Source organism: Rana temporaria, chromosome 5, assembly GCF_905171775.1.
Source record: "Rana temporaria chromosome 5, aRanTem1.1, whole genome shotgun sequence".
Taxonomy (NCBI): domain Eukaryota; kingdom Metazoa; phylum Chordata; class Amphibia; order Anura; family Ranidae; genus Rana; species Rana temporaria.
The window spans coordinates 294544794-294688972 of record NC_053493.1 but is presented as its reverse complement, the minus strand read 5'-3'; the positions used below and the strand labels follow the sequence as shown (position 1 = coordinate 294688972).

The following is a 144179-nucleotide window of genomic DNA, read 5'->3' as shown; positions in this document are numbered from 1 at the left end:
TGTTGCTTGCTGGACACTGTAGATATTCTATGCTTTTATGTGTAAAATAACTGCTTCCTCTGACCCATGTTGTGATTTCTCCTACCGGCTCCTATAGCTGGGATGTCAAAATACATCATGAGACTGAAGGAGCAGATATTCACACAGCTGGATGTGTAGACTATGACCAGCAGTCGGAAAGCAGCCCAGGCTTCAAATACCAGTAACAGGGTAACTTTAAGCAAATAAAACCCTTCATCATCGATTGGTTAATTAACTATTATGCCCCGTACACACCATCACTTTATGTGATGAAAAAAAATGACGTTTCTAAAAACGTCACTTTAAATGACCGTGTGTGGGGGAAAACGTCGTTTTATGTCTTCTAAAAAACGACCAAAAAAAATTGAAGCATGCTTCAATTTTATGTGTCGATTTTCAAAACGTCAACTTTTACTTCACAGAAATTGACCGTGTGTAGCAAAAAACGTCGTTTAAAACGACGTTTTTTCACCCGCGCATGCCCAGAAGCTACTTATGAAGCGAGCTTCAATGGAAAAACGTGGTGAACGTAACCTCGCTTTGCTAGAACATTGTGAGAAAAACGATGGTGTGTAGGCAACTTCGTCTTTGAAAATTGAAGTTTCAAAAACGTCATTATTTACTTCACAGAAAATGTCGTTTTTTTTCATCACATAAAGTGATGGTGTGTACGGGGCATTAGAAGTAGAAAGGTACTGCTGTACTATCAAATGCAATACTATTATCAGCAGTAATATAATATTGCAATTGCTTGATATAAGTAAGTCTTATGCCGCGTACACACAATTAGAATTTCCGACAAGAAAAGTTCTATGTGAGCTTTTGGTGGGAAATTACGACCATGTGTAGGCCCCATTGGACATTTTCCTTTGGAATTTCCGACAGCAAAAATTGGAGAGCTGGTTCTCAAATTTTCAGACAAGAAAAGTTCTTGTCGGAAATTGCGATCGTCTGTATGCAATTCCGACGCACAAAAAAACATGCATGCTCGAAATCAATTCAAGGCATGCTCAGAATCATTGAACTTAATTTTTCTCGGCTCGTTGTAGTGTTGTACGTCACTGCGTTCTTGCGTTCGTCACTGCGGAATTTCAGACAACATTTGTGTGACCGTGTGTATGCAACACAAGTTTGAGCCATAATTCTGTCGGAAAAAAATCCACGGTTTTCTTCTCGAAATTTACGATCGTGTGTACGCGGCATAATACATATATTTTGGGAAGACGTAGTGGCTAAACCCAAGGTTTGTGGACATAATAGCCCAGTGCATGCTTTACATGCTTACAAACTTATGTATTACATGCCTAATAAAAAGGAAAAAAATCCTAAATGAATTCTGACATCTTTTAGATGAAGCAAAGCCTTTAATCCCACAACACAATGGCCAGCCCTCAGGGACCAATAAAGATGGCCTGTCTTTGCCATGTGTCATGTGGGAAGAAGCTTGTCTGTTCCCTGACATTCTTGCTGCATCTCTTGGCTCTAACCTATCACTAGAAAGAAATACAAAAACAAGGTGGTGTTATACAACAACTTAGCACTAGTCCAAAAACAAACATATGGAAAAGTGCATGTGTTTAATAAATCAATGGAAAGGGGTATGATCTTGGGTTACCTGTTGCCTTGTACTCTTTCAAGATCTAAATCGAATTAATTGCATTCAACCTCCACCATTCTGGTGATCATTCTGCAAGGTAAAGGGCAACACCCTGCGCTGACTGACCAGGACTTTAAAAAATACCTTAATTGCTATTGGTTTTGGTGTTTAATCTTTCCATGTTCAGTATTTACTAAAGTTTTGGACTTGACTTCTATTTATTGCATTTTTTGCAATGGATTGTGAACAATGGAATGTGTGCTGTACTATGTTAATATAACAGTCTGTGCATTCAGAACTGACACTGAAAAGCCTCTCATAATTTATCCATAAAAGTGAAGCTACGCAGGGTAGCAATGAAACTGAACATGAGTTGAGAAAAGGTTTTAGCAGGAATCTTTTATGTAATGCCTAATGAAAGTAAATGAAACAGAGAACACACTGGCATAGTTAAGATTCTCAAAAAATCTTTTATTCATTAAAAAAATATATTGTACTCACAAAACTGTTAAAGACATGCTTCTCACATAATTTCCATTAGGAATATCTCACCAATCAATGAATGCACTAATCCGTCCATTAATGCTTAATTTGAAGATCAATCTCTAATATATTGTCCAATGTCTGATGACACCCATAAGGTAAGTGGGATGTCCAAAACAAGAAAACTTGTTTTAGTTTAACCTCCAGAAGTGAATAAATCATTTTATGTCACATAAGGAAAAGTTTCCATCTCTGAATAAGCTCCAACCAGAGGGAATCCTGATAATCTAATGTTGTGGCCAACAAAGGGAAGTATTTACTCCTTGGGTGGTGGCATTGAAGCAAACCTGCTGCCTCAGCTAGCATGAGCAAATCCCAATATTACATTATTCAAGTCTAGTTTGAATGATTACTTGCAGTTTTGTAAAGTAAAAGGGGGGTTTCAGTATGATCAAAATCTTCTGATACAAATGTCAGTAAAGAGCACCATGGTTATATGATTCTACCACCATGCTTTGTCCTCTGGTTGTACTGTGGGTGAATCCTGATTGACCTTCTTTATAACACTCACAGACTCTAATGTCAAGATTTCCATGCAGCGATGGTTTAAGTTTCACTCAGCTGGATTATAAAGTTTTTTTATTCTGCATCAGCCTTCCCTATCCAGCTGTTGTGGAATTATAAATGCCATCTGTAAGCTGGGGAGGTGTACTGTATGTCACTATTTGCCTAGCCTGTTCTTGCAGCATATGGAGAAACTGAAACTGAAAGGTAGATATATATCCTATTACAACAGAAGGACATCCAGTAAATGCATTATTGAATTCTGGATGACATTGGTCCATGCCAGCTGGGGGACTATGGTATGGGTTTGGTTAAGAACGTTCTACACATACAAATGGGATAGACTTCTGTTTCTGTGTAAATGGGGGTTGGGGTAACCAGGTAACCAATCCTGAAAATGTAAATGGTGCTATATTTTGCTTGAATTTGAGGGATATATTGACAGGATTATGTCAGAGGTACCTGACAGCTTTCCATTAGGGGGTCCTGGTTGGAGAGTCGGTAGAACTTATCCAGTGCCAGAAAAAACAGATACTGTATACTAGTGGTTTCACAGTCTCACACAAGGATGTATTGAATCTAGGTCATTCCCATGTGCTGATTGGTCACTTTGGGGATGAAAAAACAAAAGAGAAGGTAGACGGGGCACTTGCCCAGTGTTTTCAAACCAGATGAGGAGTATTATAAAGCTACTAGTACTCTTGCTTGTAATTGAAAGGTGAATGGCAAAATGTATGCTTGTGCCACATCCAGTATTTATGAGAAAACAAAAAAGTGGGTTCCCCTGGTTGGACTTTTAAGGCACTGATAGTATTAATTCCAAATATACGGATATTGAAGTAAAAAAAAAAAAAGAGTTTTTATTCACAATTATACATATTTATAAAAAAATAATGAAATTTTGAATTAAAATATACAGTTCCAAAGATTGTCACCATATAGGTAAATACACGAAAGAAGGTTTTCATGTATTTACCTATATGGTGACAATCTTTGGAACTGTATATTTTAAATCAATATTTCATTTTAAGATAAATATGTATAATTGTGAATAAAAACTCCTTTTTTTTACTTCAATATCCCGTATATTTGGAATTAATACTATCAGTGCCTTAAAAGTCCACCCAGGGAACCCCCTTTTTTCTTTTCTTGCTTGTAATTGAGGTAATTTTTGAGAGGGTTGCTATGGATATGGCCTGCTAGAGGGTGCCAGTTCAAAGGATTAGTCCTTAACTAACCTTGCAACCTGGCATCCAAATGCAATCCCTCTCTGAACCACATCTTCTAAAGATTATAGTGAAAGAAACAGTTCTACATGTTTTTCTGTACTGGTATTCCAAGGGAAAATTTTACAGACCAAGGTACCCCTTTCACTTCAAAGGTAACCAAGTAGCTGCATTGATTGTTGAAAATGATTCACCTATGTGACAGCCTCAAACTAAAAACCTGGTAGAAAAGGTAAATAGAATCATTAAATGTATGCTAAAGAAAGAGTTTAATAAGGAGAACAAATAATGGGACTTCCTGTTACCATACTTATTATTTTCAGTAAAGGAAATGCCACAGTCGTCCACAGGATTTTCCCTGTTTGAACATTTGCACAGTAGATATCCCCAGGGACTCCTGGATATAGCTCAGAAAGAGGCCACGCCACACAAAAGTGTAATCAAACACATTTTTCAGGTGCAGGATAGGATAGTGCCAGCAATGCTCATAGTTTGAGAACATATACAGCAAGCCCAAGAGGCAAAGGCCATCTTCTCTAGTAAAATTAGAACGTTAAACCCAGTGACAAAGTCTTAGATGTGTGCTCACTTTAGAAAGTAAACATCTTGCCAAGTAGAGGGGCTCCTATAAGTTCACAGAGAAAGTCAATAACGTGAAATACCAGGTATACTAGCCCCAAAAGAGAAATCTTCTCCAAATATACCATTTAAATCTAATAAAATTCTGAAAGGTTCAGGAGGCTCTTTCAGTAGAAAGTGACCCTAAGTATCATCAATGAAACCAGAGGTTAGGATGTCAAAACCCCTGTCTGCTACTCGGATTCAGGAGATGAGTCTTCTTTGTACAAAATAGATGTTTTCATAATTGTAGCGAACATACTTTACCTTGCCATTGTGACTGAGCTTCTTGTGAAAGTAATGTTAAGACCATATCGGGTACCTGAAACTCAGAGGAAAGCCATTTCAAAAGAGGTTCATAAAATAGCCCTGGAGGTTTTAGAGGAATCTAAAAACTAGTTGCTAAGTTCTAAAAGGCTAATCACTAAGCCTAAATGAAGCCCGAGGTTCTGCAACAACTTGAGGAAACTAATTAAAATGACAAAATGTGTTGCTTGTCCCATGCCCCAGGTGGATGAATTGATAGAAATGCTGGGTCTTGACAGGTACATTACCACCTCCAATCTTACTTAAGGTATTGGCAGGTTTCCCTAACAGACAGGGTAAAGGAAAAGACCAGGTGGGCTGTACCAGTATGTGGTTCTCCCTTTTGGCATCCATGAAACCCCAGCCTCATTCCAAAGATTGATAGACTACATTCTTAAACACAATGTATGATTCTGGATTTAATAGGACCCCAAACCCCTCCTCTGCACTTGAAAGTATTCAAAACGCCAAGATCTGCATTTTTGGCATACTCTGAATTTAAGAAAAATGGCTGTTGACTGCCGAGCTGGTTACTAAATTGTAGAGCCAATCAAAGCCGATTCATGCTTTATTCGGGACTCCTGCACCTGCAGGCATGACCCCGGTACAACAACTTGAGCAAAATGATTTTGTGGCAAGTGGTTAAGGTCCAAGCAGTACTAATACACAAAGTTTTAGCAGAACTTTTGTGGGTTTTTTTTTCACAGAGATTGTCCTCCTTAACATTCTGTGTATTACTTGGACCTTGAAGAAGGAGATATGCCTGAAAGCATGTCCTGAAAAATTGTATGTTGGTGCAGACAGTTTTCAACTATCCCTAAATCAGGAAATAAGTCCTGTGCGGAGGAACTATTTATTAGTAGAAAGGGAGTGTTACTGAGATTTTTATCTTTTGGCAGACAGTTCCAATTGGTTACAGACCATTCTCCATCTGTGGGGCATCTTCAAACGGAAGGTGGAGAAGCACAAGGTCTCCAACATCCACTAGCTCCGTCATGTCCTCATGGAGGAGTGGAAGAGGACTCCAGTGACAACCTGTGAAGCTCTGGTGAACTCCATGCCCAAGAGGGTTAAGGCAGTGCTGGAAAAGAATAGTGGTCACACAAAATATTGACACTTTGGGCCAAATTTGGACATTTTCACTTAGGGTTGTACTCACTTTTGTTGCCAGCAGTTTAGACATTAATGGCTGTGTGTTGAGTTATTTTGAGGGGACAGCAAATTTACACTGTCAAACAAGCTGTACACTCACTACTTTACATTGTAGCAAAGTGCCATTTCTTCAGTGTTGTCACATAAAAGATATCATAGAATAGTTACAAAAATGTGAGGGAGTGTACTGAAATATTGTACAAGCTACCTAATGCTCAGGGCTCTCTCTGTAGTGGAAGTCTACTACTGGATAAAAGGCTTATATTTTCACATCTTTTAACGTGCCAAACTGACCAGCAAAACCTTCCGATAATCTAACAGATAATGGTCAGTATTATGGCCAAAAAAATTTTTTTCCACAAGAATAAATCTGTTGCTTTAACTGCTTTAAAAACTGTTAGCTAAAGTTAGGCTTTAATGTGTTTGTCCCTTACCTGATTTTAGTGTCCATCTAAAAATACCCTGTCCAGAGGGTGGCATTGCTTCTGTGTGATTTTATTGCAGGGCGAACAGCATTGTCAATGTGTTTTTGAAAGTGAAAAAACAAAAACAGATATACTGGCAGAATCATCAGAAAATAAAACTACACTACACTACTGGGCAAATATTTTAGGCAGGTGTGAAAAAATGCTTTAAATTAAGAATGCTTTAGAAAAAAACTATTAACACTTTTTTTTTCTATAGATTAACAAAATGGAAAGTAAATGAACAGAAGAGAAGTCCAAACTAAATCAATATTTAATGTGACCTTTGCCTTCAAAACAGCATACATTTTTCTAGGTACACTTGCACATAGTTTTTGAAGGTACTTGGGAGGTAGGTTGTTCCAAACATCTTGGAGTACTAATCACAGATCTTCTGTGGATGCAGGCTGCCTCAAACCCTTCTGTCTCTTCATGTAATCCCAGACAGATTCGATGATGTTGAGATCAGGGCATGGAGGACACCATTGATCCTGGCCAAATCTCCAACTCCATTCACAGAAATGCAGCCCCAAACTTGCAAGGAATCTCCATTCACTGTTGCCTGCAGGCACTCATTATTGTACCACTCTCCGTCCCTTCGGCAAACAAACTGCCTTCTGCTACAGCCAAATATTTCAAATTTTGACTTGTCAGTCCAGAGCACCTGCTGCAATTTTTCTACACCCCAGACCCTATATGTTCATGCATAGTTGAGTCGATTAGCTTTTCCACATCCTTGGTATAGCGTTTGGCCACAAATCTTCCACGAAGACCACTTCTGGACAGTAGATGGGTGTGACTGGGTCCCACTGATGGCACCGCTGGATATGATGTGTCGTTCATCTGCTGCATTGTTACCTTTACCGACCACTGCGTCTACGGTCCTCAATATTGCCTATTTCTTTGTCTTTCTTCAGAAAATCTTGAACAGCACATCTTGAAACCCCAGTCTGCTTTGAAATCTTTGCTTGGGAGAGACCTTGTTAATGCAGTATAACTACCTTGTGTCTTGTTGCTGTGCTCAGTCTTGCCATGGTATATGACCTGTGACATAAAACTGTCTTCCACAAGGCTAAATTCACCTTTTTTTTCCTTCTAAATTCCAGCTCCCTATGTACCAGTATATCATTACTCTTGTATATCATGTAATTCTTTTGCAGAAATAAAAAAGCTTTCTATTTATCTTACACAACCACTATCGCAGTGTCCAGGTGGCTGTATAATAAAAAAATAAACTCTGTTTAATTTATTTTAATTTCCACTTGTGCGACTTGTTTTGCGACTTCGGACTGCAAAGTCGCATGACAAGTCATATCCCATGATTCAGGTGAATGGGCTGCCCTATGCGTGAAGAGTAGAAATAAAACAAGAGAGAGGTGTGGTCCAGACCAGTAATGCAAGCCCTATCACACCCTTTTCTGTGATACAACAACATCACAGTGAATGATGGGAGATGACCTACAGGAAGTGATGTAGACAGAAACATGACATTTTAAAGCTTCCGTAGATGAGGTAAGTGAGAGCTAAGAACATATTGGGATGTTTGGGCAAGGAATGATATTACAAAATAATTCTATTTATTATGAAAACTGAAATTCTGCCAGAACTTAGCCTTTGATAGCAAAGTTCGACTGTTCTTCACCCAGTTTTAAGCCTCCTGAAATTACACCTGCTTGGTATAACGTTAATTATAGCTGACTCTAATACTCCAAAATTGCTGACTTTGTGCAAGTGTACAAAGTGTGCAAGTATAATGCCGCATACACACGATCGTAAATACCGACAAGAAAACCGTGGATTTTTTTCAGGCGGAATGTTGGCTCAAACTTGTGTTGCGTACACACGGTCACCTAAAATTCTAACCGTCAAGAACACGGTGACGTACAACACTACAACGAGCCGAGATATATTAACCACTTAAGCCCCGGGCCTGTTTTTCAGATTCGGTGTTTACGAGACTAAAACATTTTTTTTTGCTAGAAAAATACTTAAAACCCCCAAACATTATATATTTTTTTTCTAACACCCTAGAGAATAAAATGGCAGTCATTGCAATACTTTTTGTCACACCGTATTTGCGCAGCGGTCTTACAAGCGCACTTTTTTTGGAAAAAAATCACTTTTTTAAATTAAATATAAGACAACAATAAATTTGGCCAAATTTTTTTATATATTGTGAAAGATAATGTTACACCGATTAAAATGATACCCAACATGTCACGCTTAAAAATTGCGCCCGCTCGTGGCATGGCGTCAAACTTTTACCCTTAAAAATCTCGATAGGCGACGTTTAAAAAATTCTACAGGTTGCATTTTTTGAGTTACAGAGTAGGCCCGAGGCTAAAATGATTGCTCTCGCTCTAATGATCGCGGCGATACCTCACTTGTGTGGTTTGAACACCGTTTTCATATGCGGGCGCTACTCGCGTATACGTTCGCTTCTACGAGCGAGCTCGTCGGGACGGGGCGCTTTACATTTTTTTTGGGGGTTTTCGGATTTATTTTTATTTATTTTACAATTTTTTACACTGAAATAAAAAAAAAATTATCACTTTTATTCCTATTACAAGGAATGTAAACATCCCTTGTAATAGACAAAAGCATGACAGGTCCTCTTAAATATGAGATCTGGGGTCAAAAAGACCTCACATGTCATATTTAGGCTTAAATGCAAAAAAAAATAAAAAAAATTGAAACTGTCATTTTTTCAAATGACAAAAAAAAAAAATGTTGCTTTAAGACGCTGGGTGGGACTGACGTTTTGACGTCACTTCCGCCCAGCAGAGCTATGTGGACGGGTGAAGGAGATTTTTCCTTCACTCGCAACCCCGCACAGCTGCCGAACGGTCCCGATCTCTCCGCCGCTACGGTAAGCGGCGGAGGGCGCGGGAGCCCTCTCCCGCCACCGATAACGGCGATCTCGCGGCAAATCCGCCGCGGAGACCGCCGTTATCGTTTACACGGCCGCCCACTGAAGAGATATAACGACGGTGGGCGGTCGGTAACTAGTTAAGTTCGACGATTCCGAGCATGCGTCAAATTGATTCCGAGCATGCATGTTTTTTTTGCACCTCGGTATTGAATACAGACGATCGGAATTTCCGACAAAAACTTTTCCAGTTGGAAAAATTGAGAACCAGCTCTAAAATTTGTGATAAAAATAAACAATTAAAATCCTTTCCATCTACTGACCACCAATGTAAGGGGGCACCCCCCCCCCTTTTTTTCTATTGTCTCTAATCTCTGGTTACTTCTGGCCTATTTTCTCATGTATATTATATAAATAATTCCTGAACTCTACAAACCATATGTAATGGGAGTAAAATATACCTGCCTTGAGATATAAGTGTTTTGCACTTCTTCCCATTTGACAATTATTTGTGTTTGTACAATTTCCTTGATTTACTGTTCTATTCTCCCATTGCTATACTCCGTGACTTGTTAGCTACTAATTGCCTACTGTGCATGCGCCTGTTTTTGGAATCTTAACAACAATTTGTGATAATCATGTTGTATGCACTTTTTTATATATATTCAATAAAATTCTTTGTGGGGAAAAAAAAGAAAAAAGAAAAAAAGGAGGGCATTCCTATTCACACAAACCATCAATGCCAGACCTATGTTTAAGTGTATTCTCTAACAGAGATACACTTAAACATATCTAAGATAGGACGGCTTGCGCCGTTCTATCTTAGATTGCAATGTTTCTTTTGGCCGCTAGATGGCGCTTCCATTGCGGCCGGCGTAGATTATTTAAATGAGGGGATACGCCGATTCACGACCGAACGCAAACGTATGCCAGGCCTACGCCGTCGAATTATGTTGTTTCCGTAAGGGATAGGCCGCCTAAAGTTAGAGCTATGCTCTAGTGGCCTAGCCAATGTTAAGTATGGCCGCCGTTCCCGCCGCAAATTTCAAAATGTTAACGTCGTTTGCGTAAGTCGTCCGCGAATCGGGAGTTACGTCGTTTACGTCCGCGTCGAAATCAATAGGCCCGTACGGCCTACTTAGCCGCGATGCGAACTGGGAAATGTAGTCGCCCGGCGCATGCAAAGTGTAAAAAAACGTCAAAAAAAACGTCAAGCCTCATTTTCATACTACACGCCCCCCTCCCAGTCATTTGAATTAGGCGCCCTTACGCCCGCTCGTTTTAGGCTACGCCGCCGAAAATTAGCAGGTAAGTGGTTTGAGAATCACTAATAGCCTAACTAATTTATGGCGGTGTAGCCTAAAATGGCTAGGCTAGGCCGCCCTAAACTTAGGCGCCCCTACGTGAATCTACCTACTGGTGTGGCAAAAAACTAACACTGCACATCACCCTGAACACGCCATTCCCACCGTGAAACATGGGAGATATGAATGCTTCAGGTCCTAAATAGCTTCATATATACAACACATGAGATACCTGTACTAAGGAGGGGGGGGGGGGGTTATCCCTTTCAAGCTATTTAGTAACTGAACATTCATATCCCCATTTCTACTGCATGGTGCAAACTGGTAACTCTAAGGGTAGGGATGTCTAAAGTTGCTTTATCACTTGCTATACGTTTATACTTACTGTGCTGTAACCCTCTTGCATTATTTATAGATTTGTTTTTGTTTTTTTCATTTGGGATCTACTTGGTGACTTGCATAGATAACTATTTATTACCCATTCATTGCTTGGTGGCCATCTTCAAAAAGTAACATATTAATAAATGACAAATATGTTTCACTTAATTCCATTAGGAACATTACACGAATGAGCATGCTGGTCCATAAATATGCATGGCACTCATAATTAAAAAGACTACTTCATATTTACTGTCTAAATTGTTTTAATTAATGACACATCTGAATCTGAATCAGAATGCTTTTATTTGTAGGTCTGGGTGATTATTACAGTTTCAGCTACTAAATGCATGGAATTTGAAAGCTGTAATGTGACATAGACTAATGAAAACAGAGCGTGTTCTGTATTTCTGTTGTCTTAAGGCACAATTAGGATTATGCCACAGAAACCAAGTACACTGGGAATGTACAGCACATGCACCCTAACAAAACATAATGTTTAACATGCCCAATGGATAGCGCTGCACGATTCTGGATAAAATGAGAATCACAATTTGTTTGCTTATAATAGAGGTCACGATTCTCTCACGATTCTAGGCTTAACATCATCTTTTTTCACATTATATAAAAAAATTGGGCTAACTTTACTGTTTAGTTATTTTTTAATTCATTGAAGTGCACCCCCCCCCCAAAAAAAAAACATTTGAAAGACTGCTGTGCAAATACATTGTGATATAAAATATTGCAATGACCGCCATTTTATTCTCTAGTGTCTCTGCTAAAAAAAATTATATAATGTTTTTTCTAGCAAAAAATACTGATTTTAACTTAAATAACAAGTGTCAGAAAAAGGTTTAGTCTTCAAGTGGTTAAACTGACCTCATTTACAGACCGAAGTTACTCCCTTTGATCTCAAAAAGAACACAATACAATGTTTCATTTTATCTCTCTTTCAGTGCATGTTGTTGATAAACACTGCCAGCTGCTTTTTTTTGACAGCTGTGAGCAGGGAACAGCTCTGCACTTGTTACACGAATCGTGGAAATGCCAGATTAAGATCGTGAGAGGGGTTGAATCAAGATCACGTTTTTTTAATGATTAATCATGCAGCTCTATCCATGGAATACATCAACATAAGGAAAAATAAAATTCCGATATACAGTGTTTCCCCGAAAGTAAGCCCTACCCTGAAAGTAAGCCCTAGCATGATTATCGGGGCGGGCTGCAATATAAGCCCTACCCCGAAAATAAGCCCTAGTCAAAGTTCATTAAAAATCAATTTTTTCAAACTTATACATTGCTGCAGTGTTTCCATTTATTACTATGTTAAAAAATATGGTACCGTTATGTTTAAAGCCACTAATGATCCGACCTCTTCTCGCCTTATCTGCATCCCGTCCCTCTTTACTGTAAGCAGCGGGGCAGCTCTTCTCGTTCCTCCTCTCCTCCCCCTGACATCTTCAGCCCGTCCCTTCTTACTGCACAGAGCGAGCCAATGACAGGTGACCTTGGCTCTTCTCTCTCCTTCTCTCCTCCCTTAGTACAAAGTGTCAAACCCAATAATCAGCTACCTGATTCAAGAATGAATAGTAATTATATCAACATATGTAAAAAATTTGAAAATAAAAATAACTAAAAATATAAAATTAAAGTCCCAGAATATTGCAGACAGCGCTGCACGTTTGTGATAAATGTGATTCAATGTGATCAGATATAGAGAGTCTTTGTGGTCCCAATAATATAAAGAAAGAAAATTATCCAAAACTCTTCAATTAAAGTGATCTTCTTAGAAGGAAAAAGTGCCACCACCACACTTATAATCTTCAATTCCACACAATCTTGCATAAGCTTGTATGACCATCTTTTTCACTAAAGTGGTCAACAAGCTCTGGTAAGAGCATTATATATACAAAGCACCTTGGGTGGAATTGAAGATTATAAGTGTGGTGGTGGCACTTTTTCCTTCTAAGAAGATCACTTTAATTGAAGAGTTTTGGATAATTTTCTTTCTTTATATTATTGGGACCACAAAGACTCTCTATATCTGATCACATTGAATCACATTTATCACAAATGTGCAGCGCTGTCTGCAATATTCTGGGACTTTAATTTTATATTTTTATTTTCACATTTTTTACATATGTTGATATAATTACTATTCATTCTTGAATCAGGTAGCTGATTATTGGGTTTGACACTTTGTACTAATTGTTAATTATGTTTAGTATCTAGCGCCCTCTAACTTCACACATAACGTTCACAATCCAGCATTGTTTATGAGGAGCAGCTCTTTATATATTTTTATGTATATTATTCAGGTAACTAGGCGCGGAATTTTTTGCTATTTTGCATCTTCTCTCCTCCCGCCTGATGTCTTCAGCCCGTTCCTCCTCAGCACGCGGATCTCTTCTATCTCACTCTCTCCTCCCGAATGACGAAAGAAGAGCAGGTGAATACCGGTACACCAGGGAGCTGTATACCCTAGGGTAAAAGGTATTTTCTATGGTACTGCACCTTATACAGTGCCAAGATGTCTTTCTCAAAATACCGTAATGACTCCTGCCCTGAAAGTTGGGGGGGGGGGGGTGACAGGGGCACACAGAATTTTTGTAAAATGTGTACATTCCGTAAATAAATAAGCCCTACCCCGAAAGTAAGCCCTAGTGTGTTTTTTGTGGACAAAATTAATATAAGACCCGGTCTTACTTTTGGGGAAACATGGTAGCTAAACCCATACAAATGCATTAATTCAAAATTAAGTCTAAATTATACCAGTCGGACAGAACCAGCTTTTGGGTCAGAGATAAAACATACATGATCGCTAGTTTACATCATAAACAAATATAAAAATCAATACTTTATTTGAAATATTTAAAATGTTAAACTGGGGATCAAGCTTTATTTTTAAAGTGGAACAATATTTTCAAAGTCAGAAAATTACAACTTAAATTCCCCAAAAATTGGGAAGCTGTGTAAAATATATATAAATCCAGAATGAAATGATTTTCAAATCTCATAAACCCATATTTTATTCACAATAGAAAATAGAAAACATATCGAATGTTTAAACTGAGAGAATATATGCCATTTTAAGAAAACAATAAGGTAATTTTGAAGTCAATAGTAGCAACAAAAGTTGTCGTAATGATAGTGCCATAAAAAGCTGGCTAGGTAAAAAGTACCAACAAGGAAGAGCTGAAAGATCATTTTACAACTAACTAGGTTAATTGGCAACTGGTCAGTACCAAGATTGGGTACAAAAAGAGAATCATAGAGAGCCAGAGCATCTCAGAAGTAAAGATGGGAAAAGGATCAACAATCTGTGAAAAGCTGTGTCTACAAATTGTTGAACAAATTCAGAATTATGTTCCTATGATATAATAAATCATCTTCTGCAGTACATAATATCATTGAAAGACTCTGAGAATCTGATGAAATCTTTGCGCAAGGGCCAAGGCCAAAATGCAATATTGGATGCTCGTGATCTGACAGCGCTGCATTAAAAACAGGTATGATTGCGGACATCACTGCATTGCCTCTTGAATACTTCCAAAAATCACTGTCTGTGGATACAGTTCACAGTGCCATCCAACAATGCTAGGTGAAGCTCTAGTATGTAAAGCAGAAGCCATATCAAATGCCATTGTCTTCTCTGGGTCAAAGCTCATTAAAAATGGTCTGTTGCACAGTGGAACAATTTTCTGTGGTCAGACACATCAAAATGTGACATTCTTTTGGGCAACCATGGGCCTCGCCCCCTCCAAAATTAGAAAAGAAAGGGACCTTCTGGCTTATCGCCGCTCAGTTCAAAAGCCTGCATCTTTGATGGTATGGTGGTGCATTAGTGTGTAGAAATGAACAGCTTTCAAATCTGGAAAGGCACCATCAATGCTGAAAGATACATCCATGTTTTAGAGAAGCAAATGCTCCCATTCATACGACATCCTTTTTATTTGAACAGGATACTGTTGATACTGCATACTTCATCCATGACACCAGCATGGCTTCGTAGTAGAAGATTTCAGGGGCTTAAATGGCCTGCCTGCAGTCCAGACCTTTCACCAATTGAAAATATTTGTCTCATCTTAATTGGGACAACAATCCTTTTCCAATTCCAGCAACTGGCATCCTCATTTCTCAGGTGTTTACATAGTGTGTTTGGAAGAAGAGGGGACGCTACACCTTGGTGAACATGGGTCTGTCCCAACTTGTTTGTGACATGTTGCCATCAATTTCAAAATTATCTTTTTTTAAAGGTATATTTTCTCAGTTTAAATATTTGGGGGCAGATCCACAAAAGGATTACGCGGGCATATCTATTGATATGCCGGCGTAATTTTAAATTTCCCGCGTCGTATCTTTGTTTTGTATCCACAAAACAAGATACAACGGCATCTGGGATCAATCTGACAGGCGTACGTCTTAGTACGCCGTCGGATATTAGATGCAATTTTTCAGCGGCCGCTAGGTGGCGTTTCCGTCGAAATCCGCGAGTATGCAAATTAGCTATTTACGGCGATCCACGAACGTACGTCCGGTGCATTTTTTTATGTCGTTTTCATTCGGCTTTTTACGGAGTATAGTTAAAGGTGCTGTTATGAGGCGTACTCGATGTTAAGTATGGCTGTCGTTCCCGCGTACAATTTTGAAATTTTTACATCGTTTGCGTAAGTCGCTCGCGAGTAGGGATTTGCGTAGAATGACGTCACCGTCGTAAGCATTGGCTGGTTCCGGTTTAATTTCGAGCATGCGCACTGGGATACCCCCACGGACGGCGCATGCGCAGTTAAAAAAAAACGTTGTTTACGTTGGGTCATGACGTATTAACATAAAACACGCCCCCATTACATCTATTTGAATTCCGTGGCCTTACGCCGCCAGAGATGCACTACGCCGCCGTAACTTACGGCGCAAATTCTTTCAGGATTCAAAATAAAAAAAATAAGTTGCGGCGGCGTAGTGTATCTTAGATACGCTGTGCCCAGCGTATTAATGCGCCCAGGTACGTGGATCTACCCCATGATTTTTTCTATTGTCTATTGTGAATAAATATGTGTTTATGAGATTTGCCAATCAGTACATTCTGTTTTTCTGTAGATTTTACACAGTATCCCAACTTTTTTTGAATTCCTGCTAGATTACTTCAGGCTGGCCCCTTTTGTATGTAAAGTTATGGGAAACATTAAAAATAAGTGCCTATGTTGTTTAAAATCCAGGAATACACTGCCTCACCCTGCTCTGCACATGCTCAGTTGCGCTTGATTTTTTGGTATTGTGTGGAAATCAGAGTCACTAGAGGCTGGTCTGCTGACAGCCTAGAGATTTACTGCTGCTTAGGGCTCTGGGCTTCAGCAAAATGGCAGCCTCTGAAAAAAAACAAGAACAATGATGGAGGCAATTTACAGCACACACTAATTTTGATAGCATAATTATTCACGTAGAATGCATGTTTCTTGCTAAAGAGTTTGCTGTAAAGACATGAATTAACTAAGAAATGTGTTTTGATTTTCATGTCACTGTGTAATTTATTAGTCTAGACCTGGAAAGAAAAGCCGATAAGGGGGAATATTTTTAATTAGTTGTTTCTTTTTCTAAGTATACAGAGTCTCTCTCTCTCTCTCTCTCTCTCTCTCTCTCTCTCTCTCTCTCTCTCTCTCTCTCTCTCTCTCTCTCTCTCTCTCTCTCTCTCTCTCTCTCTCTCTCTCTCTCTCTCTCTCTCTCTCTCTCTCTCTCTCTCTCTCTCTCTCTCTCTCTCTCTCTCTCTCTCTCTCTCTCTCTCTCTCTCTCTCTCTCTCTCTCTCTCTCTCTCTCTCTCGTATTTTAGCAGGTAGGCTGGAGTTCTGCATAAACAAACTTACAGCATGGAGTCTTTAGCATAACATTTTAGTTTCATTTATTTTGATTTATTTCGTATATTGGAAGTTATTAAGAAAGATTGCCTAAAATGTGTTTTAACGTGTTATTTCCTTATTTAGTGAGATTACTAATGCACTGTTTGGGTTGAAGGGAGGTGGATCAAGAAGAATCTCTGAAACATAACAAATGGAACAAAATAATTTTAAATTATTTAATTATGTTAAGATTCAGAGATTCTGATGGATTTATGCAACCCAAACACAATTAGGAATCATCATCTTATTTCACTTTTATACTTTACTGTATTTATTGGAATAGGTGTCCATTTCATATGCACTGCATTTTCTAAAATAATGAAAAATGTTAATGCAAAATAAAAAGAATTTGGATTCAAATCAATTTGGATAATTTGTTGTCATTACATCATTTCGGATGCTTTAAATATTAACAATATTCCGAAACTATAGCATAATATTATCCGAATGAAAACTCTGAATACAAATTAATGTTTTTTGTTTTAATTCGGATTTGTTGAAATTATTTACTGTTGTGATTTGGAGATTTGGATACATACTAGCGAATCTCTGAATAAAGACAATTTCGTCAAAATTTTGATTTGTAACTAAATGAATCATGTATGTCCAGTGGGAACTCATTATACAAGTCTATTGATGTAATATAGTTTGTGTAGAAGGTAGCTGACGTTTTTTTAACAGTATATTCCCTTATTGTTTTTTTTTTTAAGTTTTAACTTTTATTATTTGTGAATTTTGGGTGCAGCGCAATTTGGATTTTTTTATTATAAAATGTTTGTTTTTTGTAAAATTGAATTACAACCACCATCTGTTGTTGGTATGAATCCTGCTATTCAGCATCTAGTAATCCATTTTAAAACTATCACAAAGTTCCTTTTTCACAGTCAGTATTTTGCTCCCTGCTTCTATTTACTCTCATATTCATAAAAAAAAAACATTTTGGGGGAGTCCAGTAAAAACTAACACTTTGCCACAACCCAGTGATGTAGCAGGCTCTTGTAAACTGCACCATCCATCATGCAATGTACCAACACCAGAGGAAAAGGAAGAGGGTTTGGTGTGTTTGCTATGCAGTACATCACTGTTATCTCCCAAAATATTTATGAAATGAGGTTTCATTTGATTATACCATCATAAGGGCTGCTCCACTCCCAAACCCCCTACTAAAGTAAAGCTACTGCTCCACACCCAGATCCCCTGCTGAAGTGAAGCTCCTGCTCCACTCCCAGATCCCCTGCTGAAGTGAATGAAGCTACTGCTCCACTCTCAGATCCCCTGCTGAAGTGAATGAAGCTACTGCTCCACTCTCAGATCCCCTGCTGAAGTGAAGCTCCTGCTCCACTCCTAGATCCCCTGCTGAAGTGAAGTTACTGCTCCACTCCCAGATCCCATGCTGAAGTGAATGAAGCTACTGCTCCACTCCCAGATCCCCTGCTGAAGTGAAGCTACTGCTCCACTTCCAGATCCCCTGCTGAAGTGAAGCTACTGCTCCACTCCCAGATCCATTGCTGAAGTTAATGAAGCTACTGCTCTACTCCCAGATCCCCTGCTGAAGTGAAGCTCCTGCTCCACTCCTAGATCCCCTGCTGAAGTGAAGTTACTGCTCCACTCCCAAATCCCCTGCTGAAGTGAAGCTCCTGCTCCACTCCTAGATCCCCTGCTGAAGTGAAGTTACTGCTTCACTCCTAGATCCCCTGCTGAAGTGAATGAAGCTACTGCTCTACTACCAGATCCCCTGCTGAAGTGAAGCTACTGCTCCACTCCCAGATCCCCTGCTGAAGTGAAGCTACTGCTCCACTCCCAGATCCCCTGCTGAAGTGAAGCTACTGCTCCACTCCCAGATCCCCTGCTGAAGTGAAGCTACTGCTTCACTCCCAGATCCCCTGCTGAAGTTAATGATGCTACTGCTCCACTCCCACATCCCCTGCTGAAGTGAAGCTACTGCTCCACTCCCAGATTCCCTGCTGAAGTGAAGCTACTGCTCCACTCCCAGATCCCTGCTGAAGTGAAGCTACTGCTCCACTCCCAGATCCCTGCTGAAGTGAAGCTACTGCTCCACTCCCAGATCTCCTGCTGAAGTGAATGAAGCTACTGCTCCACTCTCAGATCTCCTGCTGAAGCAAAGCTGAATGGGACAGATGTAAATTTTTGTTTACATCTGTGCCTGTCCAGCTTGTGACCACATTTACAGGATGGACATGTAATGGCTCTATGTGTGGTCGGATGTAAACAGACCGTTACATCAGGCTACCTCTGATCTGCCACGTCTAGGTCTGGAAAAGTCCAGATTTTTTCAGACTGGGAGGTAGATGGGTGTAAATGGGCCCTTTACATCAGCCTGCCCATAGAGCTGCATGGAGTTTCTATTCCGGTTCACCTAAAAAACTGACAGGTGGTCCAGAATGGAAAGCCTGTGTGAAAGGCTTTAATTGGGTTTACGATTATTTAAAATAGATGCTATGAGTTTGACATACTTCACTTATTTGCATGTCCACCCCAAAAACGTTTAATAAAACCTTTGTTTTTAATCAATAAAATATTTTTTCAACTTTATCCTATTATTTTTGTTTGAGTGCTTTTTGCTTTTATTTACGAAGGAGATATTCAGGGGAATTCAAAATAGCCGTAATGACAGATTTTGGTGCTAGCTCTCTAAAGAACTATCTGCACAGAATTCAGGCAAGCATTTGCGCCAGTCTCTGTAACATTACATTACATTTCTATGTCAGTGACAAATTCTTAAAGAATTACCACCAGTTCTCAGTTTAAAAAACTGGTGGTAATTAAGACCAGCTTTAAACTGGCATACAGTGATACGTCAGTACACAAAACTGGCTGTGCCTTTGCTGGGAAGCGGTAATGAGTGTAACACAGCTTCTAACACAGAGCTGTATTCTCTTGCCCCATTTAGCGAGATTCCTAGGCTGAAAGCCAATGTAAACCGGGATACAGGTCATGTCATTACCCAAAAATAACGATGCCCATATTTTGGAAATTATGTGTTATTGGTCTAGCTATAGATAAACCTGGTTCCCCATCAAGTCTCAGTAACTTTTGATTGACACCACACAGCACTGGGTGTATTCGAAAGCCACTATTGGACTCAGTAGCATCTATGTATGTGTCTATTGCTGTACAGTGTTAAAGTAGACCTGATAGAGGACTAGTCTTTTTCTTCCCCTATCAGGTTTTGCTTATCCCTAGCAAAAAAGTGATCAGGGAGGGAAGACGTCCACTAAAGCAGTGTCCAATGTTGACACTCCATCCTCATGAAGGATGCAGACAGGAACAGATTAATATATACATAAATTGGGCACAAGCACCCACACATTTTCGGTAGACAGCCTTTATAAATTCCACTTATTAACTTAGATTATTAATTTTGTCCAATTACTTCCCATGGATTCTAAGGCAGCCATCTGTTACACTCTAATAAAGACTTTTTTTTATGATTTTTGTTTTTTCTTTATCTGATCATCTTAACATTTTTCCTTCACTTTTTCACATGTTTTTTTCATATTGTTCATTCTCATAATAATTGCTGCATAGACTCCATATTGCACTTATATTTCTGTTTGTCTTGTCTTTTTTCCCTTTTCTGAGAATTTATTCACTTTTCATCCTAACTAAAATATTCCCTTCCCCATCACAGTCCTACATGTTTCACTGCTTTTGAGTCATTGTCAGGGATTAAATGTGCTCCGAGTGATTTTTTGTGTTCCTGTGACAACACAGAATCAATCAAACAACAAAATGTGACACCCTAATCCTGCTCTTACAGCATACCAAGTGCAGCTATTAGCTGATGCAGTGCACCTAGCATTTACTTGTGTCTATGTAAACTGTCAAGTGGTAGCAAGTTATCTGACCCTAGAATAACAAAGGCTATATGCTGTGCACTGGTAAAGTCAGGGTATCCATGAGAAACAAGTACTGTAGATATATTGGAGGATGATGAATAAACAAATAAAACTTGCTTCTATATAAACCATGAAGCAGCATTTATTATGTGGCCATAGATAAAGCATACAGTCTAGATAAAAACACAGTCATGTGTTAACGGCACAGTCTAATTTAAATGGTAAAAGCCCAACTCTCCGCCAGCCTCAAACACTAAATGGAGGGCCCAGCACTAAATGGAAGGCTCGTTGGGACCGACCAGCTATTGGTGTCCCATGGGGAAGGCACACCTCAGTGTGGTGTGTAGTAAAGCTGGAGCCCACCAGGAAGATGGCTGCTTGCAGGATGCTTACAAATTAGACTGTGTAGTTCACAAATAACAGTTTCTATCTAGACTGTGTGCTTTATCGGTGGCCACATAATTAAAACATGTTACTTCATGGAAGCAAGTTTTATTTATTCATCATCCTTCAATTTATCTACTTGTTTCCCACAGGTACCCTGACTGTACCTGTGTGTAGCATATAGACTTTGGGCCAGATCCACATAGAAATGGATCGGCGCAGCGTATCAGAGATACGCTACGCCGCCGTAACTTTTCCGGCTTTGGTTCGAATCCTGAAAGATTGCGCGCCGAAAGTTACGGCGGCGTAGTGTATTTCTGGCGGCGGAATTCAATCGGCGCGGGGACGCGCTTCATTTAAATGAATCACGCCCCCTAATCGCCGATTGAACTGCGCATGCTCCGTTTCGAAATTTCCCGCCGTGCTTTGCGCGAAATGACGTCGCAACAACGTCATTTTTTGAACTTAGATGTGACTTACGTCCATCCCTATTCACGGACGACTTACGCAAAAAATAAAAAAAATTCAAATTTCGACGCGGGAACGACGGCCATACTTAACATGGCAAGTCTATCTATACGCCGCAAAATAGCAGCTTTAACTATACGCCGGAAAAAGTCGACTAGAGACGACGTAAGAGAATGCGATGGCCGCGTGTACGTTCGTGGATCGTCGGAAAAAGCTCATTTGCATACCCGACGCGGAAAACTACGCAAACTCCACCCAGCGGACGCCAAAGTATTGCATCTACGATCCGAAGGTGTACGAAGCCGTACGCCTGTCGGATCGAACCCAGATGCCGTCGTATCTTGGTTTGAGGATTCAAACTAAAGATACGACACAGGTAATTTGAAGGTACGCCGGCGTATACTCTCGCTCTGGATCTGGCACAGAGTGTTTCTGTTTCGTATATCTAAATTCCTCCAGTGGATTGCATGCAGCATGGGACTGGGCCAATAGGATGCTTATTACTACCACATATAACTGCTAGCTCATTCTATGGTTAAGCGCTTTGGGTCTGTTGCATTTTTATCTTGACCCTAGAATAAGCAGATACATTGCACATAATTTTCCCTTAATTTATATACAACCCTCTTGGAGTTTGCTATCGAATCCATCTATTATTTGTCTGGTATCATTTAGAAAATGAGACAGGTTTTTGTTTTTTTTTACTTTTTCATAAAAGGAAAACAAAGTAGAGATACAGATTGTAACCAATTACAGGAATGAATGCACGATCCAAACTGAAGGATTTCCTCTACCCCCATTCTAAACTTGTACAAAGATCAGTTTGGTAGGGAGCAGTATGTTTCTAAGTGGTAACAGGAATGTCAAGTGGAATCCCATGTTCATATAGTGAGGCTTGCAGGCCTCATTAAAACATTAACTTGGTGAGAACTGAATTGAAGACTTTAGGGAGGAGGTTAATTTAATATAAATGTAATTTCACTGAAAAAAAGACATGGGCTGCATTTCCAACATTTAGTTAATATCCAGTATATTGTGGAATAGGCTTGCTGTCCTCTGTGGTCTGTGCAGTGTTTATAGCAACCTATTCCACAGCAGTTATAAAAACACCAGGCTAGTCTTAAAGTGGTAGTAAACTTCGGCATGTTAAAAAAAAAAAGTGCTGCAAGGTAAAGGCAACATGTGCTAGTATGCATCACATACGAACACATTATTAAATATTTGCCTTAGAACAAAGCCCTCCAGTGGCTTCCATCTTCATCCAGTCTTGTTTACGGGTTTGCATTCTCCAGCCACCTGACTGACCGAGCCACAATGACGTCACTCTCGTGCCTGAGAGCGGAAGTCATGGGCACGGCCCATAGTTCTAAAGCAGGGGTCTCAAACTGGCAGCCCTCCAGCTGTTGCGAAACTACAAGTCCCATGAGGCCTTGGCAAGGCTGGCAGTTATAAACATGACTCCCACAGGCAAAGGCATGATGGGACTTGTAGTTTCACAACAGCTGGAGGGCCTCCAGTTTGAGACCCCTGCTCTAAAGGAATGGCACAGGTATGCCGCTCCTTCAGAGTGCATGTTCCAGTGACGTCACCAGCTACATGCTGTGTAAATATCTCCAAAATACCACAAGTTTAGGAGATATTCACTGTACCTACAGGTAATGCCGCGTACACACGATCAGAAATTACAACAAGAAAAGTTCGATGTGAGCTTTTGGTCAGAAATTCCGTCCGTGTGGAGGCTCCATCTGACTTTTTCTGACGGAATTTGAGAGTTGGTTCTCAATTTTTCGGACAAGAAAAGTTCTTGTCGAAAATTCCGATCGTCTGTATGCAATTCCGACGTGCAAAAAAACACGCACGCTCGGAATCATTGAACTTAATTTTTCTTGGCTTGTTGTAGTGTTGTACGTCACCGCGTTCTTGATGGTCGGAATTTTGTGTGACCGTGTGTATGCAACACAAGTTTGAGCCAACATTCCGTCAGAAAAAAATCCACGGTTTTCTTGTCGGAATTTCCGATCGTGTATACGTGGCATTAGTCTTATTATAGGCTTACCTGTAGGCACAAGTCCAAAGAAAAGTTTACTACCACTTAAAGCTGGGTCTAACTCAAACTAAATTCTAAGTAAGCCAAAACACAGCAGACCCATCAAATCATCTAATGCACAAAGACTACATCATCCATCACTTTTATATCGTGACAGCCGAACAGGAGGCACAAAACAGGAGGTACTATTACTTTGAAATTCAGGTAGTAAATGAATGCTTGGAAGGCAGCCAACGTCTACATTGTACCATATGTATCCCAATTTATGAATTAAAAATCACTATACTTAAAATACTAGCGCTATCTAAAGTAGTTATTTGACAAATTGCTTTTGGAGAGTTGAATACTTGCTAGCTTCTTACATCTCCCAGAGGCTATAATGGAGATGTTTCCCTGCAGTATTCTGAGACTCCAACTCATATTACATGGCCATAATGATGGTGTCATTTTTTATGAGCTGGAGATCTCAATAATTTGTTGGGGAGTGAGACCCGTAGACTGATTCAACAAGCCAAGAACCAATACAAATGTATATGTTAGACCTTTAAATGATGGATCACAAGATGTAATAATATACTTTTCTCTCACATAAAAATTTTGACCAATGCCTTTTAGATTCAGGATTGGTATGCTAAATCTGCTACATGATATTGCTCCTTGATAGGGTCAGGCTGTTCTTGTAAATTAGCACTGCCCCAGTATTTATTTCAGCAAATAAGACTTCATAAACAATGCAGATATGATGAAGATCTCAGAGAGCAGGTACTCATGTTTGAAAGGTAAATCAAGAACTGAAATAGAAAGAATAGGAATTAGTTGTTTTTTAATGTGTCCAAGATAGGGAGTCGCAATCCTTGTTGAATGACAGCTGTGCTGTATGTAAAAGAATAAACTGTCTTGTTTTAGACCCCTTATGGTGTCTATATTTACCTTATACCAACTACCAGTGCCCAACAATATCATACAGGGCCAGAGGGGATGATGTTAAGTGTGCAACCTTTTATTAAATAGGACATTGTTGTCACAGCTGGTACATCTCTGCAAACCATGCACATTTCCCTCTTTACACAACCATATTTGTAGATCCTGCCAGAAAAACAGTGAACTCTTAAATTTTGTTGTCGGCTGAACACTACTTTTGCTGAACTGGAATTTTAAATCTGGCATGGGTTCTCCCTTGTTGGCCTGTAGACCACCTCTCCCTTAGTGGGATAAGGGGGGTGTTGTATAGTCCAGCTGATAATAACCCAGGCAGGGTTGACAACACTGCTTGGGATTCCAGTACAGCAGAGGCAGCATTGTCAGATCAGTAAAGAAAGTTAGGCGCTCACATGATTTGTCAGGACCATCAGGTACTTTTATGCAGAGATGTACCAGCTGTGACAACAATGTCCTATTTAATAAAAGGTGGGAAAAAAAACACACAGGAAATGTGCAAGTATACAGTGCAAGAAATACACTTTAAAGTGTAATTTAAGCCAAATTCTAATTAAGGCTAAATCTACTCTCACCCCCATTCTAAGACTATTCTATCTACCCTGTAAGAGAAAAGATGTGTATACTTACCGATTCTGAAGCTGCTTGGCTTCAGTGTAGAGGAGGGACAGCCAACAATGGATGCCCCATAGTAAGCCTATAGGTGATAACTCACGCTATGCAGCCGTTGCCGCTACCTCTCTACACTGAAGTTGGCGCTGGAACCTGATCATGTGACTGGACCGGAGCAGCTTCAGAATTAGTAGGTATAAGCATTGTTTCTTTTACAGGGTAGATAAAATAGTCTTAGAATGGGTGTGGGAGTAGTTTTAGCCTTAATAAGAATTTGACTGGAATTCCACTTTAAGTCAGAATATCTACTGAATTGATCCCTCAAGCTGAATTCTAATTGAAAGCATAGAAAAATAACCAGACGTAGATAGCTACTGGGACAGTTCCTAGTTGTGGCTGCTGCATTTGAACATTATCCTCTATGTAAACCATATTACTTGAACAACATAAAAATGGACCAGGATGGGATACCTGACCTGCATATTCGGAAGCTGAGCAGATGGCATTCTGATTAACAAGGCTACTGTCACTAAGGAGATTTCAGTAGAAGTGTGGCTTGAACTAGAACATACAGCTCTGCCTGGATAAAACACAAAACCCCAGATCTGTATCCAATTTGGACTGTATGCATACAGCTAATGGTAACTATTCACAGTTTTTCGCATTATGGTATAGAAATGTGGTTTTAGGAATTTAATCCGATTAAAAGAATTTTAGCATGCAGGATTTTTTTTTTTTTTTTTGGCATGAGGCACATTTTCATGAACTGCAGTCACCATTACATCTGTACAGCTTCAGGACCTAATTTTCTTAAAGAACCATAACTAATTTTCAACAACAAGGTTAGAAAACACAAGGGTACTGTAGTTTAGACATGCTACAGTATTTTTCAAAAAGTGATAACATACTTTATGATATGTAAAAGAAAAAGGCTGCATATCAATTTTTGGCGTAGAAAAAAAATTCACAGAACAAGGACAAATGTTAATTATACTCTGATACATAACAGGGTAAATGGACCTCCTAAATACAAAAAAAGCACATAAGGCATCAAAATGCCATTTCTTATCAATTAAAAACATAGCTACAATTTTACCATAAATATAACCCACATATTGTCAAGTTGCGCAATAAGATAAAAAGTTCTAAAAGGAAACAGTGGTGTTTAGTTTAATAATATTTAACAATACTTCTGTGTACCTTTTTAAATAAATTATTTATCTTTATTTATATTATTAGTATTAGCATTGTTATTAATAAAGAATCTTTATAATAGAAAACATCAAAAGGCTGACATTCTGACAAATGGGCCAGTGATGCAAATCTACATTGAATAAATATGAAATGTAGCAAAAATACATTTTATCATGCACTTCACTTAATTTCCATTAATAGAAATTAAATTCTATGGTAGCTAGCAAAAAGATTCCTAAATATACTATATAATCTGCATTTCAAGTCTGCTTGTTGTAAGCAAGATTGCATGCCATTTGTAAAATACTGCAAGAGGTAAAAAACAAAAAGAAAAACAAAACAAAACAAAAAAACCCTACGAATAACAAAAATACATTTTGGTGCATGTGATATATTTGAATGTAAACATTTCATTTTTATTATTTATTTTTTTATAATAATGATGCTTTCAGTCATTTAATAACCAATAAAAACAGCATAATACAGAAATATTTTAATTATTTGAAAATAAAATTCTAACAGTCCAACTTAAGAAAACTCAATTGATGTCATTTGCCTTTAAATTTAATTTTAGTATTCTGCCTTTTTAAACTTCATTTGAATATTATGTTAGCAAAGAAATGATAAAACCTCTAAAACAGTTTATTCAGAAAAATAAATCAGTTTATCACTATGTAGGCAGACTGGCTGCCTTAGCATTTCAGTAAGCCAAACTAAATCGCCATAACCGAGCAATTACTGACATGCCATCAGCAGGAAAAAATATCTACTGTAACTAAAATGAAGTGCACAGTTACTGTTAAAAATAATCTGATGCATACTGAAAGTTAAAGATGGGCTAGTTCACTGTTTATTAATACAGTTTGGTTTCAGTCATACATACAGTTACAATCAGGTGTTGGTGATGGTTACCAATACATACTAAAACTGTTGACACTGCAGATCTTTGGATATTGGCAAGTTCCCTGTAATACAGCATGTTCCAGAACTATGGACAAATCTCAAAGTGTGCTTTAAATACTTGTGTTATCTATATCATCGTCATCACCATTGTCATCAGACTTAGCGTGAGACCTGCAGAGCATCAACAGTTTATCTTTATTAGTGTACTGCTTCTGTTCTACATGTTGTTCTGTGCTGGTATCGTCCGAGGGAATTTCAACGTCTATAACCTCTGTTTCCTCACAGTCTTGAGTTTTATTGGCTGAGGTGTCTATAGACTCGAAGGAGGTTCCTGCCTCCTCAAGATGAATGTAGCCCTTATTGCTTGATTGGTCAGACCCTGAACTTTGGGAATCTCTTCTTATCAATGGTGCTGTAGTAAGAGAATCCATAAGAACAGCAGGTTTTGTTTTGCCAAATGGAGAGCCTCTCACCAAAAGGCTACAGTCTAAATCTGTGCTACTTAATGACTGGCTACCCAATTCTGACAGTGGCCCAGGTGACATTGGTCTCCTGAAGTCAGGCAGACAGCTTGTGCTCTGGCGCCTTAAAGGTAATTTTCTATGAGTTTTGGGAATTTCCCAGTTTAAGTCTGCATGGCTAAAATTGGTCAAACTTAATTCAATCTCTCCCTTAGATACTTCTTTGGCACTTTTGTTCCCTTCCCCATGCTCTTCTTTCTTCTCCAAAAGACAGCTATCTAACTTGACAATAGGCAGTGTAAAAGCACTGAGGGAATGACCGACAATGGAACACGCACTGTTCCTACCCCATTCTAGGTCAGGTGATTCAGACAAGGAATCTATATCCTCATCTCTCCCTGAAATTCTGTCAAATGGTAATGCAGAGTTGGACCTCTCCCTGTAAATACTGTATACCTCCTCATTCATGTTTATTTGCTCAGTTGGGTGTCGATATACCTTAGGAGAAGACGTCCTTGCTTCCCTTAGATTAGGAGGAGAAAAGGAAATTGGTCCACCAAGAGCAGAATTCCAGGAGCTCTTGGCCAACATTGACGCACCAAATGTGTCACCACCTTTTACATCCATGCTTCGAGATTGCACATAATTAACAAACCCATTTAAAGGAATTCCATCTTTAGATTTCATGCCATGAACATCAATCACTGTAGAGTAGAGATCCCTCAGGTTGATGATCTTTGTTTTCTTGTCTCTGTTTTCATGAAGAACTGCATTAGCACAAATAAACAGAAATATTCCAATGCCCATTATTAGAGGACCAAAAACTTTAAGATTATCCGAGTGCAAGTATCCAGAAAAAAACCCTGCAAGAGATCCAGGTGAAGTTTTTTGCTGAAGGCTTCTTGTTAAGTTTGTATCCTTTACTTTGAAGGCATTCTGATTAGCTCCTTGACTGTTGTGATGGCTCCATGATTGGCTTGAATTTGCACTGATAGAATTTATATCTCCTGATGAAAGTTTGGCTTGATTTGTCCCTAGACTGCTATGATAAACAGAACTGCTTTTTGGCCAATATCCCATAACAGCCATGGCTATTCCAAACAAAAGTACCAAGATTCCACATAGGGCAATTAATCCAGAGACAGAACAAAGTTTAAGTTTGCCTTTTACTACCACCACATCGTTCTTGCGCTTCTTTTTTGCTTTCCGCTTTCTCTTTGGAGCTTGGCTTTGGGGTCTGAGAGGATCTTGTTTTCGTGCAGAGATCCTCAACAGACCTCCAGTGGCAATCATGCCGGCCTCAAACTGCCACACAAGTCACTCCAGCTCCTGTGCATTTAAAAAAAGACAGAAAATACAAATTTAAAGATTAAAACACAATTTACAAGCATGTTAGGTTGTCAATAACAATGTATCTATTTAATGCCACAGCCATATGAGTACAGTACATATGAAGAGGACGTGTGATTTATGATCTAATGTGAAAGATTACTAACTGCTTTAAAGGCTTAAATATGTTCTGATAAATCAATATGTTAACATTTATTTTCACAGTACATTAAGAAGTATGGTTTTGGATATCCCATTACTTTTTCTCTCTTTGACAATACTCAATCGTACAAATAGGGATGGTGAAACTACCTAAACAGACAGCAATTAAAACTTGATGTCTTAACAGAGGCAAGTCTGACAATGTTAGATTTTTAATCGCTTCAAAAATTGTGATTCCAAGATTCATAAAATATTGTTATTTTATATATATATATATATATATATATATATATATATATATATATATATATATATATATATATATATATATATATATATATATTAGGGCTGGGGAAATTAAAGATTAATTCCTCGATTAATCTTAAATTTTTTTGATCGATCAAAATTCTTCTGATCGGTCAAAATTCTTGACGTCACCGGACAGCTTGGACAGTGAGAATTACCCTGCGGGATGCAAACAATCTGCTCCCATTGGATTGAGGTACCTTTGCATCTGTGGAGCAGGAGGATGCATCAGGCTCCATCAGGGGAAGGGGGCAAAAATAACCATCGTTTTCCTGTCCTAAGCAGTTTTGTGCAGACAATTCTTTGTGTATCGGCAACATCTGTTCCGTGTGAAAGACTGTTCAGTTCTTCAGGGTATATTGTCAATAAAATGCGATCATGTCCAGAAAATGTAAACACTCTGGTATGTCTGTGTGACTGGCTAAAGTGATGCCTACTTGCCTACTATAAAGTGACTGACAGTCAATATACTAGATACGTTTTATAATTAAAGTTAAACTAACTTTCTACGTTTTTCTTAAAGTTTAATAAGAAAAAATTACTTACGTCAGTGCTACAGTTTGAATTTAAAATGTATTTGTGTGAACTGGATTGTGGAAACTAACTAGTGTCGGGTGATTGTATATAGTGTATACCACATTTACCACTGACTAATGCAGAGTTGCAATGCAAGGGGATCAGCTAAAAGTAGTCAGATCTGTATGTGCAATATAATTAATCGAAATTAGTCGATTAATCGATTTAAAAAAAATCGATTAAACGAACACGAAAATTTTAATCAGTAACAGCCCTGATAGATATATATATATATATATATATATATATATATATATATATATATATACACACACACACACACACACATACATAGTTAGGTCTATCTGTATATATATATATATATATATATATATATATATATATATATATATATATATATATTTTATTTATTTTTTTAAATATAAATAATGTTAACCACTTCACGCTAACATAAAACATATATCATATTTGCGGCCTCACTGGACTGGGCTTTTTGTCATGGGGCCTAAAGAGACCGGAGTCTCACCAAGAGCCCCTGGTCCCATATTAAAGATCGGTACCCAGAACTCTTTATTTTGGGTCACGTGATCACTGTGGAAGGCTCTGAGTGGCTTCCACAGTGAACAGTCACTGTGAAGCTTACCCCTATTTCCCTCTCTGTGAATGGAGAGGAAATATACATTGTGGGCCAGATTCAGATAGATCAGCGGATCTTTAGATCCGCGTAATCTATCTGATTTAAGATCCCCCGCCGCAAGTTTTAGAGGCAAGTGGGTAATTCACAAAACACTTACCTCCAAACTTGCGGCGGCGGAAAGTAAATCCCCCGGCGGAATTCAAATTCCGCGGCTAGGGGGAGTGTAGTATTTAAATCAGGCGCGTCCCCGCGCCGATATAAATGTGCATGCGCCGTCCGCGAATTTTCCCGGCGTGCATTGTTCCCAATGACGTCGCTAGGACGTCATTGGTTTCGGCGTGAGCGTAACTTGCGTCCAGCACTTTTGTGAATCGACGTACGCAAACGACGCAAAAAATTAAAATTTGGTCGCGGGAACGACAGCCATACTTAACATTGGCTGCGCCTCATAGAAGCAGGTAACTATGCGCTGGGAAAACCCTTACGTAAACATCGTAAAAACACTGCGTCGGGCCCGCGTACGTTCGTGAATTGGCGTATATCGCTGATTTACATATTCTCGGCGTAAATCCGCGAGAACGCCCCCAGCGGCCATTTTTAAATTGCAGTTAAGATCCGACGGTGTAACACAGTTACACCAGTCGGATCTTAGGCATATCTATGCGTAACTGATTCTATGAATCAGTCGCATAGATACGACCGGCCTAACTCAGAGATACGACGGTGTATCAGGAAATACACCGTCGTATCTCTTTGAGAATCTGGCCCTGTATCTTTATCTCTCCTTGCAGAGATTGTGTAGGGTTAGTGTTTGGGTCAAAGGTCGGGGACAGTTTTTATTAGTATCGGTGTCTGTTACTGTCAGAGTGTTTTAGGTAGGACAAAAAAATGTGCACTATTGTTTCTGGGCTGTACTCTGGGTACAAACAACAAATAAAATAATAAAATACACATTTTTTTTTTTTTACTATTTTGGGGCAAGTTTCCTTTGATATAAAAATAAAATAAAATTAGGAGATATCCATTACCATTTACCACCAAATAAAAGCACAATTTGTCCTGTAAAATAGAAAAGTTTAATACCCCTGGATACACATAGTAGTTGTGATGCTATGTAGGGTTTTACTAACACATGTCAAAGTTGCAAAAGGTGTGCTTAGACATTAAAGTGATTGTAAACCTTAGATTTCATTTAAAAATAACAAACATGTCAATACTTACCGGCTCTGTGCAATGGTTTTCACAGAGCACCCCCGATCCTCCTCTTCTAGGGTCCCCCTGCTGGCAATCCTGGCCCCTCCTTTTCATTGGGTACCCCCCACGGAAAGCAGATTTTTATGGGGGCACCTGTGCGGGCCCGCTCCAGAGTCCCGTTGCTGCATCCATTGACACAGACATTGGGACTCATGCCGCGTACACACAATCATTTTTCCGGTTGTAAAAAACAAAGTTTTTCAGGCTCTAAAAAAAGTTTTTTTTCAACTTGATCATTAAAACGGCCTTGCCTACACACAATTGTGAGAAAAAAAAATGCTCTAGCAAAGCGCGGTGACGTACAACACATACGACGGCACTATAAAGGGGAAGTTCCATGCGGATGATGCCACCCTTGGGGCTGCTTTAGCTGATTTCGTGTTGGTAAAAGACGATTCGCGCTTTTCTGTCTGTTACAGCGTGATGAATGTGCTTACTCCATTACAAACGGTAGTTTTACCAGAACGAGCGCTCACATCTCATAACTTGCTTCTGTGCATGCACGGACTTTTCACGTCGTTAAAGCCCACACACGACCATTTTTTACAACCCGAAAAACGACGTTAAAAACTTCGTGAAAAAATAGAGCATGTTCGAATTTTTTTTTGCCCATTTTTCAGAACCCGAAAAATGCTCTGGAGCCCACACACAATCGTTTTTAATTACATTAAAAAAAAAACACGTCATTTTTTACAACCCGAAAAATGATCGTGTGTACGCGGCATCAGTCCTGCCCCCCACTCCCGTGTCACAGCTTTTGGTTGCAGCAGTGGGAGCCAATTGCTCCTGCTTCTATCACTATGTCCAATGAGGAAAGCAACAGCAGGTGAAGCTGCTGCGCTTGTGCACATAGCTGGATCAGATCAGGTTTAGGTAAGAAAAAAGGGCATCTGGGGGAGCTGCAGCACAGAAGGTTTTTCACCTTAATGCATATAATGCATTAGGGTGAAAAACCTTAAAGGGGTTGTATAGGTTAGTTTTTTATTTTCTAAATAGGTTCCTTTAAGCTAGTGCATTGTTGGTTCACTTACCTTTTCCTTCCATTTCCCTTCTAAATGTTTTTTTTTCTTGGTATTTTTTGACTGAATATCTCACTTCCTGTTCCTCCTCAGTGAGGTGTTCAGTAAGCTGTTCTAAATGACTTTCCACCGCTCAGATGATGGTAGAAATCTTACTGAGGAGAAACGGGAAGTGAGAAATTCAAACAAAGAAAAAAACATTTAGAAGGGAAATGAAAGGAAAAGGTAAGTGAACCAACAATGCACTAGCTTAAAGGAACCTTTTTAGAAAATAAAAGATGAACCTTTACAACCCCTTTAACCACTTAAGGACCGCCTCCTGCACATATACATCGGCAGAATGGCACGGCTGGGCACAAGCACGTACCTATACTTCCTCTTTAAGTACCCAGCAGTGTTGCCAACCTACCAGATTGAAATTTACTGGCACGACACCCGAAATTTACTGGCGCAGCCACGTTTTTACTGGCATTTCACAAAAGTTACTAAATTACATTTTTAGGTGCACATTTCAGTATTTAGGCTACAAACAAGTACGCTAGGCAAATAGCAATGTGATTCAAGGTAGCTATTAAGGTAAAAAAACATATTTTTGTTATTTTCGATATAATAAGGGCATATTATTTAATCACATCACCCCCTGCCTCCATCCCCCTTTGCCACCAACACCCCCTGCCTTCACCCCCCTCTACAGTACCACAATCTCCCCCTGTCTCCAATCTCCCTCGGCCTCCAATCTCCCTGTGGCCCCCTGCCTCCAATCACCCCCTGCCTCCATCCCCCTCTGCGGTGCCACCCACAACCCCTGTCTCCATCCCCCACCCTCTGCGGTGCCACCATCCCACTCTGCGGTGCCACCAACACCCCCTGCCTCCAATCACCCCCTGTCACTAACACCCCCTGCCTCCAATCTCCCCTGCCTCCATTGCCCTCTGCCTCCATCCCCCTCTACGGTGCCACCGCAGCCACCATCACCCCCTGCCTTCAATCACCCCCTGCCTCCAGTCTTCATGCGCAGTTCCAAGCCAAACCGATCACGGCTATTTTTACTGGCACATTCCCGCAACCACGGACATTTACGAACGGGGGAAAAAAGTGCCCGTTTTTACGAACTGTCCGTAAAAATACGGACGGTTGGCAACACTGGTACCCAGCCGTGGGTCACGCGCGCCTGCGGCCCGAAGCTCCGTGACTGCGCCCCCGGGACCCGCAAACCCCACCGCCGGAGTCCCGCGATCGGTCCCCGGAGCTGAAGAACAGGGAGAGCTGTGTGTAAACACAGCTCTTCCCGTTCTTCACTGTGGCGCTGTCATTGATTGTCTGTTCCCTGATATAGGGAAAGACGATCAATGACGTCACACGTCCAGCCCCGCCCCCCTACAGTTAGAAACGCATATGAGGTCACACTTAACCTCTTTAGCGCCCCCTAGTGGTTAACTCCCAAACTGCAATTGTCATTTTCACAGTAAACAATGCATTTTTATAGAATTTTTTTGCTGTGAAAATGACAATTGTCCCAAAAATGTGTCAAAATTGTCCGATGTGTCCGCCATAATGTTGCAGTCATAAAAAAAAATCGCTCATCACCACCATTAGTAGTAAAAAATAATGTTTTTTATAAAAATGCAATAAAACTATCCCCTATTTTGTAAACGCTATAAATTTTGCGCAAACCAATCGATAAACGCTTATTGCGATTTTTTTTTCCAAAAATAGGTAGAAGAATACATATAGGCCTAAACTGAGGAAAAAATAAGTTTTTTTTATATATTTTTGGGGGATATTATAGCAAAAAGTAAAAAAATATTGATTTTTTTTAAAAATTGTCGCTCTATTTTTGTTTATAGCGCAAAAAATTAAAACCGCAGAGGTGATCAAATACCACCAAAAGAAAGCTCTATTTTTGGGGAAAAAATTACGCCAATTTTGTTTGGGAGCCACGTCGCATGACCTGGCAATTGTCAGTTAAAGCGACGCAGTGCCGAATCGCAAAAAATGCCCAGGTCCTTTACCTGCATACAGGTCCGGGTCTTAAGTGGTTAAGGCTTTACAACCACTTTAATATATGTTTTACCCTTATGCGTGAATGGGTTCAATTGACAGCATTTGCTTGGGGTGATTTGAATGCATAAAAATATAAAGTTCAAGGTAGCATATCTAAGATTTAAAGTGTAATATTTTGGTTGTTCCCAAGTCTACAACTTTCATGCAATGCTTGAATATTCTGTGAAGGTAACTTTCACTTACTAAAAATATACAGAAACCTTTAAACTGAGGGTACAATATCTAAATGCAGTATCTGATCCATCTCCTAAATTTTAACCATCTTACAAGCTTGGATCAGTCCGCATTAGTTAGCGTTCACTGCAAGAGAAGAAAGCAGTTATGGCACCTTCAATGAAAGTCCAATGGAGCATTGGTTTCTAATGCACTAACAAACATTTTTCCTAAGCTGATAAAAGATCAAAGGTGCTGAATGCTCCAGGCAACCAGAATAGGCAAACCATTAGAATGCTGGGCATCAAAGGGAAAAGGAAACCTTTAATCTGGCCTTGTTTTTCAGTTTGGTAACCCTTTCAAGGCTGGTGTGAAGTCACTGACTTAAAAAATAAAAAAAAGGAAATTAGGGACTTTAAATGAAGCAGCTGACTTATTAGGTACAAAATATTTTTTTTTTTTTTTGCATGGGTGCATAATAATATGTATCATGGGTGGCATGTGCAACTGCACATAGTATCACATGTTTGTGGGTGGCATGTACAACCGCACATAATAGAAACCAACATTAAAACATGTACATAGTAACAGGTTATTACACATAGTAATGCAATAAAGTAGTCAAAGGATATGGATAATAATGTACACACATAGACTGGGCAGCACAGAACAACATGTTGAGAAATAGATGTAAAATTGTATGAGTCATAAAGAATGATTGGATATATCTGAATAGAATCCTATGAGGCATAAAGCTACATCCTTAATGCCCGATGCGTTTTGTGTAAAAAACACTTTCTCAGGGGTGGATGCCATAGGGCAGGGTTTGACAAATTTGCTTGGAATCTAGGAGCCAGCTAAAAAAGTTAGGAGCCAGAAACGCTCCCCGTCACGCCGAGCTTGTGTGCGGAAGCGAACGCATACATGAGTAGCGTTGGCATATGAAAGCGGTGTTCAAACCACACATGTGAGGTATCGCTGCGATCAGTAGAGCGAGAGCAATAATTCTAGCCCTAGACCTCCTCTGTAACTCAAAACATGCAACCTGTAATATTTTTTAAATGTCGCCTATAGAGATTTTAAAGGGTAAAAGTTTGTCGCCATTCTAGGAGCGGACGCAATTTTGAAGCGTGAAATGTTGGGTATCAATTTACTCGGCGTAACATTATCTTTCACAATAAAAAAATAATAATTGGGCGAACTTTACTGTTGTCTTATTTTTTTAATTAAAAAAAGTGTATTTTTTCCCAAAATGGTGCGCTTGTAAGACCGCTGCGCAAATACGGTGTGACACAAAGTATTGCAATGACCGACATTTTATTCTCTAGGGTGTTAGAATAAAAAAATATATATAATGTTTGGGGGTTCTAATTAGAGGGAAGGAGATGGCAGTGAAAACACAGGGGAACCTCCATTAGTCTTGTCATGCCAACGGCCACCACAAGATGGCGCCAGATCACAGAAGGAAGAATAGGCCTGCAGAAGGCTGTAAAGCTGCGGCCCCAATTACCGGCCGGCGTGGCCCAACGCGATGAGAGAGGTGGGGGCGCATGGAGACACAGGATGGTCCTGTGTCTCCGTGCGCTCCCCCACTGCGCGATCGCGTCGGGCCGCGCCAGCCAGTAATTGAGGCCACGGCTTTGCGGCCCTATGCTTCCCTTCCCAGGGGCCAGGTCGCGAATTCTAGTCGCAATTGCGATCTTGCGTTTCTTTCCCTCAAGGAATGTATAAAATACATTCGCATATTAAAGGAGTTCTCTAAGCTAAAACTTTTAACCCCCGCTGTGCCCGGGCTGTAAAACTATACAAAATAAACTTTCACTTACCTGCCTACGATCCTCCGTTGTTTTTCCGATATCGCCGTCCCGTTCTCCGGTCCCGGTCTGTTCCACTTCCTGCGGGTCGGTGACTCATAGTGCGCTCAGCCTATCAGCGGCCGCAGCAATGTCCCGTCGCGGCCGCTGATAGGCTGAGCGCACTGTGAGTCACCGACCCGCAGGAAGTGGAACAGACCGGGACCGGAGAACGGGATGGCGATATCGGAACAACGGGGGATCGTAGGCAGGTAAGTGAAAGTTTATTTTGTATAGTTTTACAGCCCGGGCACAGCGGGGGTTAAAAGTTTTAGCTTAGAGAACTCCTTTAATACAGAGGAGTCGGAGTCGGGGAGTCGGAGTCGGAAGTACATAAAACTGAGGAGTCGGAAGATTTATCTACCGACTCCACAGCCCTGCAATTGTGTGCGTGGGGGCTGGACCGAAAAGGCTGTTCGTTCGGGAGCTGAGGTGGTTAAAAGTCCAGTACAGGGCAAGCCGCACAAGTGTCATCCCCAGATCACAGGTTGCCATCTCCATGGTGTAACCAGGTGGTTGGTAAAGGTAGTGAATGAATGTCTTGTATGGATATACTGGGAAGCAAGTGCTTCTCAAGGCTCCAGTGTCTGTGTATGGCCAGTCACTGACTTATTTTCATAATCAATTAGTTGGCCAATTATTGTTTTGATTATTTGATTCATTGGACAACACTTTAAAAAATGTGTGATATAATTTAGTTAATATGCAAAAAAAAAAAAAAAAAAATATTTATTCTAGCATATCTTAATGGAGTGGTAAATACAAATAACCAGCTATACGTTTGGGGAACAAAATATTGAATCCACGCTGAGAATAACAGAAGATATATACATTAAATCTGCACGATAAATCGGCAAAAGATCATGATCTCAATTCAACCCCCCACATGATTTTAATCCGGCATTTCCACATCTCATGTAACAAGCGAAGAGCAGTTTCCCGCTCACAGCGGTACAAAAAAATAAACATGCAGGCTGTTTTGTTTGTTTTATCAACAACATTCCTCAGCACTGAAAGAGAGATTAAAACAAAATATCTTTCTGTTCATTTACAGATCAAAGGGATGAACTTCGGTCTGTAAATTAAGTCAGTTTAAAGCAACCTTGTCAAGTAAAAAATTAATTTTTTATTAAAGGATTCCTCTGTTTAACCCTTTCACGCCGAGCGTACGCATATATGCGTCCTCGGCTTTCAGGGGTTATACCGGGATGATGCCTGCAGCCGCAGGCATCATCCCGGTACCGTTGTTTAGAGCCGGCGATCGGCTTTCCAAACATAACAACCGATGCGGCTAAAAGCCGCTCGGTTGTTATGCCGGAGGAGCGGGAGGGGACATCCCCCCCCTCCCGCCGCCTCTCGCCGCTCTGACCGGGCCTCCCGTCCCACCGGGAGACCCGATCCACGATCCGGCGCCTCCAGCGTCTCGGCGCGCTCTGAAACAAAGCCGTAAACGGCTTTGATTCAGTGTCCGCATTGAAACCACGGAAGCGGCGTCATGACGTCACTTCCGGGTTTCTCAGATGCCAATGGCGCCGGATTTAAAAAAGTATACAGTATTCAGAATCGCCGTTTTCGGCGATCTGAATACTTTGAAGTGCAAAGGAGGGCTCGGAGGTCTTTTAGACCCCCGATCCCTCCATAAAGAGTACCTGTCACCACCTATTGCTGTCACAAGGGATGTTTACATTCCTTGTGACAGCAATAAAAGTGATCAAAATGTAAAAAAATAAAAAAAATAAATTTAATATTAGAAAAAATAAATAAATAAATAAGAAAACAAAAAAAAATTTTTTAAAGCGCCCCCCTCCCCGCGAGCTTGCGCAGCAAAGAAAGCGCATACGGAAGTCGCGCCCGCATATGAAAACGGTGTTCAAATAACACATGTGAGGTATCGCCGCGATCGTAAGAGCGAGAGCAATAATTATAGCACTAGGCCTACTCTGTAACTCTAACCTGGTAACCGTAAAAAAAGTTTAAAGCGTCGCCTATGGAGATTTTTAGTTACCGTAGTTTGTCGCCATTCCACGAGTGCGTGCAATTATAAAGCGTGTCATGCTTGGTATCTATTTACTCGGCATAACATCATCTTTCACATTATGCAAAAAAATTGGGCTAATTTTACTTTTTCATTTTTTTAAAATTCATGAAAGTAAATTTTTCCCAAAAAGTTGTGTTTAAAACACCGCCGCACAAATACCGTATGACATAAAATATTGCAACAATCGCATTTTTATTCTCTAGATTCTCTGCTAAAAATATATATATAATGTTTGGGGGTTCTAAGTAATTTTCTAGCCAAAAATATGGATTTTAACTTGTAAACACCAAATGTCATACATAGGCATAGGCATGAAAGGGTTAAACCGTTATTAACCCCTTTTTTTCTCTCTAATCAGCCTTAACTCATTATCCCCCCCCCCGTTTGCTGGTTGGTAGGGCACTTACCCCATCGTGGCGGGTGGCAGGCTCCGAGTCCTCTCCTCCATGGCAGCTTCCAGCTCCTCCCCTCCTAGGTGTCCAAAAGGGTCGCCTGTCCTTTCAGCCAATCGCACGACGGGTGTCAAAACCTGCTTCCTGATTGACCGGGAGGAGGATCAGTGTTACAACAGCGAACATTGATTCGCTGTTGTAACACGCCTGGGTGGGCTCGGAGCCCACTCTCTGCGACCGGAGCCCACCCTATATTGAAGCCTATTAGAGTCTCTGGCTCTAATCGGTGCTGCAAAAAAAACACAGCCCCTCTACATTGGAATCCTGGCACTGGTGTCCTGTAAGGGGCTGGATGCATGGATAGGGGATACAGCGATGGACAGGGGGGCAGCACCCGTAAGCCCTTAACCTTTTGCCGACCGCGCTATAGACAAAAGATGTCTACAGCGCGGTCGAGTTACTCTGGGAGGACGTCCCTGGGACGTCCTCCCAGAATCCTCCACTCGCGCGCCCCCTGGGGCGCGCTCACAGAAACATCACGGATCGCAGTAAATTGTCAAATGACGGAGCGATCACTTGTAAACAAACCGGCGTCATGTGATGACGCCGGTTCCTCCCTCTCCTCTCTTTACCGATCGGTACAGTGTGAGAGGAGTGGGGGGAGAGCGGGTGGCAGCAGCAGCTGCTGTGGCTGGATCTGTGACAATTGCAGTCACAGATCCAGCCATCCCTCCCTGCACAATACTCTGCAGTACCCTGCAATACTCTGCAATACCCTGCGCAATACTCTGCAATACTCTGCAATACCCTGCGCAATACTCTGCAATACCCTACGCAATACTCTGCAATACCCCACGCAATACTCTGCAATACCCCACGCAATACTCTGCAATACCCCGCGCAATACTCTGCAATACCCCGCGCAATACTCTGCAATACCCCGCGCAATACTCTGCAATACCCCGCGCAATACTCTGCAATACCCCGCGCAATACTCTGCAATACTCCAATACCCCGCGCAATACTCTGCAATACTCCAATACCCTGCGCAATACCCTGCGCAATACCCTGCAATACCCTGCGCAGAGTTACTCTGCACAGTACCCTGCGCAATACTCTGCAATACCCCGCGCAATACTCTGCAATACCCCGTGCAATACTCTGCAATACCCTGCGCAATACTCTGCAATACCCTGCGCAATACTCTGCAATACCCTGCGCAATACCCCGCGCAATACTCTGCAATACCCGGCGCAATACTCTGCAATACCCGGCGCAATACCCTGCGCAATACTCAAATACCCTGCGCAATACTCAAATAGCCTGCGCAATACTCAAATACCCTGCGCAATACTCCAATACCTCAATACTCTGCAATACCTCAATACTCTGCAATACCTCAATACTCTGCAATACCTCAATACTCTGCAATACCTCAATACTCTGCAATACCTCAATACTCTGCAATACCTCAATACTCTGCAATACCTCAATACTCTGCAATACTCCGCAATACTCACCACTCACCGCTACGATCGAAGCCAGGATAACATTTTTTAATTTCAGATTTCCCAGCCTAGAGGTGAGATGTGGGGTCTTATTGACCCCATATCTCACTGTAAAGAGGACCTGTCATGCTATATTCCTATTACAAGGGATGTTTACATTCCTTATAATAGGAATAAAAGTGATCAAAAAATTTTTTGGGGGGGGGAAACAGTGTCAAACTAAAATAAATAAAGTAAAATGAACAATAAAATATATATATATATATTTTTAAAGCGCCCCTGTCCCTGTGTGCTCGCACGCAGAAGCGAACGTACACGTAGTCCCGCCCACATATGAAAACGGTGTTCAAGCTACACATGTGAGGTATCACTGCGAACGTTAGAGCGAGAGCAATCATCTTGGCCCTAGACCTCCTCTGTAACTAAAAACATGTAACCAGTAAAAATATTTAAAGCGTCGCCTATGGGGATTTTTAAGTAGCAAAGTTTGGCGACATTCCACGAGCGTGTGCAATTTTGAAGGGTGACATGTTGGGTATCTATTTACTCGGCGTAACTTCATATTTCATATTATGCAAAAACATTGGGCTAACTTTACTGTTTTGTGTTTTTTTTTAAGCACAAAACGTTTTTTTTTAAAAACACGCGTTCAAAAAATTGCTGCGAAAATACCGTGCGAGATAAAAAGTTGTAATGGCCGCCATTGTATTCTCTAGGGTCTTTGCTAAAAAGGCATATATAATGTTTTGGGGTTCTATGTAATTTTAAATGATAAATATAAATGATAATTTTTACATGTAGGAGAGAAATGTCAGAATTGGTCTGGGTGCTCCAGAATGCCTGATGGTGCTCCCTGCATGTTGGGCCTCTGTATGTGGCCACGCTGTGTAAAAGTCTCACACATGTGGTATCGCCATACTCAGGAGGAATAGCAGAATGTGTTTTGGGGTGTAATTTGTGATATGCATATGCTGTGTGTGAGAAATAACCTGCTAATATGACAGAAACAAGGTTTATTTTTTTATTTTTACAGAATTTTCAGTCTTTTTTCTTTTTTAGCGCAAAAAATTAAAAACCCAGAGGTGATCAAATACCACCAAAAGAAAGCTCCATTTGTGTGAAAAAAGGACAGAAATTTTATATGGGTACAATGTTGTTTGACTGAGTAATTGTCATTCAAATTGTAAGAGCACCGAAAGCTGAAAATTGGTCTGGTTAGGAAGGGGGTTTAAGTACCCAGTGGTCAAGTGGTTGATGGACAAGCCGCCCCTGCAGTGTATGCTGACATATATGGAGGGTGTACTGAGCTGTAAGTGTGCTGCACTGTGTATACTGACATGTATAGAGGGTGTACTGAGCTGTAAGTGTGCTGCACTGTGTATACTGACATGTATGGAGGGTGTACTGAGCTGTAAGTGTGCTGCACTGTGTATACTGACATGTATGGAGGGTGTACTGAGCTGTAAGTGTGCTGCACTGTGTATACTGACATATATGGAGGGTGTACTGAGCTGTAAGTGTGCTGCACTGTGTATATTGACATGTATGGAGGGTGTACTGAGCTGTATGTGTGCTGCACTGTATTTCCTGATATGTACACAAATAATGCATTCTGTTTGCAGGCCAACTAATCATTGAACTAATAGTTGATAACTATTTTCATAATCTATTTTTTCAATTAGTTGTTTCAGCCCTACTTATATTACATTCATATTTCTCATGAGAAGACTAATAGATAGATAAGCAAGATAAGCAACTCTGCAGATATTTGCTCCAAAAATGTACCAATATACTGCATAAATTTAATATAATACATAATACACTATAAAAATAAAAAATAAAGATACAGGCTAAATTAGCCATTTCACAGAAAGCTACGCAAAGTGAACTGCAAGGTTCATTGTTAGGTTTTCTTTACTCCCCATCATCCAGTTACCATAGTAACCAGCAATGACCTGTATCTAGTGTCAGACATATCCAGTGCATTGTAAGCTCTGTTTATTGTCTGCAGCTCCTTACAATGCTTTTAATGGGGCTGCACTGTTACCAGTCTACAAGTTCTACCTGCTATTAAGTTAAAATGTAAATTATGTATTATTATACTGTATATTTCCCCTGACTTTTTTCACAAACACTGTATGGACTCAATAAAACACATGACTGTATTTTAAATGATCTGTTTTGTTTTATTTTAAGTGAAACTACAATTCTGTAAAAGAAATTCAGCTATGCACTTAAAGCGGTGGTTCCCCCTAAAACTAATTTCTAACAATAGATTCGCAAGACCCGTTACACTGCGGGTAGGCTGTTTTTTTTTTTTTTTTATTCGTACATACCGAGATCTCCCCGTCTCGTCCCTAGGCGGTGGGCGGAACTAGTTGATTGACGTTCCTCGGACGGGCGCGTACGTGACGTCACGACTTTCCGAAAGAAGCCGAACGTCGCTGCGCATGCGCCGTATAGAGTCGGCTCTATACGGCGCATGCGCAGCGACGTTCGGCTTCTTTCGGAAAGTCGTGACGTCACGTACGCGCCCGTCCGAGGAACGTCAATCAACTAGGAACGCCCACCGACAAGGAACGAGACGGGGAGATATCGGTATGTACTAAAAAAAAAAAAAAAAAAAAAAAGCCAGCCTACCCGCAGTGTAAAGGGTCTTACGAATCTATTGTTAGCAATGTGTTTTAGGGGGAACCACCCCTTTAAGGTCCTTTTTTTTTTTAAAGGAGACCAGTTTCCACTCCTTGCTCCCCAATACTTTAGGCTGCGCCTGCATATGTGCAGTTCATTCGGAAAGTATTCACAGCGCTTCACTTTTTCCACATTTGGTTATGTTACAGCCTTTTTCCAAAATGGATTAAATTCATTATTTTCCTCAAAATTCTACAAACAATACCCCATAATGACAACACCAAAGAAGTTTGTTTAAATATTTGCAAATGTTTTAAAAATAAAAAACAAAACAAAAAGCCATGACACCCAAAATTGAGCTCAGGTGCATCCTGTTTCCACTGCTCATCCTTGAGGTGTTTCTACAACTTGATTGGAGTCCACCTGTGGTAAATTCAGTTGATAAGACACGATTTGGAAAGGCACACACCTGTCTGTATAAGGTCCCACAGGTAAAGTGGTTGTAAACCCTTACAGACCACTTTAACCTACAGGTAAGCCTACAGTAAGGCAAACCAAACAATGGGGACCAAGGAAATGTCTGTAGACCTCAGAGACAGGATTGTATCGAGGCACAGATATGGGGAAGGGTACAGAAACATTTCTGCAGCATGGAAGGTCCCAATGAGCACAGTGGCCTCCATGATCCATAATTGGAAGACATTTGGAACCACCAGGACTCTTCCTTGAGCGTGCCACCCGGCCAAACTAAGCAATTGGGGGGGGAAGGGCCTTAGTCAGGGAGGTGACCAAGAACCTGATGGTCACACTGACAGAGCTCCAGCATTTCTCTGTGGAGAGAGAGGAGAATCTTCCAGAAGAATAACCATCTCCGCAACATACCACCAATCAGGCCTGTATGGTAGAGTGGCCAGACGGAATTCATTCCTCAGTAAAAGGCACATGACAGCCCATCTGTAAAATCTCCCAGCGGACATGTCTGATGAAAACGGTCCGCGGACCGTTTTCATCGGACATGTTCTATCCTGTGTAGAGGGCCTGACAGACCACTTTAACCTACAGGTAAGCCTACAGTCAGGCAAACCAAGCCATGGAGACCAAGGAAATGTCTGTAGACCTCAGAGACAGGATTGTATCGAGGCACAGATCTGGGGAAGGGTACAGAAACATTTCTGTAGCATGGAAGGTCCCAATGAGCACAGTGGCCTCCATGATCCATAATTGGAAGACATTTGGAACCATCAGGACTCTTCCTTGAGCGTGCCACCCGGCCAAACAAAGCAATTGGGGGAGAAGGGCCTTACAGAAACACAATTCACTGGTCTGATGAAACAAAGATTGAATTCTTTGGTCTGAATGGCAACCGTCATGTCTGGAGGAAACCAGGCACTGCTCATCACCTGGCCAATACCATCCCTACAGTGAAGCATGGTGGTGGCAGCATCATGCTGTGTGGATGTTTTTTTGGCAGCAGGAACTGGGAAACTGGTCAGGATTGAGGAAAATATGAATGCAGCAATGTACAGAGACATCCTTGATGAAACCCTTCTCCAGGGTGCTCTGGACCTCAGACTGGGATAATGGTTGATCTTCCAACAGAACAACAACCCTAAGCACATGGCCAAGATAACAAAGTAATGGCTATGGGACAACTCTATGAATGTCCTTGAGTGGTCCAGCCAGAGCCCAGACTTGGACCAGATTGGACATTTCTGGAGAGATCTGAAAATGGCTGTGCACTGACGCTCCCCATCCAACCTGATGGAGCCTGAGAGATCCTGCAAAGAAGAATATGAGAAACTGACCAAAAATAGGTGTGCAAATCTTGTAGCATCATACCTAAAAAGACTTGAGTCTATAATTGGTGCCAAAGGTGCTTCAACAAAGTATTGAATACTTATGTGTGCATGTGATTTCTTTTTGTTTTTTATTTTTATTTAACTTGCAAAGATTTCAAACAAACTTCTTTCACATTGTCATTATAAGGTATTTTTGTAGAATTTTGAGGAAAATAATTTAATCCATTTTGGAATAAGGCTGTAAGGGGCCTTTTACACGTACGGACCGTATGTCCGCATTTTCATCCATCCGTTGCGGATGAAAACGGGACATACATGGGTCCCTATGTGATTGCGGGTGTCAGCGGATGACCATCCGCTGACACCCGTAACTGTCCGCCTCCGCAAAAAAATCCTATTTTTTCTTCCGTCTGCTGAGCGGATCGGATGAACACGGACACACGGTCCGTGTTCATCCGCTCCCCCAGGGATCGCTCCCCCAGGGATCGCCCTGTCAGCTGCCAGCTCAGCAGGGATTTTACGGAGGATCCCCGCTGAGCTTTTGCGGACACACGGAGCGGATCATTACTGATCCGCCCGTGTGAAAGGGCCCCAACATAAAAAATGTGGGAAAAGTGAAGCGCTGTACACTTTTAACCACCTGCCAACCAGGCTTTTCTGGCACTTTTTGTTTTTTAGCAAATGAATTAGAACCCCCAAACATTATACATTTTTTTTTAGCAGAGACCCTAGGGAATAAAAAGATGATGTTACGCCGAGTAAATAGACCTAACATGTCATGCTTTAAAATTGCGTGCACTCATGGAATGGTGACAAATTATGGTACTTAAAAATGTCCATAGGCCAGGGATCAAGAATTCAAGTCCTGAGCTACTAGCCAGGCCTTAAGGGTTACTCGCCACCGTGGCTGGTCGGGAAGGGGTTAAGGAAACTTGCCCTACAGCACATCCTGCTTGTTCCTGCTACCATCCAGTGATCGGCTCTGCAGCTCTACAACTGGCAACCCATGCTTTCTTGGGCACTGCATTCCCTGTACCACCTTCAGTGGTGCTCTGCACTCAGCCACAAGGGGAGCCCTTTCAGCACTTTGGCTTCTGACCAGGTTCGTGACAGTAAGTTTCACATAATGTGCTAGTATGCAATGCATACTAAATCCATACTAGCACAATATCAGTGCTGTCTTTCAGTGCCACCTACCAGTGCCCATCTATCAATGCCGCCTATCATTGACACCTCTCAGTGTCCTTCAGTGCCACCTACCAGTGTCCTTCAATGCAGCCTCTACAGTGCCTACTGGTCAGTACCCACCAGCCCTACCTCATCAGTGATGACAACGTGAAGAGAAAGAAAAGCTGATTACCGGCTTCTGAAAAGGGACATTGGTCCCACACAGGAACCACCAGTGCTGCTAACCAGTGCCCATCAGTACTACTAACCAGTGCCCACCAGTGCCACCTATCAGTGCCCATCAATGCTGCCAGTGCCCATTAGTACCACCTATCAGTGCCCATCAGTGTCACCTTTCAGTGCAGCCTCATCAGTGCCTTCTGATCAGTGCCCACCAGTCCTGCCTCATCAGCGCCCATCAGTGCCACATATCAGTGCCACCACTCAGTGCCCTGCAGTGCCACCTATCAGTGCCCATCAGTACCAGCTATTCGTGCCACCTATCAGTACCCATCAGTACCAGCTATCAGTACAGCCTCATCAGTGCCTCCTTATCATTTGCCACCAGTCCTGCCTCATCAGTGCCCACCCGTGACACCCATCAGTACTCATTAGTGCCACCTAGCAGTGCAGCCTCATCAGTGCCCCCTGATCAGTGACCACCAGTCCTGCCTCATCAGTGCCCATCCGTGCCACCTATCAGTGCCCATCAGTGCTGCCTATCAGTGCAGCCTCATGAGCGCACATCAATGAAGGAGAAAACTGTTTGTTTTCAAAATTTTCAGTTTTTGTTTGTTTTGCAAAAAATAAAAAACGCAGTGGTGATTAAAATACCACTAAAAGAAAGCTCTATTTGTGTGGAAAAAAAATTATAAAAATGTCATATGGGTACAGTGTAGCATGACTGCGCAATTGTCATTTAAAGAGTGACAGCGCTGAAAGCTGAAAATTGGCTTGGGCAGTAAGGGAGTATACAGTATGCAGGGCCGCTGATAAGCCAGTACAACTGGCCCTGTTGTAGGGGGCCCCGGATGGCAACCCCCTTTTTTTTTTTTTTTTTTTATAAAAAATATATATATTTTTTTAATATATTTTTATTTTAATTTTTATTAGAGGGCCATTTTTTTTTTAGAGGTCCGGGGGTCCCCTTTTTATTAAAGGGACAATTTTTTTTCTTAGGGGTACGGGGGTCCCCAGGGGCCCGGAGATCCCCTGGGCCCGGGATGAAAACACCCCTTTTTTTTATAAAAAAAAAAATACATTTTTATATATTTTTTTATTTCATATATATATATATATATAAATATATATATATATATATATATATATATATATATATATATATATATATATATATATTATTATTAAAGGTCCCCAGGGCCCCGGATGGCAATCCCCCTTTTTTTATAAATTCTTTTTTTTTCATATTATTTTATTTCATTTTTTTCTTTTTATTCCTTATGTATGTATGTGTATATATATATATATATATATATATATATATATATATATACATACACACATATTAAAGGGCTCCTGAGGTCTCCATGTGGCAAACCCCCTTTTGTTTATAAATGTTTTTTTTTTTTTTTAATTAAAGGGCCCAGAGGTCCCCAGGGCCCTAAATGGCTACCCCCCTTTTTTTTTTTATAAATGTTTATTTATTTTTTTTTCATTTTTCATTTTTATTAATAATTTGTAAAGGGCCCCCCTCCGCTTCTCAATTCACGGCAGCCCCCCCCCTCCCGCTTCTCAATTTCAATTTCAGATGGCAGCCCCCCCCCCCCCCCCGGTTCTCTGCTCCAGATGCCTACCAATGCCGCCAATCCCGTAACGTGCTGCAGAGACAGTTTCAAGGCGGGGCCAGGGGTGGAGCTAAAGGCGGGACCAGGGGTGGAGCTGAAGGGGGCCCCGTCAGGTAGGCTGTACGGGGCCCCATGATTTCTATCAGCGGCCCTGACAGTATGTACCCAGTAATCAAGTGGTTAATATTCCTCTAACACTTTATTTTTGACTGGAGTTCGGCTTTTTTAAATGAAAAGATACGACCACAAAACGTTTTCTATTTTTTTAGATGCCCTTATAAAGTTGCCATTTATATAGCAAGATGAAAAATGTATGTATTTATAGAAGAGTAAACTATCTGCTGGTTGATTCTGAATGGTCACATGCAGTTTAGTATAATACCGTATTTCATACACTTTCAAACCATTTTAGATATAGGGAGGTCAGGTAGAATTTACAGCTGACATCTCATATAAAAGCAATTTGGGATGTTAACCATAAACATCACTTTTGCTTTTACTCAGGCTGTGGTATGAATGGTATATTTTCAATGTCGCACACTGCTTTAAATTCAGAATGCAGGCTTAGAAACACAATACAATATTTTAAATAAAAGAATATCTTTCTGGGGAACATACAATATCTCACTCGCCAACAAAACCATGATCTGTTCAGTTTAGAGTGCTTAGCACTGATGCAGCAGAGACAATTACACTTGAACACTTTTATATAATACCCATCCGTAGTCACCATGGCAACAAGCTATGGACTGTATACACTGACAGGAGCACCCTAGATGCATTGCAGTCTCCTTTCTTAAAATGGTTACTCAGTTTTTGGAAACCACTAATTGTATATACTAACAGAATTTTACAGTGTTACATTTTACTACATAAAAAGGTCACATCACACAGCTCTAAAATAAAGCCTGTACGTATCTAGAGGTCATTGATGCATACAAGCTGAGGTCAGATTTAGCAACATCAGCTTGCATCAGTTAACTTGACAATAATTCTATTGTTGTATCCAATAACATAAATCACAAATGATTTCAATAGGTAAGTGTAAATAAATAAATAAATTATATATATATATATATATATATATATATATATATATATATATATATATATATACACACACACACACTGTATTTATTTGCGTATAACACTCACTTTTTTACTCTGAAAATAGAGGGTAAACGGTGCCTGTGTTATACGTAGGGGGCTGTGGAAAGTTTTTTTCCTGAGACTCCCCTCTTAATGTTAGGGTGCGTGTTATACGACTGTGCGTGTTATACCCCGATAAATACGATATATATATATATATATATATATATATATATATATATATATATATATATATATATACAAATAAAATAAATAAATAATAATTCATTGATTTGTTAATTGTTAATTCTTCTGAGTATACACCATGGGTTCTCAACCTGTGGACCTCTAGCTGTTGCAGAACTACCATGCCTCTGTTTTTAGGAGTCATGTTTGTTTAACTGACAGCCTTGCAATGCCTCACGGGACTTGTAGTCCTGCAAAAGCTGGAGGACCACAGGCTGAGCCCCCATGGTATACACCCTATATAAAAGGTGGCAGCTAACACCACATGCATTTAACCACCTGTGAAAAAAAAGCGAAACAATTTATATTGCATAAATAACAGTGCGGCGCTCACTAGGGCTGCAACTAACGATTATCTTCATAATCAATTAATCGGTCGATTATTTTTTAGATTTTTTCTATTTTTCCTCAGTTTAGGCCGATACGTATTCTTCTACCTATTTTTGGTAAAAAAAATTGCAATAAGCGTTTATCGGTTGGTTTGCGCAAAATTTATAGCGTTTAGGGGATAGTTTTATTGCATTTTTATTATTTATTTATTTTTACCACTAATGGCGGCGATAAGCTGCGGACCGGGTCGCGGGAGCGCGCCCGCGACCCAAGGCTAGGTACTAGTACAGGACGTACCTGTACGTGGATGTGCCCAGCCGTGCCATTCTGCCGACGTATATGTGCAGGAGGCGGTCCTTAAGTGGCTAAAGTGGCTTTTGTGAGTGTGAATCAGTACTGCTTGGACCTCGAAGAAGGGGACATACCCCGGAAGCTTGTCCTTTAAAATTGTATGTTAGTGCAAATAAAAAAAATATGGGCAGTACTCAATTGTCTCTACTTTAAAGTGGGAAATTTGCACATTGTAGGTTCTGTGGGTACGGGGAATTCTGCAGAAACATTTTTTACAATGGAGTGAAATAACAGGAACCTTACAGCACCCATCCTGTAAAGCATAGCTCATAAGTGATGATAGGGGCATTACAGTGGCTAAGTGGTTAACACTTCTGCCTAGTGCAATAAGGTCATCGGTTTGAATTACAACCATGGCACTACCTGCCAGGAGTTCGTATGTTCTGCTTGTGCCTGCATGGGTTGCTTCTGGGTTCGGCTGGGTTCACACTACTACACTACTTTCATCCTACTTTGCTCTGTGTTCAATGTTTCCCTATGAGAGCGTCTTGTAGCGTCCTACACAAGTCGGTCCGACTTTGAAAATGCTCCCTGTACTACTTTTGGTCCTACATTGATCCTACTTCAGGCCCATTGAATATCATTGAAGTCGGACCAAAGTAGTATCCTGTTCATGAAAGTAGGATGGATGTAGGACCAATGTAGGATAAATGTAGGACCAATGTAGCAGAGCAAAGTAGGATGAAAGTAGTGTAGTAGTGTGAACCCAGCCTACTGCAGTTCTCTCTCACACTCAAAAGAAATGCTAGTAGGTTAATTAGCTTGTGTCTAGTTTAGCCCTAGTGTGTGCATGTATGAATGTGAGTTAGGGACCTTAGATTGTATGCTCCTTCAGGGTAGGGACTGTGAATGTACAATATATATTTAAAGCACTGTGTAAATTTTCTCTGCAAATATGTACCTGTAATAAATAAATTATAGTTTTGCTCTAAGATTTCCATGTTCAACAAACATATCACGTGTCAAACAAAAACTATACTTTTATTTCCCTCTTTACTAGAGTAAACCCTTGAAAAAACTGCTATTTTTTTGTACAACCCAGCAGGCTAAACAACAAAAAAAAATTTAAAGATTGCCGTACCAACACAAGCGATGTTGGGGTGGTGATCTCCCCCAGCAGTGCCTTTGTAGTTCCCTCCCCAGAATAATGGCTGCTAGTGCTGATCAGATGCTGATTTTCTAGCCTGTCCCTTTGACAAAAGCCAGTTGTTAGACTGGTCTCGGTTGAACAGACAACTCTACACACTGATCGAAAGTCGGCCAGTTCCTATTAAACCAGACGATTTTTGTCCCATGTGTATCCAACCTTATACTTTTGACCTATTCGCTTCAGTGGCGATTAAAAAACATTGTTGGGTTTAGACCCAAATAGTCTTGTAGTACAATATATACCTACAACAATATGTGGGTGTCCTGACAGGCAATACAAATCATGAGTAATATCCACACCCAATGGAGTTCTAGGATTTTCATACAATAATAATGGAAATACTCTCTTACAGGAGTAAGAACACAAAGGGCCGGATTCAGAAAGGAGATACGACGGCGTATCTCCAGATACGCCGTCGTATCTCTGAGTGCGGGCCGTCGTATCTATGCGACTGATTCAGAGAATCAGTTACTCATAGATTTCCCTAAGATCCGACCGGCGTAAGTGCCTTACACCTTCGTATCTTAGGCTGCATATTTACGCTGGCCGCTAGGTGGCGCTTCCATATAGTTACGCGATGAATATGCTAATTAGGTAGATACGCCGATTCAGAAACGTCCGTCCGGCACATTTTTTTACGTCGTTTGCGTTAGGCTTTTTTCGGCGTAAAGTTACCCCTGCTATATGAGGCTTAGCTAATGTTAAGTATGGAAGTCGCTCCCGCGTCGAGTTTTGAAAATTTTACGTCATTTGCGTAAGTCCTTCGCGAATAGGGCTGTACGTAAGTTACGTTCACGTCTAAAGCAATGACGACTTGCGGCGTAATTTCGTGCATGCGCACTGGGATTTTTTCACGAACGGCGCATGCACCGTTCGTAAAAAAACTTCAAATACACGGGGTCACAGTTAATATACATAAAACACGCCCACATCATCCCCATTTGAATTAGGCAGGCTTACGCCGGACCAAATACGTTACGCCGCCGTAACTAAGGGCGCAAGTTCTTTCTGAATACGGAACTTGCGCCCAAATTTACGTAGATACACAATTGTATGTGAATCCAGACCCAAGTATTCATGTTTAATTGAAAACTATTGTGTAATGAAATACAAAACGTCAATATTTTAATTTTACATTATTTCAATATCTAAGGCTGTGATTCCCACTATGAGAGTGTTGATATAACCGACAGAATATGTTATAGCTATATATCACTTGGATTTTTTTTATCATGCAATATCTGCTTGATACATTTATCTCCAAGGAAATTATTTTTAATCTACGAGCTTCTTTCAAATACAATCAGGGTAACCGAACAGTGTAAGACTCATGTACACACATGGAATATTAAAGTTATATAAGGATATTTACCAGGCATGTGACTCCGAAGATAATTTAATAAAAGAACATCTCACAGCAAATCAGATTTTTTTTTTTCAATTTTTAGTTAAAGTATAACTACGATTTCAAATGAAAACAAAAAGTATTCCTGCGAAGTCCCTGAAATACCTGTTGACCATGCCAATGAAGTCCACTAGACTAGATGTCAGATGGAAGATACCCAATACCCATGGGCACTTTCTAAAAACCAATCAGTGGTAGAATTTTAGGTACTGAATAATTACTCTAGACCACGGGTGTCTAACTCAATTTTAACGTGGGTCACATCAGCATTTGTTACCCTCAAAAGGGCCAGTTTTATATGTACTGCCGCGTACACACGACCGTTTTTCATGATAAGAAAAATGCAATTTTTTAAAATTGGTCATTAAAAACGATCGCGTGTGGGCTCCAGAGCATTTTTCTCGATGTGCAAAATGGGCATTACAAATTTAGAACATGCTCTAATTTTTCTCGTCGTTTTTCATGTTGTTTTTTTTTTACGTCGTGAAAAACGGTCGTGTGTAGGCTTTAACGGCAGGAAAAAAACGTGCATGCTCAGAAGCAAGTTATGAGAAGGGAGCACTCGTTCTGGTAAAACTAGCGCTTGTAATGGAGATAGCACATTCGTCACGCTGTAACAGACTGAAAAGCACAAAGACTAAAAAGCGCGAATCGTCTCTCACCAAACTTTTACTAACACGAAATCAGCAAAAGCTGCCCAAAGGGTGGCGCCATTCGAATGGAACTTCCCCTTTATAGTGCCATCGTACGTGTTGTACATCACCGCGCTTTGCTCGAGCATTTTTATCACGATTGTGTGTATGCAAGGCAGGCTTGACAAGAATCAAGTTGAGAAAAACGTTGTTTTTTCCATGACATTAAAAACTGTTGTGTGTACGCGGCATAAGATTAGATGTCCAGCGCATACCCTTACATCCCCTTACATTGAATGTCAAGAGCCACCCTTACATCCCCTTACATTGAATGTCAAGAGCCACCCTTACATCCCCTTACATTGAATGTCAAGAGCCACCCCACTATCAGAAGTTGAGTGCCCCACTCTCCCTTACATCACAGTGCACCCCCCCTACCTTATGCTGTTGGGAAGAAGCTGGATGCATTGCTTGAAAGCATAAAGTAAGGGTCTGGAGGAGGACCAGAGGAGGGCTGGAGCTCTCATGAAGCTGCAAGAGGGGTGCGAGGGCCACAATATGGCCTGGAGGGTCAGATTCGGCTCACGGGGCTTGTGTTTGACACCTGTGCTCTAGACTTCTTTCTATGTATGAAAAGGTGCACATCACTGAAAAAGGGCAAGCCTTCGACTACATTCACACTAGACACAAGACACACTAGAACCCAAAAATATAATATATTGTTAGATTAGATGTGATGGCCGCTTTGTTTTTGTTTTTAGGCTTTTCCCCTCTGTTTTCATGATTTGGCAAGTAGCACACCTTCTGTATTAGCGTACCCCCACTCTGGATTAACAAGCCATTTTTTCCTTAGGCTGGCCATTGATATAAAAAATTTCATCTAATCTGATGAAGATTTCACAAATGTGTTATTTCATGTACAAAACTGACAATAAATTGGCTGATAAACTGGCACACGCTGCGTAAATATTAGGTATCAAAAGCTGTTTTCAGTGTAAGTATCCATACAGTGGAGTCTCTATAACATAAATCTTCAATCTGCTACATTATTCTGGAACACAACTAGAAAGAAACAATGATTCCGTAGAACATCACCAGATTTTTACACACTGATAAAGCATTAGTACGATTTTTATAAACATGTCGTTTGCTCAGTGTTTCTGAATTCTACTCCTACCAGATAAAGAATTGTTTCATCTATGTCTGGCATCCCATCATTTTCATTCTTGAGACCCAAATAGGGAGAAGCAGAATGATTTCAATGGAATTGATTTTGCCATGACATTACAAGTTTCGTTGTCAGTGAAACTTTTCAGAAGTTTTTTTGTTCATCAAGCTGAGTAGGTAAAACATTTCAGAATACACTTTTCTAAGCAGATGTTTAATTTTTAGTTTAGTTTATTTTGTTTATTGTTCTTTGCATTTTTATTTTTATCCCCAATTTTGTGTATTTTCGACTTTTTTTGTAAAGTCAGAAGGTTTCTTTATCTTAATGCATTCTGTGCATTAAGATAAAAAGCCTTCTATGTGTAGCAGCCCTCCTCTGCTCCCATAATACTTACCTGAGCCCCATTTCTGTCCAGCGATGTCCACGAGTGTCTCGCCCATTCAAGACTCTTCCTCCTGATTGGCTGAGACATAGCAGTGGTGCCATTGGCTCCCGCAGCTGTCAATCAAAGTCAGTTAGCCAATCAGGAAAGAGAAAAGGGTGGGGCTGGGTCAAGGCTCCATGTCTGAATGGACGCAGGGAGCTGTGACTTGGTTTAGGTGCCCCTATAGCAAGCCGCTTGCTGTGGGGGCACACGACAGACGGGAGGGGCCAGGAGTAGCAAAGAGGGACCCGAGAAGAGGAGGATCTGGGTTGCTCTGTGCAAATCCACTGCACAGAGCAGGTAAGTATAACACGTTTGTTATTTTTCTAGAAAAAAAAAATAAGACTTTACAATCACTTTAATGCCTGTTTTTTTATTTCCGCGAGAAAAAGGTAAAATAATGAGGCTGACAAAGGGCCATTTTTTGGCACAAGAATGGGTCCTAAATTGTTGAAAGATGCTTCTGGTACCTTCAGGTGCCATTTCACCACTAACACTTTGCCAGTGTTTTCAACATTTTCAGTTTTTTTATTTTTTTATTTTAGGGAAAGGAAAGCTCTCAATTTTGCTTATCCCTTGTGACAAGCAGGTTTTTTCTTTGTAATAATTGAATGTGAAACAAATAGAAATGTTTTTAGAGACAGTGTAAAAGTAGTTAAAAAAAACCTTCTGCCTTTACAACTCCTTTATCTTAGACCGCATTCACATCTAGGCGTTTTTACGCCTGTAGCGCTACGCCGCTGCCGCCAGAGGGCTGGAAATACATGTCCCTCTATGGAGATGGTTCACATCTCCATTCCGGACGCCTGACGCCTATCGCCTGAAAAAAGGTCCCGGACCTTTTTTTCAGGCGTCTTTTGGCGTTTCGGCTAGGAGATGGGAAGCATCTCCATAGAGGGGGTCATTCTGGGGCACATCTGGGCGGACAATACCGGCGTTTTGTCGCCGCAAATCGCGGTACAAAACGCCGCTATTTGTACCGCGATTTGCGGCGACAAAACGCTGCGATTTCGTCTGCCTAGATGTGAATGGAGCCTTAATGCATTCTATGCAATAATATAAAAAGCCTTCTGTGTGTAGCAGCCTCCCCAGCACCATCTCTGTCCAGCGAAGTCCACAAGTCTTTCGGCCACCTGGGACTCTACCCCCTGATTGGATGAGACACAGCAGCAGTGCCATTGGCTCCCGTGTCTGTCAACGTCAGTTAGCCAATCAGGAGAGAGAGGGGTGGGGGGCGAAAATGCAGCTTTGTGTCTGAATGGACACACGTAGCTGCAGCTCAGCTCGAGTTCCCCCTGTTAAGACCTGCAGTGGTTATGGTACTGCTGCCTTCTTTCTGTCCCTCAATCGCCGAGCATAAGTGATTATTGCTACCATAGGAGGTAGAAGGATAGTGGAGATAAATGCAGTTTCCAGGATGATTCTTCCCAATGGTTAGAACATTCCCCCAAACATGAGCCAAGACTTCATGAAGGGTGTACCAGGCATTAAACATCTTTATTGAGAAGGCAGGCTCTTATATACTCCAAAAAGAATACTTGCAGTAATCAGATGGACAATGACACACTCCACCCACAACAGCATACAATGGGTACTAGCGAGCCTCCAATACACATTTATCATCAATAGAAATTCACACAATACAGTGTCTTGAGAGCCAGACTAAGGTTCATTTACATGACAGTAGCAGACAACATTACCACAGCAAGCTTTTATAGTACACCTGCCCTCTCTCTGCCTGGGAGATATTGAGATCAGTTAAGGAATAAACCAATTATCTCCAGGCAGAGAGCACACAATTTTCCCAAAAGTTTGAACACCCCTTTTCACACAAGGTATCCCTACAATTACATATCCCCTGATAGCCCCGATCTGGGGGACCAACATATGCAAATTTCACCCAGATCGGTCTTAAAATAAAACCGAACATATGAGAAAATACAGAATAAAGTCTATTTTCTTCACACCCCCAAAGCAAGCTGCTTGCTGTGGGGGCAACCCAAAAAGAGGGAGGGGCCAGGAGAAGCAAGGAGGGACACAAGAAGAGGAGGATCTGGGCTGCTCTGTGCAAAACCCCTGTACAGGGCAGGTAAGTGTTACATGTTTGCTTTTTTTTTTAAACAAGACTTTACAATTACTTTAATGTGCAGTTGTACACATTTGTGAAGGCATACAGTGAGGCATTAGTGAGTAGCATAGGCGTGTGCAGAGGGTATGCTAGGTGTGCCTGGGTACACCCTAATCACTACGCAAGGTACCAATTCTCCCTACTGCCCGGGCTTCCCCCCATGTTGTCCCCTCTCCCCCGCAGTGCAGCCGACTTCCATCCTCTCCTCTCCCCCTGACTGCTGCTGAGGAAGTTTCAGGATAGAGAACAGGGAAGGGGCTAGTAAATATGTGATTTACCGGCCCCTTCCTTTTCTAAATGAAAACAGTGAACATACTTGCTCACTGTGTCCATTCATAACTAGAAAATTGTTAATTTTGTTTATTAAGCTTCAGTTTGTGAATGAACAGGAAGCCGATTCATTCACTGCCCCGTCCAGCTGAGGCTGCAGAGAAAGGCATGTGTGTTTGAGCTTTGGGGTGCACACCCTTATGCAATAGGCTTCACATACCTATGGTGAGTACATACAGTTAAAGTGGTTGTAAACCCTTACAGACCATTTTTACCTACAGGTATGCCTAGATTAAAGCTTACCTGTAGGTGCAACAAATATCTTCTAAACCTACACGGTTTAGGAGATATTTGCAGAAAAGACATCACCGATGTCTACGGCACATGCGCGCCATAGACAACGGAGAAGGCACACTGAGCGTGCCGCTAGTGAATGGGATCATGACATTAGTCATGGCTCCGGCCAGTCACAGGGTCGGAGCCGCGATACGCGGAAGTCACTCCGGGAGAGATGGCGGCGATGGAGAGGCTTTTTTTAACCAAGGCTTTACTTCCTCTTTAAAAGCTTACACATGCAGGATCAATACATTTTTACAGTTAAATAATATTAATTCATTGTCAACAGGCACTAAGATTTGTTTCAACTGTGTATTTTATAATATAATTTTAATTAGTATTACTATTATCTTATTATTATACAAGATTTATATAGAGCCGATAGTTTGTGCAGCGCTTTAAAAAATGGAATTCCACAAAGATTTGGCTAAACATGTTGTGGCTTACAAAATTCACACTGCATATTTGCTATCCAGATTCTTTATTCGATTGGATTACTAGCTGGGTTCATGGTTGCCATAAAAAATTGCAAATCTCTCTATCCCTGATGTAACAGCAGTTCACTGACTATTAGGGATTATGTGAGGTTTCATAGTGACTTGTGAAAGCAGGCAGATGGCGAGAAGTACATGGACAAGCATTAACAGGTTTTTACATTGTAAAAATTGACTTTGCACGTTCAGAGAAACACATTATCTACAGTAATTTGTAACAGCGGAAGAGTAATGTAAACTTCCTGATTTATTTCGGTGATAACCTGTCCATGAATAGATCAAATTCCCTTACCAGCTGCCTCACGCACTTATACTTCGGCAGAATGGCACGGGCAGACAAAGCAACGTATATATTGTAAGGGTGGGACCCTGTGCTGTGTGAGAAATTGCTGGTTTACGCCAAATTCTGGAGAAAAAAACACACTCATAGGAAAGCTGTGTGTTCAGCTATTTAGTTCTGATCTGGAAGTCTGTTCCTGGGAGCCAGGTGAGCTCCCATCTCTCTGAGAGGAGAGAGAGGCTGCATGGGTTGCAGCTAAAGCATGCATATCTGCAGGAGGCAGATGTCGGCTGGTGTCTCTGTGTGAGAAAAGAAGATTGATGCTGTGTGCGTCCAAGAAGCTCAAACGCTGTGTGCGGATAAGTCGCTGTGTGTGTGGCTGCTGAGTTTGCAAGATACAGGAATGGTGGAACCCCCCTGCGAGGGCTGCTAATGTATTTGTGAACTTTTGTGTTTTTAAATAAAAGTGGGCTACCAGGCCCTTAAAAAACTCAGTTCTGGACTGGCGTAGTCACTGGAAAATGCACCTACCATTGGAGTCAGATTCCCCAATCCTACAATATATATATATATATATATATATATATATATATATATATATATACACACACATATACACACACGTTGCTTTGAATCTGTCGCCTAGTGCCCGCGGGACCTGCGGACTCAATGTCATGGAACGGCAGAACGGGGGGATGCCTTTGTAAACAGGGCATCGCCCTGTTCTACCTAGTGACAGGACACTGATCGTCTGCTCCCTCTCACCGGGAGCAGCGATCAGTGTTATGTCACAGTAAGCCCCGCCCCCTAACAGTTAGAACACATCCCTAGGACACACTTAACCCCTTCCCTGCCCCCTACTGGTTAACCCCTTCTCCGCCAGTCACATTTATACAGTAAACAGTGCATTGTTATAGCTGTATAAATGTAAATGGTCCCAAAATAGCATCAAAAGTGTCCGATGTGTCCGCCATAATATCGCAGTCACGATAACAATCACAGATCACCGTCATAACTAGTAAAAAAAAAAATCATGATAAAAATGCCATAAAACTACCCCCTATTTTGTAGACGCTATAACTTTTGCGCAAATCAATCAATATACGCATATTTCAATTTTTTTTTTAACAAAAATATGTAGAATACATATCGACCTAAACTGAGGGAAAAAAATGTATATATATTTTGGGGATATTTATTATAGCAAAAAGTAAAAAATTATTGCTTTTTTTTCAAAATTGTCGCTCTACTTTTGTTTAGAGCGCAAAAAAAATAAAAACCGTAGAGGTGATCAAATACCACCAAAAGAAAGCTCTATTTGTGGGGGAAAATAAGGATGTCAATTTTGTTTGGAAGCCATGTCGCACGTCCGCGCAATTGTCAGGTAAAGCGACGCAGTGCCGAATCGCAAAAAGTGGCCCGGTCATTTGGCAGCCAAATCCTCCGGGGCAGAAGAGGTTAAGTGCAGGTCAGAGTCTTCAAGTTAGTAAAACAAAAAATCGAAATATGAAATAAACAATAATTTATTCTATTCAAACAATATTTCATAAATGTTTCTTGGTCGCTAGGAGAAAGTTCTACATCATTTTATAGCAAAAAAAAAAAAAAATGTGTCACCTGTTTGCTGATGAAATTTTAATGACTTGATTATTGAAGACAAACAAACAAGAGGTAAAGGTCCTTTGGTAGTATTCCAGACTGATAATATGCCTAAGTGCACATGGCAGTGAAGGGACTTCTTCTTTCCCCAGTCTCTCCCCTGTGTATAGACGGATCTGTTGCTCACATAAGACTTGCATTAAACAGACCCCAAAATAACATCGGAGAAAAGCAAAGTGTACTGCTGTCTTCCCTGATGCTGTTCTCAATGTCCCTTTCATTGAAGTCCCATGAGTACAAGAGATCCCCATATGCAGAGAGAACAACTGTTCTCTATGCCGTTCCAGTCTGCCGTATGGCATTGTCACGTTTCTCTACCAAAAAAGAAATAATGTCATGGAACGATTCTGGAATACAGCAACTGAAGCACTGTATTCTTTCTTTATGGGAATTTGGTGGTTTTACAACATTTACCATTAATAACTGTCAAATCTGTATTACTTAAAGCGGAGGTTCACCCTAATAACATGTATTTCTGACCAACTTCCTTACATTCGTAACAAGTATAGTCTGCAATTATTTAATTTTTTTTATGCTTTACGTACCTTGTAATCCATCTTTTCAATCTACTTCTCCCAGCGGGAGTAGGCGTTTCTATGCCTAGGGGGATTGTCATCTGGGAGGTCGCCCAAATGACTGACGTCTGTTCCCTCCGGCGGATAAGGCCCCAACCCCCGTATTGCATAGGCGCGCACGAGTTGCGGGGTTTCCGAAAGAAGCCGAACATGCAGAGATGTGAGTCGGCTCTATACGGCGCCTGCGCTCTGCATGTTCGGCTTCTTTCGGAAACCCCGTAACTTGTGCCCGCCTACGCAATACGTGCGCGCGGGAGACTTCAATTCGGCAAGGTCCGGCGGCTGCCGGTCCTTTAGCCGAGGATCCCCGCTGCGATTGCACCGCTGCATTGCGGGGGGAATATCTCCTAAACCGTACAGGTTTAGGAGATATTCTTTATACCTACAGGTAAGCCTTATTATAGGCTTACCTGTAGGCAAAAGTCATAAAGTGGGGTTTACAACCACTTTAAGTTCCTGTATTTCTGTACTTATTGCTCATGTACACCATGTTTTAAGGCTAAACTTCAGGCACAGGAGTAAATGCACAGTTGAAACCCAAATATGCCAACTGCCTTACCCACAAAAGGATTTGTATTACTCCCCATCCAGACCTTTGATGGACTGGTAACTTGTCTCTTCTAGGTTTCACTTAGGCCCCTTTCACACTGGGGCGGGAGCCGTGGTGGCGGTACAGCGCCGCTAAAAATAGCGGCGCTATACCGTCGGATTTGCAGCGAGATTCAACCGCTAGCGGTGCGGTATTAACCCCCGCTAGTGGTCGATAAAGGGTTAATACCGCCCGCAATGCGCCTCTGCAGAGGCGCATTGCGGGCGGTATTGCCGCGCTTTCCCATTGTTTTAAATGGGAAGGATTGGTGAAGGAGCGATATACATACTGCTCCTCTCACTACCATTTTTTTCTCTCCTGCCAGCGCATCGCCTCAGTGTGAAAGCCCAATGGCTTTCACATTGAGGTTGCTGGGCAGGAGTTTTTCAGGCGGTATAGCAGCGCTATTTTTAGCGCTGTACCGCCTGAAAAACTCCTCAGTGTGAAAGGGGTCTTAAAGCGGAGGTTTTAAAGCCAGCAGCTACAAATACTGCAGCTGCTGACTTTTAAAAAATGGACACTTACCTATCCAGCGTGCCCACGATGTCGTCAGCCGAGAAAGAAACAAACGCTCGTTCCTCGGCTGCACCCGGCGCCATCCTCGGTTAGGGAATTGGGAAGTGAAGCGTTGCGGCTTCACTGCCCTGTTCCCTACTGTACATACGCGAGTAGCGCGCAGCGCTGTGACGGGTCCCTGCTCTCTCCTGGGAACAGTGCATTTCCCAGGAGACAGCAGGGGGGTGTTGGGGGGGCTGCCGCACAAGTTGTTCCCAGAAGTGGGTGCAAATACCTGTATTATACAGGTATCTGCACCCCCCCTCCTCCCTGAAAGGTGCCAAATGTGACACTGGAGGGGTAGTGGCTAGGACACTTCCCTTCCCCAGACAAGAAAGGTGCAGAAACAGTAGGTTGAGGTCATCTCTTTTCTCTCTCCTCCTGTTTGCACAACATCACAAAGCGTGCAAAGAATGCTCAAAAATGCATGCCACAAAACATGCTTGGCTCAGTGCCAAAATTTGGTACATAAGCTTCTTCAGTGCAGAAGGGAGGTCCATTTAAATTGATAGTGCCACTCAAACAATGCACAAAAAAAAGCTCTAAAAACATGGCAGCATTGCTTAGGTGTAAACGGAGCCTAATTAAACCGGAGTACTGGCCTACACTCCGTGGGGTAGATTCAGATAGGTTAGCGGATCTTTAGATCCGCATAATCTATCTGATTTACGTTACGCCGCCACAAGTTTTGAGGCAAGTGCTTTATTCAGAAAGCACTTGCCTGTAAACTTGCGGTGGCGTATCATAAATCCCCCGGCGGAATTCAAATTCCGCGGCTAGGGGGCGTGTAAAATTTAAATCAGGCGCGTCCCCGCGCTGAACGAACTGCGCATGCGCCCGCGTAAAATTTCCCAGCATGAATTGATCTAAATGACGTCGCTAGGACGTCATTGGTTTCGACGTGAGCGTAAATTACGTCCATCCGTATTCGCGAACGACTTACGCAAACAACGTAAAAAATTAAAAATTCGACCCGGGAACGACGGCCATACTTAACATAGGATACGCCGCATATAGCAGGGGTAACTATACGCCAGAAAAAGCCGAACACAAACGACGTAAAAAAAAAGCGCCCGGCGGTCGTTCGTTTCTGAATCGGCGTAACTCCTCATTTGCATATTCCTTGCGTATACAAACGGAAGCGCCACCTAGCGGCCAGCGTGAGACTGCAGCCTAAGATCCGACGGTGTAAGTCACTGACACCTGTCGGATCTTAGGGAGATCTATGCGTTACCTGATTCTATGAATCAGGCGCATAGATACGACGGCCGGACTCAGAGATACGCCGTTGTATCTTCTTTCTGAATCCGGGTCCGTAAGTCTGAATGTTGTTGTATAGGGGAGTATATGACACTGAAATCAAGTAATATTCAGGTATTTAAACTAGATCAATTTAAAACACATTCATGTATTTTTTTAATAAATACATTACTGCATTAACTGGTGTCTTTAAATATTCAGCTGCTACCACACTGTTTGTCCTGCACTATTCACTGAACAATGCTGTTTGAACCAAACTCTACAACAAAAGACACAGAAAACAATATTGGCTGTGTAAACTTAGCCTTTTTCCAAGCTGTTTTATGTCTAACAGATAGAAAAGAGATAAGGGCAGGGACAAACAATCATATGATAAATTACATGAGCACACAGGTACTTCACAAACTTAGTACAAACATGAAACAATTAAAGCTTTTCATTTAAGTATTAACTCTCCTGCCAATATATTAGATACACCTGCTTAAAGAGGAACTGCATTCTGCTCACATGAAAATGTTTTTGCAGCAGATACCTGTTCCTCTCCCCTGCCTGCCAGTTCTCAGGGACTCAATTCTCACCTGTGATCGCTTGTAAGTCACATGTAAATGCCCTGCTAGGCTGGGTGCTCTTGTATCGGAGTGTGGAGGGGCTGGGACATCCACCTGGGGTTCCTCGTGGGTTCTTCTCTTTGATGGAAGAGTTTGGTTTAAATTTACCTACACCCATACATAATCGATCTGCAACAACTATACCTCTGAAGAAGACCCGATCTAGGGTTGAAACGCGTTGGAAATTGCTACATGCTTGTACTAATATATGCTAAGCTGTATGACAATCTGTTGTGTTTTGCTACCTTGTGTATGAATTTTTTTTTAAGATTTTGTAATATCGCAACCATCTTAACCATTTGAATTCTTTGTACCTGTGGTTTTTAAAATAAAATGTCCTTTCCTACATACATTGTCTCCTAACCCATTAATTGAGCTGCCTAAAAACCCCATTGGGGGAAATTCACATATTATCTGCTTCCGGGGTGAGCAGCACAGTCTCTCTGCAGAAGTGTATTTTTCTTTTTTCTGCATTCTGCTCACATAATCTGTAATAAAAACATCTTTGCCATTCTGAAGCTTCCCTCCAACCACTTTGCATATTATTTTATATATACAGTGATTCTCTACTTGTCAAATATGCTGCAGAAATCTCCCTCCACTGAGTTTGGCTGCAACCAATTTACCGGTGGGAAGCTAAAGCTTCTGCCTATTCACTTTCTGGATTGACACAGACACACATCGGCACACCTCCAGCTCTGCAGCTCTCATTGGCCCTCTTATGACGCATTCCCCCTCCCTTCCTGGCAAACTCTCATGGGAGTGAGAGAGAGAGAGCTGTGCATGATGTCATAAGCCAAGGCTTTTTACCAGACAAGAAACAGGAAATGGGCTGTATAAGGTATTTACTGGCAGAAAAAAAAATGTTTTACTATCCAAAGATAAAACAACAAGGGCAGAGGATTTTATAGATGAAAAGATAAAAAAATTACTGACATTTCGCTATAAAAGTAGAGGTCGATCAGTGAATCATTTGGCTGCAACTCAATAATTAAAGTATGGAAAAATGGTTAAAAGGTGCTTCTGTTAATTGGCCAAACAGGGTAGAGAAAAAGTGTAATTCAACCGATTTGACTCCGAAAATATTGTTGGCATCAATGGTGTTGGTTGATTCAGAGACTACCGATCTGGAATTTAAAAGTTCTGTCATCTCTAAATTTAACAGTGAATGGTGCAAAAGAAAAAAACAAGGATATGGCCTGATTTGTTCTCGCTGAGAGGATGTCCACACCCTCAGGTATCTTGAAGCCGGGTTCACACTAGTGTGAATCTGATGTGGGTTTTCCGGCATCAAATTTGCATGACAGGAGAGTGTGCCCGGCTCTCAATGGAGCACACATCTCCGTGGTGGCTGTGGAGCAAATTGCACAGGGGTCCTGTGCATCTTTAGCTCTGTTTCAGGTCCGAATTCAGGCAACAATTCAGGCCTGATTCGTCCCTGAAAATGCAGAGATACAATGGCAGAAGAACACATTGGGTTCCATATGTGTTAGCCAAAAACAAAGCATAATTTGAAAAGGTTTTGCTCCAACACCCACTTTCAAAGACCAAAAAATTAAAACATTTGCACCTGCCCTCTGCCTTCTTTAAAGGTGTTGTAAAGGTTCATTTTTATTTTCTAAATAGGTTCCTTTAGGCTAGTGCATTGTTGGTTCACTTACCTTTTTCTTCCATTTCCCTTCTAAATGTTTTTTTTCTTTGTCTGAATTTCTCACTTCCTGTTCCTCCTCAGTAAGCCTGCCCCATCATCCAAGCCGTTCTGGCTGGGGGTTAGTCAGCGTGCTGTGAACACAGCGTCATGAGGATGAATTTGGGTGGAAATTAGATACATTGTGGAGATCCTTCTCACAATGTAACTCTCATCCCCACACAGAGTCATCCTCATCCATCTTCACAATGCAACACAATCATCTTCATCCCCACCCAGCACCATCCACCCCACTCCAACGCATCCCCAGCACCATCCACCCCTCTCCACAACACATCCCCACCCACGCCCAGCACCATCCATCCCTCTCCACAACGCATTCCCATCCACCCCTCTCCACAATGCATCACCACAACGCATCCCCACCCACGCTCAGCACCATCCATCCCTCTCCACAACGCATTACCACAATGCATCCCCACCTATGCCCAGCACCATCCATCCCACTCCACAATGCATCCCCACCCACCCCTCTCCACAATGCATCCCCACCCATGCCCAGCACCACCCACCCCTCTCCACAACGCATCCCCACCCACACCCAGCACCATCCATCCCTCTCCACAACACATCCCCACCCACGCCCAGCACCATCCATCCCTCTCCACAACGCATTCCCACCCACCCCTCTCCACAATGCATCCCCACCCACCCCTCTCCACAATGCATTCCCACCCATGCCCAGCACCACCCACCCCTCTCCACAACGCATCCCCACCCACGCCCAGCACCATCCACCCCTCTCCACAACACATGGCTGTGGAGGAGGCGGGTACAGAGAGAGGTGGCTGTAGAGGAGTGGGGTACAGAGAGGTGGCTGTAGAGGAGTGGGTACAGAGAGGTAGCTTTACAGCCACCTCTGTACCCCCCTCATCCACAACCACCTCTCTGTACCCCCCTCCTTAAAATGACTAAGATTGTATTTTTTTTCTTTTTTAATAATTATGAGGTGGCACTGATGGGCTGCACTGGTGGGCACTAATGAGGTGGCACTGATGGACACTAATGGGCTAAACTGGTAGGCACTGATGAGGGGTGCACTGACAGGCTGAACTGGTGGACACTAATGAGGTGGCACTGATGGACACTGATAGGCTACACTGGTGAGCTGCATTGGTGGGCACTGATGGACACCGATAGGCTGCACTCCACCTCTCCACCCTAAACAATAACCTCCTCCCCAACCTAGATATTCTGAGATAAAAAAAAAAAAAATCGGCCTAAAATATCGGCCGCAAATATCGGCCTAAAATATCGGCCATCAGCCGCCCCAATTTTGAAATATTGGCATCGGTATCGGCCAGAGAAAAACTCATATCGGACGACCTCTAGCGAACATGCTGACTAACCCCCAACCAGAACGTATCGGATGATGGGGGCAAGCGTACTGAGGAGGAACAGGAAGTGAGAAATTCAGAAAAACATTTAAAAGGGAAATTGAAGGAAAATGTAAGTGAACCAACAATGCACTAGCTTAAAGGAACCTATTTAGAAAATAAAAAAACAAATCTTTACAACCCCTTTAAGGAATTTTTGTACTTAAAAGTGCACAGTCCCTCCAAGACATCATTCCTTTACGTTTTTCATCCAAAGGGCTTAATTATAGGACTGTGTAATCTAAGAACACAAATGAAACTACCATGCATGGGCTTAGTAAGGCAGCCATCAAGTCCATAAAGAATGTTTCAGCCACCTTGTCCAACTCATGCTGCAATAATTCAGACTGTTCTGAAGGCAGAAGTAGAACACAGAAGTAGATAGAAGTACCTACAAATGTGGTCACTAAACAATGCAATGAGTTAAAGTGGATGTAAACCCGTTTTTTTTTTTATGTCACAATGTACAGTATAAGATTTCCTATCATCTGTGCCCAGTCTTGCCACACAGAGTTAATCCAGCTCTGAGCAATGCTTTTTTATTGTTCAATGAAATAAAACAGACTTAGAGAAAAACCTTAGTCCGTTCCGCCCCCTTGCTGTGAATGACAGGTTATTTATATATCTCATGCACTAGCCTGGAGACAGGCATTATTTTTTAATTCCCACCCCCACTCCTTTTCTGAAGTCATGTGGTTACTTTTCTGGATTTTGACTGGATGTTAGTGATCATAGAACAATTTAGTGTAAGGAATACACAGGAAAAAATGCATGTTGACAAAGGGAGTGTAGAGGTGGGCAGGGAGTCTACTGACATCACGACTCCACCCACAGAGCTCCAGACAACAGACCCACCCACAGAATCTACAGTTTTTCAGTTCTTATAACAGAGACATTTGACAGGTAAGGATACATGCAGGAGGCATGTATATCCTTATAGATCAGCACTATGGCAGTAGTTTAGAAAGTATGAGAGTGGGTTTACATCCACTTTAATACACATTTATACTAAAAGATGTGACCCTATGGGCCTAGTGTTGATACACATACATTGAATGTAAGTTTCTCAAACTCACACTTTGTCAACAGTAGCCGTCCAATAAGGCTACATCTTAATTTTGAAGGGGGGTTTTACTTCGTTCTGGCTGATCATTTGGATAAATTTGTGAATTGGATATCACTGTTACAATGTTTCTTGCGGTTGTGATTAGGTGGAACTTCACTTTGATCACTGACCTTAGGTGGCAGTGTGTAAGAGTATTGTGGTTTGGCTACCATTGGTAAGGTAATCTAATCGTCCACTCAGCTCATTCTAGATAATTTAAAATGTAAGCCCCTTTCCACCCCAGGCGGATTCGTTTAGCGGAGGCCGCCAGCTCAGCAGGAGATTGCTGCGTTGATCTCTGCTGAGCCGGTGGATTACAGGTCCGTCTCTGTTTACTGAGCAGGGAGGAGCCTGTCAGAGCCCCAATGATTCCTATGGGGAGATCGAACGAAAACGGACAGCATCTCCGCTGACATCTGCCTGTCCATAGGAGTCAATGAATGGCCTGCTCGGATCCGCCTGAAAAATGGACAGGCGGATCCGTGTGAGCTTGTCGTGTGAAAGGGGCCTTACAGATTTTGTTGTTAGACTTTAATATAAGGTCTGCTTCTTAGTGTATCTTTACTCTATAATTAAGTATATTTTAGGCATGAAACGGACTAGAGCTGCTTTGATTCCAAATCAATTGTCAGTGCATCTCTTTGCTTCAATAAATTAAAATTGGCTTTTATGGCGAGTGCCCCCCCCCCCCCCTTCCATTTTTTGGATTGCTAAAGCTTAGTGTGTCTGTTGTAAAAAGTATGGGGAAGAGTGTTCATATAGACACTCCGCCATCACTGCAGCTTTGCTTCCTCCTGCTACTGCAGCTGTCACAGAGACAGTTCATCAGTGGAGTTTGATATCTGGTTGGGTGGAGCCTGATGGGGATTTATAGATACTGGCTGCTTATAATTGACAGCAAGCAGTTGGTGGACTCTTGTCACAATCAGGGGTCAGGCTCAGATACCCTTAGCTATAGCAGTAACAAGGCTCATACCAACCAGCTAGATAAGTGCAGCAGCAGGTCACCCTTGCGGATAACACAGGCTCACCCAAAGTGCAGAGTCTAAGTATTAACCAGTGTTCATTAGAGCGCCTAATGGTGGAAATGGGTTTTTATGCATGTAAGTACCAAGTGGCGGTCTTTAGGATTTCCCCACCAGGAGGTGATCAAGCTGGTGTCCAGTAGCAGATATAGCAGGTAGGGATGAAGCAGAAGCGTAGTCAGTAAAAAAGCTAAAGGTTATGTAACAGAAGTCACTTTTGGGCACAGATTGAGCCAGGAGATGGGGTACACATGTTGGATTGTTTGGCGTGGACAGTGATTTCCAGTATATTCCTTAATGCCTGCAAAGAATATTCTATGACTCATTTCTATGCTTAGCCCTGACTAGTGACATGCTAATTGAGTCAGGGCCTGGAAGACATCCTATTGTCCTTGTGTAAAGGTGTTAATTGCATAGACTCCTAAGAGATTCCATTAACCAATGTTTGACAACACTGTCTACAGCCTAGTGATGCTCAGAGGTGTGAATAGGTGTCAAGCTGTATGCGGAGACGAAACGTCTGCCTAGGGTACTCAGTGGGTGAAGGTGTTTTGTTGTTATGCTATTAATTAAGGAATGTTTAGTAATTAGCCTTAGTGTGTGATTAGGGGGGTGGAGATCTCATTGTTGCTTTAATGCCTTGTACTGTATAAAAAGCTGAGAAGAAGCCATTAAAGTATCTTTACATTTGAAACCAGAAGCACAGAGCTGTGTGTCTCGTGTCTGGGGGGGGGGGGATTCTTATGGATCGGGTCCTGTTGGTTGGAGTGTCGATAAGCTGTCTTGGATGGGATGGAAGGTCGTAAACGGTGGTGACCGTTACAGGTTAGTAACAAATGGTCACACATTGGTATCAATCAGAAGCATATACGAGGAACAAGTCAAAGTTCAGTGACAAGTGGTAGCAGAGATAAGGACAGCAGCAGGAGTGACAATAGCGAGATATTAGCTGGAGAGAGCACATTAATCTGGCAAACAAAAATTGCAAAGACATTGCTAAAACAGGAAGTTCATGGGAGAAGGAAAGGGTTTAAGGATAAAAAGAAACAAGGTTCAGGGCAAGATCATCCAAGGAGCTGTCCATCATTCCAAGTGGCTCAGCCAGAAGAGACATTGCCAGACACAGCAGGGGTTCAAGGTTCAGACCCAGGTCTTGACAATTCTAACCAATAGGCAGCCTTCTATTGGCAATATAATCCACCCACATGCCTGCTTTACATCATAAGAGAGAGGACCTGATGGGAAACTAGTGTTTCAGCTTACCTATCAGGCTCCGCCCACTGCAGCATCACTGTTTGCTAGGAGCTTGTCGACTGTAAAGCTGTCAGTGTCTTTGACAACCAGTGACAGGTAGAAAGTTAGAGAAGGTATATATACTGCTCTGCTACACTGCATCCAGGGACAGGCACTCCAATTTCATTATCTATGAATTGGAGGTAATTATTTTTGTAATTTTGTGCATTAATAGTGTCACTTTGTAAAAGTGGCACTATTGTGATCCATACAACTCTGCCATCCGTGTTTATAACGTTACGGAAATGAGTGGCAGGGGTTTTTGAACCTGGCCCAGGGCAGTTTAAAGGGCCAAAGCACACATAGGGCCACATAGTGCATAAGTAGTTACTGTTGGTACTGGAGGTAAATTTGATCATTTACACTATGATTGCCCTACTGCTTAGCAATAGGGCTCCATCTATCTCCATGGTCACCAGGTAAACAAGGATAATAGGGTAGGAATGTCTCAAGGCATGTTATACTTTTATTTACTCTGATACATTTTTCTTCTAGCAGCAGTGAAAACAGGGAATTATCTATTGTATACAGACAGAAAATATCTCAATGTACGTTTTATTCTCTCTACCATGAGGCAATGAAGGAAAGACAACTGTGGACACAAGAGAAAAACAGGGCACAAACTACAAGGCACTGCGTTACAATGATAGACAATAAATAATGAGATCCCTAATCAAAACAATGTGCACAACACTAGCCTCCTTATGCCAATTAAAGTGAACATCAAACCAAGTTTCTTCTCTTCTGCTACCAATGATGTTCTCAAAGCACTACACTCTATCTAGGTTGAAGAATTACAACATACATTGAGTTAAAGTGGATTGCTGTACGTTACAGAGAGTTGTTTGCTTTCTGTATTGTCTGAAAAACCTCAACATGGACAAGGAAATGGGAAAGCGAAAAAAAAATCAATAAAACACATCACTGAATCTCGCAATACATTTCAATTATCTGATCTCAAATCTATATGGAACACAAGCATCGAGACTAGAAAACCACTTTACCGGTGATTGTTTCCTTTCATATTATTCTTCAGTCTAGGATAAATTATCAGCTTCTCAATCAGTAAACAGATAAGTATTGTCTTCGCTTTTTAACACTTGCTGAACTGTGTTATTAGCGTGTCAACAGCAAAGGCCAAATGTTTCCTGAAATATCTGAGCTGCTATCAATCTAATAGGCTTATTCAAAAGGAAAGCGTGAAGACCAATGAAAATGTGTAAAGTTAGGTACTCTATAGCAACCAGTCAGACTTGATATTGCTACAATCCAAAAGATATTCTCCCGTGCTTGAGTGGTAAGCTTGGAGGTTTATAACGAAAGTATCCTTTTTTCTGCCAACGGCATTGCTGCCCCTCTCAGGACAATAGGTATCCTTGGGACTGTAAAACAATAGCAAGAGAAGGGTGCACCGACCTATCGCATTGCCAAAATAAGTATTATTTAACTCCTTCCCGCCGAGCGTACGCAGATATGTGGCCTCAGCTTTAGGGGGCTGAAGACATCATCCCGGGACCGTTTTTTCAAATGGGCGGTCGGCTCTTCAGGGATAACAACCGATGCGGCTAAAAGCCGCTCAGCTGTTATACTGGAGGAGCGGGAGGGGACGTGACAGCCCCCTCCTGTCATCTTCTGTCGCTCTTACCAGACCGCGATCCGGCACTTCCGCCAGTTAGAGAGAGACTGGCACACGGAAGCAACGTCATGACGTCACTTCCGGTTTACTCGGCTGCCAATGGTGCTGTTTTTTTTAAAAGTGACAGTATTCAAAATCAATGTTTTTGGCGATCTGAATACTTTCAAGTGCAAAGGAGGAATTTGGGGTCTTTTAGAGTACATGTAACCACCTATTAGGCCTCGTACACACGATAGGTTAACCAGAGGACAACAGTCTGAAGGACCGTTTTCATTGGTCAAAACCGACTGTGTGTGGGCCCCATAGGTTATTTAACCATAGGTTAAAAAAAAGACAACTTGCTTTAAAATTTAACCAATTGGTAACCTATAGGTCAAAACCGATCGTTAGTACGCACAACCATCGGTTTAAAACCCACGCATGCTCCGAATCAAGTCGACGCATGCTTGGAAGCATTGAACTTCGTTTTTTTCAGCACGTCATTGTGTTTTACGTCACCGCGTTCTGACACGATCGGTTATTTAACCTATGGTGTAGGCGTGACGGACCATCAGTCAGCTTCATCGGTTAACCTATGACAATGGTCCTTCAGATCGTTGTCCTCTGGTTAACCTATCGTGTGTACGAGGCCTTACTGTCACAAGGGATGTTTACATTCCTTGTGACAGCAATAAAAAAGTGATCACATTTTTTTTTTTTTTTTAAGTAGAAAAAAAAAAAAAAAAAATTCAAATTTATTTTATTTATTTATTTTGCTACTTTAAAAAAAAAAGCTTCCCCGCGCAGCAAAGAAAATGCACATCGATGTCGCAACCACAAATGTAAACAGTGTTAAAATCACACATGTGAGGTATCGCTGCAATCGTCAGAGTGAGAGCAATAATTCATACACTAGACCTCCTCTTACTCTAACCTGGTAACCATCATTTTTTTTAAAGCGCCGCTTATGAAGATTTTTAGGTACCGTAGTTTGTCGCCATTCCACAAATGTGCGCAATTTCAAAACATGACATGTTGAATATCTATTTACTCTGCCTAACATTATCTTTCACATTATACAAAAAAATTGGGCTAACTATACGGTTTATTTATTTTTAATTTGTGAAAGTGTATTTTTTCCCCAAAAAAATTGCATTGGAAAGACCGCTGCACAAATACAGTGTAAAATATTGCAACGATAGCGATATCATTCTCTAGATTCTCTTATAAATAATGTTTGGGGGTTCTACGTAATTTTCTAGCAAAATATACAGATTTTAACTTGCAAGCAACAAATGTCAGAAATAGGCTTAGTCGTGAAAGGGTTAAAATTAAAAGCACCAATTGTTATATTCACATACACACTGTGTACATAGGTATAGCATAGCAAGATCAATCGCCTTCAGGTTTGCTATAGTCAACAAATAGTGTGGAAGGATCAAGCGGCGCCTCTGATGGCTGACGCATTTTGAGTGAGAACCCTCTTCATTAGAGCCAAAATCGTTACTTTGGCTCTGAAGAAGAGGCTTTTCCCTTGAAAACGCATCAGTATCAGATTCACCACCTGGTCTTAGTTGACTATAGCAGACCTGAAGGAAACTGAACTCACTTCCTATGCTATGCCTATATGCACCGTGTGTGAGTATAAAAGTATTTTGGTAATGCGCTAGATCAGTGTGCTTTTCCCTTGCTATTGTTTTATATTGCCGCAGCTTGATATCACAAAGAATCTTTTCCTAATCGTTGATACGAATTCCTGTATATGGTCTTTGTACAATCTTATGGGATTTTAAAATCAGGCAGCTCTGCTTTAAGAATTATTTTAATTTCACAAGGAATATTACCCACGCCGACAAGGAGAACAATGTATAATCAAGATCAAAAATTCTGACTCATTCAATTCACATTCGTTCTGATGGGGATGCTCAGATTGTATTAGTTATGTTTGATGCAATGCCCAAAAGAAAATCAAACAATCAGAATCATATGCTTTGAAATAAGTCATTTTATTGCTACCTTTAGATTAGATTCATTACATGAGTGAATTTGTTTACAGCAAAAATTCCCTTTGTTATTAATGCATTATAGGTGAAAGCGCTTTGTGAAGAAAGATGAAAGAATATAGAATCATATAAAAATATTGGTTAAAATAAATAAATAAATAAATGGGAAAGGAAGTCTGCTTGCTTTTGGAAAGAGAGCGACTTCTGCATAATTACAACGAATAGGAAGAGTTTACATTGTTTTTCTATCCAAATCGATGCTTAATGAACAGCACTACAGCTCTAGTTCTGGGCACAGTACCAAAGCCAATGGTCCATTCACAGCTGAAACATAGAAGCAGATGGTACCCATTCTCCCAAGTGTTTTCTAATCAATATTAAATGCACAAGTGGTTGGTCAGTTAGCACAGCGGATTTGAGAGATACAAAGTACTCATGGACTTATACTCAAAAACATATCACAAACTATACACTGCCATGAGGTCATATCGCTCTTCTTAAACGTATTTCATTACTGTAATTAGAATACTTTGTCTGCTTTCCCTTATATTTTATTAAAGTGGAATTATCTTCACACAAGGGGCATTAAACGTATGCATATTACTATGTGTAACAGATGTACAGTCATTTTTAAAATCACCTTTTTATACATGCATTAGCAAATTGGATTGTGAGCAGACCATTTGATGGCACTAAAAATGCTCATTCGACGTTTGAGAATTTTACTGGCACTTAATAGCATTGCCAGCATGCATCTCAGACTGCTGAATGGGTCTGAATGGTAACATGCAGTTTACAGTAATAGTTCCACAATGGAAATCAAAATAGAAATCCTCACAATGAGAAAAGGGAAAAATATCATTGTGATGTTTCTTGGGATATATATACACAAGAGTAACTAGAAACTGCAATTCAGCTCTTGGAGAGTCTGTAAAAATAAATAAGCACTCTCTCGCTTTTCTACACTCCCCCTTGTGTAAGTTATATATACTGTGTGTGTATATATATATATATATATATATATATATATATATATATATATATATATATATATATATATATATATATATATATATTATACACCCTTCTGTTAAAAAAACAAAAATGTGTACATTTACTCATATCCAGGTCAACCATATGAGTTCCGCAGGGATCAATACACAGCATTCATATGTATATCGGACCACATTTGCCACATTAAAGCGGTGTTTCACCCTAAAAAACAACTTTATAGCATCTCATTCAGCATAGTAGCGCAAGCTACATTATGCCTTTATATTTTTTTTCGGCGCCGTACTCACTGTTTAATCGAGTAGTAAAATGTCAGACTCCCCGCAGGGAATGGACGTTCCTATTCAGAGGGCTCGTGATTGACGGCCGGCTATGGCGCGTCACGCTTCACGAAAATAGCCAGAGTAGGTCTCGGCTCTTCCCGGCGCTATACGGCTCCTGCGCACAGACATCGGAGCTGACTGCGCAGGCGCCGTGAAGAGCAAACACCTATTTCCGTGAAGCGTGATGCGCCATAGCCGGCCGTCAATCACGAGCCCTCTGAATAGGAACGCCCACTCCCCTGAAACTTTACTACGCGATTACAGAGTGAGTACAGCGCCCAAAAAAAATATAAAGGCATACTGTAGCTCACGCTACTATGCTGAATGAGATGCTAGAAAAAAAAAAATTTTTAGGGAGAACCCCTGCTTTAACAAAAGTTATTAAAGTCCTTCCTCAATGGTCGTGTCTACAATGAACCAATGGAATGCAACATTCCTGTGACCAACTCCAATATGCGGTCTCTGTACCTAATTTTATTAAAATTGTTTAATAAACTCTGTTTATAAATAAACAAATGTCTTTTCAACCAAAACACTGGTTCACACTGCAGCGGCACGACTTCGGGGGCGACTCTGCAAGTCGTCCTGAGGATGACTTCAGAGGCGATTTGCAAAACGACTTCTGTATAGAAGTCAATGCAGGTCGCCCCGAGCAGCCCCCAAAGTCGTACAGGAACCTTTTTCTAAGTCGGAGCGACTTGGGTCGCTCCTATTAGAACGGTTCCATTGCATTCAATGGGACGCGACTCGTCAGGCGGCTCAGTGAACCGGCTCTTATGCCTCGTACACACGGTCCAAAAATCGTATAAAAAAAATTCCGCTTTTGAAGCAGTAATACGATAATCGGATCGTTAGTACAGAGATTTAGAGAGCCGATCATGACAGTTCATCCAATATTATATTTTTATTATAAAAAACCTTCTGCCATTACAAGCCATTAAGGTGGTTCTAAAACCTGAAGGTTTGACTTAATCCAGCTCTGTGCACAAGAGCAGAAGCTATCCTGGGTCTATACCTCCTCATTGGCTGGATGGTACCGGCTAACTCTGTGACCCTGGGAGGCCAGATTCAAAATCATAATGTCACTTTGGGCTCTGCCAGATGTAAGCAGAGATCAATGTTTTTTTTTTTTAATCTCAAGCATTTCAGGTTAGAGGAGATAACTGGGGTCTTATAGACCCCAGATCTCTATATAAAAGAGGACCTGTCATGCCTTATTTCTATCACAAGGGATATTTACACTTCTTGTGATAGGAATAAAAGTTCCTATCACAAGAAAGCCCCCCCCCCCCCCACACCCCTTTGTGCTCACATGCAGAAGCGAATGCTTACGTAGGTCACACTCGCATATGTGCGGTCACGGAGCTTCGGAACGGGTCGCATGCACACGCCGGCCGCGCGCTACCCCACGGCTGGGCTTAAAGGGCCACGTACAGGTACGTGGATGTGCCCAGCCGTGCCATTCTGCCGACGTATATTGGCGTGAAGGGGTCCTTAAGTGGTCAAAATTTATTTTTGCATTGATACTTGTCTCCTATGGCAGAACCCAGCTCCCCATGTCTTTTATTTAATTATTTAAAGAAAATGCATATTAGCCTTGAAAAAGGCAATAAAGAGTATCTAGTTTCAGCTCCCATACACTTCAATGTGGTTTGGTGCCAAGTTTGTAGTTTTGTGAACTTCCCGCTGGGTTCACAGGACCATAGGTATTGTGGATCAATTTCCACAATAGCGGTTCTATCACTGTAAGAAAGGTAAGTATCCATATTATATACTGTCAATTAATCAGACCAGATTTCCTTTGAATAATATATACTGTATATATATCTTTTTTTTTTTTTTTTTTAGAAGTCCCCTTTAACAAAAGAAGCCATGAATACCATTTTAGGTATTATTTATGTAATCATTTATTAATTTATAAAGCACTATGACAATATTTTAGCTTTGAAGAGATGTCTCCTTCTCCAGGGCTCCACAGTCCCCATTACACAAAGTGCAAGCAAGACAAATTAAGATACCTCATCTGTTCCATTTTGAAGCTCTGGCTTAGTCACTAGACTGTGTGACATTAAAAATTCAGCAACTGCTCTCTCTCGTCATCTTAATTTTAGATAACAGACTCACTGTTTTCCCAGCATGATAAAAATTCATTAAAAAGATCTGTAATGTGCAATTACTGTATGTTACAGTAACTGCACATAGGACTCCTATGCTTTAATAATTATTTCTTGACATAATGCCATCTACCTGAATACACACGTTAGCTACGTAGTTATTATCATATACTCCCTGCTAGGTCCCATCACATGGTGCTGCACATTTATTTGCCACGGTTCAAATTTACCACATCTTGCTTATGTTTTGCTGTGAACAAATTGGGGCCTTTGATTACAATGATATTGATAATCTATACCAGGAGTGCCCAACCTTTTAAAAAGCGAGGGCCACTTAAGCAACTTGGTAACCAGTCGAGGGCCACAATGAGCGGAGCGGGCAGATGACAGGTCACGTCTACTCTATAGGCCCTCCGCTCCTACCCAGATGAAAGGTGCCGAATTCCCTTCTGTTTTTCAGATTGGAGGTAGGCGGGGCGTAAAAAGACATCTGTCACTCTATAGAGGCGAATTGAGGGTCCCATTTGGTTGGGCCTGATCGTGTGGAAATGGCCTAAGACTGCTTTCACCCTGATGTGCTGTGGTTTACCCACACCGTGGGTGCAGGGTAGTGCACCTGTGTCTATCCTGCGGGTTAGCTGAACTTTGCCATAGACTCCACCTGTGGCAAAAGCCGGCGCTGTAGAGGAAGCATCAGCTTATGGAGCTCTGCTCAGCAGCCGCTTTCTTTCTCCACCACCAGCTTCATTCACAACACTGATTCTGTGGTATGGCGGGTCGGCAACCTGCGATCTGGGCTTGCCAACCCACCATTCCAGAGCAGGAGATTGCGGGCCACATCAGAGGGCTCTGTGGGCCACTGCTTGGCCACCCCTGATCTATACATTATTAAGGAGAAGATTGGTGAAATATTAGTAGGCTTCTATTGTGCTATGTGTCCTGTTCATAGAGGTCAATTCTGATTTCCTCTTTTTTCATCAAAAATATTGCTTCAAAGTCACCTATTTATAAAGCAATATTGGGCCATTTATTTCACCATATTCTAGTTCTATTCTATTCTATAACTAGATTAACCACTTCCTTACTGGGCACTTAAACACCCCTCCTGACCAGACCAATTTTCAGCCTTCAGCGCTCTCACACTTTGAATGACAATTACTCAGTCATGCAACACTGTACCCAAATTATTTTTTTGTCCTTTTTTCACACAAATAGAGCTTTCTTTTGGTGGTATTTGATCACCTCTGGGTTTTTTATTTTTTGCGCTACTAATGAAAAAAGACCGAATATTTTGAAAAAAAAAATTTTTTCTTAGTTTCTATGATAGAATTTTGCAAATTATTAATTTTTCTTCATAAATTTTGGCCACAATTTATACTGCTACATGTCTTTGATAAAAATAACCCAAAAATTTGGGAAATTATTTGGTCTGTGTGAAAGTTTTAGAGTCTACAAACTATAGTGCAAATCATAAAAAATTGATTGCACAGATGTGCACTGATGAGGCGGCACAGATGGTACTGAGGCGGCACAAATGGCACTAATGAGGCAGCACAGATGGCACTGAGATGGGTACTGATGAGATGGGTACTGGATGTGCACCGATGAGGCGGCACAGATGTGCACTGATTGACTGCGGCACAGGTGGGCACTGATGAGGTGGCACAGGTGGGCACTGATGAGGTGGCACAGGTGGGCACTGATGAGGTGGCACAGGTGGGCACTGATACGCACTGATTGCAGATGTGCACTAAGGCGGCAGATGGGCACTGATCACAGGTGGGCACTGGTGGCACAGGTGGTACTGGTGGCGCAGGGCACTGATTGGGCACTGGGCACTTTTATATGTCACTGTATGGCACTAATTTACTTTATATGACACTGTATGGCAATTCAAAACTCACAGAAAGTTCTCCCTCCTCACACGCGCTGTCTCTGTGTGAGGAGGGAGAGATGGCAATGAGAGATGATCTCATATGTTTACATTTGAGATCATCTCTCATTGGCCGCACAGATCGCGCTGTAAATAGCCGCTGTGATTGGCTATTTACCGCGATCTGTGATTGGCTGTGTCCAAGGGACACGGCCAGCACAGAAGTTCCCCGATGCACGCTCGGGAGCGCGGGCGAGGAACGAGGAAAGGGGCGGACGTCAAATGACGGCGTCCCAGAGAAGTAGAACCACCCTGCGGCCGTACAATAGTTTTTCACTATTTTCACTGCCATCTTTTTCCATCTAATTAGAACCCCCAAACATTATATATATTTTTTATCCTAACACCCTAGAGAATAAAATAGTGGATGGTGCAATACTTTCTGTCACGCCGTATTTGCGCAGCGGTCTTGCAAGCGCACTTTTTTGTGAAAAAAATTACACTTTTTTTAATTAAAAAATAAAACAGTAAAGTTATCCCCATTTTTTTTTAATATTATGAAAGATAATGTTACGCCGAGTAAATTGATACCCAACATGCCACGCTTCAAAATTGCGTGGAATGCCGACAAACTTTTACCCTTTAAAATCTTCATAGGCGACGTTTAAAAAAATCTACAGGTTGCATGTTTTGAGTTACAGAGGAGGTCTAGGGCTAGAGTTATTGCTCTCGCTCTACCAATCGCGGTGATACCTCACATGTGTGGTTTGAACACCGTTTACATATGCGGACGCTGCTCACGTATGTGTTCGCTTCTGCGCGCGAGCTCGTTGGGACGGGGCGCGTTTTCTGGCTCCTAACTTTTTTACCTGGCTCCTAGATTCCAAGCAAATTTGTCAACCCCTGATAAATATAATGACATAAGTATTAGTAGTGAAAAGGCTGCTCCCCTGAAATTGAGACCGAGGTCAAAGGTCAAAATTAGATAATGATAATATGTGAAAGGGGGCGCTCGTTAGTCACTTTTGATTATACACTCTAACGAGCGCCCCCTTTCACATATTATCCTACTGCTGTCAATCAAAATAATTCAGCCAATAAGGAGAAAGAGGGGGCAGGGCCGTGTCACTGCTCCGTGTCTGAATGGACACAGGAAGCTGTGACTCAGCTCGGGTGCCCCCATAACAAGCTGCTTGCTGTGAGGGCACTCAACAGGAGGGAGCACAGAAGAGGGACCAGAGAAGAGGAGTATCCAGGCTGCTCTGTACAAAAACAACTGCATAAGTATAACATGTTTGTTATTTTTTTTTTTAAAAGACTTTACAATCACTTTAATACCTAAGCACAATTTTGCAACTGTGACATGTGTTAGTAAAACTGTACATATCATCACAACTACTTTGTGCATCCAGGTAGATTATACCTTGATTTTTCCAAGACAAATTGGTCTTTCATTTGATGGTAAATGGTAATAGATATCTTCTGAATTTTTCAGAACCCAAAATAAATTCTACCTCTCCTGACGATTACAGTGATACCACATATGTGTATGTAAGTTGGTGTTCATACCCGTAGTGCAGCCCAGAAATAATAGTGCACATTTTGCTTAAAGGGGTTGTAAAGGTTCGTCTTTTATTTTCTAAATAGGTTTCTTTAAGCTAGTGCATTGTTTGTTCACTTACCTTTTCTTTTGATTTCCCTTCTAAATGTTTTTTTTTCTTTGTTTGAATTTCTCACTTCCTGTTTGTCCTCAGTAAGCTTTCCACCATCATCCGAGCGGTGGAAAGTCATTTAGAACAGCTTACTGAACACCTTACTGAGGAGAAACAGGAAGTGAGAAATTCAGACAAAGAAAACAAAGAAAAAAAACATTTAGAAGGAAAATGGAAGGAAAAGGTAAGTGAACCAACAATGCACTAGCTTAAAGGAACCTATTTAGAAAATAAAAAAACGAACCTTTACAACCCCTTTAAATTATATGATACCTCAAACACACTGATACTAATTTGAAAAAAAAAAATTAAATCATGTCCATACAAATACTGACCCTGACCTTTGACCCTGGCCTGGACCTTTGACCCTGACCTTGACCCAAACACTAACACTGGCACTGACCTAGATCAAACCGTCATCTAGGTTTTAAAAAAATATATACATGTATTATTATTATTTTCTTTTTTATACACACATTTTTTTCTCTGCAAGGAAAGAGAAAGATACGATGTATCTCCCTCCTCCATTCACAGAGAGAGAAAACATGAGGGTGGGCCTTACAGTGACTGATCACAGCAGCCAATCAGAGGCTATCACAGCGATTAGGTGACCCGGCATTGTGAGTTCTGGGTCCGAAAGGTTAGTACGGGGTCCGGGGCTCTTGGTAATCCTGTCTATGTGCTGGGTCTGCACCATGCGGCGCACTCCCAGGATAAAGGGAGACACGCTGAAAAAAGCCCAGCCCAGTAAGGCCGCATATTTGTGTTAGGTTGGAGTCAATTATCGAATTATCTCTCTGTATGTGGATGATGGCACTGTGATTATTTTAATAGGGGGGAAAAAAAACATCTAAGTACCTTTTTCCTAGTCGATATACTTCTAGTGCTCTGCTATTGGTCACATATTAATAAACTGTTTTAAATTGTCATACAAATATATATTTTAAATCATAGTTTTATTAATTTTTTGGCAAGAACATGGTGTGGGTGGATTTTTGCCAATCACAGGCTGTGTCACATTCCTCCAGTCTTAATATAACAGGGAGGTGAGGCCTCCATTAATCAATATGTAATCTCCCACCCCCATTTTGATTAGCTGGTTAGTGGTCATGGAGGAGGAGGGATTGGGCTGTCGTTTACTACTGTGTATAACCCCACATGTGTGACTCGATAGTCATATGGGCTGCTAAGATGTAATATAAAGGAAATGCTCACTGTAGACAATGCACTGAAAACTGAGCCTGTGTACTAGTTGTCAACACTGCTTTGCAAAACCCCCAACTTTGGTGGGGACATGGACAAGCAGGAGAGACAGAGAGCAGCAGGATCAACCAGGTTTGTTGCAGAATACAGAAAACAAATTCCATACTGACTGTAAGTATAAACATCATGTAATACGACATTTATTAATAGTTTTTAATTATGTGGGTTTAATGACACTTTAAGCTGGCCATACATGCTTCTAATTTCTCTTTTTCAGCCCTGCCCACTGCTGTAGCACAGTGCTGTCCATTCTAAATTACACTGTCCCATTACCTGAAAATGGAGTTACCTTATTTATTATGCTCTCCCCTTATTTATTATGCTCTCCCCTAGACTGTAAAACAAATTCATTTTTTTGGGGGAGCAATGACTTTTTTTGGCAGTATCTGCTCCCACTTCCTCGTACCTTGTTTACAATGGGTGTTGTTTCGGTCCACTCCCCTGCTGAAGTTACTCTTTACAGCGGGGTTCCACCCGCGATTTTTTTTTTTTAAAGTCAGCAGCTACAAACACTGTAGCTGCTGACTTTTAATAAGAACACTTACCTGTCCTAGGCGCCCGCGATGTCAGCTGCCTCGAGTCCAATCCCTCGATGCTAGCAGCTCCCGGGGGTGCCATCCTCAGTAAGGGAAACAGGCAGTGAAGCCGTGCGGCTTCACTGCCCGTTTCCTACTGCGCATGCATGAGCCACACGGCTCTTTGTGAATGGGACCGCTGCTCTCTGGGATACACACAGTTCCCAGAAGGCAGCGTGCCCCATTCACAGGAAGACACCGCAGGAGGACGGAGGAAGAAGACCCACCGCAGACGATGAAGAGGCAGATTACGGACTTCCGCATAGCAACCGCTATTTCTGGTAAGTATAAAAAATAAATCAATTTTTATTTTCTATTTTTTTTGGGGGGGGGGGGGGGGATTTAAAAAAAAAAAAAAAAAAATTCAGGGTGGAACTCCATTTTAATGACTGCTAATGGACCGCTAACAGGTTTACCTAACTTAGCTTTTGATTTGCAGATAATGCTACACCAAGTATATTCGAACACTGAAATCTTTACACTGGCTGTTACATATGAAACACAATGGTTTAATAATCCTGTTGTGATATTACAACTATTGCTCATCGTGGAGCCTGCTTGACCTCCTGTCTGAACCTTATACTGTGTCTAAGCTTGCTGGAATTCACTAATATGCAGTTGATGATATATGTGCAATCTGTAACTTTCTAGCCAACTTCTGGTTCACATATGTTCAGAGTCTTATGCATATATGCAAGATAAAACATGTACAAAGAAAGACGCTTCTAAGTGCAGTAGGCCAGCGGTTTTAATAGAACACAATGGTTAAAAACAGAATGTAAAAATAAAACAGGCTCATCAATCCATTAAGTGCTCATGAGATTGTATTCCCTTTCTCTGTGCTGACCAGCAGCGGCCGGAGCGAAGGGTCCATGGGAAAAAGATGGTTGCTGCACTTCTGGAATCAACGTGTAACACACTGAGGCTGAGTGGAACGCAAGGGCTGGAAGTGATGTCAGAATGGGGGCAGGGAAGCATTTTGGTGCATGCTCAGAAGCTCTTTCTTCAAAACCTAAGCCCCGAAGTAATAATTTGACATATACGGGGAAGGGGGACGAAGAACAATTAGTGAAATCAACCAATGAACGTGTAAGCAGGAACCCTTGCGTTCCACGCAGCCCCCATGCATTCTGCAGTGCTTCCTGGAAGTTCGGCAGCCATCTTGCTCCCATGGACCTTTAGTTCCTGCAGCTGCTGGTGGGCACAGAGACTGGGAATACCATCTTAGGATCACCTAACGATTGATGAGCATGTTATAGTTATATATTCTGCAAGTGTTTTTAACCATTGTGTTCTATTAAAATCACTGGCCTACTGTACTTAGAAGCGCCTTTCTTTGAACATGTTTCTTCATCCAGAGCCTGCTTCTCTCCCAAAAATGCTGCTTGAATGCCCCACCAGCTTTTACCTCAGATGATCCCAATAGATTACAAGTGTCCTGAGGACCCTTCTAGCAGAAGCGCTCCTATCCATTATCCATATACGCATGATAACAGTTGCCACACAGTTACCACATATATTTGACATTGAGCACAGCATAATAACCTTATTGTATCAGCTGGCGGGATCTGGCACAATACTATCCAGTAACATTTCAATCATTTGTGAATTCTTTATTTTTTTCTCTATTTTATCTTTCAGCACTATGGCTGTTAGGTTACATAGTACTGTATATGGAGTTTATGATATTTTCTTTTTTTGTGCCAATGCCCTGTTGAAGGTTTTCATTTTTTTCTCTTGTGGTAGTATATTCATGTCTTTTATGTCCTATTTCTTCATTTGAAAAGGTAGTATGAATCCGCGCCACGGAAAAAAATATATGTATATAGGTTTTGCAGGGAGGACAATTAAATGAATGCAAATAAATGCAAATAAGTATAAAAGAATATCGGTTACAGTGGCTGCCCCTACAAAAGTATCCCACCGGGGTGAAATATAAATATGAGAAAAAAGGGGGTTGGTAGGTGGTGGCGCCTGCTGTGTAGATTATACCATAATTGTGCTAATGCTAATAAAGTGAAATATAAAGCGAAATATGTAAATACTACTTAGATTACATTAAGTGAAAAAATATATACAAATGAAAATAAAAAATATGAAATATATATATTAGTAAATAAATGTGTCACATATAGATCTGGTAATGCTCAATACATGCATAAAGTCCATATGATATTGCATAAAGTCCATAAAGTGATTAACGTGCTGAATAATTAATTTTCTAAAGATATATTGCTGTATTATAAAGTGCTGATTAATCCGTGCAAAAGGTGCTGCATGCCACTCTTAATAGAATTTCAGGTGATTCACTCTGTGCACCCTTCCTCTGTGCTCGAGTGTTTCCCGCACTCACCAGATTAAAATCCCCTCCTGGGGTAGCAGGCATCCACAGTGTACGCCCTGTGCTGCGCTCTGGCAAATGTTTGCTTGTTCCCCTGTATATGGCCTTTTTATCCAGAAGTCACTCAAAAGAAGGAAGAAAGGATGCCCAAATAGTGTGATACCGTTTAAAAAAACGATGTTTATTAAATAAAATCACTGGGTACTCACATTTGATTCAAACAAATCAGGCGTTTGTATATATCCGTAGAAGTGTTGTAACAGCGTGCGTCCGCTCAACCGGGTTTGTCGTAATGACTTCGTCTGGAGCGTGACAAACATCGTTTTTTTAAACGGTATCACACTATTTGGGCATCCTTTCTTCCTTCTTTTGAGTGACTTCTGGATAAAAAGGCCATATACAGGGGAACAAGCAAACATTTGCCAGAGCGCAGCACAGGGCGTACACTGTGGATGCCTGCTACCCCAGGAGGGGATTTTAATCTGGTGAGTGCGGGAAACACTCGAGCACAGAGGAAGGGTGCACCTGAAATTCTATTAAGAGTGGCATGCAGCACCTTTTGCACGGATTAATCAGCACTTTATAATACAGCAATATATCTTTAGAAAATGTATTATTCAGCACGTTAATCACTTTATGGACTTTATGCAATATCATATGGACTTTATGCATGTATTGAGCATTACCAGATCTATATGTGACACATTTATTTACTAATATATATATTTCATATTTTTATTTTCATTTGTATATATTTTTTCACTTAATGTAATCTAAGAAGTATTTACATATTTCGCTTTATATTTCACTTTATTAGCATTAGCACAATTACGGTATAATCTACACAGCAGGCGCCACCACCTATTTCTACATTTATACAAAAAAAAAAAAAACTGCATGAATCCTAATCAGAGGCCCTTTTCTATGTAATATAGAATATATTAATATAATGTTGTTGAGTCGAGTCCTGATAGGTGCAGTTTTCTTAATGGAATTAACAATAAAAAGCTAGCAGGGGTCTTTTCCTACTAAAAATGTATTTATTTTGTAATTTTTACAAACAGGTTTAACTGGCTGAGTTTTTCATAGCTTATCTGAGTTTTTTTTTTTTTTTTCATTTACTCCTTTTGATGGTGGAGTTATTGTTTTGCTTGTGGAAAAAATAAAATAAAATTTAGGCCTGAAGAGTACCTAAAACCCCTAACCTTTATACAGGGTGATTCATAAAGAAGTATACAGTTTCAATGCACTTTAAAACAAGAACACTAAGATATTTTTTGTTACCTGTAACAGAATTGTAGTGGAATGTTTTTTTAGAGACAGTCACAGATGTTCTACACTTGCACCCTTAGTCACACATCGAGCCGATAATCCATTTCCGCCCAAACATGAGTTAAGAAATCTGAATCAAAAGCAGTGACAGTGGCTGCAATACGCTGTTTCAGCTCCGCTAGATCAACAGGAAGGGGAGGGGCCAATTCCTTGTCCTTTATTAACCCAACAGGAAAAAGTCACAAGGTGTTAAGTAAGGACTTCTGGGTGGCCATTGGGTCAGTGGCATGTTGTAGTCCATGGCTTGTCCAATCCATGAGTGAGGAAGATGTTCATTGAGGTAATAAACGCACGTCATCTGACCAGTGTGGTGATGCACCATCCAATTGGAGAATAAAGTTGTCACTGTCGTCCTGCAACTGTGGCATCAACCAAAGACTTAACATATCCAGAAAAGAGCCTCCCAGACAGTTTTCTTGTGAAAAAAAACGGGCTGTACACTTTCTTTTTGGACACAGCACAGAATCTTGCACGTGTTGCACTGTAAATATAGGATCCTCTGTTCCCCAAAAGCGAACATTTGGCTTGTTTACCTGACCATTTACGTGAAATGTAGCTTCATCGGTGACAACGAAGTGAATGGCAAAGTCGTCATTTTCAAAACGGTGCTGAATTTCGGCACATAAATCAAAGCGCTTTGCCTTGTCAAGGTCACTGAGATTTTGCAACATCTGCACTTTGTATGGAATCATTTTCAGCTTCTTTCTTAAAATCCTCCAGGCAGTGGGCTGTGAAATCTGCACTTCATAACTCAGCCTCCACGTTGATTTTACCGGGCTTCATTGAATGGCGGTGCAAACACTATCGACGACTTCTTCCGATACACGCGGTCATCCAGGACTTTTAAGTTTTCACAAAAAGCCCATAGTTTCAAATTTTTTATGTCAATCGTAGATAGATTTTCTGGTTGGAAGTTATTTTCCGAATCGTGATCCAAAATGCATTTGTACAACAATTACAGATTCCGTTTTGCTCAATTCAAGAACCCAAAACGCCTTTTCCACTGCCATTTTGACTGACTAGTCATGTGACACTTCCCTCAGTAGTGGGAAAAGTTTATGAGTACATCTACCTATCGGCTCTCAGTTGTGGTCCGTGTCTTCAACTGTTACTGTTTTACAGCATCTGGAAACTGTATACGTCTTTATGAATCCCCCTGTATATTTTCTGAAAACAGAGACCATTAAGAATAAAATAATTGTAGTTCCATCTTTCATGCCACATGATATTTGCACAAGGATTTATCAGGATCAAATAAATAAAAAAATAAAATCTTTCCATTTTCATCATTACACATCTTGTTTTAGGCCTAATGCCATCATCATTGAGTCCCTGGGCTTCTCTATGCAATAGATATAGACCATTGCTGGTGGAAGACGCCGGCCGGGTGCTGCACATAACCTCCTGAAAATATTATAGCACCCTGCCCCAGCACTCCTGTTTAGAACCCTCAATCATGATGCAAGCAGTGGGCTGGATTTTGGGAGAAGTTGGGTAAATATCAAAATGTGTTGATGGGCAGATGTCAGTTTGGATGAGTGGATGTTCCTATGCAGGAAGCATCTGCATTCTAAGTGCTCTAGGTAATACCCACATGTTATGCTACACCTCCATGAGCTGAGTTTAGCTGAGCTAAAAACTGACATCCAACGAATGAAAGAAAAAAAAAAAAAGATCTCACAATTATATGATACTTTGTATAGCTCCATTACATAAACTCCCAATAAAATACATTTACATTTTTGGTTGTAACATGACAAAATGTGGAACATTTCAAGAGGTGTGAATACTTTTTCAGGACACTGTATATTTTAGTTTTTTTTTTTTCTTTTTTCTACTTTCATCTGGTGATTCAGCCAGCAAGGCTGTTATTTTTCTCATGTGCAGATTGGAAAACATCCAGCATCATTTAGCCTAATTCTCCCCAGCCTGACTGTCCCTGGTCTAACCCTTTCATTCACTGGATGTCAGTTCTTAGCTCAGCTCAACTCAGCTCAGTTTTTTGTACTTCCGACTCCGACTCCCCGACTCCTCTTTATTAATATGCAAATGTATTTTATACATTCCTTGAAGGAAAGAAAGGCAACATACCCTCCATTCCCTTCACTTATACAAGTGTCTCTAGTCCTGCAAAAACATATTTACTTAATTTCTTATCAGTGAGAGGCTAGGTTACCCATGGGCGCTGCGTTCCCTGTAACAGCAGAACACAACACTGTGGAAAGTATAAGTATTGCCGCTCCTAATTGTGCGTTGCGTGCCATATAGTGAAGCACATGAAAAGCATGCTTCTTCACGGTCACTTAACGTGTTCGTTTTGCGGTTACGTGAGGCACTGCATGCATTGGTCTTTATTCTTACAGTAGAGAAGTCATTAATTATAACTTTTTGTGAATTGGGACATTTAAACTTGCTTTTTTTAATTCCAATCTAAATTTAGTAGGAGTCGGAGTTGGAGTCGGTGCATTGTTTGCCGACTCCGACTCCAGGTATCCAAAATTTCCTCTGACTCTGACTCCTCGACTCCGACTCCACAGCACTGGTATTACCTAGAGCAGTTAGAATGCAGATGCAGCCTGCATAGGAACATCCACTCATCCAGACTGACATCTGCCCATCAGTGCATTTTGATATTTACCCAACTTCTCCCAAAATCCAGCCCACTGCTTGCATCATGAGTTCTAGACTGGAGTGCTGGGGCAGGGTGTTGTGATATTTTCAGGAGGTTATGTGCAGTACCAGGCTGCCTCTTCCACCAGCAATGATCTATCTCTATTGCATAGAGAAGCACAGGGACTCAGTGACGATGGCATTGGCCCTAAAACAAGATGTGTAATGTTGAAAATGGAAAGACTTTATTAATTTATTTGATTATGTGCCACTTTGTGTTGGTCTATCACATACAATCCCAATAAATACATTTACATTTCTTGTTGTAACATGACAAAATGTGGAACATTTCAAGGGTTATGAATACTTTTTTATGGCACTGTAATACATGTTTGCTTTTGGGTTTAATACAAAAAGAGAAGTGCAAAGATCTTAAAAAATAACAATAAAAAAATAAATAAAATCGGGGGGATGTACAGATATTTGTTCTTTAAGTTCTAACAGAACTTTGACTATTATATGTCAGGCATTTTAGACTTTTTCAATTCTTAAATGTGATGAACTGTGATTTCTTTTGCTCAAATCTGACTTCTATGCCACAAAGAGGATTGATTGTTCATTAATACTATGCTACTAAAGCCACTATGATTCACATTCTGTGAACTTTATATGGTTACATGCTTTGCCAAGTACAATATACTCCGTAAAAAACAGCTTTAATACAGTTTGATTACACACGGGAGTGAATTATATGTCAGACTTTTTTATCTGCTTTATGACCATCATCCTGAGAAGGAAAAGATATATTAGGAATATCTAACTCAAATATATAACCCAGACATCACCTTCCATTGATATATGAAATCAAGGATCCATCAATATAATGTCTTCAACCTGACTTTTTTGGATTACAGTAATATGAACTTCAATTGACATTGTAAGTGAAGACATTGGATGAAGATTGGTTCATTGTTGGACATGTCCCGCATTAGAATTAATGCACTAAGCACCTTAATTGCAGGACAATTGTGAACAATTCAAGTCCGCTGCATATAAAGTAGAATTTTATGCTGTACTTACCTATTCTGTAAATTTGGGGGACATTCTTATATCAAAGATATTAGAGATACCATTTGATGCAATACATTGAATGCAAGTTTTTGTGGACTATCTGGAGTAGTATAAGGTGATCGCTTAACCACTTAAGCCCTGGACCTTTAGGCAGATAAATGCCCAGGCCAGGCATTGCGATTCGGCACTGCGTCGCTTTAACAGACAATTGCGCGGTCGTGCGACGTGGCTCCCAAACAAAATTGGCGTCCTTTTTTCCCCACAAATAGAGCTTTCTTTTGATGGTATTTGATCACCTCTGCGGTTTTTATTTTTTGCGCTATAAACAAAAATAGAGCGACAATTTTGAAAAAAATTCTATATTTTTTACTTTTTGCTATAATATCCCCCAAAAACATATGGATATATATATAAAAAAAAAATGTCCTCAGTTTAGGGCGATACATATTCTTCTACCTATTTTTGGTAAAAAAAATCGCAATAAGCGTTTATCGATTGGTTTGCGCAAAATTTATAGCGTTTACAAAATAGGGGATAGTTTTATTGCATTTTTATTAATTTTTTTTTTTTTACTGCTAATGGCGGCGATCAGCGATTTTTTTCGTGACTGCGACATTATGGCGGACACTTCGGACAATTTTGACACATTTTTGGGACCATTGTCATTTTCACAGCAAAAAATGCATTTAAATTGCATTGTTTATTGTGAAAATGACAGTTGCAGTTTGGGAGTTAACCACAGGTGGCGCTGTAGGAGTTAGTGTTCACCTAGTGTGTGTTTACAACTGTAGGGGGGTGTGGCTGTAGGACTGACGTCATCGATCGAGTCTCCCTATAAAAGGGATGACTCGATCGATGCAGCCGCCACAGTGAAGCACGGGGAACCTGTGTTTACATACGGCTCTCCCCGTTCTTCAGCTCCGGGGAGCGATCGCGACGGAGCAGCTATAATCGAATAGCAGCGCCGTCGTCCCGGATCGCTCCCCGCGGGAATCCGACCGCCACATGTAGCGGGAGGGGGGGTCCCGATCGGACCCCCCACCCGCTAGAAAGCAAGGACGTACCTGTACGCCCATTTGCCTGTACAAGCCATTCTGTGGACGTACATATACGGTCGAGAAGTGGTTAAACAAGTAGGAAACCACACCGAAATAGCACATTATGACAGACTTACGTGAAAGCAAAGCCCTCACGTGGCATGCTGTCATGGGTTATGCCGCTTCCACCTTCACCCGGTCTTCTTTCTGGGTTTGCGGGCTTCAGCTATTAGAAGGGCGGAGAGCATGACATCACTGGGCAGCAACAGGGCAGAGCTCTGAAAGAACAGCACGAGTATGCCATTCCTTCAGAGCGAATGCGCCGGTGACGTTACCGACTGCTGCTAAAGTAAATATCTCCTAAACCGTGCACGTTTAGGAAATACTTACTGCACCTATAAATATGCCTTAATATAGGCCTACCTATAGGCAAGAACCAACGCAGTGAGTTTACTACCACTTTAATGTGTTGATTTTTCTTTGTAACTTTTAAAAAATTTCAAACCAAGGTTGCCATTTTGGCTACTACAATAAGGATTTTTTTTTTTTTTTGTAAAAGAAAGTTTTGTACTGCTCTCTTACTATACATTTTTTGTGATACTTCAAGCTTTTTTGAAAAAGGCTCCATCTCCATTATAGTGTTATATTTGAAAATAGGGTATCCTTAAAATGATTTCTCGTAACATTTTTTATACATCACTAGGCATTGAAAGGACAACAACGTTGCCTCTCAAATCTACCTCTCTTCTATGTTCAGGAGGTGAGGAGAAGTACAGTATAGCGATGCACTGAAATTTTGGCTGACAAAAATTATCGGCCAAAAATAGGGGTTTCAGCTCTGTACCGAAAGAAAAAAACAAAATGAAAACACCTATGATTTTGCCTTGATTTTACCTTGCTTATTGTATATTTTTCATAGATCACGTGCCTCAAAAAGTGCATCAAAGCGCAACACGGGAGCATTTTTAATGCGTTCTTGCTGCATTTTCAATGCATTTCAATGTTTTTTTTAACTGAACAAATATGCACCAAAAATGCAGAAAGCAGGATTTTAAACACTGCTTCACTCATTTTGGTAAATTTATCTTCACATTTTTTTTAACTCAGCACGACAGGGATGCACTTTCACGTGGTCTCACTTTTTGCCCAGACGTTGGTTTGAACAAATTTAGGACCATTAAGGATATCCACCTCTATTTTGCTTAAAGTGGTTGTAAACCCCACTTTTTGACTTTTACCTACAGGTAAGCCTATAATAAGGCTTACCTGTAGGTATAAAGAGTATCTCCTAAACCTGTAAGTTTAGGAGACATTCCCCCCGCAATGCGCCGCTGATTGCATGCGCAGCGGGGATCCTCAGCTAAAGGACCGACAGCCGTCGGTACTTTGCCGAAATCAAGTCTCCCTCTCGCATGCCCGGGAGTGACGTCATCGCCGCTTCAGCCAATCACAGCGCTGGAGCGGCGATACCCGGAAGACATGCCGGAGCAAGATGACATATCGCTCGACGTGGACCAGGTAAGTTCTCTTCACCTCGTTTTAAGGTAAGTATTTCATAATATGCTAGTAAAAAAAAAAAAAAAGGAACAGGGTATACAACCGCTTTAAAAATGTATATGCTAAAAAGGAAACTACCCTGATTCCTGGACAAACAAATAAGGATCAAGAGGCTCTTGACAATTTGATATCACTCTTAGAAGAGAATGACCCAGATAATCGTATTGACTAAATGTATAGAAAGGAGAGAGCAGTACAAAAAAGTACTTTTTTTTTTACAAAACAAAATGTCCTTATTGTAGTAGCCAAAATGGCCACCTTGGTTTGAAAAAAATTAAAAGTAACAAAGAAAAATCCACACATTAAAGTGGTTTAGGAGCCATTTACTTTAGCAGCAGCCGGTATAGTCACTGGCACATTCGCTCTGAAGGAACGGCATACTCGTGCCGTTCCTTCAGAGCTCTGCCCTGTGGCTTTGACTCCCGAGTGCATGCACGGGAGTGACGTCATGCTCACAGCCCTTCAAATAACTGAAGCCCGCGAACCCAGAAAGAAGACCGTGTGAAGATGGAAGCGGCGTAACCCATGCTAAACTGGCTGAGATTCAAACCTTATATGGCCGGCCTTACCTTCCTCTGATCTCCTGATTTAAATTTTGTGAAGTTTTTAACTATATCTATAAAAGCACTATTTTACATTCTAGTAAAAATTTAAGAGCACTGGACTGGTTAGAGGACCTTCTGTCATAGGTACCAGACCAATTTTAGGAGTATCTTTAACAGTACTTTCCCTAAAAAAACAGCCCAGCTCATTATAGAGCCAGTTGTACATACAACACAAACTTTACATTGTACATGAGTTAGTTCAGGGTCTGTATTTATAAGTAAACCAAATGAATCTCTTTCCTCTACTTTCCTAACTTTCTTTACTTATTATGGTCATCACATAAACTTTACATTATACATGAGTTAGCTCAGGGAACAATTTATAGGTAAAACAAATATATCTCATGCCTCTATGAAGGGCATGTTACGTGGTGTTGTATACAATTTCTTTATTATGGTCATGATTAGACTAAAAAAAATAACATTTGAAAAAATATTTTTATTTTTTGTAAGGTAAATATGAAATATTATATACTAATGTTTTGTATTCTGATATTCAGATGACAAGTGAAGGGAATGGACTTTTTTTTTTTTTTCAAAAGCCTGTTAAGAGTACTTGGTAGGCCAACTGTGAACTTAACCAGCCTCCTGTGATATTTGCCCTGACCCCCATAGCACCACCCTGCACCCTTTTAAGGTTTTTTCCTTCCAGTTACATGATGATGTCATAGGTCCTCTACATAATAGGTCCTCTGAGTGCAGCCCATAAATCCCTATTGTCAAGGACAGTTGAAGGTCAGTAAAAAGCCAGTGTTGAAGCCATTTAGTCCTATGTAGGTTACCGCTGTTTGATGGGGTCCCCATCTTCTTATGTGGACCCCATCATTAAAGCTAATACAAAAACATGCTGCTGTTACTAAATGTCTTAGTGACAGTAGGTGTAGGGAGCTGGTATCAAGCTACCTACCTATGACAAGGGAATCTGCCATGCAAAATATTATATTACACTCCAGTCTAAAAATATGTTCTAGGTCTTTTTCTAATGTATTTTTATTTTTTTTGTTTCTTTTTTTTATTTCTAAATCTGATGATATGTACCAGATTCAACCTCTAATAGTGTGTGTGTGTGTGTATATATATATATATATATATATATATATATATATATATATATATATATATATATATATATATACACATGCATACATACATACACATACACATACACACACACTGAAATTAGAAAATCATAATCATCAGATTTTTAAAACTTAACCCATGGGCAAGGACTGTATTCTATTTATTTTGTAACCTTTGATTAAATGTGTTGGCTGTTGCTCCTATTTGATCTAAGATCAAGGCAACTATATAATATTTATGCAAATTTTACTACTGAGGGTATGTTACCCCCTGCCAAGTATTAGTAACATGGCCCCGTGAAGTTTGAATTTTTATTGTGTGTCTAGAGACAACATTGTCTTTAATTAGTGTGTTTTAAAAGGTGATGGCTGTCTGTATTTGCATTTGATTTGAAATATAAAAGCAAATTTATAATATAAAAGCAAAAAAGCGTTCCACTGCAGATTGTTTTTCATAGTGTGAACCTAGCCTTATGCCGCGTACACACGGAGTATCCGATGGTCTAAAATCCGATGGATTTTTTCATCGGAATTCCGTTCAAGCTGTCTTACATACACACTGTCAGACTAAATTCCGACCGTCCAAAACGCGGTGACGTAACACACAACTATGAGCTGAGGAAAAGGAAGTTCAATGCTTCTGAGCATGCGTCGAATGGATTCTGAACATGCATGGATTTTTTTCAATTGCAAGAATTAAAAAAAAAAATTCTTTTTTTTTACTCCGATGGAAAAAAGTCCGATGGGCCCACACACGATCGGAATGTATCCCATCGTATGTACGCGGCATTAGTGTTGTAGAAAGCAGTGCCACAAAATAAATGCATTTTATTGGGGTGGGGGGGGGGGGGGTGTTGACCGAATAACCCTACAAGAGCAATTGTGCTAGACTAATGAGTGGATGAGTCTGTGGAGAACCGCGCCACAGATCAGGTGAATATGGCAGCCAGTGCTGCTATTTTATGAACAGAAGCAGGGAGAAACATTTGTTTTTTATTGTGTGTATAAATACGGAGGGTAAGTGGCGCTGCCTGTCACTTAAAGGATGACCTCCAGTATTGACTAACAGCTATAAAGTGCAAGTGCTAGTTAAACCACACTGAGAAATAACTAGTGTAATATAAAAATATGTGACAATATCTAACCCCTGGGGATGGATCTCCGGAAGTAACAGGCTACTAATCACGTAGGTTGGTGATTAAAGCGGAGTTCCACCCAAAAGTGGAACTTCCGCTTAATCCACTCCTCGCCCCCTTACATTTGGCATGTAATTTTTTTTGGGGGGGGGGGAGTGGGGGCTTCAGGAGGAATGGGACTTCCTGTCCCACTTCCTCCTTCCGCCGAGGGGCTGCTAAGGCGAATAGTCTAATTGCCTTTCTGCAGATCCTCCCTGTAGGCGATCTCCTGTCCAATTGGATGGCGCGCATGCGCAGTGACGCTCGCGCATGCGCAGTGACGCTCGCACATGCGCAGTGACGCTCGCGCATGCGCAGTGGGTGCCCGGCCGTGAATCCGAAAGCTGTCACGGCCGGGTGCCCACACTTGGAATGAAGACGCCGGCCGGAGATGTACGGAGCCCCGGCCGGCGCGTGGCTGGAACGTGGAGCAGGTGATTGTATGTTTATTAAAAGCCAGCAGCTACACTTTTTGTGGGCGGAACGTGCTTTCACATCGGTATCACCCCCCGTTGTCTGCATATTTTCCACACCATTTGATGGGCTGTTTTGTCTGCTTCCGGCCGGAGCTTTACTTGATAAGCCTGTTAAACACTGCTAAATTGTAAGTGTGTTTTTGTTACTAACTTTTAAATAAAGTAATTCTTTACGGATTTACACTATTGTGGCCTCCTATGTCTTCTATGTGGTATGGTCACCGTATCCCCTAACACTGGAGTGCAACCGAGATCGTTTGCCTGATTGCCCTTCAAGCTTTGACTCTGCAGAGTTTAAAATCTTCATGCTACCTGGGGTCTTCTTTTAACTAAGAGACCACCGGGAATCTGGTAAGCAGATTCAATACTCGTTTGGTGGAGGTCTTTTCTTCTTTTGGATTGTCACTTATCAATACGGACTTTTCTTTTTATAATCACTGGTGAAAGGACTCTTTTTGTTTTCACTAAGGACTGTTTCCGAATATTTGCTGTCCATTCATATTCCACAATTATTCACGGATGATTTATTTCATTAGATTTTGGATACTTGTTTACATTGTATTATGTGTAGCGCATCTTGTTTTTTTCCACACACTTTTTGTAGCTGCTGACTTTTAATAAGCATAAAAAATGACTGGAACACCCCTTTAAGCCCACTGAAATCATCCTGTTGGCCCATCCCACCAGGTCAAAGCTGCAAACATGCCTATATCAAAGTGCAGTAGTGAGTAACTTAAAAAAATAATAATAAAAAAATAAAAAATAAATATATATATATATATCCCTTCATGAATAGTAATTAGACAAATAATTTCCCAACCTTAGGACAAATATTGCAATACAGTGCATAAATGATAACTTAAGCCTCACTCTTATGTACAAAAGTACATAATAAATTGAAAAAAATATATAAAATTTTGAATAAAAAAATCAAAGTGAATAAATATGTTCATCAAAAAAGTAAATTTCATGTGCAAATCAATCCCAAAAACTGATGATTGAATCCAGTCTGTAGTATTAATAATAAGTGCTCCCAATCCAAAGTGACATGTGCAGAAATGTCAGATCCTGTGCTAACAGCTTAAAGGGGTTGTAAAGGGAAAAAGTTTTTTTCATAATAAGCATCCTTTACCTGCAGACATTCCTCTTTTCACTTCCTCATTGTTAGTTTTTGCTCAGAAGTTGCTCTATTTCTTTTATGTTCTGTTCACTTCCTGCTTGTCTGATTGTTACTCACCACTGTGAGGGGAGGCTTTACTGCGGTGGTCAGTGACGTGCTCGCCCCCTCCTGGGAACTACATCTGTGCGGCAGGACGCTATCTACGTGTTAGAGACTTCAAGGAGGTGTAAATTACTGGGTGTGCCGCAATTCATACTGGGAAATGCAGTTCTTACATGAACAAGTGCCGCAAACCAGGAAGTGAATGAGAGAACAGTAACTAAAACGCCGGAGGTGATATAGATAAAGGAATTTAATTTTAATAAAAACGGTGTTTACTCGTTTTTTTAACAGAATCATTACACTATTCTGTCTGTCTACCTTGCAGACATTGGGGCAGATCCACGTACCTGCGCGTAATCTTCCGCCGGGCGCAGCGTATCTAAGATACACTACGCCACCGTAAACTTATTTTTTTTTCCGAATCCTCAAAGAATTTGCGCCGTAAGTTACGGCGGCGTAGTGTATCTTTGGCGGCGTAAGGGCGCGGAATTCAAATGGATGTAATGGGGCCGCGTTTTATGTTAATACGTCGTGACCCGACGTAAACGACGTTTTTTTTAAATGCGCATGTCCGTGGGGGTATCCCAGTGCACATTCTCGAAATTAACCCGGAACAAGCCAATGCTTCCGACGGCGACTTACGCAAACGACGTAAAAAATTCAAAATTGTACGCGGGAACGACGGCCAGACTTAACATTGAGTACGCCTCATAACAGCAGCTTTAACTATACGCCGGAAAAAGCCGAACGCAAACAACGTAAACAAAATGTGCCGGCCGGTCGTACGTTCGTGGATCGCCGTAAATAGCTAATTTGCATACTCGACGCAGAATTCAACGGAACCGCCACCTACCGGCCGTCGAAAAATTGCAGCTTAGATCCGACGGTGTACTAAGACGTACGCCTGTCGGATCTAGCCGAGATGCCGTCGTATCTTGTTTTGAGGATACAAAACAAAGATACGACGCACAAAATTTGAAATTACGCGGCGTATCAATAGATACGCCGGCGTAATTTCTTTGTGGATCCGCCCCATTAATTTTAGGCAAAACATTTTTTTCCTTTACAACTCCTTTAATGTGACGTTCGTGCTCCCCTTCAGTTCCCCACTCACCAGATCCTTATGTCCCTACAGGGGTAAATCGCATAAAGTGGGGGTTAGGCTGGAACTGGAACTGTCTTCCTCCTTTCTATAGCAGACACTTGGATACCAGGGAGACATTGTTGGAAGTGGCAGCAGAGGAGGATACCCCATGGTCTTGAGACGTTACAGAGAAGGTGACTATCCAGGAGCTGGAAGTTATACAGTACCTGCTGCCGATATTGTGTTTCCTGCGCGCTGGGATCGCGCTGGAAATCACCAATGTGAGGCTGTGCGCCCTCATGAGATGCCGCGCATCCATAGAAATCCATTGGGGGCGGGGCTTGCAGGTGTCAATCTTGCCACTAACAGCGGCGAGATTGACACAATATCAGCGGCACCTACTGTACACACCGCCACCCACCCGCAGCAGCAGCATAATATCTGGATATCAAAGGGTCTGCTATAGGAAGGAGGAAGACAGTTCCAGCTTAACCCCCACTTTATGTGATTAACCCTTGTAGGGCCATAAGGATCTGGTGAGTGGGGAACTGATAGGGAGCACGAACGTCACTTTAAGCTGTTTGCACAGGATCTGACATTTCTGCACTTTGGGTTGGGAGCTCTTATTATTAATACTACAGACTGGATTTAATCATCAGTTTTTGGGATTTCGCAAAAGTTATAGGCCCGGATTCACGTAGAATCGTGTATCTTTGTGCGGGCGTATTGTATCCTATTTACGTTACGCCTCCGCAACTTTTACAGGCAAGTGCCGGATTCTCAGACGAAAGTTGCGGCGGCGTAGCATAAATAGGCCGGCGTAAGCCCGCCTAATTTAAATGTGATAGATGTGGGCGTGTGTTATGTAAATTTACTGTGACCCCACGTAAATGACGCTTTTTACGAACGGCGCATGCGCCGTTCGTGAAAGTATCCCAGTGCGCATGCTCCAAATTAACCCGCAAGAAGCCAATGCTTTCGACGTGAACGTAAATGACACCCAGCCCTATTCGCGAACGACTTACGCAAACTACGTATAATTTTCAAAATTCGACACGGGAACGACGTCAATACTTAACATTGGTACGCCTCATATAGCAGGGGTAACTTTACGCCGGGAAAAGCCTAACGTAAACGGCGTATCTGCACTGCGTCGGCCGGGCGTACGTTCATGAATTCACGTATCTAGCTGATTTACATATTTCTAGCAGTAAATCAGCGTACACGCCCCTAGCAGCCAGCGTAAATATGCAGTTAAGATCCGACGGCGTAAGAGACTTACGCCAGTCGAATCTAATACAAATCTATGCGTAACTGATTTTAAGAATCAGGCCCATAGATACGACGGCTCAGACTCAGAGTTACGACGGCGTATCTGGAGAAATCAAAGGGTTAATGTGCTCCTAGCCAGTGTTTGTGTACTGTGGGGGAGGTGTTTTTACTAAGGGAAGGCAAAGCCTTGCAGGAATACAGGATCCATGCTTTCCTTCCTCACAGAACGGCGATCTGTCTTGTTTACATACGCAGATGGCCATTCTGCCTGTGTACTAAACAATCGGAGGGTGCCGGCGGTCATCAAGTCCACAATATCTGCTGCTGGACTCCTGCTGTGTGTGATCAGAAGCCAGTCGCCACGACACGTGTGTCAGATCACATACTAGGTACGGTACCTTGAAGAAGTATTCACACCTCTTTAATTTTACCGTATTTTCCGGCATATAAGACGACTTTCTGGATGCAAAAACATGCATCCAAAGTCGGGGGTCATCTTATACGCCGGGCACGGTCTCCGTACTCACTTTTTTTTCCAGTGGTGACAGTCTCCGTGCTGCGAGTGCGAGCGTGAATGATTTAAAAGACGCTCCTTCTCCTCAGAGTGTTCTGTGATAGGAGGAACACAAATCTTCCCAGCAGCGCCTCTGTTCTGTGTTCTTCCTATCACAGATGCCTTCTCATCCTCGGACAAGATGAGAAGACGTCAGTGATAGGCGGAAAACAGAACAGAGGCGCTGCTGGGAAAATTTGTGTTCCGCCTATCACAGAACACTCTGAAGAGAAGGCGCGGCTTTCAAATCATTGACGCTCGCGCTCGCAGCACGGAGACTGTCACCGCCTGCAAAAAAGTAAGAGTTTGCGGTGATTACACTGGGGGCCACCATTTCAGGCACAGTGGGGGCAAGTGATGACACAGAGAGGGGCAAGTGATGGCACAGTGAGGGGTAAGTGATGGCACAGTGAGGGGCAAGTGATGGCACAGTGAGGGGCAAGTGATGGCACAGTGAGGGGCAAGTGATGGCACAGTGAGGGGCAAGTGATGGCACAGTGGGGGGCAAGTGATGGCACAGTGGGGGCATGTAATGTAATGGCACAGTGAGGAATGTAATGTAATGGCACAGTGAGATTTGAAAAAGCCTGTTTCTGTCAGCGGTTCTGGCTACCCCTCAGCTTCCAGAAAGACTAGTAAGAAGGGGGTAGTCTTATACAGTGAGTATATCCCAAAACCAATTTTTTTCCTGGAAAATTAGGTAAATACATTTTATTGGGATTTTATGTGATAGACCAACACAAAGTGGCACATAACTGTGAAGTGGAAGAAAAATTATAAATGGTTTTCAATTTTTTTTTACAAATAATTATGATAAAAGTGTGACGTGCATTTGTATTCAGCCCCCCTGAGTCAATACTTTGTACAACCACCTTTCACTGCACTTACAGCTGCAAGTCTTTATCACATAAAATCCCAATAAAATAAATTTATGTTTTTAATTTGTAAAATGACAACATTTTGGGAAATTTCAAAGGGGCATAAATACATTTTCAAGGCACTGTACATGATCTGGCACAGAGAAGCCACCCTGCCACAGTATATGTACGGTGGGCAGTCCGAAAATTTTTAAGTTCTAATTTGTAAACAACTGGATGAACATCTGTCCAAAGGTTAAATCTGGTTCACAGAGTCCGAAAGAAAACGGCTTCTGCCATGCTCTTTATTTAGAAAGACGTATAGGTAGAGAGGAGCAAAGTTACGGCGGCGTAGCTTAGTGTGTTTAGGCTACGCCGCCGTAAGTTAGCTAGGCAAGTACATGATTCTCAATGTACTTGCCTGCTAATATACGGCGGCGTAGCCTAAAGCGGGCGGGCGTAAGGGCGCCGAATTTAAATGTGTTGGAGGGGGGCGTGTTTGATGGTAATGAGGCTTGACCTCACGTTTTTTACGTTTTTTTCTTAACTGCGCATGCGCCGGGCGCCTACATTTCCCAGTGTGCATTGCGGCTACGTACACCGCACGGGCCTATTGATTTCGACGTGGACGTAAACCCCGATTCGACGACTTACGCAAACGACGTAAAAAATTCGAATCTCGCGGCGGGAACGGCGTCCATACTTTAACATTGTTATTCCACCTAATAGGTGGAATAACTTTAGGCCTGCTAATGCCTTACGGAAACGGCGTAAATCGACTGTGTCGGCCGGGCGTACGTTTGTGAATCGGCGTATCAACTAATTTACATATTCTACGCTGACCGCAATGGAAGCGCCACCTAGCGGCCATCCAAAATATTGCAATCTAAGATAGGACGGCCCAAGCCGTCCTATCTTAGATATGTTAAAGCTAGGGCTGCAACTAACGATTATTTTCATAATCGATTAGTTGGCCGATTATTTTTTTGATTAATCGATTAATCGGATAATAGCCTTAAAAAAATAAAAAATATGCAGTTTTTTGGGCCAATTTGTTGTTGGGCAGATTACAAAACACAAATTGCCGCAAAAACACATTACATGCTTTTCTGCGTCTTCTCCATTGAAGTAAATTGAACCAAAAAAAACAAAATAGCACCGTTTTGCGTTAAAAAATCCCATAGGAAAACATGTAAATGAACTGTAGTGTGTGAACCCAGGCCTGAGATGTTTAGTAACATAATGGGGTTAAGAAACAAAAATAAAGTACAAAAAGAGCAAATAATCGCTACTGTAAGGGGTTTATTTTTTTACTGTGGGACAGTGAAAGTAATATTTACAGTAGTGATTTGCTTTTTTTGTACTATAAAGGGCTAATTTTTGTTTTTTTAACCCCATTATGTTACTGGCCGATTAATCAATTATGAAAATTGTAATCGATTAATTTCATAATCGATTAGTTGTCGATTAATCGATTAGTTGTTTCGGCCCTAGTTTAAGCGTATCTCTGTTTGAGCATACGCTTAAACATAAGTCGGCGTAGATTCTGAGTTAGGTCGACTTATCTACTGATAAGTCGGCCTAACTCTACCTGAATCTACCTAATAATGTTCGGGAATGCTTTGTCATTCGTTACCCTATATTAAATGTTTATTTGTAAAACAAAGCTTTTCTAAGAAATATAATAACATAAAACACAAATAAACAATACATTTTAAAACCTATACATCTAAAAGATTAAACTAAAACTGATGCAAAACTATTATAGGTTACCTTTAAAAATACATTTCCAACAAACAGACCACAAGCAAAAGGTTTTTGAAACCTTTTCACAGAAATGGAAGGCCTTCTTCCCGTCAACTTTATCAAACATGAACATGCTGTACTTTTTAAAATGCACTCAGGTGCAATGTTAAGCACTGGCATTGCAACAAACCTTTTATTTTTGGTTTCCACATCACACTATTAAAATAAACGATTATAAAGCAAATCCAGCCAACCGGTAAAGGAGCCACCAACGCTTTCTACAACACAGTGCTAAAGTTCATTCAAAGTAGCTTATAGCTGAACTCCATGCAAACATGAATTAAATATACATATGCGATTCCCTGCCAAAGGGTTTTTAGTTTTGTTCAGCATTCCATAGCTTTGTCCCACGGCACGGTCCTGCCAAGCAATGAAGAGGATCTAGTCTTCCTCTGCTGAAATGTCAGTCCAACTCCCCACATCCACCTTGTCTGTGACTGGAGTGGAGTGGAAGGTGAAGCAGTAGACTGATGAGCTGTGTTTTTTCTATCAATCTGCTCTCCCCTCCTGTCAGTATGCTCTGCACTGAAGCACACTTGTATGGCTTTTTATGCTTCTTCTTTATCCTCTGCCTTTGAACTCTACTGTGATGCTCCGTACACAAAACCGGTTTTCCCGTCAAAAAAAACTGCGATGAGAGCTTTTCGTCAGGAATCCCGATCAGACTTTTTCCCACAGGAAAACTGCCGGAAAATAAAAGAGAGCAGGATCTTTTTTTTCCCCGTCAGGAAAAATCCTAGTGGGAAAACTGTTCCGACGGGAAAATAACACACATGCTCGGAAACAATTTGACGCATGCTGGGCAGCATAGAACTTAATTTTATCGGCTCGTCGTAGTTTTTAACGTCTCCACGTTCTTGGCAGTCAAAAGTGACCGTGTGTATGCAAGGCAGGCTTGAGAGGAATTTAGTCGGGAAAAACCAAAGTTTTTGTGTACGAGGCTGATACCAAGTCAAACTCATGTGTTTACAATTACTGTGCATTGATAATTGGAAATCTGCACTAATTTCCGTCTTCTATTTCAGCCTGCTTTATTAAAACTTGTACTGCAAGGAATAAATAAAAGGCTGTAATTGTTAATATTTTTGGGTTATTTAACCACTTGACCTGTAGAAGATTTACCCCCCCCCCCCCCTTCATGACCAGGCAATTTTTTGTGATACGGCACTGTGTTACTTTAACTGACAATTGCAACTCTGCACCCAAATACATTTTTTTTCTCACAAATAGAGCCTTCTTTAGGTGGTATTTGATCACCACTGCATTTTTTTGGCGCTATAAACAAAAAAAGGCCACCAATTTTGGGGGAAAATGCTTTTTTACTTTCTGCTTTAAAACCAATCCCAAAAAAATTGAAAACAAAATTAAATTTCCTCATAAATTTAGACCAATATGTATTCTGCTATATATATATATATATATATATATATATATATATATATATATATATATATATATATATATATATATATTTTTTTTAATCCCAATTAGTGTATATTGATTGGTTTGCGCAAAAGCTATAGAGCCTACAAACTATGGTGTATATATACTGGAATTATTTTTTTTTTATGCTAGTAATGGCGGCAATCAGTGACTTATAGCAGGACTGCGATATTGCGATAGACAGTCGGACACTTTTGACACTTTGTGGGAATCAGTGACACTAATACAGTAATCAGTGCTAAAAATATGCACGGTCACTACACAAGACAGTTTTTGACAATTCTTTTATTAAACTGTTACAGACCGCCCGCCACAATTTTACTGTTAGCTCCCCTGTGTGAATCGCCGCCATTGTATGTCATTACATGGCGATTTGTGGGCGCGCGTACATGGTGCATTCACGAGCAGGGGAGCCAACCAGTGGGTCCGGTGGACTCGATGTCTGCCAGCCACCCGCGATTGCTCCAGAGACAAGTTGAACAGGGATCTGTCAGTGTAAACAAACAGATCCTCGTTCTTTCAGGGGAGGAACAGAGAGATCGTCTGTTCCTAGTGATTAGAAACAATGATTTGTCTCCTCCTCCAGTCAGCTCAGCCCCCCATACAGTTAGCAACACCTCCCAGGGAACACACTTAACCCCTTGATTGCCACCTTGTTTTTTTTGTTTTTTTAATGAAAGCAATTAGTTTGCCTAGCATTTAAGCGTAAGGAGATGCGTGTCATTAACAGCTCAATACAAAAAGAGTGCTACTTATGCTTTATTTAAATAAAGCATATCAAATGTATCCACGTGCTGCTAACTTTTGGATAGACTGTAGTTACTGACACTTATGTAATCAAAAAAAGCATTGTGGAGCTGTTATTTAATTTTTAATTAATTATTAGTTATGAAAAAACAAAATAAAAATTATCATGCAGACATCCATTATGGACCATCTATGAAAGACAAGAGGCTTGACGATGATTATAAACACCACAGGTAAGCTCATTACCTATTGTTTCTGTACCAGATGCCTACAAAAGATACTGGTAAAGGATTTTCCTATTACAATACTGCTTTTATGAGAGTTTTAAACTCAATTCAACCTTTTCCTTCAAAGAGGAACAGAGGGCCAGATTCACAAAAGAGATACGACGGCGTATCTCATGATACGCCGTCGTATCTCTGTGTTAGGGCCGTCCTAACTATGCGACTTACGCATAGCTAGCCCTAAGATCCGACAGGTGTAATTGAATTACACTGTCGGATCTTAAGGATGCAATTCTAGGCCGGCCGCTAGGTGGCGAGGCCATTGCGGCCGGCGTAGAATATGCAAATGAATACTTACGGCGATCCCCGAACGGCCCGTCGATCTAACTGTACGTCGTTTCCGTCTAGTTACGCCACGTAAAATTAGGGCTGAGCCCTAGTTGTCCTAAGCCATGTTAAGTATGGCCGTCGTTCCCGCGTCGAAATTTAAAAATCAACGTCGTTTGCGTAAGACGTCCGTGAATGGCGCTGGACACCATTTACGTTAACGTCTAAGCAAATGACGTTGGTGCGAAGTCATTTAGCGCAATGCACGTCGGGTAATTTACCCGACGGAGCATGCGCAGTACGCTCGGCGCGGGAACGCGCCTAATTTAAATGGTGCCCGCCCCATTTGAATTGGGCGGGCTTGCGCCGAGTGCATTTACGATACACCGCCGCAAGTTTACAGGTAAGTGTTCTGAGAATCAGGCACTTACGCTGTAAACCTGCGGCGGTGTAACGTAAATCACATATGTTACGCTGCCCAGGACCAACGTAATTATATGTAAATCTGGCCCAGAGTACTCACAGACCAGAAGACAGGGCAATCTACTGGAGGTGACCTGCCTAACTATTACTGTCTATTAGGAGCATAATGACACAACAGTACTATAAGTAGATATTCATATGTATTACTTGGAGCGTATTAAGATAACCTTGATATATCAATTATATGTAGCCTGATATCAAATGATACTATCATATATCCCCTGTAATTACAATATATATTATATAGCTGCATAAACACCTACAGGGGCAATATTTGAGTATTCCTAATTAAAGAGTATAGCAAAATATAATACCTAAAGAAAAGTCATGGTGGTACAGCAGTTAAAGCGGACCCAAAGTCAAAATGACTTAAAGAATGTTATCCGAATATTTCATAGTCCAGATATGTGTCTGTTGTACCGTGTACTTGTGTTAAAAAGTATCCCGTTCCCTTTACATTGCTTCCTTGGCATGAAATACCTGGTATTCTCTCCAGTCCCAATGCTTTCTTATATCAAACTGACCACTCTAGTCACGAGAGCACATCCATCCCAGTGGGGGCAGTTAGACTGGGATAACAGCCTGTCTGTCTTCCAATGGCCAATACATGCCACCCCTGCACAGCCATTCACTGGGAAGATCAGCGTACTGCGTACAGTATGCAGCTGGTTATGTGATAAAAAAAAAAAAGGAGGACACACACATACACAAATGTTCTGCATTTAATTTCTATTTTAAACTGAATGGCCCGGATTCAGAAAGGAGATACGACGGCGTATCTCCGGATACGCCGTCGTATCTCTGAGTGCGGGCCATCGTATCTATGCGACTGATTCATAGAATTAGTTACGCATAGATTTCCCTAAGATCCGACCGGCGTAAGTGTCTTACACCGTCGTATCTTAGGCTGCATATTTACGCTAGCCGCTAGGTGGCGCTTCCGTATATTTACGCAAGGAATATGCTAATTAGGTATTTATGCCAATTCAGAAACGTACATTTCTTTCTTTCGCATTTTTTTACGTCGTTTACGTTAGGCTTTTTCCGGCGTAAAGTTACCCCTGCTATATGAGGCGTAGCTAATGTTAAGTATGGACGTCGTTCCTGCATCGAGTTTTGAAAATTTTACGTCGTTTGCGCAAGTCGTTCGCGAATAGGGCTGTACGTAAGTTACGTTCACGTCTAAAGCATTGACGACTTGCGGCGTAATTTTGAGCATGCGCACTGGGATTTTTTCACCAACAGAGCATGCGCCGTTCGTAAAATATGTCAAATACGTGGGGTCACAGTGAATTTACATAAAACACGCCCACATCATCCCCATTTAAATTAGGAGGGCTTACACCGACACAGATATGTTACGCCGCCGTAACTAAGTGCGCAAGTTCTTTCTGCATACGGAACTTGCGCCCTAAGTTATGGCGGCGTACCGTATATGAGATACGTTACGCCACGCCGACAGATACTGCAATGTATCTGAATCCGGCCCAATGAGTTATTTTACAAGGGGTGAACACATACTTTAAAGTAATTGTGAACCATGTCTATCTTAAAATAGCTGAATCAAGTACAATACTAATTTAAGACAAAATTATAAAAACAACTAAAAAAAAACAACACTATCAATAAGCAGGCTCTGTATCCTGGACTTCAAGGGTCACCAGACCATTTCTGGTCACTAGTTCTTAAGAGGGAGGTGCGGGAACTGGAGAAAGTCCAGAGAACAACAACAAAAGGTAAACGGGGAATGGAGGACCTCGCCTATGAGGCACATCTATAAACCTTAAAAGGGGTTGTAAAGGTAAATGTTTTTTCACCTTAATGCATCCTATGCATTAAGGTGAAAAAACATCCGACAGCAACAGCCCCCCCCCCGAACCCCTGTTTTACTTACCTGACCCCTCGAAAGTCCCGTGCGCGTCCACAAGAGCCTCTTCGGTTCCCAGCCTGGCCGTTGATTGGCTAGGCTGGACGGATTGATAGCAGCGCAGCCATTGGCTGGCGCTGCTGTCAATCACATCGGATGACGTGGCGCGCCGGGGGGCGGGGCCGAGTGATACAGTCTATGCAGACTATGCAGTCTAACAGTCTATGCAGGCTATGCCCGCCGCTGTATCACGGGAGCGCGCTGGCAAAAGCTTTCCACCATGCGAGCTCGCATGAAGGTGGAAAGCTTTTGCGTGGAGGAGCAGAGACAACCGCAGAGGGACCCCAGAAGACAGGGTTAGGGGATACTCTGTGCAAAACGAGCTGCACAGTGGAGGTAAGTATAACATGTTTGTTACTTAATATTTTTTTAAAGTTTGCCTTAATTGACCCTTTAAACTCTGAAGAAGAGACGCTTGAGAGGAGATACAATAGCGATATATAAATACCTCAATGGCGATTCTAGCAGAGGGAATACACTATTCAGTCCCAGGGAGTGTAAAGCCTCATATACATGATCAGACTTCCAATTGACTTTTCCATGGATTTTTCTCCAAATGGGTGTTGGCAGTGAACTTGGTATGCATACACACGGCAGGACTTTTTCAGCCAACTTTCACCAAATCACATGTTTTTTTAGCTCTTTAACACCACCCTTTGGGCAACTTCTGCTATTGTTGGCTGATCTTTAGCACTGGTTCTGAGCATGCGTGCTTGTACTTTGGACTTAAGTCCAATGGACTTATGTACATACGATTGGATTAGCCGAAGTAGGACATTTATTGCTGGAAAGTTTGTCTGTTTTCACAGCGAACATTTGTCCGATGAAAAAGCAAAAACATTTGTCAGATGGAACGTACACACGGTCAGATTGTCCGATCAAACAGGTCCGTCAGACATTTGTTGTCAAAAAGTCTGATCGTGTGTATGGGCCTTAAAGATAAGGGGCCAATCAATAAAAATGGAGGAGAAGCAGTTTAACCTTAAACAGCGTAGGAGGTTTTTTACTGTCAGGGCAGAAAAGATGTGAACTTTACATTCACAATCGTGGTCTCAGCGGGAAGTATTGATAGTTTTAAAAAACTCTTGGACGGGTATCTTCGCAATCAAATACAGGGATACAGGAGATAGAATTTTTTGTACTCACTGTAAAATCCTTTTCTCTGTCGTCCATGGACAGACACAGCTCCTTAAATCTTGACATTTGGGTTATGTTCCTCTCCTATGAACAGGAATATAACCCAAATGTCAAGATTTAAGGAGCAGTGTGCGTACATGGACGATAAGAGAATTTTTTTCTTTTTCATGAACACACACACCCACACAGGTTGAACTGAATGTGCTGATGTCTTTATTCAACCTTACCAACTATGTAACTATATAAGGGGTGTGGAAGAAGATTCCTAGGGCCAGATCCACATATAATTGGATAGGCGCAGCGTATCAGAGATACGCTACGCCGCCGTATCTTACCTGGCTTTAAGTCAAATCCAGGAAGATTTTGCACCCTAAGTTACGGCGGCGTAGTGTATTTCTGGCGGCGGAATTCAAATCGGCGGGTAGGGGGCGTGATTCATTTAAATGAAGCGCGTCCCCGCACCGATTGAACTGCGCATGCTCCGTTTCTAAATTTCCCGCCGTGCTTTGCGCGAAATGACGTCGCAACGACGTCATTTTTTGACCTTAGACGTGACTTACGTCCATTCCTATTCACGGACGACTTACGCAAAAAAACAAAATCAAATTTCGACGCGGGAACGACGGCCATACTTTAACATGGCAAGCCTATCTATACGCCGCAAAATAGCAGCTTTAACTATACGCCGCAAAAAAGCCGACTAGAGACGACGTAAGAGAATGCGATGGCCGCGCGTATGGATCGTCGGAAAATGCGAATTTGCATACCCGATGCGGAAAACGACGCGAACTCCTCCCAGCGGGCGCCGAAGTATTGCACCTACGATCCGAAGGCGTACGAAGCCGTACGCCTGTCGGATCGAACCCAGAAGCCGTCGTATCTTGGTTTGAGGATTCAAACTAAAGATACGGCGCGGGTAATTTGAAAGTAAGCCGGCGTATCAGTAGATACGCCGGCGTACTCGCTATGTGGATCTGGCCCCTAGTGCATAGGCACAAGTCTTGTAGCTCCCATTCAGAAGGCACAGACATAAACTGACCACGCTAGTATGCTCTCCATCCATGTCTAGTGTGGTAAGAAGAAAACAGGATGAAGGGGACTGGTAAGATCACAAGGTGTGAAAATGTATTTTAATGTTTCTCAAGAAGTAAAAAAGACTCATTATGCAAATTAAGGTTCACATATACTTTAAGGTCCCCACCTACCCAATGATGGCCCACATATAAAAAGGGTTGTCAGACACTAAAAATATATGCCCAAATCCTGGGAATTAGCCACCATTTTCACTTCCTCTATAGCATCTTTGCTGTGAAATTGACATTTTTTTTCTACCAAAACCACATCCTACAAAGCTCACCGTGTGTCCTCATTAGAACTCCATCAGCACATTAATTGGGATCTGTAGTGACAGCCTTATTACATGGCAGCTCTCTTTTTCTAATCAGCAAGGTACTTACAAACCTAGGGGAAGTCTATTTATCCCAGAATTCTGCTTTGTAGCATTCTCCATTAGATCACAGGTACATGTCACATGGCACAGAATCAGAAAGAAGTCAGGGATGGAAGCAAAGCTACTGATCTAATTTTATATTTTTCTACGGGCAAAAGGCCAAAACATTGCAGACAACTTTTTCCCACAAACACCTTATCAATGCAAGTTTATTGTGTTACAATTATCATAAATTCATGTTTTACAAAAGTAGCAAAAGCAATATATTGAACAATATTTTATAAGACTTTGCCATTACTTAGAAAACATAAAGCCAACAAATAGATCTCTAAAAGACATCAGTTGTCTGTATGATGGTTTGATATTAAAAATAATAAAATAAATAAAAAATATATATCGCTGGCTGGCTTATTTTTCTATTACCCAAGCATGAAGCATAGATTTTTTTTGTTTGTTTTTTAAGAACACCTAACTTTCAATTCCTGTACAAAAAATAGGTGTTTTTGCAATCCAAAATGGAAGAAGATCCTTAAGGGTAGATTCAGATAGAAGATACGACGGCATATCTCCTGATACGCCATCGTATCTCTGAGTCCGGCCGGTCCTATCTATGCGCCTGATTCATAGAATCAGATACGCCTAGATTTGACTAAGATCCGACGGACGTAAGTCTCTTACGCCGTCGGATCTTAACTGCATATTTACGCTGGCCTCTAGGGGCGTGTACGCTGATTTACGCCTAGAATATGTAAATCAGCTAGATACGTGAATCCACGAACGTACTCCCGGCCGAAGCAGTACATTTACACCGTTTACGTTAGGCTTTTCCGGGCGTATAGTTACCCCTGCTACATGAGGCGTATCCTATGTTAAGTATGGCCGTCGTCCCCGCGTCGAATTTTGAAAATGATACATCGTTTGCGTAAGTTGTCCGTGAATGGGGCTGGACGTCGAATCCAATGACGTCCTTGCAGTGTACTTTGGAGCAATGCACACTGGGAAATTCCACGGACGGCGCATGCGCCGTTCGGGAAAAACGTCAATCACGTCAGGTCAAGCCTGATTAACATAACACACGCCCACCTCTTCAGAATTTGAATTAGGCGGGCTTACGCCGGGCTATTTACGCTACGCCGCCGCAACTTTCTTTTAAGAATACGGCACTTGCCTGTAAAAGTTGCGGAGGGGTAACGTAAATAGGATACGTTACGCCCGCACAAAGAAGCGCCATTCTACCTGAATCTACCCCTTAGTGTGCTGGTCAATGAACTGAGAAGAGGGTGTCTGAATAGGGAAGTAGCTGTACAATAAGACTTTTAGCTGCCACTGGCAAAGATATCAGAAAATAGATAAGAAAAACTTTATGATTGGGTTTTCAAATGTTCCTGGTAAACGGAATTGATGTCACTAGTTTATTTATGTGGAGAAATGGAATTTAATCCATTGTGCAGTTTTTAGACATGTTATGAGCAGAGTCAAGAACGCGGTTACATACAACACTGCGATGAGCAGAGAAAAATTAAGTTCAATGATTCCGAGCATGCCTCGAATTGATTCCGAGCATGTGTAGGATTTTTGAGCGTCAGAATAGCATACAGACGATTGGAATTTCAGACAAGAACTTTTCCCATTTTGAGAACCAGCTCAAATTCTGACAGAAAAAGTCCAATGGGGCCCACACACAGTCAAAATTATCGACCAAAAGCTCACATCAAACTTTTCTTGTTGGCATTTCCGATCGTGTGTACGCAGCATTAGAAGGGTTGGCATACTGTGGGTTAAAACATACAAAACCAGCCATCGATTCCCTTTCTTCATTACTTAGTATGTCATGGTACGACAAAGTCACACACACACAGTTCGAACACAAAGAAGGTGATAAAAGTTCACTAACGATCATTACCCTGCATTCTTGGACGATTGTTCCACTGAAACTGTCAGTTTGGTACTAAATCAATTTAAGTCATCTTATCCAGGTAAAAAATAGTAAATAATATACAGCTGGATAAAAGTACTTTGACTTCCATATACAGTGCCTTGAAAAAGTATTAATACACCTTGACATTTTCCACATTTTGTCATGTTACAACCAAAAATTTAAATGTATTTTATTTTTGATTTAATGTGATAGACCAACATAAAGTGGCACAAAATTGTGAAGTGGAAGGAAAATGATAAATGGTTTTCCATTTTTTTTCCAAATAAATATCTGAAAAGTGTGGCGTGTATTTGTATTCAGCCCTCTTTACTCTGATAACCCTAACTACAAATCTAGTGGAATCATTTGCCTTCAGAAGTCACCCAATTAGTAAATATAGTCCTCCTGGGTGTAATTTAATCTCAGTATAAATGCAGCTGTTCTGTGAAGCCCTCAGAGGTTTTTTAGAGAACCTTAATGTACAAAAAGCATCATGAAGGCCAAGGAACACACCAGACAGGTCGGGGATAGAGTTGTGGAGAATTTTAAAGCAGAGTTAGGTTATAAAAAAACATCCCAAGCTTTGAACATCTCACAGAGAACTGCTGGAAGATGGAAAGGATATGGCACAACTGCAAATCTACCAAGACATGGCTGTCCACCTAATCTGACAGGCGGGGACAGGAGAGCATTAAGGAGAGAAGCAGCCAAGAGGCCCATGGTAACTCTGGAGGAGCTGTAGAGATCCACAGCTCAGGTGGGAGAATCTGTCCACATGACAACTATTATGCCGCATACACACAATCGGATATTCCGACAACAAAACCATGGATGTTGGTTCAAACTTGTCTTGTATACACACGGTCACACAAATGTTGTCGAAAATTCTGATCGCCAAGAACGCGGTCATGTACAACACATACGACGGCACTAGAAAAGGGAAGTTCAAATGTCCGATGGAGCCTACGCACGGTCGAAATTTCCAACAACAAGCTCCAATCAAACATTTGTTGTCGGAAATTCCGAGCATGTGTACACGGCATAAGAGGTTACCACATATCCACACTGGTCAAGTCCACTGACAACAATGAATGAAATTCCACAAAAACGTATTTCCAGCCAAAACATTTCCTCCAATTCAATGCTCCTTTAAGGTTGCCTATAACTTCCTGTCCTGCTGACAACATGTTCCCTTACAGGAAGTGAAAGCAACTCACAGCAACAACAGAGACAAAAAAATTTGTAGGGGTAGACTAGAACCCCTGTAATTTTCTCCTCAAAATACAAACATACCGCACAGATTCCTCACAAGGAAAGCAAAAAGGTGAGTGCACAGCCAGATGCCAGAATCCAATGTATAATAAAGGCTAGCATGCCAGGGTGAAATTTAATTTACTAAAGTCTGATCGATAAACTGGACATGTCAGAAGCATGCAGGTCACCTTTATTAAGGTGACAGAGGTGTAAAAGTAAAACCCTTAGAGCCGGTTCACACTGGGGCGACTCGTCAGGCGACTCAGCCGCCTGACAAGTCGCGTCCCGTTCTATTCAATAGAACCGTTCTAATAGGAGCGACGCAAGTCGCTCCGACTTAGAAAAAGGTTCTTGTACGACTTTGGGGGCGACTCGGGGCGACTTGCATTGACTTCTATACAGAAGTGATTTTGCAAGTCGCCTCTGAAGTCGTCTTCAGGATGCCTTGCCGAGTTGCCCCCGAAGTCGTGCCGCCCCAGTGTGAACCGGCTCTGAATGCTTGCACCAAAAGTATTAAACACAGTATTCAAAAAAATTGATGTAAATACAGGCAAAATTATATATTTGATCAGACACCAGGACATATCTGAAAAATCTGTTTTCAGCCAGAAGACCTGGGAGTTCGCCCGCAAGATATAACAGGAAATAACTAAATATTGTAAGGATTGTGGAACAAAAAAAACACCAACATGACTTTTGACGGCACTAAGTGACATCTGGGGACAATCTAGGGAAGCCAAGTGATCTTATTAGGCATATTTCCTGATGTCAAGTAGTTATTATAAGCAAAGAGGTATAATTGGCAGTTAATGGGCTGTAAATGATATATTAAAGCAGATATAAATCCAGTTACTGAAATCTCATATAAACTTTGAGATACATTGATTTCAAAAGTCATTTTTCATCATTTTAAAACAGGATTGTAAAAAAAAAAAAGTCAGTTGTTTAAGATATACAATGCTTTAGCAAACTATAAGATCTATTTACTGTTTAGTTATACTTCAACTTTTGCCAAACAATGTTTTCTAAGTGAGCTACTATTTAGTTTAACTCAATTTTAAGTTCAAATCTTTTTAAAATGTTTTGGATAAAGGCATATTGGAGAAGTAAATGTGCAAAACACTAACCAACTTTTTTAGTTGTCTGCATCCTTTGAGGAAATTTCACTTCACATCCTGTTATGGAAAGACAACAGGAAGTTAGTGAAACTCTCCCTAAAGATACTAAAAAGTATCTTCTTATTGTCATCAGAAAAGAGGTCTCCATTTGAAGACTTACCTGACCTCCTGTTCCAGTGACAACTGTAACATTTTGGATTTCCTGTCACGTTTTATCCCAGTAGCAATGGACAAATAGAGAAAGACCTCATGCATGCAGGTAGGAATAAAATGCTGCTTTAGTAGCTTTTTTTTGTTATGCCTCTGAACACAGCTCTATATTAGCTAATGTGTCCATGCACACTGTGGAGTTTGGATTAATTTTTTAGAGCAGCATTTAGGGGCATAAAAATTGGCCCAAACCTGCATTAATTTATTTGTTCCCCTGTGGGGCTGCATGGCCAAGATAAGAGTAGATGTGCTTGCTACCCTGCTAATCAACAAAGGTAAATGTTTATATCCTGGCAAGAGGCTGCTTATTTCATGGAGCAGTGAACTCAAGTTATTGTTCCACACAAGGCCCTGGGCAGCAGCTATATTGACCACTGAGTTGCACATGTTGTCACCTAAAACATTAAAGGGGTTGTAATGGTTCATTTTTTATTTTCTAAATAGGTTCCTTAAAGCTAATGCATTGTTGGTTCTCTTACCTTTTCCTTAACTTTCCCTTCTAAATGTTTTTTTTCTTTGTTTTCTTTGTCTGAATTTCTCACTTCCTGTTTCTCCTCAGTAAGGTGTTCAGTAAGCTGTTCTAAATTACTTTCCACCGCTCAGATGATGGTGGAAAGCTTACTGAGGACAAACAGGAAGTGAGAAATTCAAACAAAGAAAAAAAACATTTAGAAGGAAAATAAAATATGAAATAAAAGGTTAGTGAACCAACAATGCACTAGCTTAAAGGAACCTATTTAGAAAATAAAAGACAAACCTTTACAACCCCTTTAAAGAAGAGTTCAAGGTATAGATGTCTTATACATAGTTACATTGGTTGAGCTTGGATCAATGTAACTATGCATATACCATATCTGACCCCTTTGCAGTTGCTCTGCTGCATTCAGAACAGACGAGGTTTGGCATAGGGCACCAGCTCCATTTAGAGAATGCTTTGCATTCTCTGAATGAAAGCAAAGCATTCTCTCATTGGATGAGGTGGAGAGGAAGGGTGGTGATGTCATGCTATCTACCTCGTACAATCAAAGAACGCTTTGCATATATTTATAAAATGCAGCAGAGCATGGAAGCAAGTGGAGATCACTGGAATAGTGGCATCTATTTCAGTAACTATGTGTAGCCATGTGCTTGGCTAAGAATGGAGAGTGAGAGAAACACTGGCTGCAGTGTTCTGGCTGAAGGAAGAAGGTGCTCATCCAAGATTTTACAATACATCCATTGGCGCCTCTATGCGGCAAAGTCATCCTTTACCTTTAGCAGAGAAACAGCCCCAAAGCATAATTTTTCCACCTATGTGCTTGACTGTAGGGATGGTGTTCTTAGGGTCATAGAGAAAAAAATATGCTGACTATGACCCTAAGAACACCATCCCTACAGTTAAGCATGGAGGTGGAAAAATTATGCTTTGGGGCTGTTTCTCTGCTAAAGGTACAGGCTGACTTTACCGCATTGAGGGGCCAATGGATGGAGCCATGTATTGTAAAATCTTGGATGAGAGCCTTCTTCCCTTAGCCAGAACACTGAAGATGGGTCATGGATGGGTCTTTCAGCATGACAATGACCCAAAACACACTGCCAAGGCAACAAAGGAAGAGCACATTAAGGTCATGGAGTGGCCTAGCCAGTCTCCTGACCTTAATCCTATAGAACATTTATAGAGGGAGCTGAAACTTCGAGTTGCCAAGCGACAGCCAAGAAACCTTAAAAGGATCACTAAAGATATATATATATATATTTTTAAATAACAAACATGTTATACTTACCTCCACTGTGCAGCTAGTTTTGCACAGAGTTGCCCCGATTCACATCTTCTGTGGTCCCTCGGCAGCTGTCTCGGCTCCTTCTCGCAAGGACTCAACACCTACATGCGAGCTCTCTCACATGGTGTTGAGTCCTTGCGGGCACGCCTGTGATACAGCCGGTGGCCATAGCCGCTCACTGCTTCACTCGTCATTGGATGTGATTGACAGCAGCGCCAGACAATGGCTACGCTGCTTTCAATCAACCAATGAATGAGCCGGGAAAATGGCAGAGAAGACTGCTCGTTCACAGCGCAGGACTTTTGAATGGTCAGGTAAGGGGGGCTCGGGGAGCGCTAACACACAGATGTTTTTTCACCTTAATGCAAAGAATGCATCAAGGTGAAAAAAACTTTTCTCTTTACAACCCCTTTAAGGATTTAGAGAAGATCTGTAAAGAAGAGTGGACCAAAATCCCTCCTAAGATGTGTGCAAACCTGGTCACCAACTACAAGAAACATCTTACCTCTGTGCTTGCCAACAAGGGTTTCTCCACCAAGTAGTAAGTCATGTTTGCTTGGGGATCAAATACTTCTTTTACTCACTGAACTGCAACTCAATTTATATAATTTGTATTGTGTGTTTTTTCTGGATTTTTGGTTAATATTCTGTCTCTATCATTTAAAATACACATGATGAAAAATGATAGACCTTTCATTTCTCTGTAAGTGGGCAAACGTACAAAATCTGCAGGGGATCAAATAATTATTTCCCCCACTGTATAAAATACCAATATATGAAATTCACCAAGTCAAATAAGGTCTTAGACCACCTAATGGTGACTAGTAGGGTGCCGGCCCTCGGGCCAGCCCTGAACGTCTTGGGAGTGGGTGGACATGGCCTTCTGGCTTAGTTCGCCTGTTCTCATGGGGTCTCCCTTCGGGGGAGCCCCACCTGGGAGTGTTTTGTTTCGGCAGACCCTCCAAGGAAGTTGGGTCCGTGTCGGCTTCGGCTGCACGGACCACAGATTACCTCAGTCCCCGTCTGGAGCCCAACACCCTGGGGGATCAGGGTTGGGTCCTTCTCACGGAGTGCCATTTGACGTAGCACCCGTCTGCACATTTTTGTTTCACTCTTTATGTGTGAACACATTTTTTCTGCACCGCGTGAAGTTTTTGGGTTGTGTTATGCACGCCACAGGCTTTTCCATAGAAAAAAAAAAGGTCTTAGACCACCTAATATTGTTTCATGTTTCTTCATACTATAGATTTGCACACGAGTCTCACTGCATGATAATTAGGATGGTATTTTCATACAGAGTTAATACAGTAGTAATAACTGGAACAAAAAATATGCATTACCTAAGCAAATTATTAGGTATTAGTGGTGTCCCTGTTTTGTTAGAGACAGCATGCCACCTACAGAAACAAGTATCAGACAAAAAAACAACACCATGCCTTTTACATGTCTGCATGAAACAACTGTCTTCTAGCCAGCTTCAAAGAGTAAGCTCACTGTGCTACATGCAAAATAAATTGTGTAACAGCGTCCACTTCCCAGCATACACCAGACTACAGACTGATTATCAGATGAAAGATGGTGTACTTTTCTACTCCTCTGCAGCTAATTAAATCATTTGTGAAATTCAGGGGATTCTGGAATATTACATGCACATAGGACACTGCTGGCTTAGAAAAAGTCAGTTTATTTCTTAGTAATGGCTTCTCTTCAACAAAACATTAAATTACATCTCTTCCTTCAGTTCAATTAAGAATCCATTGGTACAGGAAATTATGCAAATCAGCAGCCCAAATAATATATGGCTTACCAGTCTAATGAGAGACCAGAGTTAGCCATGTCTTTCATGCAGCAGGTCTCAAAGGTTCATGCTTCCAGGCAGACTCCTCCGCTGCCAAATACACTGATCAGTTCTGTAGGCCTATTGGCTGCAAGTGTTGATCGAGCGAACGTATACCAACAGTCCAGTTTGGAGGGAGTAGATTAACTCTTTTCCAATAGAAACAGCTTTATATGGATAGAAATTCATATGGTTCCTGCTGAACCGGTTGAATTTCATTCCATATATGGCCAGCTTTAGGCAAAGTTCACAATAACCAGTGCTTTGAAAAGTGGTATGCAGTGGATTGCTTCTCAAACTGCTGTCAGCAATTCAGGGGGAAGCCCTGCCTCCTAAATGTTTGGGGGTTTGCAGTTTATAATGGGGCTAATGCCAGAGTGCTCATCCTGTGGCCCTCCAGCTGTTTTGCAAAACTACTAATCCCATAATGCATTGCAAGGCTTATGCCGCGTACACACCATCACTTTATGTGATGAAAAAAAATGACGTTTTTAAAAACGTCACTTTAAATGACCGTGTGTGGGGGAAAACGTTGTTTTATGTCTTGTGAAAAACGACAAAAAAAATTGAAGCGTTTCAAAACGTAGTTTTTTACTTCACAGAAATTGACCGTGTGTAGCAGCAAAAAACGACGTTTAAAACAACGTTTTTACACCCGCGCATGCCCAGAAGCTAGTTATTTTTTTTATTTTTTTTAATTCTTTATTTTATACATTTTTCAGTTTTAAACAAACATATTTTCCAATTTTACCATTACATATGGCTTAGATATGCTATTACACAAATTAACAGATTGCTCCTATCTCTCTTAAGACTTCTCTGTATACCTATTTTAAGGAGAAAAAAAAAAAGAAAAAAGGAAAAGGCAAACGAACACAACAACAAAAAAGAACCAAAACAATCCCTCTTCTTCCCTTACCCTATACCTTACCTACCCCCTCCCCCTCCCTCTACCTTCCCCCAAAAAAAAAAAAAAAGAAGAAGCTAGTTATGAAGCAAGCTTCAATGGAAAAAAGTGATGAACATAACCTCGCTTTGCTAGAACATTGTGAGAAAAACGATGGTGTGTAGGCAACTTCGTCTTTGAAAATTGAAGTTTCAAAAACATAGTTTTTTACTTCACAGAAAATTTCATTTTTTTTCATCACATAAAGTGATGGTGTGTATGCGGCATTACAGTTACAAGCGTAACTCCCAAAAGCAGAGGCATGATGGGACTTGTAGTTCACCAACAGCTGGAGGGCCAGAGGTTGAGCACCCATAGGTTAATGCATTGTCATTGACTTAAATGGCCAAATTTGACAGGCACTGCCACTACGGTTGTTGTTTAGCCTTTAGGTAGGTGGCCAGGGGAATGGTAAAACCATGACCGCCTGTTTTTATTGCCAATTGACCACCCGTATGAAAGTACCTTCTGCAGATATCTCTCCAAGCCCGTTACCTCCATCCTGACCCTAAGGCTGACTTTACAGCTTTTCAGTAATGTACTGTAGAATGCAAATGTATGGTGCATTGGCAGCTCATTCAAAACTGACAGGCTGCCTTAAAGAAACACTCATCGATGCACCAAAGTCTGTATCGATAAGTGTGTGCAGTAATACAAAAAAGGCAAAGGGGAACTGAAGGACTCGCAGCCTTTACCAAAGAAGATGTTTTACTGGGATCCTGTAAAATGCTAAAGTGACCCATACGTTTTATGATCCGGCAGTCATCTGGAACCTGCGACGTGTCCCAGATGACTGCAGGGAGGAAGGGGGATAGCAGAACTTCCACTCTGATTGTCTTGGCGATCTGAGCGTAAGTGGGAGCGAGTACCTGTCAAAATTAGGTACCAGCTCCCCCCCCCAAAAAAATTACATTCTAAAAATAGCAGGGGAGGGGGGGAGGAGTGCTAAAAGCGGAGCTTCCCCTTTTGGATTTAGCTCCGCTTTAGGAAAGCTATGTGTCAATCTCTGTGAAAAAAAAGTTTCAATCTTGCATAAACATATCTTTGGACTTTAACATACAAAGGATGCATCACAGGGCTTGACAAACCCCAGGTTGCCACTGCGACTAGGAAATGCAGCCTGGTGTCTAGGCTGTTGTCAGTCCCAGTGGCTAGCATAGGGGGGGACAGCCGGGCGCACCATTGCCGGCAGTAAAGTTTGTTTTTTGATGCCGGGGGTGGGGAGAGGCAGCGCTGTGAAGCTGGGTTAAAGGATGCGAGGGGCTGGACTGTGAAGAGTGGGTTAGAGTAGACGAGAGGCTGTAAGGAAGTAGCAAGGGCGGGTCGGGGGAGGAATAGAGCTGACAGGATGGGAGAAGTGTTCCTATACGACTCTCTCCTCCCTCCCGCTGGGTGTGCCTTTAGATCGAGCTGTCCGGAGAGACTCCCTAGAGCAGGAACCAGTGGGATCTCCAGAGCACTCCGGTTCCCACCTGGACGGGCTCTGAGTCAGGTCTGGCCAGCCTGAGAGCCCCCTACCCCCTGGATAGCCAGTGTGGCCACCTATCAGTGCCTATCAATGCAGCCTCATCATGTCCATATTAGTGCAGCCACATGTGTCCCTATCAGTGCAGCCACTTCAGTCCCCCTATCAGTGCTGCCTCATCAGTGTCCCTATAAGTGCCGCCTCATCAGTGCCCATCAGTGCAACCTCATCAGTGCCCCTATGAGTGCAGCTGCATCAATGCCCCATCACTACAGCCTCATCAGTGCCCCCATCAGTGCAGCCTCATTAGTGTCCCTATCATCAGTGTCCCTATGAGTGCAGCCTCATCAGTGCCCCTGTCAGTGCAGCCTCATTAACACTCATCAATGTTGCCTTATCAGTGTCCCTATCAGTTATCAAAAGAGCCCCTAATTTTCCACTTCTTAATAAGTGATTAAACAGTACTGACTGGCATATTCAAGGCTTTGGATATCTGTTTATATCCTTTTCCATCTTTCTAAAGTTTCATTACCTTGTTATGCAGGTCTTTGGACTGTTCTTTTCTACCTCCTCATGGCCCAGTGTCTAGCCTGCTTAGTGCATCTATGTGAGAGCTAACAAACTCATTGACTATTTATACACAGACACTAATTGTGATATAAAAAGCCACAAATGTGAGAATTTAACCTTTAATTGCCATTTTAACCTGTGTGTGTGCCACCGTGTCTGTACCAAGGCCAAACATTCCAGGGTACATAAACATTTTATCAGGGCCATTTGGGTGATTTCTGTTATAATTATGATTTTAAAAGGATCCAAAAATCTATGTAATAATACATGGCTTTGTGTGATTACTATCCTTAAATAAAATACATTTTTTTGGCATGATCAATCATATTTTCAATATTAATGCCAAAATGTCACAATTTCTGCCAGGGTGTGCAAACTTTTGAGCACAACTGTTTAGGAAAAAGTAACAGGCTTTTAACCTTCCCACTTCCCACCATTATATAATTATGTTCTTTTTATTGCCCTGCCACTCCACCCATCAGGTAGGAGCACCAAATTACAAGCTGGAGCTTACACAGCGCTGAGGAATCTATTCCTGCCTTGTGGTGACAGCCCCACTGGGTCAATAACTAAGCAACAGAACTGTCAGAGGAAGCAGAACAAAGTAGGGAGGAAGCAGAATGAATGCCATACTAAGCACTATTCTTGAAAGAACCCTGTATTTCTATTGGCTCCTAGTGTCTGAACAGAGCAGCAGTGGAGTGAATGGAAAGTGAGTATGCACAGCTGGGAAGATAGGAAATGTAAGTAAGCCTGTTGCAGGGCCGGCCATGGGCAACAGGGGCGCCGTGCAGCCATCCAGAGGCGTACTAAGGGGGGGCGAGCCACCCCGGGTACCACACACTGGGGGAGTGTCAGACCGGCACCCCCTCCACGATTGTATTACACCCCGCTGCACCTACCATCCCCTCCTCTTGCAGCCACGGGCTGCCTGTCTGTGCGATCTTGGATGACGCACAGTCGAGTGAAGCCGCCTCCCACTCCTCTCTGTTTATGTGTAAACAGGGGGAGGGGACCTGCTGTGCATGTGCTGCCGCGCTGATCTAAGGTACCGAACGAGGGGGCTGCACTGAACGGTGGGGCTGCACTGAACAAGGGGGGGCTACACTGGACGGGAGGATAAGACACTGAACAGGGGGGCTACACTGAAGGGGGTCTGCATTGAAGGGGGGGGTCTGCATTGAAGGGGGGGTCTGCATTGAAGGGGGGGTCTGCATTGAAGGGGTGGATACACTGAAGGGGGTCTGCACTGAAGGGCGGTCTGTGTAACATGCAGGGTGTCCAGAGCTGCAGGGTTCTGTGTAATGTAAAGGGGTCCAGTGATGCAGGGTGCTGTGTAATGTAAAGGGGCCCAGAGGTGCAGGGGCTGTGTAATGTAAAGGGGCCCAGAGGTGCAGGGGCTGTGTAATGTAAAGGGGCCCAGAGATGCAGGGTGCTGTGTAATGTAAAGGGGTGCAGGGGGCTTTGTAATGTAAAGGGTCCCAGAGGTGCAGGGGGCTGTGTAATGTAAAGGGGTCCAGAGATGCATGGTGCTGTGTAATGTAAAGTTAAATTAAAACAAATTATTTGTTACAAATATTTTTTTCCTCTTTGTGTATGTTTAGGTGACCAGGGGGCGAGGGATGAAGATGGGGGGGGGGGGGCCCCACAGGATTAGCTCGCACAGGGCACCTGAACACCTAAGGCCGGGCCCTGGCCTGTTGCTTCACTCTGCATGGGCAAAGTGCATGTTCAATTCAAGGTTTACTGCTAGGTAATGTCAAATCAGGAAATCGTCTGACTTATTTTTGAATCCCTTAAGATTTTTCTATGTAGATTTGACCTGAATTAAAGGAGATGTACAAGCCAAAGCTTGTTTGGCTGTACTTTTCCTGTGGATGACAGGCGTGCAGTCTGTTCTGCACTCATGTGACCCATTGTCAGCCAACAGCGGGCTGAAGCCCGCTGTCGGCTGACATCACAGAGCCAGTCCAGCCCGGGGCAGGGTTGCGACAATATGGGATCCGCCCACAACTCTGGACCGGTGCCTGGCTCAAACTCTCAGCGAGGCGCTGAGAGGCTGAGCCGGCCACTCCTGCACCCTCCACAGCCCAGCCCTCCAGTGAGCATAGGGGAGGGGGGGCAAGGCAGACCGCGGTGACTGACAGTTACTAGCTTTTTGCTCACAGAGCTCTGAAAACTGAGCGATCAGCGCTGTTTGATCGCTCGGTTCTCAGTCATTGAGCCGGCGGGGGAAAGGTGCATCCACTTACGTAAATATGATTCTTAAAACAAAAAACTTCTCTTTTAAATAAAAAAAAAAATGTAGGAACCCAGGTAATATTGATTCATTAGTTGTATGTCTCAATGCAGGATCAATCTGACTGTGTATATTCAGGAGTGCTTAAAAATGTACACTTCATTGATTTTTTTATTCCACCTGGATTCTATTGGCTCATCACTAGTTCCTTCATCTGCATCTCTGGCCTAGTAATGTAAAATGATTGATATGTACTGTACTTGAAGCTTAGCCTTGCATGGAAAGCTTTTGTTTTAATCCCTTGGGACTGTCCATTCTCCTAATGAGTTGAAGAGTTTTCTTCCAGAACCTATTTTTGTGAAAGACAGTACAGAATGTCACTAAATCTTACTATGTGACAATGATTTTCCCTACCGGACGCGTATCTTAACTCACTCACATGTACAGAAAACAGACGTTAATTGCATCTCTTGAGAAAATGCCTTATTGGCCTGAAAAAAAAATGTCCACAATTTGTTTCATTTTTTTTCAAGGTATCAGCCTGGAAAAATCCTGGAAAGAAGGTAGTCAGTACACCAAACTATTCAAGACTATTTAGAGACTCTTCTACTGCAATAGTAAAAGCTGTAGAAGAAAGATAAAATCGGTTGCTGGATCTTAAAGCCCAACTCCAGACACAACCAAAGAAATGTCCGTGCCATGGGGCCCCTGCACTGCAAGGGTTAAATTCTAGTTAGGTCTAGGGATACAGGAATAAGGTGTAATGCTTCTCATATTAATCACTACAGCAGGTTACCCCTATCCATACGACCAGTCCTCCCAAAGACTCCTTTCTAAGACACTCCCGGCTGTGGTCGCATACCTACCTCCTCCACATACAATGCAGGGCTAAAAGTCCTGCATTGTATGTGATGGCACTGAGGGACCACCAGCAACCTGTAGTGTCAGAAGGAGAAGACTGGAGCTCGCCAGGGCAAGAGTAAGACAAGTAATACACATTTTACAGTGAGAAAAGGAGAGTGTTGGAGCCTGCCTGAGCAGTGATAAGACAAGCAATACACGTTTTATAAGGAGAAGAGGAGAACACTGGAGCTTGCCAGAGCAAGGGTAAGGGCTCATGCATACTACAGCTTCTAAACTTGAGCTCCTAAACTCAACTCCATAAAAGCCTATGACCGGGATTCAGATACATTGGCGTATCTTTAGAGCGGCGTAGCGCATCTGATATGCGCTACGCCAACGTAACTTAGAGAGGGAAGTACACGATTCACAAAGCACTCGCCGACAACGTTGCGCCGACGTAACGTAAATCGGCTGGCGTAAGCCCGCCTAATTCAAAGTAGGTGGACGTGTTGTATTATAATGAAGCGTGACCCCATGTAAATGAAGCGCCGAACGAACGACGCATGCATGCTCAGTATCACGTCGAATTTACACCATAACATACGCCGGCTCAATGCCTGTGACGTGAACTAACCTACGCCCACCAGCCCCATTCACGTACGACTTACGTAAACAACGTAAAAATCTACGCTTGTTCCGACGTCCATACTTTGCATTACCTGCGCCTCATATAGCAGGGGTAACTTTACGCCGGACGTATGCCTTACGTAAATGGCATAGCTTAATACGACTGGCGCAAGTACGTTCGTGAATCGGCGTATCTAGGTCATTTGCATATTTGACACGTAAATCTACGGATGCGCCCCTTGCGGCCAGCATAAATATGCACCCAAGATACGACGGCGTAGGAGACTTACGTCTGTCGTATCTTGGCAAAAATTCAGGCGTATCTGATTTCCAGAATACGCGGAAAGATACAACGGCGCACATTTGGACTTACGACGGCGTATCTGGAGATACGCCGTCATAAGTCCTTTCTGAATCCGGGCCTATGTGTTTATTTATACATAATGAGAATATTTGCCAGCACACCATGGAACAACGTAAATAGCATCCAAACGGATGATTTATTGCATGATCACAGCACAAGGAGTGCAACGTTTCAGAGCCACGCAGGACCCCTTCGTCAGGCATTTATTTATACATATGCTTTTACAAGAGTTTAGAAGCAGCTGCAGTTAGGGGAGGTTAACCTACCTCAACCTCCCTCTCCTGAATGTGGAAGAATTGCGTTCAGGATAGGATCATTTTGACGTCAGCAGCAAAACGCTGCAGAATTGTGGCGTGATTTTGCTGCGTTTTCCCACGGTCGGCGGTCAACCTAGTCTGTGTGTACATGTGGCCTTAGACAAGTAATACAAGTTTTATATGGAGAAGAGGAGAGTGTTCTTGTCAGCACAGTGGTAAGACATGCAATACAAGTTTTACACAGTGAAGAGGAAGGTGCTGGAGCTTCCTCCATTCCCCCCGAGACTTATCAAACATTTAATGAATCGAAGAAAAGACTGGACGGCTGCACTCTGTTGACACCTTTATGGAAGATGGTTTAAAAATGCTTCTGGTACAAAGACATCAGAGGCACAGGATCAATGAAAAGCTGACATGTTTCACACCGCTATTGGGTGCTTAAAGGGTTTGTAAAGGATTTTTTTTTTTTTATCTTAATAGCTTCCTTTACCTTAAAGTGGTTGTAAACCCACTTTTTGTACTTTTACCTACAGGTAAGCCTATAACAAGGCTTACCTGTAGGTAAGGAGAATATCTCCTAAACCTGCACGGTTTAGGAGATATTCCCCTCGCAATGCGCCGCTGCGCATGCACAGGGGGGATCTACGGCAAAAGGACCGGCAGCCGCCAGACCTTGCCGAGTTTTAAATTTCCCGCGCGCACGCGCGGGAGTGACGTCATCGCCGCTCCAGCCAATCACAGCGCTGGAGCGGCGATACCCGGAAGACACGCCGAAATCTCGCTCGGCGTAAACCAGGTAAGTGCTACGCACCTCGTTCCGAGGTAAGTATTTCATAATGAGCTAATATGCAGTGCATATTAGCTCATGACTTTTCCCTTACAGGAGGAAATTTTTATTTATTTTTTCATGCGGGTTTACAACCGCTTTAATGCAGTGCTGTTTTCATGTCCTCATTGTTCGTTTTTGCTCTCAAGTTGCTGTAATTCTTCTCTGATCTCCACACTTCCTGGTTTTCTGTTTCCTGATGACCACAGTACTGGGAGCTTTCTCTCTGTGGTCACCAAATAAGGAGGTGTGATTACTGTGTGTCTAAAACACCTCAGCACCAATCAGTTTAGTTTTCCAAACCATCACTGCCCTGTATTGGCTCTGTGGCTCTGTACATCACAGAAGCAGGAAACATGCAAAAACGAAACTAGAAACTACAGGTACATTATATGACTGATTTTTAGCTATTTTTAAAAGGAATCAGTTAACTATTATGTCTCTATACCCCGTAAACAGTCATTTGAGCAAAAAAAATGTTTTCCTTTACAACTCCTTTAATCATAGCCACACATGTGCGGTGTGAAACATGTCAGCTTTTCATTGATCCTGTGCCTCTGATGTCTTTGTACCAGAAGAATTTTTAAACCGTCTTCGATAAAGGTGTCAACAGAGTGTGGTTGTCCAGTCTTTTCTTCGATTCATTCTTATATGAAGAGCCAGCACCTGTTTCCATTAACAGGTTATTATGAGTTGTCTGCCTAGATGCCTAGAGCGGTGTTTCTTTGTTATCCAGCATTTAACCCTTGCAATGCAGGAGGCCTCACTACAAGGGTTCTTTTTTTTGTGCCCTAAGTTAGTAATTAACCTCCTGGGACCCGCGCTATAGTCAAATGACGGCTACAGCGCGGATCCCAAAATCCAACAGGATATCAACAGACGTCCGCCCCTTTGGCCGTTCCCCGCGCGCTCCAGAGCGTGCAGCAGGGAAACTCTGTGTTGGCCGTGTCCCTTGGACACAGCCAATTACAGATCGCCGCGAATGGCCAATCAGAGAGGCCGTTTGCGATGCGATCTGTGCGGCCAATGAGAGATGATCTCATATGTAAACATATGAGATCATCTCTCATTGCCGTTTTACACAGAGACAGCGGTGCTGTCTCTGGAGAGGAGACCGATCTGTGTCCCTTGTACATAGGGACATAGATCGGTCACCCCCCCTCCACCTACAGTTAGAACACAATGCAGGGATACATTTAACCCCTTCCTCACCCCCTAGTGTTAACCCCCTTCAATGGCAGTCACATTTATACTGTAATTAGTGCATATTTATAGCACTGATCGCAGTATAATTGTAAATGGCGCCAAAAATGTGTCAAAACTGTCCGATGTGTCCGCCATAACGTCGCAGTCCCAATAAAAATCACAGATCGCAGCCATTTCTAGTAAAATAAATAAATAATAATTCTCTCCCCTATTTTGTAGGCGCTATAACTTTTGCGCAAACCAGTCGCTTATTGCGATTTTTTTTTTTTTTACCAAAAATATGTAGAAGAATACGTATCGGCCTAAACTGAGAAAAAAAAAATTGCTTTTTTTTTTTAATTTGGGATATTTATTATAGCAACAAGTAAAAAATATTGTATTTTTTTCAAAATTGTCGCTCTTTTTTGTTTATAGCGCAAAAAATAAAAAGCGCAGAGGTGATCAAATACCACCAAAAGAAAGCTCTACTTGTGGGGAAAAAAGGACGTCAATTTTGTTTGGGAGCCACGTCGCACGACCGCGCAATTGTTAGTTAAAGCGACGCAGTGCCGGAAGCTGAAATTTCACCTGGGCAGGAGGGGGGTATATGTGCCCAGTAAGCAAGTGGTTAAACAGGACTGACTGGCTCCTAACTTTGATATCAATCTGTCCTTTCCTGCCCAACACACACTCTAATAAACTAGTTATTAACTGCTACTAAACAACATGAATTTGAACATTTCCAATACGAACTGTGTGCAGTTGAACCTGTCGTGTAGCAGTGAGGAATGAAATACTGTAATTATTATGCAAAGTTCCTTGAATTGTATCATTTTTGTCATCAGGTTGAATTCGGTACTTATGTACAATGAATACTAAGGAACAATACTAAAACTTTCTAGCCAGAAAGAAGACATGTTTTTATGTATTTGTCCCAAAGTGGTAAAACAAGCACTATCTGCATTCTGCATGCTGTCACATTTGTTAAAATTGATGCGACTTTTTGGTTTGCTAGACTGCAAGATCCCCTGACATTTTACCTTGTTTCACCTCATATCTCTGTCTACATCTCACCGTTTATCTACCAGCCAGCTACAATAAAAAGATCATATGCTCCTACACAAAACAAATATGCATATATATTTTATGTGATAGTGAATGGCAGTCTCAGCCTGGACTCCCACCAGGCCATGCCCCCAAGACCCCAAGGCCTGATGTGTAGCTCCCGAGACACCAAATCACTCTCTACCATTGCCTGGAGCATAGACAAGCTCCCTTCCCAGCACTCACAGTGGTGGGCACAGGACTTCATTCCCATACAGCCTGAGCCGCTCGCACACTAATCCTTGGTTCGCGGTAAATAGATAGGAAAGTATATCATATTTACTTGTTTTAAACTTTTTTTCTTATTATTTCTTCCTGGTTTCCATGCCTAGACACATGATACCATACATATCAGGAGTGTTCAGGAGGGGAGGGAGGGTTGTCAGCACAATCCATGTCTGAGCTAAGGGCATATGGATTCCAGGAAGTAAATGCTACATTTAGCCTAGGTTCACACTGCTGCGAATTCAAAATCGCAGAAATCGCTTTTTGAAATCGCAGATGCGGGGTCGCACTGATTAGGACAGTGCCATTGCCGACAATTGCCGCCGATTTGAGATGCGATTTGACATGTCAAATCGCATCTCAAATCGTTCCAAATCGTACCCAGTGTGAACCAGGGCTAAAGCAAAGTTCCACTTGTTTTTTAGCTTATTAAAAGTCAGCAGCTACAAAAAGTGTAGCTGCTGACTTTTAATAAACAGACACTCACCTGTCCCATGGTCCAGTGATGAGGCCATATGGAGCCTCGCTCCTCTCCCCCTCTTCGTTGTCATAGCAACTGTGGGCACCCAGCCGTGACAGCTGCGGCTTTGCGCCGGGTGCGCACTGCACTCTGCTAATGGCAAGGCAATCTTCTGGGACCTGTGACGTGCCCCAGAATATTGCAGAGAGGGAGGGGCTGAGTAGGGGAAGAGGTGTAGATGCCTAAGCGGCCAAGAGACAGAAGCAGGAAGTGGGACAGGAAGTCTGAAGATTGCGGAGAGGGAGGGGCTGCATAGGGGGAGAGGAGGAGACGCCTAGGTGGCTAAGAGACAGAAGCAGGAAGTAGGGCAGGAAGTCTCTCTCAAAACAAGGTACCCAACCCCCCCTCAAAAAAATGACATGCAAAATGAGTGCGTACAGCGAAAATACCACTTATGGGTGGAACTCTGCTTTAATCTCCTGCCCTTACTCAAGATGGCCACTGCCAGAAATGCCAGGGGGTGTTTTTAAAAATGATTTCTCAGGAAAATAAAGCACTTTGAATATTTAAAATTAATCATATCTTTTGGTTTGTGGTGCTCAGATACAGTGCAGTTCCACTTTACATACATCATTTAATACACATTAATATATTACATACTATACAATCAGATCATTCCTGCAAACCCCAAAGTCCACACTCCTGTTATTTTCCAAAACATGTGAATACGATAGTAACAGCACATAAATTTAAATTTTTTCTGTATTCAAAAATATCACACACAAAGGGTCCGAAAAATGGTGAAACTACACCAGCAGTCCATATGAATATATAAGCAGTATTCCATTTATTCTGATAAATGTAATCTGCTAACACGGGAATAACAAAATAGTTGGAAACGGCCTCCTAGAATCCTGGCTTCTAGCCTGCTTTCATCTGTGTATGTACTGTATTTGCATTGATATAAAAGGCAAAATCCACACAGCTCAGAATACATTACATGGGTCTACTCTCCCTAGGATAGAACGAGGCAATACTGCTGCATAATAACGTATCCCCACAGTACTTGTGCAGCTGCAGTTTATGCTGAACATGCCAACCCTAGTTATTCAAAGCTCGGGGTTCTTCCTATGCAACTCTGCATTGTTTACTACGTTTAATAAGGCTTATTAGAATCACTTGCGCAAGCTCACCTTTGGTGCCTTTTTTTAGCTTGCGAATGTAACGAGCGAAGGTAAAAGTAAATTGCAGTGGGAAATCTAGCAGCACAATATAGCGGTAATCACCCAGGTAAGTCACTGACCCCTCGCCTGCCAGTGTAGCTGCACATCAATACAATACAGAACCTGCGCTGTCACTCTCACCGCTGTCACGGGTCTTCTACACATAATCTACTCATCTAGCAGAGATGAATTGTGCTGTAGCTGTGCAACATATAAGGTGATTGTAATATACCATACCCCTTCTGACTGAGGAATGGTGTGTGTATATTAGGAAACACATTCTCCCGTGAAAGACTTAAGATGGAAAACAGACAGCGGTGTACGATCAGCACGCAATGACCAATGTGCTATTAAAATAATATAGATGTCAGCTTTAGGAAAGCCTTTAATAATCCTGACATCCTTATTTGGACTACACAAAAGAAACACTTTAAATCACTTAAATTACCTCTGCCGCTGATCCTAGAAAGGGACTAAGAACACAGACTGAACCAGATGTAACTATGAGCACTAAGCAGGTGCAGACAATGTCACATTCAAAATATTGTTTATAATAGATACATTGTACTATAGATAAAAGTCAGCTAGCAAGTAGAGAATAGACGGAAATAAACCATGGTGCCCATAGCCACACACTGATCCCATTCTCACTCAGCCAAGGAGTTCACTCACCCCCTATGTCATGGTTTCCCAAAATACTCCAAACTGGTAGGGGAACATCATAGGCTCAGGAAGCTGCAGGACTGCTTACCGCTGCAAGCCTCTGTGTGCATCACGTGTCCTCCTCTACATGTTGCCATAGAGATTCAACATAGATACAATGTATTCATGCAGCAGAAGAGAACCCGGGCTCAATGGAAGTGCAGGGCTCATGCAGACCAGGACAGGGGATGGAAGTGGTGACCTGCACCTACTAAGCTTACACTCATTCTACATGTCAGGGTCACCTGCACTCTGGGGTAGTGGAAAACCCATGGAGCTGACCTTCATATAACTGGGGGAAAACCGATGCAAGCTTCACACATCTCCACTTTTCAGGCCATTATATAACAGTGATGGCGAACCTTGGCACCCCAGATGTTTTGGAACTACATTTCCCATGATGTTCATGCGCTCTGCAGTGTAGTTGGGCATCATAGGAAATGTAGTTCCAAAACATCTGGGGTGCCAAGTAGGGTTGCCAACACATCCCTTTAAAACAGAACACATATTAATTACACAGGTTCTGTGGCTGATTAAGGAGGTAATTAAACTCACTTGGTGCCTTATTTGCATTAAATTAGCCTCAGAACCTTTGTAATTAATATGTGTTCTGTTTTAAAGGGATGAGTTGGCAACCCTAGTGCCAAGGTTCACCATCACTGTCGTATACCAATGTCATGCAATAAAATAGATAGAGAGCCAATCACTTACATTTCATATAACCTTTAAAGCTGAACTCTGTGGAAAACATAAATCCCCCCTTGCAGTGGGGGGCTGTTGTCGCACTGTTATGGCCCTGTACACACGATCGGTTTTCCCGTTGGAAAAAGTCAGATGAGAGCTTTTGGTTGGGAATCCCGACAGTGTGTATGCTCCATCAGACTTTTCCAATGGAAAAATTGCTGGAAAAAGATAGAGCGCAGGTTCTCATTTTTCCCCCGTCAGGAAAAAATACGATTGGAAGTTCCTATTGTGTGTACTAATTCCGATGCGCAAAATTCCGACGCATGCACGGAAACAAATTGATGCATGCTCAGAAGCATAGAACTTAATTTTCTTGGCTCGTCGTAGTCTTTTACGTCACCGCGTTCTTGGCAGTCAAAAGTTTACCAAACTTTTGCGTGACCGTGTGTATGCAAGGCAGACTTGAGCGGAATTCCGTCGGAAAAAACATCCGTTTTTTTTTTTTGACGGGAAAACCGCTCGTGTGAACGGGGCATAAGAGTTGAATGCGCAAAGAATAGTGCTTCCCAACCTCAGTCTTCAAGAACTCCCAATGGATCATGTGTTCAGGATCTCCTTCAGCTTGCACAGGTGCTTTTCATGGGTCTCAAACTGGTGGCCCTCCAGCTGTTGCAAAAAGTCCCATCGTGTCTCTGCCTGTGGGAGTCATGCTTGTAATTGTCAGCCTTGCAATGCCTCATGGGACTTGTAGTTTTGCAACAGCTGGAGGGCCACCAGTTTGAGACCCCTGATACAGTACAAATAGCCACTGTCCTCATTGGCCTTTGCAGCAAGGAGCACATGGAAGGGCAACACATGCAGAACTTTACCAAATTCCCAGCTCAACTTACTGAATAGCCTGCTAACCAACCATTGGTTAGCAGACTGGTTGGTTTGTTAAGCCGGGAATTTCTTTGATTTTGTTTTACAGGTGCTTTAAAGCAATGTTAATGGCTTGGTATTTATGACAGTTATTTTATGTAAGGGAAATTCCCAAAACATGGCTTGTAGTCAGAGTCTTCGAGTATGAAATGTGATTACCCCAACAACCAACCTGAAATGGCGCCAACACAGGACCCGACAGAGGAGGAGGCTTAAGTACTCAGCAGACTCCGCCTACAAACACAGGCTAGCCTTCGGCCAGCCTTTATACTTGTTGGGAGTACTTGAGAAATAGAGTTGGGAAACACTGGTCTAGGTTACTGGTAAAAACACTTTTACTTACCCGATCTCCCTGTCTAGTAGGCTCCCTGCAGCTTGTTCTCCTCTATGCATTGGCGACTGCAGGCCCTCTTATGTCATTAAGTACAATGCATGGCAAATGGCCTTGAACTAGACATGAGGACACCGAGGGAAAGTCTCTCGCTGGAGGGTAGAGGACCAGAGGGGAGCGCTGGCTGCCAAGGGAGTGAGAATTGAATTATTGATTTGCTGGAGTAGGTCCATTACAAGGGGGGATTGTTCCTTTACTCAGAGATTGGCTTTACCATGTTATTTTCTTTTTTTTAAATCTGCTGCTGAGAATACCTACCACTTTTTTGAAAATAAGTATCCTTATACTGGTGTGTTAGCTCTCAAAATTGAGCCTGTGGCGATCCTGCTACCAAGGTCATTGTACGGGCATTTCCTGTTATAGGGTGACAACTGTCTCCCAACATTGCTCCTATGTTGTCACCCTGCACCCCTGGTGTGGCGGCACCTACGCACATTGCACAGGTATGTACAACCAGGGCTCAAGTCCTGCGGGAACGCGTGGGAACAGAGTTCCTGCACTTTTTTCACAGCAGGAACTCAGTTCCCTTTGCAGGACTAGAGCAGCCGAGCCGCCCGAGCCAATCCTTCACTAAGCGGCGATGCCCAGCTCGAGTCACTGTCGGGCAGGCGAACCTTAGTAATCCTTTATGTTACTGGCCGCTTCCTGTATATGGATTCATCGGGTGGATTCATTCCGTCACTTCCTCAATGTCTCCTGGGAGCTTTTGTCATTGTTCCCAGGAGACTTTGCGGAGGTCTGCCGCGAGTTATCGTGGGATTTAGAAAGAACTTGCTTAAAAAAACAAACATGCGTTTTAGTAATTATGCATATGAGGGTATAATTTTTTTTTTTTGGTGGGGGAGTGGATCTTGGGTGGGAGTTCCCACACTTTTTTCCCCAGGACTTGACCCCTGTGTGTACACAACCATTGCCGTTCCAGTGTGATAACGTGCAGCTGATGCTGGAACGAGTACATGGTGACCAAAAGTAGCCAAAAGAGGCTGGATGACATTAGATTGCAAGCTCCTGTGAGCAGGGCCCTCCTCTATTGAATTGCATTGTAGCGGTACTGTCCCTTTTTATTTTGTAAAGCGGTGCTCAAACTGTTGGTGCTATAGAATACAAATAATAATGATAACAATAATAATCAGCTAAAATGAGATACAAAATAAGGTAATTATTTACGATAAACAGTGCTTTAGGAAAATAAGCGTCACCTAGAAAGGGTTCAGATGGCACATGGTGATCAATGTAGCCAGAAGAGGCTGGATGACATTAGATTGCAAGCTCCCGTGACCAGGGCCCTCCTCTATTGAATTGTAGGAGTACTTGTCCCTCTTTATTTTGTAAATAAATAGATTGCAAGCTCATGTGAGCAGGGCCCTCCTCTATTGAATTGCATTGTAGCGGTACTGTCCCTCTTTATTTTGTAAAGCGGTGCGCAAACTGTTGGTGCTAGAACTCCCGTATAATAAAAATAATAATGATAACAGTAATAATCAACTAAAACGAGATACAAAATAAGGTCATTTATGATAAGCAGTGCTTTAGGAAAAGAAACGTCATCTAGAAAGGGTTCAGATGTATTTTGGTTTCGATGTAGAAGGAAAATAATAATAGTCATTGAAATAAATAATAAAAATAAATAAAAAATATTTGAATGCTAATAATGACAATAATATAAATAATAATAATAATAATAGAAAGTTCTAATAACAATTCCAATGGGTAAAACAGAAGACAATAACAGTGGCAGTGTGAAAAGAATTGCCAGTAGGATTTGATTTTTCCTGATCTGTAGACTGGTTAAGGTGGAATGTGTGGATTTAGCCCATGGATTGGATGCTGTGTACATCCCCGTATAATAAGATCAGCTCCTCTTTAGACAGATCTCCGGGGCCGATCACACTACAAAGTAGATCGATGTCAGATGAAGAACTCCCGGGACCGATCAGATGATAGTGATCAGCCCCCATTGATCAGCCCCATTAATCAGCACACCGATCTCCGGCTCTGAGATGTCTGTAAATCCGATCAGTGAAGCAGACAACAAGCTTTGCCATCTGCAGGGAAATGATCCCCTCCATGATCGCACTCACCAGTTTGCCGTGCCGCCGAATGGATGCCGGGTGACAACCCAGCCAGTAGGATTAGTGTGGTCAGATCCTGCGATCCTCCTGACATCGGCCGTCCATCATGTTCCTCCATGGACCCGGCTCACATGCTCGGAGCTCCCCCGGCTGGCTGCCTCCTCCTCCTCCTCCTCCTCTCCGGTCCTGCGCCGCGCTGAGGTTGGAGAAGATCTCCTGTCCCTGACATCCTCGGCAGCGGGATCCGCCTCTGTCACTCTCTCCATCGCAGAGCCCCGGGCAGGCTCCGCCCCTGGACTCACTTCTCGCCCTGTGGTTGGTCCTCAGGGTCATTTACACAGCAGGGGCGGAGTGTAGAGGACAGCTCTTCACACCTGATATGATCACCGAGGAATGGATACAAATCATATGCTGCATTCACTTCTATGGGAGAAACTAAAGCGGACCTTCAGTCATTGTTTCATCTTTCCCCTAGTGGTTGTAAACCCACAAAAAAAAAACACCTGCTAAATAAAGGCATAATGAGCTAGTATATATAGCATACTAGCTCATTATGAAATACTTATCTTAGATTAAAGAGCCCGCAGCCGTCCCGGCACACTGCTCTGCCCAGCAACATGTCTCTGGGTAAAGTTATTTCCGGGTATCGTGGGCTCGCTGTGATTGGTTGGAGCTGCAATGACATCACTCCCGCACATGTGCGCAGGAGCCATCGGTAACTGCGCATCAGCTGAAGCAATGGCACAAACGAGCTATCTAGGTCTCATAGGTTCTAGCCAGTGGTGGCTGGCGCTGAAAATTTTTTGGGGGGCGCAAACAAACAGGAAAAAAAACATCAATTTCCGCCACTGTGCCCATCAATTGGCGCCACTGTGCCCATCAAACGAAGTCACTGTGCCATCAATTGCAGCCACTGTGCCCATCAAACGCAGTCACTGTGCCATCAATTGCCGCCACTGTGCCCTTCAAACGCAGCCACTGTGCCATCAATTGCTGCCACTGTGCCATCAAACGCAGCCACTGTGCCTATCAAACGCAGCCACTGTGCCCATCAAATGCAGCCCCTGTACCCATAAATTGCCGCCACTGTGCCCATCAAATGCTGTCACTGTGCCCCTCAATTGCCGCCACTGTGCCCATCAAATGCTGCCACTGTGCCCATCAATTGCTGCCACTGTGCCCATCAATTGCTGCCAGTGTGTCCATCAATTGCCGCTACTGTTCCCATCAATTGCTGCCACTGTGCCCCAACATCTGGCACTACTGTGTCCCATCAATTGCTGCCACTGTGTCCCATCAATTGCTGCCACTGTGCCCCAACATCTGGCACTACTGTGTCCCATCAATTGCTGCCACTGTGCCCCAACAATTGCTGCCACTGTGCCCCATCAATTGCTGCCAGTGTGCCCATCAATTGCCGCTACTGTGCCCATCAATTGCTGCCACTGTGCCCCAACATCTGGCACTACTGTGTCCCATCAATTGCTGCCACTGTGTCCCATCAATTGCTGCCACTGTGCCCCAACATCTGGCACTACTGTGTCCCATCAATTGCTGCCACTATGCCCATCAATTGCTGCCACTGTGCCCCAACATCTGGCACTACTGTGTCCCATCAATTGCTGCCACTGTGCCCATCAATTGCTGCCACTGTGCCCCATCAATTGCTGCCAGTGTGCCCATCAATTGCCGCTACTGTGCCCATCAATTGCTGCCACTGTGCCCCAACATCTGGCACTACTGTGTCCCATCAATTGCTGCCACTGTGTCCCATCAATTGCTGCCACTGTGCCCCATCAATTGCTGCCAGTGTGCCCATCAATTGCTGCTACTTGCCCATCAGCTGCCGCTACTGTGCCCCATCAATTGCCGCTACTGTGCCCCATCAATTGCTTTTCTGACAGCTAAGAACTGAACCTCACGGCACCTGCCAGTGGAACCACAAACATATAGACGGCTTGTGCGTTTCTGGGGCGTACCCCCTTCCTCAGAACCTAGCTGGTGATCACCACTCTGGGGCTATCACCGCTCTGAGGAAGGGGGTACGCCCTAGAAACGCGCAAGCCATCTATATGTTTGTGGTTCCACTGGCAGATGCCGTGAGGTTCAGTTCTTAGCTGTCTGAAAAGCGCTTATTTCAGCTCTCATTGTGAGTAAGACCATTGTTTTTATTCTGTTTTTAATAAAATATTAGTGGTAATGCACTAGGTCGGTGCGCCCTCCCTTTTTTTCCTTTTCTCTAGCTTTATGAACACCCTTTGTTCTGAGGAGGGCTGCAAGATTATAGACTTTGCCGTGAGACTATACTATATCACCCGGGTTTGGCGATACACCAGAGCGCAGGAGAATTTTGCTCCATCAATTGCTGCCAGTGTGCCCATCAATTGCCGCTACTGTGCCCCATCAAATGCTGCCAGTGTGCCCCCCGCCCAGAACTTACCTGTCTCTGTTCTGTTCTGTTCCCGTTCTCTGCTATGATTGGACACCTGATAGGCGTCCAATCACAGCGCCTGTCGCTTTAGCCAATCAGGTGACAGGTAACCAGAGGACCCGAGTACCTGACTGGCTGAGAGGCAGGTCAGTGTTAGGAAAGCAATTTATTCGCTTCCCTAACACAATACTGTGTAAACAGCGAACGCACAGCATTGCACCCAATATTTACCAACTTGGAAGCCTATTAGAGCTGATGGCTCTAATCAGGACGCCTATTAGAGCCAATGGCTCTAATCAGGACGCCTATTAGAGCCAAGGGCTCTAATCAGGCGCTTCCAAAAAAAAAAAACGCTGCTGTTATTCAGATGCCCAGCGCCCGACAAGGGGCTGGATACCTGAATAGGGGGCGGCAGCGGCAACCATAGATAGATTCATGCAATGAATGAATCTATCTATGGTGATAGACAGGTGCAGGAGAGAGGGGGCGGCGCTCCTGTGCCCTTTATGGATGCACTGCCACTGCTCCCAGAGTTATTTCCGGATATTGTGGGTTCAGGCGCTGTGATTGGCTGGAGCCGCGATGACATCACGCATGTGCGTGGGAGCCACCGGTGACTGAACGTCAGCTGAAGCAACGACCCATACAAGCTGACGTTGCCTGGGTCATAGGAGTGGACGCTGTGGGCGAACCCGCCCACTTCGGAACTCTTCCGGGTATACGTCTTGCCCACGTGACGCTGACGGCTTGTCAGTGTGCACCTGCGTGGGCGGCTATATAAAGGTCCTCCCCCTCCTTCCCATCTCTTATGAGCCTGACAGATCGTACCACATTACCCTTCCCTCTGGACGTCTTGGATCGCTAGACACCACCAATAGGTTACTATACCTACCCTCATGTTTGGGTTGGATGTCTTTTGAACTGGTCCCTATACTTATTGATCTTTGTCATTATATCTTTTGTAGACTCCATTTGGCTATTCTCAGTGGTCCTCTATGTGGCTATATCCTACACACTAGCACACTTAACCCAGTGCTGCCTTTTTTTGGGGAGGAATCCTTGCTGCCCCCTTCCTGTGTGTGCTGCATCACCATCTCAGCTCCCGTGGCGGACCTTTCGTTTTGGCCGTGGCTCCATACATGTCGCATTAATTTATTTTAGATTTAATGTGAGTACCCTAGGTGGACATTTTTCCATCTCGTACTGGTTATTATATAATTTTCACTTATCAATTATATCTTACCCTATTTTTATATATTCTTTTTAGATAAGTCAAGCATCTGCCCCTGAGGAGTGTTATATACACAAAACGCGTCGGGATAGTATGGATGCTATATATACCTCATGACAATATAATTGTTGAATTATACCCTTCATGTTTTTTACCAGTTCTTCACATTTTAATCATTTCGCTAAATACTGTTAATATGACACCTGTACATATGTATGTTTACTCTATGCACTCATCTATCCATGCAGATGACCATGTGGCACCTGGCTAGGCACTGCTGTACCCTTGTTGCTCCTACCACATATGCACATACTTATGTGTCCCAATATGTAGTAATATCATTTATTTGAAATGTATGTTTTCATTTACATGTTCTCTGTGATGTTGATATATGTCTTGCATTTTTTGTGACCAATAAATTTGTACTTCCTTCTATTACCCACACCTTGCCTGCAGCCTCACTCAAAGTCCCAATTTTTCCCACTACCATTTTTTATCCGGCACATACAAGCTATCTAGGTCTCATAGGTTCTAGCTAACCACTGGCCAGTGGGAATTCTATTTACACACACACACAGAGTCTCCCAGCGTTGGGGCCCTTTAAATCCTGTGTTTGAGTACTCAGACTTTTGTGAAGCAACATTTCTAATCCACAGAATGGAAATGGGTATCTTCGCAAAGTGTCACAGGGTAACAAAGATTAACAGATGTGGCGATCCACCTTCAGATAGAGCTGAATTAGTGGTAAATAGGACCTAGCAAGATTAAGCAAGATCCACTCACACAAGGGTGGCAGAAGATCTCTCACCATTAGATGCACTTGATATATTTTCCTTCCAGCAATTGGTAGATTGATCGCTGTCTCAGTCGACTGGATGGCGATGGGAGCAACACATGCCACAGAATCCTCCAAACAGGATAATGGTGATGATTGCTGCAGTACTGATATTCGCCTCTAGATTTCACTGCACTGTTAGCACTTTTTCGGTAATCAGGAAAAAAGGGCCGAATAGCACTGCAAACTCCCCTTTCAAGTCTGCACCTCCCTTTAGGAGAGTCATGGGCAGAATCACAGGCTCTTAAAGTGCTCAGGAGACAAGAACATGGGACACTTTCCCTGTATGGCTGCCACAATGCCAGTCTGTTACTTCTTCCTCTGTCCTCCTCTCTTCCCCGCAATCACAGCTCTCCAATCCTGTCCTTTCTTGTTTTTGTTGTTAGGGGTGGGCTTCCTTCTTAACTACAGCAGTAACCAATCTGCCTTTAATCCTGCAGCTGTACCCAATAGAGTCTCAGGCTCTAGTCTCAGAAAATGCAATGCAACGTTTCAAAGAGCAATATTCTGAATATATTACAGAGGCAATACTAAGCCAGTGCTACATATATATATATATACACACACACACACATATATATATATATATATTTTTTTTTTCTATTAAAAGGCTTGTGCTCAAAGTGAACAGCATCCCCTGAGGAAGCCAAGATTGTGGGTGAAACATGTTGGGAACTCCATCAAATCTGCTGTATCCATAAGGATTGTACTTTATGTACTTGTTGTGGAATTGTTTTAAGACAATTTTTCAATCATTGTTATACTGCGGCAGGTCGGCACATTCCCGCAAATCGCCGTAGGTGTACGTTGGCTCCTTCAAGGCAGGTGACCTGATCCGCCAGCCACCCGCAATCGTGGGAACGAGAGCCAATGTAAACAGACAGATCCCCTTTTTGACAGGGGCGTTAGAGAGAGAGAGAGAGAGAGAGAGAGAGAGAGATCTGCTGTTCCTAGTGATTAGGAACAGCAATCTTTCTCCTCCTCCAGTCAGCCCAGCCCCCATACAGTTAGAAACACTCCCAGGGAACACACTTAACCCCTTGATCGCCCCTAGTTTTAACCACTTCCCTGCCAGTGACATTTATACAGTAATCAGTGGCTATTTTTAGCACTGATCGCTGTATAAGTGTCAATGGTCCCAAAAAACTGTCAAAAGTGTTCGATCTGTCCGCCGCAATGTTGAAATCCTGCTAATAATCACAGATAACCTCCATTACTAGTAAAAAAAAAAATGCCATAAATTATCCCCTATTTTGTAGACACTGTAACTTTTTTGCAAACCAATCAGTTGATGGTTATTGTGATTTTCTTAACCAAAAATTTGCGAGAGAGAATACATATTAGCCTAAACCGATGAAGAATTTTTTTTTTTTTGTGATGATATTTATTATAGCAAAAAGTAAAAAAAATATATTTTTTAATAAAATTGTCGCTCTTTTTTGTTTATAACGCAAAAAAAAAAAATGCAGAGGTGATCAAATACCACCAAAGGAAAGCTCTATTTGTGGGGGGAAAAAGGACATCAATTTTGTTTGCGTACTGCATCGCACGACCGCGCAATTGTCAGTACCGGTTTGTAACCACTGCAACCCAAGGACATTCATTTATGTACCTTGGGCAGCAAGTGATTAATGTTACAGTAGCAAAGCTTTCAATATTGTGAGTTGTACAAATAGATATGTGTTAACGAATCAAGCGCCCATAATCAAATCTGTCTTTTCTAATAAAATGAACTTCTGCTCTCTCCAGTGAGCCATCACCAACAATCGAATGAGACTCATCCATTGATTGACCTCACACAACAAATAGGTTATATGCACTTTGGTGAAGGCAAATGGGCATTAAAACCAGAAAAGGCAAACTCCCACAGAATGATACTCATTTTTATTTAATGGTGAACAGTGGGACTTACTGTACATATGGTGTAACACAGATTGCACTTCTATAAATCGCCTCTGATGATGACAACATTGGCTAAGCCTTGTACTTTTAGAGATCTTTAACCACTTAAGCCCCGGACCTTTAGGCAGCTAAATGCCCAGGTCAGGTTTTGCGATTCGGCACTGCGTCGCTTTAACAGACAATTGCGCGGTCGTGGGACGTGGCTCCCAAACAAAATTGGCGTCCTTTTTTCCCCACAAATAGAGCTTTCTTTTGGTGGTATTTGATCACCTCTGTGATTTTTATTTTTTGCGCTATAAACAAAAATAGAGCGACAATTTTGAAAAAAAATGCAATATTTTTTACTTTTTGCTGTAATAAATATCCCCCAAAAACATATATAACATTTTTTTTCCTCACTTTAGGCCGATACGTATTCTTCTACCTATTTTTGGTAAAAAAAATCGCAATAAGCGTTTATCGATTGGTTTGCGCAAAATTTATAGCGTTTACAAAATAGGGGATATTTTTATTGCATTTTTATTAATTTATTTTTTTTACTACTAATGGCGGTGATCAGCGATTTTTTTTCGTGACTGCGACATTATGGCGGACACTTCGGACAATTTTGACACATTTTTGGGACCATTGTCATTTTCACAGCAAAAAATGCATTTAAATTGCATTCTTTATTGTGAAAATGACAGTTGCAGTTTGGGAGTTAACCACAGGGGGCACTGAACGTGTTAGGCTTCACCTAGTGTGTGTTTACAACAGTAGGGGGGTGTGGCTGTAGGTCTGATGTCATCGATTGTGTCTCCCCTACAAAGGGGATCACTCGATCGATGCGCCGCCACAGTGAAGCACGGGGAAGCCGTGTTTACATACGGCTCTCCCCGTTCTTCAGCTCCGGGGAGCGATCGCGACGGAGCGGCTATAAACGAATAGCCGCGCCGACGTCCCGGATCGCTCCCCGAGGTATGCCGCCCGCCGCCCGCAGCGGAGGGGGTCCCGATCGGACCCCCGACCCGCGGAAAGGCAAGGACGTATATATACGCCCATCTGCCTGTCCGTGCCATTTTGCGGACGTAAATAGTTGTGCGGCGGGCGTTAAGTGGTTAATACAAAAATGTCTGCATGGTAAAATCTTTGAATGAAGATTGAAGCATTTATAGTATCTCACAAAAGTGAGTACACCCCTCACATTTTTTTAAATATTTTATTATTAATATTTTCATGTGACAACACTGAAGAAATAACACTTTGCTACAATGTAAACAATGTAAAGTGGTGAGTGTACAGCTTGTATAACAGTGTAAATTTGCTGTCCCCTCAAAATAATTCTGTTGAAGCTAACACAAAATATTGAGCGTAGGCGGGTGTCAGAACTCCTTTTATCATGTGGCAGTGTTTGTGTCTAGTAACTGACCACTAGACCCGAGCACTGCACTGGGCATTTTTTCAGCGGCAGCAATGGAAGAAGCTGCAGGGAAGCTGTGCTGTGAAGGTGAGTATAACTGGGTCAATGGGTGAACTTACAGAAACCTGATCATTTTGCATTTACTGGGCAGGGTGACATTATCTGTAAAGTACATAAATGATCACATACAATAAGTATATATTTTGCTATGATCCATTACAATCATAGGCGTAATTGGCAACAAGATTGCCATGTTTCAAATTCTGCAGACATTTTTCACATGTTCATTGTGTAATGACCTCTATGCATGATCCAAATAAATTGTCCAAGGGTCTATGAACTGGAAACAGCCTGGGTCCACTGTAAAATGAATCAGCTGTTCCTCTGTGGGGTCTCAAACTTGCCTCCAGATGCTTGAAGCTCTGTTC

The 144179-nt window shown here is 41.9% G+C and overlaps 1 protein-coding gene across 2 annotated transcripts; it reads right to left on the bottom strand.

Moving 5' to 3' along the window:
- Window positions 1–27195: 27195 nt before the first annotated feature.
- On the bottom strand, window positions 27196–136289 carry TMEM200C (transmembrane protein 200C). 2 transcript variants are annotated; one of them, XM_040353995.1, is made up of 3 exons: window positions 135963–136289; window positions 86563–87777; window positions 27196–29067 (listed from the first exon to the last, which is right to left on the bottom strand). In XM_040353995.1, the coding sequence occupies exon 3, from the start codon at window positions 29029–29031 to the stop codon at window positions 27388–27390; it is 1644 nt and encodes a 547-aa protein (XP_040209929.1). In that variant the 5' UTR covers window positions 29032–29067; window positions 86563–87777; window positions 135963–136289; the 3' UTR covers window positions 27196–27387. The 2 variants fall into 2 exon arrangements, with proteins under 2 accessions (XP_040209929.1, XP_040209930.1); XM_040353996.1 differs by lacking the exon at window positions 86563–87777.
- Between the last annotated feature and the right edge of the window lie 7890 nt (window positions 136290–144179).

Bases quoted from the DNA above. Each gene is read 5' to 3' on its own strand.
- TMEM200C (XM_040353995.1), bottom strand. From the start codon at position 29,031: ATGATTGCCACTGGAGGTCTGTTGAGGATCTCTGCACGAAAACAAGAT.